General features: G+C 41.4%; 1 protein-coding gene and 1 pseudogene across 2 annotated transcripts; both read left to right on the top strand.

The window, feature by feature from the left end:
* Window positions 1-10,962: 10,962 nt before the first annotated feature.
* Window positions 10,963-12,755, top strand: LOC137202820 (4-hydroxybenzoate polyprenyltransferase, mitochondrial-like; annotated as a pseudogene).
* A 30,911-nt stretch (window positions 12,756-43,666) lies between these two features.
* On the top strand, window positions 43,667-112,244 carry SLC38A1 (solute carrier family 38 member 1). Of its 2 annotated transcripts, none has more exons than XM_067696295.1 (17): window positions 43,667-44,352; window positions 62,257-62,370; window positions 66,725-66,930; window positions 75,732-75,807; window positions 76,094-76,209; window positions 97,651-97,724; window positions 99,177-99,269; window positions 99,576-99,657; window positions 100,642-100,724; window positions 102,109-102,167; window positions 102,289-102,405; window positions 103,654-103,733; window positions 106,870-106,970; window positions 109,240-109,358; window positions 109,867-110,008; window positions 110,111-110,208; window positions 110,723-111,993. In XM_067696295.1, the coding sequence occupies exons 3-17, from the start codon at window positions 66,809-66,811 to the stop codon at window positions 110,729-110,731; spliced, it is 1,371 nt and encodes a 456-aa protein (XP_067552396.1). In that variant the 5' UTR covers window positions 43,667-44,352; window positions 62,257-62,370; window positions 66,725-66,808; the 3' UTR covers window positions 110,732-111,993. The 2 variants fall into 2 exon arrangements, with proteins under 2 accessions (XP_067552396.1, XP_067552395.1); XM_067696294.1 differs by lacking the exon at window positions 110,723-111,993 and adding an exon at window positions 112,000-112,244 and having other exon boundaries at window positions 43,668-44,352.
* The last annotated feature ends 20,831 nt before the right edge of the window (window positions 112,245-133,075 follow it).

Here is a 133,075-nt window from a genome sequence, read left to right as displayed (position 1 = left end):
ACTGCAGGGAACACGAGTTTGATCCCCGGTTGTGGAAATAAGATCCCGCGTGCTGCTGGGCTCGGCCAAAGAAAAAAAAAAGGCAGTTTTCGGGAGCACGTGTGTATGTAGTCTGATTCCATAGGTTTGGAGAGCACCTTTTCTCCCAGAAAGCTACTCAAGTGATTTCTGATGCACAAATAAAGTAAGAAACAGGCCTGGGAAGAAGTCGGGTGAGTTCAGCCTTTGTGGAGTAGTCCCAGCAAAGGAGAGGAAGTGCTATGGCTGGAGAGGAATCAGACCAGCTGAGGGTTACCTGAGAGATGGACACTTGGGAGGAAGGTTACTAAGATACACAGGGTAGCTCAGGTATGGCCTGCTGGTAGTCTTAAAAACTTAGGGCTTAAAAAGTGAAATATCCAAAGCTGAAACAGAGAGGAAGTTAGAACAGGTGTGCTGGGGAGTGGTTCCAAAGGCAAGGGAACCTTAATGCAAGAAATTTATATCCATTTACTAACAATGTTCGAAAGGGAAAGAATTATTTGTGACTAGAAAGTACAGCAGTTTGCAACAAATCTCAAGAACAAAAGACTAGTAGAGTTTTTAGTCATTCATCTGAGAAGCTTTAATTGAACACCTGTGTGCAACTAACGTGCCCATGGGAAAGACGCTGGGGTAATGTGTCAGACTCAGGTTTTCACAGAATCCATACAGTTCTCAGTTAAGCCATTTTTTAAAAAATACTGAAGTGAACCCAGGATGCCAAGTTATTGATCTGAAATTTAAAATACACATTTGGCGGATGGGTCCCTTGGGATAAAAATTCAGTCCTACAGCCAGAGAGCCAGATATTTCCAGTAAGCCTGAGGAATAGCCGAGGAACATCTCGGAAGAACCAGGGCTGATTCTCAACTTGGAAGTGCTCTTACCTAGAGAATTGGCTTAGTTAAGTTTCTGGTAACAAAGTAAAGAAGATGCACTTAAATTAGCTTCAGCAAAAATGGTGGCTGAGGGAGAGAGCTTAGGAGGAGATTGGGGTACCTCAGAAAATTAGAAGTTAGATAAACAGGCTAGATTTATTCTAGAGACCTCAGTGACAGGTGTGGAGACTTCACTGTGGGGCTCTACAGTTAGATTCCGAGCACTTTCTTCAGCCAGCCTCTCGAGATAAACATTGGCTAATGATGGGTCCTGCTCTCTAGTCAGGTGGGCAGGTGATACAGCACAGCACGGCTGCGAGACCCACCCCTAAGGTTGGGAAAACAGTTCTCACAGGAAGAGTCCTGTATCCTGGGAAACACCTCAGTTCCAGGCAAACTGGGATGGTTGGTCTAATAAAACAGCCCAGAGGTACTGATAAACTGTTTCTTTGAATTTCCTTTTTCCAATATAACTGTCGCATGAATAAATATGCCCTTCACAGCATAGTTTTGGTGAGGCTCAAAATTTCAGCAAAAATGTACTAAATGCTTGCAAAATAAATACAGCTAGTACCATGAAATCAAACACTCAGACTTCAAAGGTAAAGTTCAGTCGTCTTTAACAAGAGGGCTCCAACCGGAAGGCTTTCTTGCCTAGCCTATGATCTACCTCCAGGTACCAGAAGCCATCTTTAACCTCTACCACATATAAGTGAGTCTGTGGCTGTGACATCCTTTTCCAAATCCCAGCCAAATTTGGTAGTCCCCCCACGCAGTGTGAGGGAAACACTAACACAGCAAGCCTGATTGCTCACTACTTATGTCTTCGAGGGAATCATGAGTGACCGCTGGCCAGCTCCTGGGAATGCTGCCCTCAGAATGTTCGTTATGTGAGTGACTGACGATTTTGTTATATACACTTGAAGCAACGTATCATCCTCTACTGGCTTTTCAGGTTGCTTTACCAACACCAAGATTGCTGATGTGCACCTGATTTCATCGTTGGGGTTCTGAGTCTTGGTTGCCAAGTCTGGTTGCAGAGCAGAATAGGCCTATGGGACCAGGAGTACCGCCCCCCTCCGCCTCCTGCCCCCTGGCCTATAAAAGCCATGGACCTTGAGGCACATTAGGGCTTCCCCAGGCAAGGACATTCCGCACACGTCCCTATAGTTCAGTGCTGGGAAAAGAGCATTCTTGTGTGGCCTCGGACAAGGAAGGTCTTGGAAGCCCGTGACAAACCTCTCTGGACCCCCCTGTTGCATATTTTTTCCTGTTGCTTTTGTTCTGTATCCTTTGTTGTAATAAACCTTAGCATTGACTATTACCTGCTATCGAGCCCTTCTGGTGAATCACCAAATGAAACACTTACGGCGTCTTTTCTCTCTACATCATCAGTTGTCAAACCTCATCAGCATCTCTTGCCTTCTCCAGGAAGAACCTATTCACAATGAAAGCCCCAAAGCAAGTTTTACTAAATATTACCTGGGGTGTGGGGTGTTGGAGGGTTAGAGAGTAAAGGGACTTTTGACACTGCACATGCCACCGTGTGCAACTTCAGAAAATCCCATTTGACATATTTTTCCCCCAAGTCGGCCTGGCTGTGCTGTGAACTAGAGATTTTCTCTGTCTGCCCTTCCTCCCACACCAATACTCAGCCTGTCCTCTATTCTCATGAGTAGTTCAGCTCTGTCCTCAAATCTGCCAGTTCATCTCAGAGGAACAAAAGTTTGGAGTCATCAGGACCCACCCTCCTGAGATAGCAGTTTACTGGTCATATCTTTTTATTTCCAGTCTGCTTTTGAAGATCTCACTTCTGCTCCCTCCCTTCCTAAATGACTTACCTTAGTACTCTTTCTAACCACGTATATTATTTTCCCTGAATGGAGTTCTGGTAAGTTTAACTCTTTCATCTGATTATTTTTTAAAACTACGTGACATAGAGCCCAACCTGTAAAGTAGATAAGAGCAAAGCTGGGCTGGTTGAAACAGTCAGAGGTGAGGTCTGGAGCCTAAGTGCTCTGCCTCCCAACCTCTTTGCACCTGCTTCATCCCTCCATAGTGATCCACAAGACGAAGCCTTAACCTAGGGCTTTATGCAACGGGGTTCGAAAAACATGACTGTAAATTCTTTCAGGAGTATGAGACCCCAAGATAAGAGGAATCCTGCCAGCCTGAAGCTCAGCTGCTGAGTCCCCTCTTTCTCTCCTTATTGTCAGGATGGTGGCCTTGGCTTCCTGTCTACAACTCAATCGTCTTTGTCTCAGTACAATCCAAGAGCCTCAAGATGGACACGAAGTTCACAGAGTTCCAGTCTCCTTGACTGTGAATGTGTTGCTGAGGGGATCCTCAAGTCCTTCCAGGTATATCTAAGGTGGAGCAGGTGAAGAAATCAAAGTGGAAACGAGACACAATGTCAACTAATCCATTTCCTGTCCCCTACTCAAGAATGATGCCATCGCCAAGAATTGCTTTCAGGTTGCCGAAATTGTAGTCTCTCTAAATAGGTAGGGTAAGAAACCTTAAAAAAAATGTTGACCTTTGGTTACATCTAGTTCTGGAGGTCTTTAATTTTAAAAGGACAAGATATCATAAACCAATCTTCTGAACCATCTGTTTCTCAGAGATTTGGGGAATTATTCCTAGGTCCTAAGTGTATAACGTTAAGCTTCCAAAGTTATATACATGCTTACTGAAAATGTGGCAAAATCACACATCGACATAGTTTTTAAGAGTGAGGTATCTGGTCTAAATAAGCAATAAAATACCCAAATATATTGAAGATGCCACTTTAAGGATACAATTCTAGCAAGCAGCAGTTTAGTTTTCTTGAGGGGAAGGGCACACCTTAAGTTTTGGTAAATGATGCATTTTCTTCCAGTGTCTCCAATCTACTGTAACCTATCATGGAATCAGGGTGTGTTCCAAGCCGAAACCAAGCTATATTTCTTTTAAATTTCCTTTCATTTTCTTTGTATTTTGCCTTGAAAGTGACTCAAAGTCTCAAGAGATGTGGAACTCATGGTTCACAACACTTCTGCTCCAGATAGAGGGCTTGTATTTTTAAACTGATCCCTAAATAGAAAGATCCAAAGAAGGAAATATGTGAAATATGAAAATCTCTTCTCAAAATGCATGAGAGCCTCATAAATTTGAAAATGTTCTTCCCTCATAAACTGTTCCAAAAAGAAATATTTAGTACTTACCACCTGCATTGGAGGCAATGAAGCAAGCAAGAGACCGCTCTTTCTTGCTTGTGGGGGAGAAGCTAGTGAAACAAGACTCTTTCTTCACACACACACACACACACACACACACTACACACACACACACACACACACTACACACACACACACACACACACACACACACACACACACTACACACAAGCAATAATACTTACAAGGCCAGCACAGATTTCACCGCGGTACTTATTGAAGAAGAGTTAATAATCAACGATGCCAGGAGTTGCTCCACACTGGTTGTCACTATGCCACAGCTCATGGAAAGCTCTCCTGGTCTAGGTGGAAAAGCATGACCTTGTAGCTGTGCAAAGTTGGGTTCAAGATCTGATTTGCCATTACCAGCTGTGTGATCTCCAACAAGTTCCTTAACCTGCCCATGCCTCATTTGGCTAACCTTTTAATAGAATTTAGCATAACTCCCATCAGGTAGTGCTTAGCACACGCCAGGTACTGTGCTGAGCGTAGTCACTAGAGGCGGTCCTGAGGGAGATGAGCCAAAAGCCTTATCCACAGCAGCAACCTTCAAGTCCAGGACTTCTGGGCAATGTACAGTGGTTTCATCATTGGGGCTGATGCCCTGTTATGTCTACATTAGGTCTGGATGTGATTCTTCTTGCTCCAAGTCTTATGAACCAAAAAGATAAGTTATCAGCCCTCAATATACTATGCACTGAGGGTCAGAGGCAGGATAAATGAGCTAAATACTCCTGGAAGTCCAGGTCTGTAGCAATTCTAAAATACTGCTGGGCCGGGCTTCCCTGGTGGCGCAGTGGTTGAGAGTCCGCCTGCCGATGCAGGGGACGTGAGTTCGTGCCCCGGTCCGGGAAGATTCCACATGCCGCGGAGCGGCTGGGCCCGTGAGCCATGGCCGCTGAGCCTGCGCGTCCGGAGCCTGTGCTCCGCGACGGGAGAGGCCACAGCAGTGAGAGGCCCGTGTACCGCAAAAAAAATAAAATAAAATAAAATACTGTTGGGCCAACCTGAGGAGGGCTTCCTACCCTGGGATAGGATAAGTTAATTAATTAAGTTCCAGTTCTGCCCTTAAGAACTGGATTCTTCCTTTTATGATATCCTGTTTAGCCTTATCAGAAGTGGGAATGAGTGAATAGCTCTTCCTTAGGTGTGAGGCAGTTTTTCCAGCCCATTTTCTACTCAGAGAAGGTTAGGCCCAAGGGTTGTTTTAAATCCTGAGCAGTCAATTTCTCTTCTCCAGGCTAGTGGTCCCTTTAGCATTTGAACTCACTCGAAAAATTTAGTCCTATTCTCGTCTGATTCCAGTGAATTTCATATGCCAATAGCCATACCCACAGTTCTTTGTGAGATATACTTCCTTTTTAAATTCGAGCTTATTTTGAGATAAAATTAATATATCATACAATTCACCCATTTAAAGTATAAGATTCAATGGTTTTTCGTATCTTCACAGAGTTGTGCAAACTTTGCCAGTACTTACAAAACGTTTTCATCATCTCAGAAAGAAACCGCACACCCGTTAGCAGTCACTCCCGACTTCCCCAACCTTCTCCCACCCCAGCTCACTCTACTCCCAGCAAGAGGCAAAAATATACTTTCTGTCTCTATGAATTTGCCTATCCTGGACATTTCGTATAAACTGGATCATATAATATACGGTCCTTTGTGCCTGGCTTCTTTTACTTAGCATAATATTTCCAAGGTTCATCCACATTGTAGCACGTATCTGCACTTAATTTCCTTTTATTGATGAATAGTATTTCACTGTATGGATATACAGTATTTTATTTATCCATCAAGCAATAGACATTTGAATTGTTTCCACGTTCTTTCTATTATGTATAATGCTGCCACAAACATTTATGTACAAGTTTTTGAAAGGACATAAGTTCTCATTTCTCTTTACTCATACATCTTGAATTTTCTACATGTCTTTGCTTTATTGCCTCTCTCTCTATCTCTGTCTCTTTCTTTCTCAACTGCAATTACCGTGGGCCTATCTTTGGTGAGAAAGACACACCTTAATTCATTCACCCTATTTGGTTGGGAAAGACACACCTTAATTCATTCACCCTATCTTGTCCAACTGAAAAGATACAGCAGGTGTCACCTTAACCCATACAGATTTTAACAATATACCTTATGGTTGTATCTTGATTCGATCCTTGCTCCAGGGCTACTTTAATCAGACTTTGTTATCAGAGCATTGCTCAATGCTACTTTTTACTGTTTGTGGATCAGAAATGGTTGCATTTTGCAACCCTATTAATTCCCAAATTTGTAGACACTCTCTATTCCCTTTCCTGCTCGCAAACTGGCCAATTGTTTTCTGAGCTCATCTATTTCTTATAATACCTTGCCAAACATCGTCATTAACAACCAACACAGGCTATAAACATTCTATTTTCCAACCTCTTCTTCTAAGGTTACAAATTATTAAGGACTTGATGTGCCCACCAAATTACCTCAGATGACAATTTTATCAAATGTTTTGCCACTGCATAATGTGGATATACATCCATTCGTCCTCCAATAATAGTTTTCTGCCACCTGCTAGCAGCCCCTAAGCCAGTACCTCATTGTATGGGAATTTAATTAAAACAGAACTCTCTACGACATCCAGGCTAGACTAGGTGATGCTCTGGTAAAAAAAAAAAACCAAACCAAACCCCCAGAATCTCAGCAGCTTAATTTACAAAATTTAGTTCTTGCTTATGCTACGTGCTCAGTGCAGCTCACCAAGGCAATGAGAAAGTAAAAATAGCTTGGACAGTAAAAATCTGTCCTACCATTCATCAGATTGGAATAAAAGACACAGATAAAGCCAGCCGCATAAGTTAACAGGAAACAATATTTCCCCCAAGGACACACAGCAGCTATAAAGTGTCATAACAATCCCCTTCGTTAAGTGACTACCACTTTCTTCCTCGCTGAGAAACGGTTCTCTAAAATCGGAGACTATCAGGAATGTAAGTAATTTGATTTAAATTGTTGTTTGAAAAGATATCAGTAAGAGAGGAACAACCTACTCTTGCTGGGCCGGGTTGGGGGGGGGTGTCTAAGTTACTCTGATGCAGAGAGCCATCTGGATTTACAGCCCAGATGCAGAGTTTCAGATAAGGGGTTTCTGCACACAGTGTCCCACATCTATCTTAGCTTTCTTTTTTTCCAAGGAAACAAGACCTTGGGTCTACTTTGCAGTCTGAGTGTGATGTTGACCACTTTACACTGCTTTACTTTGCTTGGAGCCTATCAAAACACTGATTTATTTAAATTTAACTCAGACTCTACCCTGGCCCAGAATTCTCTCGATCCTAGTTCCGTCTTTCGCTTTGGTTGGTGAGATGCACCACAGTTTCTCTAATTGGTGATCTCCTTCATAACAATGGGCCGATAAATTTGATTTTGCCTAACAAAGGGTTTGTTTTTGGTGGTTTGGGGTTGACTGGGCTAAGACAAGGGATTCAACTCATTGTAAACTTTTGACAATGGAAGATCTGTATTTTGTATAATGAAATAAATACAGGTTCTTGTCAGGCTCTGCCTTGGCCCTAAATTGTCTTAGTTTTCTGAAGATGAGTTACTCCTTTCCTGGAAAAATGAAGCCAATTGGTCTATATAACACAAGCCCTCACTCACAAAAGCCATTAGGTTTAGAAATAACAATAGCTAAAGTCCTAAAACTTCAGGGCAATTTGAGTACCAGGCCATCTCTTAAAATTCCATTGGAGCACAGCCAGGCTGCCACTGAGCCCATTTCTATCTCTGTCTCTCTAAGACACTAATTCCCTAGATAGCGGGAAGCCCTGCACTGGGTCCTGGGTAGTCGACATCTCTCAGTAATATGTGTAGAATAAAAGAGAAGGGAAGAGTTGTAAATATGCAATCTTTTCTCCACTCTCTATCCATCAGTGCGGTTCTCCCTAAAGAATAAGGAAGTCGATATTGGGAACTGCACCAAGAAGCCTCAGAGTTAGAAATCAGGGACATACACAGAGAAAGGGGTAGGACACCAGCCATTGTCCCAACAAGAAACAGATGTGGACAGGATAAAAAGAATTAATAAGGGAAGATGAAGAATCTGGGACAAGCAATAGCAGGGAACCTTTATCACCACTTGTCTGAAAAGGCAACAGGAGGGAAACGTAGAGCCTATTAAGAGCCAACAAACTGCAAGTCCATCATCAGTCACTTCTCATTCCTTCCTCCCCTACAGCCCCAGCCCCGAGCAACCACTAACATAGCTTCTGTCTCTACGAATTTGCCTATTCTAGACATTTCATATAAATGGAATCCTACAATACATGGTCTTTTGTGACTGGTTTCTTTCACTTGGCATAATGTTTCAAAGTCCATCCATCTTGTAGTTTACCTTGGTACTTCATTCCTTTTCATGACTGAATAATATTCCATTGTATGGATTATACTACATTTTGTTCGTCCATTCACCAGCTGATGGGCATTTGGGTTGTTCCCACTTTATGGCTATTGTGAATAATGCTGCTGTAAACGTTTGTATACAAGTTTTTCTGTGGCCCTATGTTTTCAGTCCTTTGTAGTGTATACCTAGGAGTGAAATTGTCAGGTTATATATAATTCTATTTTTTACCTTTTGAGGAACTGCTAAACTGTTTTCCAAAGTGGCTATACCATTTTGCATTTCCACTAGCACAGTTCTAATTTCTCCATATCCTCAAAAATGGTTTTTTGTCCGTGTTTTTGATTATTGCCATTCTTCTAATATCCACTTGATAATGTGCTTGGGTTTCTTTTACCAGATTATTGAGTCAGTCTCTGGGATACGATAGGAATAGAGGTCTTGGTGGGGTAAATGCATCAGAGAGGGGTAAGAGCCAGGGTCTTCTTTTCTTTTGCATATATTATACGTGTGCACTTATATACACTCACACATACATACGAACATACATTTGAGTTTTCGGAGAAAAAGCATAGTCACGAACAAAGCATCTTTTCATAGACATTTGTATTTGTAAAGTGTTTCAAGGTAGAAAAATAACTTTAAACTAAATTCTGCTCCTCATTGAACACAGTGGGCATAATAGCTTTAGCTGCCTGTCACATACTAAACAAAGTTCCTGATATTGTCAGAGTAAAAGTTTTAATATTCACATATGAAATTCTTCAGGTTCCCTGTGTGAAGGGCCTCTTTTAGAATGATTTCAGAAAAAAAAAAGGGATTCTCAGTATACTGCAATAACAGCAAGGACTTATGATTCGGCCCACAGTTCTTACAGAAATACTTAACCCCTTGCACAGCCAACCCTTCCTCTCCAGTAAAACATGCAGCTTAGAAGCATTCTGAGCTTCAGACTTTACCGTGTGCACCCGGGAAATTGTGCAATGTTAGCACTGAGTCCTATGTCAGAGATACTACAACACCAGCAGCCAGAAACCCAGGCCTTCTACTGGTTTACTGGATATTTAATCACAATGAGCTCCTCAACAATCATAACTTGCTTTTTAATGACAAAAATGAAGTGACATCTCTTGGTCTTTACACACATGATAGGAATAGAGGTCTTCACGGGGTAAGTGCATCAGAGAGGGGTTAGAGTCAGGGTCTTTACACAGAGAATTGCGTAGTTGGCTTAGGAAGGTGATGAAGTTGATGACTTCTATGCTTTGGTCTTCCAATTCGGGATACATGCAGGGGATACATGTGTTGGGAGCAGAGCCTAATGGTGTCTCCCATTTTGATAGTCTCAGTCAGTTGTTTTTTTGCTTTCTGTTCTTTGGAACTACCCAGGTGCTGGAGAAATTGTGATGCTGAGAAGTTCAGAGAAATCATGGCGGACAAACAGATAATTGGTGTGGAAGTGGATGTATCGTGGGAGAAGTGGTATCCTGTTTGCAAACACCAGGTTATTTGGTTCTTAGGCTAGCCCAGCTGTCTGTAGAATGTCTGGCAACAGATTGATCTACTCTGCTAGGCCCAGGTTAATATGCTCCCTCGGTCTGTGGGTGGCAGGGGGTTACTGGAGTGATTTGAAATTCTTTTTCCCAAAATTGGCATGCGAAAGGAGTAATGGAGAGACTGAGTCTATGGAGAGAAAAAGTATGCCTTGACAAGCAGAGTAGAGCGAGTGAGAATAAAAGCAAATAGGGTTGCTATGTAGAAGAGTAGTGCATCACTTTGGTGAATCACAGGTGTTAGAATGGTTTGGAACAGGCACTGGTGAAAAATGAGGTCTAATGTAGTGAGTCCCAAGGTATCTGAAGTGGGTGCAATAGTCCCTACGGGGTCTACAATGACCAGATGTCGTGGGTACCTAGTCATTGGGTCATATCAAGAGTGGGGCCATCAGAAGTGGCTTCCGAAGTTTCCAAATACATCAGAAAGGCTTGTTGGGGGGCAGTTCTGGGTTCAGATATCTCTAATCAGGAAGGACAGGTAGCTGTCCCTGGAAATGAGGATCTTCTTTCCCTTCACTTCCACCATAGCCCTAAGGTTGTTTGGACCCAGGAAGGAATCATTTCATTTGACTTTAAAGAGATTGCAAAGGATTGACTCTGTCTCTATCTCTCTTTTAATTTATTTTTGTTTTACTCTGGAGCCTATGTTCTTAGAAGAGCTAGCAGTGAATTAGCTCACTGAATATTACAGGTAATTTCTGATAATAACTGATATTATAAGTTAATAATCAGTTATTAAGCCTGGTTGGCAGGCTAAGGAGATTTGTGCTGTTATTTCTAATCTGTTTTATGGATTAGAATTTGTTTTTCTCAATAAGTATAATTAAATGTATGATCCAAATAAGCTCTGAATCTAATCCCATGATTTTTTCTGTGTAGAAATTTTTCTATAATTAAGAATGATCGGCGCTCTCCGGAGCGCCATGCTGGGCGCGGCAGGCGCGGGGCTCGTGCGGCGCCTACGGGCAGGGACGCAGGTGTGGCTGTGGGGCTCGCGCGGCGCCCCCTCACCTTACCGCACGCTGCCAGTGGGCTCCACGCGGGAGACTGGCGGCCCTCAGCCAGGCGGGGGCCGCTCGGGCGGCGGCCGAGCCTGCCTGCGGCGGCGATCGTGAACTCGGCGCCCCGCCCTCTGCAGCCCTACCTGCGCCTCATGCGTTTGAACAAGCCCATAGGAACCTGGCTACTGTATCTGCCATGTACTTGGAGCATTGGTCTGGCAGCTGAAACAGGTTGTTTTCCAGATTGGTACATGTTATCCCTCTTTGGCACTGGAGCTGTTCTGATGCCTGGAGCAGGCTGTACTATTAATGACATGTGGGACCAGGACTACGATAAAAAAAAAAGTAGATTCGTCCCAGAAAGGAACAGAGAGGCTCCTCTCAATTCTGCAGAGTAAGATGGTGGCATCACTTTTGAATGCCACATAAAGCAACAGGATCATTTAGTGTCCTCACTGAAACCCAGCGTGAGAAGCGCCTGTATCAGTTGAATAGCTGGTGTTGCAAAGTGCAGTGTGCTTCCTTTCTCCACAGAGGAGCGGCCATGGGGGCAAGGTTACAAGAACAGCAAGTCGCCCAGTAGCTGCTGGAGACATTTCAACTTTTCAATCCTTTGTTTTTCTTGGGGGACAGCTGACCTTGGCACTGCGTGTTCTTCTGTGTCTGAATTACTACAGTATAGCTCTTGGACCAGCATCCCTACTTCTTGTCATCACCTACCCGCTAATGAAGAGAATTACATACTGGCCTCAATTAGCCTTGGGGTTGACTTTTAATTGGGGAGCATTACTTGGATGGTCTGCTGTCAAGGGCTCCTGTGATCCATCTGTTTGCCTTCCTCTTTATTTTTCTGGAATTATGTGGACTCTAATATACGATACTATCTATGCTCATCAGGACAAGAGAGATGATGCTCGGATCGGGTTTAAGTCCACGGCACTGCTGTTCCGTGAAGATACCAAGCAGTGGCTCAGTGGCTTCACTGTGGCGATGCTGGGGCCACTGAGCCTGCTGGGAGTGAACATCGGTCAAACTGTGCCCTACTACACTGCTGTGGTTGTTGTAGGAGCCCATCTGGCTCACCAGATTTACACTCTGGACATCCACAGACCTGAGGATTGTTGGGATAAATTCACCTCCAACCGAACAATAGGACTAATAATTTTTTAAGGAATTGTCCTTGGGAATTTGTGGAAAGAAAAGGAGACAGATTAAACAAAGAAAAATATAGATAATAGAATAGAAAATTAGCAAATTAAGTTTAACTGGGGATTTTTAAAACAAACTTTTACAAAATGCTCTCAGGTCTTATTACCACATAACTAGATTTGAATAACAGTCTTACAGTATGTTAATGAATTACAAACCAGTAGATGAAGTTGTAGAGCATTTTTGCCTGGATTTTAGTTCAACTATGTACTAGTCAAATTCTTCCCCGTCACAGAAACCAGGAACTCTTCAGGATTTGCGATCACCTGGAGTATTTAAGTTATAATTCTCATCTGCAGTTACAGGAATTATATGAGTTTTGGCACTTTAGAAAAAAACTTGATGTGTGTCTCATCTAAATGACTGTCTCTGTAGGAAAATGGTCTCTCTTTTTAGGGCAAAGTAAAGGCTGCTACAGGAAGTTGAGGCTTATTGTTCTTTGCATTGAACTTTACTTACTGCCAAAAGCTGTAATTCAGGAAACCGTTCTGTTTTTTATATTTTAGGAGAATTTAAATCAGTAAATAAAATTTTTTACCTGTTAAAAAAAAAAGAATGATAATTAGCCCTACATATCAGTTGCCACACTTATAAGATTAAAAACATTGCATAACTTAAAACCTGTAACATTATTTCAATCTATCTTCTTCCTGTAGCATTTTTTTTTTTTTTTTTTTTTTTGTGGTACGCGGGCCTCTCGCTGTTGTGGCCTCTCCTGTTGCAGAGCACAGGCTCCGGACGCGCAGGCTCAGCGGCCATGGCTCACGGGCCCAGCCGCTCCGCGACATGTAGAATCCTCCCAGACCAGAACACGAACCCGCGTCCCCTGCATTGGCAGGTGGACTCTCAACCACTGCGCCACCAGCACCAGGGAAGCCCCTTCCTGTAGCATATTGATGACACTGTTCATTTTAATCCTTAGAGAGGATCAAATGGAAATACAATCAAAAACTCAAATTAGTTTTTCGAGTGGACTTTGTCATTGCTTGCTAGTTTCTCAATTTCTGGAAGAATTCATTGTTTAAATGAATTGGGCATGGAAAATGACTCATATACCCTGGTAGAGAACAGAGGTAGAATTTGGAAGGAGCTTTGCTAGAACTTCATTAGTCATTCTCTTTAATTCTTCATGTCAAATGCATAATGCTGTTTTGGCATTACTCTTAAGAATTATTCAATCTCTCCAGGAAGCTTTAAATGTTCTGAAAACAAACATTGCCTCAGAATTTTCAACTGGTGAGTGTGAATAGAGAATGCAAACATTTCCATAATCCTCCAAGAGGGTTTGAGCCAATTTGCTGTTAATGCTCCCTGCTTCTCCCGGGAAACTCCTATTTCTAAGGTGAAGATGTTTTCAGAAAAAGTTGGCTTTATGTAAATAACCTTCAGGTGCTTTATGAAAATACTATAACACTTCTATGGTGAAATTATTTATAGACGTGATAACAAAGAAAATTACAACAGTTCCGTTAGAACCTAGTCGGCTCTTCTTTTCCTTTTTTAAAAACAGCTTTATTGAAATATAGTTCACGTACTATTAAATTCACACGATAAAATTTACCCTCTTAAAGGGTACAACTCAGTGGGTTTTAAGTATATTCACAGAGTTAAATATACTAACTACAAATTTGCATATTTTTATATATAAATATAAATAATTAATTACATAAAAATATAAATACATTCTATTGTATGGATATAACACATTTTGTTTATCTTTTCCTCAGGGGATGGACATTTAGGCTGGGGTCAATACGGGGCTATTATGAATAATGCTGCTATCAATGTTCATGTACAAGTCTTTGGACATATGTTTTCAATCCCAATCATATTTTAAATACGCATTTGTATCGGTTATTGACGTGCTTTTTTCTACTGTGTGCTTTCTTCTGAGACAAAGATACTATATACTCATTTACACTGTCTCTTTCTTTAAGCCTAAGTGAGGAAGAGAGAAGCTGAGGGAGGTAAAAGGGAGGGTCACCCAGGGCCCCAAAACACTCTTTTCGTGATACGAAATGAAGGGGTAAATTCACCACGGCTATCTTCCAATTGCATGTTTCTTTTTTTTTATGTGAAAAAAATGTAAGTAGGCAAACTAAGAATATACACACACATATGCATAAACCTATGAATATGTGTTTGTGTGTGTGTGTGTGTGTGTGTGTGTGTGTGTGTAAAGGCTTCATCCAAAAGATAAATAAAAAGTAATTAAGAAAGATTAGTTTTGGGCTTCCCTGGTGGCGCAGTGGTTGAGAATCTGCCTTCTAATGCAGGGGACACGGGGTCGTGCCCCGGTCCGGGAAAATCCCACATGCCGCGGAGCGGCTGGGCCCGTGAGCCATGGCCGCTGAGCCTGCGCGTCCGGAGCCTGTGCTCCGCAACGGAAGAGGCCACAACAGTGAGAGGCCCGCGTACCGCAAAAAAAAAAAAAAAAAGAAAAAGAAAGAAAGATTAGTTTCAAATGTAAATATCAATGTTTTGGGTTTTTTTTAAATAAATTTATTTTTATTTGTTTATTTTTGGCTGCACTGGGTCTCTGTTGCTGTGCGCAGGCTTTCTCCAGTTGCGGCGAGCAGGGGCTACTCTTCGTTGAGGTGCACGGGCTTCTCATTGCGGTGTCTTCTCTTGTTGCGGAGCACGGGCTCTAGGCATGCGGGCTTCAGTAGTTGGGACACACAGGCTCAGTAGTTGTGGCTCGCGGGCTCTAGAGCACAGGCTCAGTAGTTGTGGCGCACAGACTTAGTTGCTCCGCGGCATGTGGTATCTTCCCGGACCAGGGCTCGAACCTGTGTCCCCTGCATTGGCAAGAGGATTCTTAACCACTGCGCCACAAGGGAAGCCCGGGAAGCCCCTCAATGTTGTTTTTAAGAGTATCTCTTTTGAATATCTGATCTCCAGTTCTTTTTGGGAAATCCAATTTTGCACAACTAGGTCTTGAATGACTTTATTTTACCCTTGTTCTAAGAAGCAGTATGCTTACTCAGGCCCAGTTTGTGATTATAGGGTAAACTCAAGGGAAATAAGGTTTTTTCCCCTGCTTGCATCTTTTCTAAATTTAATTGAAAAATCATTCTTTCTTTTATAAAATCCATTACCAATCCTCATTTTATTGATATCATCTGATAATTAAGCAATGATCTGTGTGTAATTCCAATTGCAAAGTGAACTGGCTGTGTTATGCTGACATGGTCATCTCAATAGCAAGCAGAATGAGAGAGAGTGAATGCTCTCACCTCCTGCTGGGACTTCTCAGTATAATGATAACAAGCATCAGCTCTTATTGGTGCCAGGCACCATCATCATATCATTTCATATGCATTTTGTTTAGTTATCACAAAATACTCCAATGGTACCTTATTATCTCCATTTCACAGATGAGTAAACTGAGAGGTTGCAAAAGTCCCCAGAGTCACATAGGTAGTTACTTCTGGAGCTCAAATTCAAACCCAGGTCTTTCTGACTCCAGAGTCTACTTTTTTACCCACTCCTTTATAGTGCCTTTATATGTAATGAACCTGGATGAGGGCAAATAAACCTATAAAAACATTTACCAAATGACCTCACCTGTTTAGAACTCAGCTATTAGACAAACTCCTTTGAATAGAACAGAACTAAGGGTTGGGAAAGAAACTAAAAGGACCAATATGTGGTCAAAATAGAGTTTATAAACCCCATACACTAAAATATATACACATTGCTTATAGGATAATCCCTCAGGCTCTCTCTCAGAGCCTTTTTTCATTTTTCTAAAATATACATAACGAAATACATGAAATTTACCATCTTAACCATTTAAGTGTACAGTTTAGTGTTACTAAGTACCTTCATATTTCTGTACAACAATTACCACCATCCATCTCCAGAACTATTTTCATCTTAAATACTGACACTCTATACCTATTACACAATAACTCCCCACTCCCTCCATTCCCCAGCCTCAGGCAACCACCACTCTACTTTCTGTTTCTATGATTTGACAACTCTATGTGCCTCATATAAGTGGAGTCATACTTATGGAGTCATACAAAGTGGAGTATTTGTCTTTTTGTGACTGACTTATTTAACTTAGCATAATGTCTTCAATGTTTATCTATGTTGTGACATATTGGAGAATTTCCTTCCTTTTTAAGACTGAATAATATTCCATTGTATGTATTATCACATTCTGTTTTTCCATTCATCTGTCAATGGGCAGACACCTCTCTTGCTTCCATGTTGTAGCTATTGTGAATAATGCTGTTATGAACATGGGTGTAGAAATACCTCTCCAAGATCTTGCTTTCAATTTTGTGTATATACTCAGAAATGGTGTTTGCTGGATCATACTGAAATTCTATTTTTAATTTTTTGAGGAGCTGCCATACTATTTTCCACAGCAGCTGTACCATTTTGTGTTCTCACCAACAGTGCACAAAATTTCCAATTTTTCATATCCTTGCCAACACTTGTTATTTTCTGTTTTATTTTAATAGTAGCCATCCTAATGAGTGTGAGGTCTTATCTCATTGTGATTTTGATTTGCAGTTTCCTAGTGATTAGTGATGTTGAGCATCTTTTCATATGCTTGTTGGTCATTTGTGTATCTTCTCTGGAGAAATGTCTATTCAAGTCCTTTGACCATTTTTGAATTGGGTTGTTCTTTCTTTTGTGGTTACCATGGGGATTACTTTCAACATCCTAAAGTTATAACACTCTAATTTGGATATATACCAGTTTAATAACATACAAAAACTCTGCCCCTCTTTTTCAGTTGTTATCATAAAATTACATCCTAATATATTGTATGTTCAAAAACATAGTCTCTTAAATTATATAGAAAACAAAATATGAAGTTATAAACCAAAGCTGCAAATAATATCAATACTAGCTTTTAGACAAATAATTCTTTAAAAAATTTTATGTCTCTTAAATCATGTACAAATCAAAAAGTGGAGTTACAAACCACTTTTACAGTAACACTAGATTTTATAATTGCCCATGTATTTATCTTTATTGAGCTCTTTATCTATTCATGTGGCTTTCAGTTACTGTTTATTGTCCTTTCATTTCAACTTGTGAACTAACTTATTCATTTCTTGCAGGACAGGTCTAATAATAACAAACTCCCTCTGATTTTGCTTATCTGGGAATGATTTAATTTCCCCCTCACTTTTGACAAAATTTTGCTGGATATAAGATTATTGGTTAACAGTTTTGTTTTGTTTATTCCTTTTAGCACTTTGAATACATCAGCCCTCTGCCTTCTGGCCTCCAAAGTTTCTGATGAGAAACTTGGTGATTATTTTATTGAATCCCTTGTATGTGAAAAGTCACTTCTCTCTAGCTGCTTTCAGGATTCCCTTTGTCTTTTGATAGTTTGATTATAATGTGTCTTGGTGTGAGTCTCTTTGAGTGTATTCTACTTGGAGCCATTGAGCTTCTATGTTTATACTCATGTCTTCATTAAATATGGGAAGTTTTGGGCTTTTATGTCTTCACATATTCTCTCTGCCTCTCTCCTCCTCCTCCCTCTGGGACTCCCACAATATGTATGTTGGTCTGCTTGACAGTGTCTTACAAGTTCTTTAGGCTCTCTCTGTTGACTTTTCTTCAATCTTTTTTCTTTCTGTTCCTCAGACTTGAAAATTTCCATTTTCCTATCTTCAAGTTCAGTGATTCTTTCTTCTGTCTGCTCAAATCTACCTTTGAATACTTCTGGTGAATTTTAAATTTCTGTTATTGTACTTTCCAGCTTCAGAATTTTTTTTAGGATTTCTATCTCTTTATTAATATTTTCATTTTTTCATATCTGTTTTCTTGACTTTCTCCACATTTCTGGACTTTAGTTCTTTCAGCATCTTGAAGACAGTTGTTTTTTCTTTTTTTTTTATTTATTTTTTTATACAGCAGGTTCTTCTTAGTTATCCATTTTATACATATTAGTGTATATATGTCAATCTCAATCTCCCAATTAACCACTGCATCACCACCACCACCGCCACCACCATTTTCCCCCCTTGGTGTCCATACGTTTGTTCTCCACATCTGTGTCTCAATTTCTGCCCTGCAAACTGGTTCATCTGTACCACTTTTCTAGGTTCCACATATATGTGTTAATATATGATATTTGTTTTTCTCTTTCTGACTTACTTCACTCTGTATGACAGTCTCTATGTCCATCCACGTCTCTACAAATGACCCAATTTCTTTCCTTTTTATGGCCGAGTAATATTCCATTGTATATATGTACCACATCTTCTTTATCCATTTGTCTGTCAATGGGCATTTAGGTGGCTTCCATGCCCTGACTATTGTAAATAGTGCTGCAATGAACACTGGGGTGCATGTCTCTTTTGGAATTATGGTTTTCTCTGGGTATATGCCAAGTAGTGGGATTGCTGGGTCATATGGTAATTCTATTTTTAGATTTTTAAGGAACCTCCTTACTGTTCTCCATAGTGGCTGTATCAATTTACATTCCCATCAACAGTGCAAGAGGGTTCCCTTTTCTCCACACCATCTCCAGCATTTGTTGTTTGTAGATTTTCTGATGATGCCCATTCTAACTGGTGTGAGGTGATACCTCTTTGTAGTTTTGATTTGCATTTCTCTAATGATTAGTGATGTTGAGCAGCTTTTCATGTGCTTCTTGGTCATCTGTATGTCTTCTTTGGAGAAACGTCTATTTAGGTCTTCTGCTCATTTTTGGATTTGGTGGTTTGTTTTTTTAATATTGAGCTGCATGAGCTGTTTATATATTTTGGAGATTAATCCTTTGTCCATTTCTTCATTTGCAAATATTTTCTCCCATTCTGAGGGTTGTCTTTTCATCTTGTTTGTAGTTTCCTTTGCTTTGAAAAAGCTTTTAAGTTTCAGTAGGTCTCATTTGTTTATTTTTGTTTTTATTTCCATTACTCTAGGAGGTGGATCAAAAAAGATCTTGCCGTGATTTATGTCAAAGAGTGTTCTTCCTATGTTTTCCTCTAAGAGTTTTATAGTTTCCGGTCTTACATTTAGGTCTCTAATCCATTTTGAGTTTATTTTTGTGTATGGTGTTAAGGAGTGTTCTAATTTCATTCTTTTACATGTAGCTGTCCAGTGTTCCCAGCACCACTTATTGAAGTGACTGTCTTTTCTCCATTGTATATCCTTGCTTCCTTTGTCATAGATTAGTTGACCATAGGTGCATGGGTTTATTTCTGGACTTTCTTTCCTGTTGCATTGATCTATATCTCTGTTTTTGTGCCAGTACCATATTGTCTTGATTACTGTAGTTTTGTAGTATAGCCAGAAGTCAGGGAGTCTGATTCCTCCAGCTCTGTTATTTTCCCTCAAGACTGCTTTGGCTATTTGGGGTCTTTTGTGTCTCCATGCAAATTTTAAGATTTTTTTGTTCTAGTTCTGTAAAAAATGCCATTGGTAATTTGATAGGGATTGCATTGAATCTGTAGATTGCTTTGGGTAGTATAGTTATTTTCACAATATTGATTCTTCCAATCCAAGAACATGGTATATCTCTCCATCTGTTTGTATCATCTGTAATTTCTTTCATCAGTATCTTTTTTATTTTTATTTTTAATTTTTTTTGCGGTACGCGGGCCTCTCACTGTTGTGGCCTCTCCCATTGCGGAGCACAGGCTCCGGACGCGCAGGCTCAGCGGCCATGGCTCACGGGTCCAGCCGCTCCGCGGCATGTGGGATCTTCCCGGACTGGGGCACGAACCCACGTCCCCTGCATCGGCAGGCGGACTCCCAACCACTGCACCACCAAGGAAGCCCCATCAGTATCTTATAGTATTCTGCATACAGGCCTTTTGCCTCCCTAGGTAGGTTTATTCCTAGGTATTTGATTCTTTTTGTTGAAGTGGTAAATGCGAGTGTTTCCTTAATTTGTCTTTCAGATTTTTCATCATTAGTGTATAGGAATGCCAGAGATTTCTGTGCATTAATTTTGTATCCTGCAACCTTACCAAATTCATTGATTAGCTCTCATAGTTTTCTGGTGGCATCTTTAGGATTCTCTATGTATAGTATCATGTCATCGGCAAACAGTGACAGTTTTACTTCTTCTTTTCCAATTTGTATTCCTTTTTCTTCTCTGATTGCTTTGGCTAGGACTTCCATAACTATGTTGAATAATAGTGGTGAGAGTGGTGTCTCGTTCCTGATCTTAGAGGAAATGCTTTCAGTTTTTCACCATTGAGAATGATGTTTGCTGTGGGTTTGTTGTATATGGCCTTTATTATGTTGAGGTAGGTTTCCTCTATGCCCACTTTCTGGAGAACTTTTATCATAAATGGGTGTTGAATTTTGTCAAAAGCTTTTTCTGCATCTATTGAGATGATCATATGGTTTTTCCTCTTCAATTTTTTAATATGGTGTATCACATTGATTGATTTGCATATATTGAAAAATCCTTGCATCCCTGGGATAAATCCCACTTGACCATGGTGTATCATTCTTTAAATATGTTGCTGGATTCTGTTTGCTCATATTTTGTTGAGGATTTTTGCATCTATAGTCATCAGTGATATTGGTCTGTAATTTTCTTTTCTTGTAGTATGTTTGTCTGCTTTTGGTATTAGGGTGATGGTGACTTCATAGAATGAGTTTGGGAGTGTTCCTTCTTCTGCAATTTTTTGGAAGAGTTTGAGAAGAATGGGTGTTGGCTCTTCTCTAAATGTTTGATAGAATTCACCTGTGAAGCTATCTGGTCCTGGACTTTTGTTTGTTGGAAGATTTTTAATCACAGTTTCAATTTCATTAATTGTGATTGGTCTGTTCATATTTTCTATTTCTTCCTGGTTCAGTCATGGAAGTTTATACCTTTCTAAGAATTTGCCCCTTTCTTCCAGGTTGTCCATTTTATTGGCATAGAGTTGCTTGCAGAGTTTCTGCTGCGAAATCAGCTATTAATCTTATGGGAGTTCCCTTGTATATTATTTGTCTTTTTTCCCTTGCTGCTTTCAATAATTTTTCTTTGTCTTTAATTTTTGTCAGTTTGATTTCTATGTGTCTCGGTGTGTTTCTCCTTGGGTTTATCCTGCCTGAGACTCTCTGTGCTTCCTGGACTTGAGGCACTATTTCCTTTCCCATGTTAGGTAATTTTTCGACTACAATCTCTTCAAATATTTTCTTGGGTCCTTTCTCTCTCTCTTCTCCCTCTGGGAGCCCTATAATGTGAATGTTGTTGCATTTAATATTGTCCCAGAGGTCTCTTAGGCTGTCTTCATTTCATTTCATTCTTTTTTCTTTATTCTGTTCCACAGCAGGTAATTCCACCATTCTGCCTTACAGGTCACTTACCTGTTCTGCCTCAGTTATTCTGCTATTGATTCCTTCTAGTGTATTTTTCATTTCAGTTATTGTATTGTTCATCTCTGTTTCTTTGTTCTTTAATTCTTCTAGGTCTTTGTTAAACATTTCTTGCATCTTCTCAATCTTTGCCTCCATTCTTTTTCCGAGGTCCTGGATCATCTTCACTATCATTATTCTGAATTCTTTTTCTGGAAGGTTGCCTATCTCCACTTCATTTAGTTGTTTTTCTGAGGTTTTATCTTGTTCCTTATTCTGGTACATAGCCCTCTGCCTTTTCATCTCGTCTATCTTTCTGTGATGTGGTTTTTGTTCCACAGGCTGCAGGACTGTAGTTCTTCTTGCTTCGGCTGTCTGCCCTCTGGTGGATGAATCTATGTCAAAGACAGTTGTTTTAAAGACTTTGTCTAATAGGTCTGCCATAAGGTCTTTCTCAGGAACAGTTTCTCTTTGCTTATTTTTTCCTTTTGAATGGGCCTTACTTTCCTGTTTCTTTGTATGCTTTGTGATTTTTTGTTTTTGTTGTTGAAAACTGGACATTTGAATCTAATAATATAGTAACTCTGGAAATCAGATTCTTCCCTTTCCCTAGAGTTTGATGGATTTTGTTTTTGTTTTTCTTTATTGGTTGATTGTTGTGGGATGTCTCTGTGCCAAGGATTGGCATGAGGAGTAAACTTAGATCTTCTCACATCTCTTCTGAGTGTATGCCTTTCCCTGGGCATGTGCAATAACTTTCCAATGTCCCCCACTTTTGCAGTTACCTTTGAATATCTTAGTCTTTAATGTCTGGCTACCAGAAGGGAAGAAAAAAGAAAAAATGATTAGATAAAAAGACATTGGCACTTAAATCCCTTGTAAGTAACTTCAGCAATAGGGGGAGGAACTTACAACAATGGAGAGAGATGCAACAACAATGGCCACCCACCTCTTTGTACCTCTGTGCTCAGAAGCAGTAATCAGTCATCATAGTACAGATCTCCAGTATTTGTAAGACAGGACCCGTACTGCCCACTCTGGCTCCTACAAGCTGCATACAACCTTCTCCTGGAATGTGTGCATGGCTGCCTGCCAAGGGTCTGGGGGGTGGACACAGCTGCTACTGTGCTGTGAGGTTAATTAACCAAAATTAACTGCAATTTAACATCCACACCTTCCTCTGGAAGTTTCAAGCCTTCAACAAATTCCAAAGTTCCAAAATGGTTACATCAGACAGATTCTGCCAGTCCAATTTTTTCTAGGTGGGAAGACATTTCTGGTGCTTCCTACTCCACTACCTTCCCAGGATCCTCCTCCTAGAGACTTTTTATTGTTATTTTACCACTAAGTCTGACAAGATTTGGTATCTACTTTCCAAGACCATAGTAGATCAGAAGCAGAAATTCAGAAAGAGGACAGCAAGCAGCTACAGGTAGGCCCACTGCCTCACATGTCATCAAAGTGGTGCCCAGAGCATTGCTGTCCCTGTCTCAGCCATCCCTGTCCCCCCAATGGCTAATGTTCTGTTGCCCACAGGCTACTGTCTGGCCCACCGACTCTAGGGCTTTTTTCACTCTCTACCTGGTTGGAAATATTCACTTTTCCTGACCAGTTGTTTCAGAGAAAGATTGCTACAGCAGACATGTGATATGTTTTTCCTTTTTCTATTATCATCTTCTCTTTCTAAGTGCTCAGAAAGCACCAACTCTTTTCAGCAGTGAGACCTTGCTTTTGAGCTACTCTGTCAGAATATACTTTTATTCAAAGAGAATTTTTTCCTCAAAGGCTCAACTGTCTCTTCCTGAAGTTTAGTTTTTCTTCCTTCTTTTCTTCCTCCCTCCCTCCCTCCTTCCCTTCCTTCTTTCCTTCCTTTCTTTTTTGGAGGTTCTCTCTTTTACCATTAAAACTTCTTACACCTGATGACCCCCATTCATGAGCTGAACACTATTTCGTTCCCACTGAGTTCTTGGACAAATGCAAGTCAGGAGATACAGTTGGGCATCTGTTCTGCATATACCATGGGAGTTAAATTTCTGGAACTTTCTACAATAGTTAGAAACTTAGTCTGTCCATATCATGAAGAGTACCTCTCTAGGGAGCATTGCTTCCTAATTCCACATGCCAGCTTATCAGAGGTTTTGCCCTGGCTTAGCAAAAATCCTCATACATCATCATTAGCTTCTTACCAAATTAGTGAGCATACACAAACACATGTATGTGTGCACACGCACACACACACACACACACAAATTAACTTTAATATTTAATCCTGGCAATGGTGCAGTAAAAATATTGCTTTCAAATATTGATAATGACATTATAAGTTGGAACATGTTTGGAAATCAATATAGCAAAATGTATCAAGAACCAAGAAAATGTTCATTGACATAGTAATTCCATTAAATTGTGTATGGTCTCAAGAGATAATCTAAAATGTAAGAAAAGCCATGTCCTGCATTATTTATAATACTGAAAAATTATAAGAAAATTAATGGTCAACAATAGAGATATTATAGTACATTTATCTATGGAATCTTATATTGGTATTAAAATAATTAGCATAAAGTCTATGTAACAACATATGTATGATACAATAACTACCATATACTGAATGCTTTCTATGTCCCAGGCCATAAATTAGCAATGTTGAGGATATTACTTCATATCTGTCTCACAATAATTCTGTGAAGTGGGTATTACCCCCCTTTGAAGTCTCTTTTGAAGATTCTTCTTTCATTTCCCCTGCCCTCTTTCAGTGATCTCTCTGAGTGACTTCCCCTTTCCAGTTAATAGGAGGAGAACTCCTTAAAGAAGCTCCTACCTGACTCCAGAGCATGAGATTTTTTAACCATTATCCTAAACTGACTCCTACTTAATATGGTGTCAAACAGAAGAGCAAAAGAAAATCAGATTACAAATTTATTATATCCACTACAATTTAAATTTTAAAGATGTTGCCTCTAGGAAAAAACTTGGAAGAGGCTACACATAATTGACGACAGTTGCCTTAGGGTCATGGAATTTTAGAGGGATGATATTTTTTCTTCAGAATTTCTGTAATGTAATGTAACTTTCTTATACTATAAGCATAAACACTTTAAAGCCCCCCAAATGGAAATAATTTGGTTCTTGAGAGTGATGGATCATAATTTTCTTGCTATAAAGCATTCTTTATGGTCACTGTAATGCTGTTTTCAGAATTTTAAAATATGCTAAGCAATAAAAAGATTTTGTCTGCTGCATTTATGAAAGTCACCGTGATTAAGCTTTAAAGTTTTAGAGCTTAAGCACAGAAATCATCTCAACAAGTGAATCAATATAGTGCTTTTTAAGTTTCAGTTTTTTATGTACATGGACTCACTTGATCTTTCTGACATCTGAAAGGTAGAACTTCAGCCTTCTGAAAGTTGTCCAGAAAGCCCCTTCCTAGAGTTTCAGTGCAGCCACAGCTCCACTGCATGTACTGACTAGTCTGCATGCTCCCGAAAAGGGCCGCTAGGGCACTTGACATACACATCCTCCAGCCCTATCCAGGCACAGCTGGAAACACAGCTGCAGGCTGCAGCTGGCGGAGTCCCTGGTGTAATCATCACTGAAAAATGCTGAAGAGGAAGGCTCTTCTGAAGGTTCTTCCTTCTCACCACCCTCTCTTCCTGTCCCTCTGGGCTGACTTTTCCACTTAATAGGAAGAGCAATTCTACTTAGTGTCGCTCAACAATTGACAGCTGGTGATGATGATGAGCTCCTCTCTTCTTCCCTGAACTTAAGGCTCTCCCAAACAGACCAGGCAAATTCAGCAGAAACTGCTGCTTTCATTCAGATTTAAACACCTAACAGGAAACACAGAGACTCTAAATGTTGCTTTTCTTTTTTAAAAGCATGGGATTTTTCTGATTATAAAATGACTACTCAGCCTTTTAAAAATATGTGATAAATATAAACATACATTTATATACATTTTACTTTCACCATTTGAGAATTACACTGCATATACTATTTAGTTTCCTCCTTTATTTTCAGTTAGCATTTCTTGCATCTTCCCATTTTATTAACGATGCTGCAAAATACCTTTTTAATGCTTTGTGCATAATATCATAACTTTAGGAACCATTCCTTGCAGGTTTGTTGTAATACTGGCGCCATCTGACTCCTCTTCCTGTATCCTTTAACGCCACTGAATCCTCATGGGCATTTAACACTCTTCGGCTTCAGTGAGAATTAAGCACAGGAAGAGGAAAAGCAGGCCATCTGTGCAGGAAGGTAAAACCAGTGTAAATTAAATGGGGTGTGAAAAAAAGCCACTTATGCTCTTTAAATATGTGCTACTTGAGAGAAATGCTCACCTATGTACAGAACTAATCACTGAACACACAGGCTTCAGGTGGATGGCTGGTTCTGAGTATTCTTTGTCCAAAAAAGCAAAAGCAATCTTAGTTTTCAAAAATAATTATTTATGGCTTCAAAATGATCCCAGAGATTTTGATCAAACCTTAAACATTTCGAGTGTGGTAAACCAAAACCAAAACAAACCTCCATCTCTGGCGTGGGTACCATTTTTCTCCCAGCTCTGCTCAGCAGTTCAGAGTTATTTTGGACCCTTGTCTCTTCAGCCAGGGCTGTTTGCTCACTCACTGCCACTCTTCCTCCCTGGTGGGTTTTTGCTCATCCCTTTCTTTTCTATTTCTCCCTCCATACCCCTCTTCCTTGTCTTCACTGGAACACGTGTAGTGGAATAGCGTGGTGGTGGAGAAATTATGCAAATCGCTGATCCCCTCTGTCCTTCAGTTTTCAATCTGACAAATGGGGATAACAGTACCTATCTCAGAGGACTGTGGTGAGGCACATATGTGCTACTTTCTGTAAAGCACTCTTAGAAAAGTGCCCAGCTCACAGTGAGCACTTAATCGCTGTTGCTATTATTATTACCACTAGAAGAGCTTCCTAGATATGTTCTCTGCTTTCAGTCTCTCAAGAGTAGTGATAGCATAACTCTAGCTACCTCTGTGCCAGTTCACTGCTTCCTATGTGCCGACCCTGGTCTAAGCTCTTTGCGTGGTTTGTTTTTATTCCTTACAACAATCGGCACACTGGAAATTACCCTCCATTTGACAGATGGAAAAACTGAGGCTTGGAAAAGTACCAGTCCACCTTTTACAACTTCTTTAAGAAATTGCAACATCCTTTTTAGACATGTTGTTTCTTTGCTAAATGTCAACAAGATAGTCTCTTAGCTGCCCCTACATTGCTTCTGCTTTCCAACCATGGGTATTAGATTAGTGCCTGGTAACTTATTCTCACTGCTACCCAATATGGCCATTCCAAGTCCACCCTTTCAGCTCCAGTCCTGAGGTTACTTTAGATTCTGCTCATTCCTCTTCCTTTCCTCATCACCATTTTTACCCTAAGACAAAGATTTAAATCTCCATCTTCTCCTAGAAGTACAGTAAGTTACTCTACCCCTCTACTTCTTGGAGGGTAGAGTACTTACATCACCCCTGTCTTGAGTGTCCCTGACTATACACAACTTTAAGAGAAAAATCAATGCACGCAGTCAAGGATAAACGATCAGTATATGTTGGTGCAATTTTGGAACACGATTTTAAGATTTTTTCAGCCACTGACAAGGAAGCATAGAGTGTTTGCAGGCGGCTGTGATGGGTTAATACAGTGCTTCTCAGACTTCAGTGGGCATAAGGATCACTTGAGGATCTGGTTAAAATGCAGGTTCTGATCCCATAGGTCTGAGATCCTGCATTTCTAACAAGCTCCCAGGTGATGCCTGTGATGTTGGTTCTTGAGTAGCAAGGGTTCAGTAAATATTTTTAAGGAAGAAGTTGAACAATTAATTGAGGACCACAGAAAAATATTAGCTTATAAAGAGATAGGGAATGAAATATAATCTACAAAAGGCAAACATTTATCTAGGAAAATAAAGACCCCTCACCTAAACCTATGTCTCCTTCCTCTTTTTAATGTGTCCTCTGGCTCACTTCTTTCCCGTTAAAGATGTGAAAGTGTCTTATAAGAGAAAAGCCAAAGAGACGTACTAGATACCTGGTGATAACTTTTTTCTAAACGAACATAGCAGCCCTGCTTTGCCCCATCACCTGGGAAGGGAGCAGTACAGCTGATGTGGGTTGTGTCCTGGCAAACCTTGCACGTGTAACCCGGCACCTCCAGAGGAACAGCACCGAGAATAAAACTACACGTCCCACTGGTCCACTTGCTGCGAGCTCGTCCCACGACAGGACAGAAATTAAGGAGAAACGGGGAGGGCTGGAGAGGCAGAAGCAACGAAGCAGGCATTGACTTTTCCTCCTGTAAAAAATAAGAAGGCCCCCCTGGGAGGTTTCCCACCTGAAGTTATCAGCAAATACTTTAATTAGAGTTCATACTTAAGCGAAGGCTCATTGCTGAAATTCACTGAAACCAGGGACTGGGCACAGGAGAGGCCCCAGGGGAACAATGGCGGGTGGGAGTGATGGAAGGAAGGCAAGCAGGCCGATAAGGAAGGTGAAGAGGACACTAGGGTTACTCTCTGGCCTGTGCTGGCTGTACCACGAGCTGCACGTTCCTCTCGTCTTATCTTGACCTTAGATTCTGTTACAGAAGTCAGGTCCCTTTCCCAGGGAAATTCAGCACAGGAGTAAGTGTGTTGCTCGTTTCCCCAGAGAAGGGACTATAGCGCTTGGACCATTTGTAGCTGGTGTGTGTGTGTGTGTGTGTGTGTGTGTGTGTGTGTGTGTGTACTTTCCAGTGTGTTCGTGTATGTCTGAAGACATGTGTATCCTCAACCTCTCACCTGAGCAGCTGTGCCCACAGTGGTGCAGTTTCCCAAGATGGGGTCTATGGGAGGAGGGAAAGGGTTTGGGTTGGGGGAAAAATGGGGGATTTCAATTTTGGACGTGTTACATCTGAATCAAAAACTTCGAGTATTTTATTTTAGAAGTACACATATCTGTGTGTGTATGTAGATAACTGTGAACACATAGCTCTTCTATATGGTATTGTCCTAGGGGCTTTACATACATGAAGTCACAATCTACATGACAACGTTGGAGTAGGATCTGTCATACTCTCCACTTTGCAGACAAGAGAATTGAGGCCCCGTGTGGTTAAGTAACTCGCCCAAGGTCACTCACATAGCCAGCACAAGGCGGAGTCTGGGTTTGAACTCTGGCTGTCCAGTTCCAGACCCCATTTTTTAAACCACCAGGCTCTACTGTCTCCCATATTGAATATAAACTAGAGCTAAATAAGTGTTCAAGTAAAGCATACTAATTCTTAACAAGAGCTAATCAGCAGAAAGCAAAAAGTGTCAGGCTTTATTTAAGCCTGTATCTCATGTAGCCCACATGGCAAGCCTATGAGATGGGTACTATAAATATCCCTGTTTATAAGTAAAGATACTCAAGATAATGGAAGATAAGTCACTTGCCCACACATGCATCTCACATGTGGACAAGACGGGAACTTGCGTATATTTTGCAGCAAAGCGCATGCTTGTAACCAGGACGCTATACCAAGAGGAAGAATGTACAGCCTCTAACTTACTCTCTTAGGTCCTTCACTGAAGTCAACAAACAACTCAGGAGTGTCCCCCTCACCTCGCATTTTTACTCCCCTTAGATCACATTCTTTTACTTTGCCTCCATTAGAAAAAGGAGTCCCCCGTCCATGTCAGCAGCTTCTCCTTTCATCTCCAAAGATCCACCTCCGGGCATACCTTATGTTTTTAATGTCTTTCAAATGTCAGCTTGTCATGCATTTAGGTAGCTCAGGCAACCTATCCAGGAAATTAATTGGATGACCATTTCCATTACTTTGCCACGGGTATAGGAACAAAATGGCAAAATCGATAGGCTAGTAATTAACAGGGCTGATAAGCACAGTAGATCTTCATGACTAATACTGTATGTTACTCATCGCTTTTTAATCCCAACAAATAGTGAAGTGCCTGGTAATCACTCAATAAATGTTCATTAAACCACATGGATGATAAAGCTGAGTGATGCTAGAATGGCAGGATGATTTCTAATTGTTTGGTCCTGTTCTATCCCTCATATTTATAGCATATAACAGAAAGAAACACAGGCACTGAGAGCAGACAGATGGGAGTTTGAATTCTAGCTCAGCTACTGTCTATAAAATCTTGACTAAGTTATACTCCCTCTCTGCCCTTCACATCCTCCCTCTGAAAACTGGGGCTAATAGTGCCTACCTCAAAGTTTGTTGTGAAGGCGAAACAGACAACACGCAAGCATGTGACTTAGAGGTGGGCACAAGTAGGGGTTTGGTCATTTTTCCTTCTGTTCCTTCCCCTGCAATCTTCCTTGGTCGGCACCTCTGCAACCCTCCTATTCTCCCCTCCATCTCTACCTGTCCCCTCATCCCCCAACCCCACTTCGTAAAGGTCAGAAGAATGAGCTATCTTTCTTAATATGGATAGATCACTATCAACATTCCCTGTTCAAGAATATATGTGAACCTTGATCCCTTACTATTTCTCCCTGGCTTCTTTTTGCTTTGCTGCTTCACCAAAGAAGACAATGAAAAGCAAAGGGAATGGAAAGCAAAATCCAAACGCTTCCATTATAGTTTTTCATGCCCAAGAGTCAGACAAGAGGACCTTAGAACCTTTCTTTTTTTTCATTTTAAGATTTTTTTTTCTTTTTTGATGTGGACCATTTTTAAGTCTTTATTGAATTTGTTACAATATTGCTTCTGTTTTATGTTTTTGGTTTATGTTTTGGCCACGAGGCATGTGGGATCTTAGCTCCCTGTCCAGGGATTGAACCTGCACCCCCTGCATTGGAAGGTGAAGTCTTAACCACTGGACTACCAGAGAAGTCCCTCTTTTCTATTTCTTATCTGTTTATGACATGGAGTACACTAGGCTGTGTGTTTTAAAAAATAATTCTCTCAAGAATTGTTTTCTACTGTTACAAATCTTATTGAATAGACATTGATGATACACGATGTGGAAATTATGAGGATGAATTTAAGTTTATGCTACAGAGGACACCACAGGACACTGTCCCTCTCCCCCTTTAGGACTGCTGCTGTCAGAAGCCCTCACTTATCTGCCCTCTTGCGGAAGTATCTCTGTGAAAGAAAGCTGAGTAGCCCGAGGTCACACTCTTTTCCCAAGGCAGCCTGCGTCCCATGACTGGTCAATATGGAGGTAAAAATATCCGGGTCCTCACCCTAACTCAAGGCAGCTCTGAAGGGCCACTGCAGCCTTGAGCTCCTTGTGGGGTTGGCTGAGGCTTTCGCTGAGACTGTGTCATAGCCCAACTCCTCTCTCTTCCCTAACCTTGCTTCCTTTCCTCCCCTTCCTCAAGTGTGGATCCCAAGAGCATCCCTAATAAACCTTATGCTCGTTAACCTCAGTCTCACACTGTTTCCCAGGGAACCCAACCTATGACAGGTGTCTAATTGGTTGATTTTCAAACATTCTTGGTGACTTAGACCAAGATGCTATTTTACTCCATGTAACAAACACGAGTTGTGTCTACCATGTTTACCTATAGAATAAGAATGTCAACCAATATATTGTGGATGGCTAGAAACCAAGTACATGAAAAGTACCTATTTATGCTTACCTGACAAAGAAATGTAATTTACTTAAAAATAGTGTCTTAGCTGTGCATGGTTAGGACAATTCATATTATTTTAAATAAATTTATTTATTAATTTACATATTTATTTCGCTGCGTTGGGTCTTCGTTGGGCAAGTGGGCTTTCTCTAGTTCTGGGGAGTGGGGGCTACTCTTCCTTGCGGTGTGAGGGTTCTCATTGCAGTGACTTCTCTTGTTGCGGAGCACAGTCTCTAGATACATGGGCTTCAGTAGTTGTGGCTCGCTAGCTTAGTTGCTCCGTGGCATGTGGGATCATCATGGGGCAGGGCTCGAACCCGTGTCCCCAGCATTGGCAGGTGGATTCTTTTTTTTTTTTTTTTTGAAGGCTGCTGAGTGTTCCACTGTGCAGACATAACTGCTTTCACTAGCCCCCTCTGAATGAACATTTGGGATGTTTATCTTTCTGTAACCAGCAGGCCTTTTTTTTGTTTTTTTGCTCATTGCATTGTGGTCAGAAAAGATGCTTGATATGATTTCAATTTTCTTAAATTTACTGAGGCTTGGTTTGTGACCCATGATGTGATCTATCCTGGAGAATGTTCCGTGTGCACTTGAGAAGAAAGTGTAATCTGCTGTTCTTGGATGGAATGTCCTATAAATATCAGTTAAATCTATCTGGTCTATTGTGTCATTTAAAGCTTGTGTTTCATTATTAATTTTCTGTTTGGATGATCTGTCCATTGGTGTAAGTGAGGTGTTAAAGTCCCCCACTATTATTGCATTACTGTCGATTTCCTCTTTTATGACTGTTAGCAGTTTCCTTATGTATTGAGGTGCTCCTGTATTGGGTGCATAAATATTTATAATTGTTATATCTTCTCCTTGGATTGATCCCTTGATCATTATGTAGGGTCCTTCCTTGTCTCTTTTAACATTCTTTATTTTAAAGTTTATTTTATCTGATATGATTATTGCTACTCCAGCTTTCTTTTGATTTCCATTTGCATGGAATATCTTTTTCCATCCCCTCACTTTCAGTCTGTATGTGTCCCTAGGTCTGAAGTGGGTTTCTTGTAGACAGCATATAGATGGGTCTTGTTTTTGTATCCATTCAGTGAGCCTGTGTCTTTTGGTTGGGGCATTTAATCCATTCACGTTTAAGGTAATTATTGATATGTATGTTCCTATGACCATTTTCTTAATTGTTATGGGTTTGTTTTTGTAGGTCCTTTTCTTCTCTTGTGTTTCCCACTAAGAAAAGTTCCTTTAGCATTTGTTGTAGAGCTGGTTTGGTGATGCTGAATCCTCTTAGCTTTTGCTTGTCTGTAAAACTTTTGATTTCTCCATCAAATCTGAATGAGATCCTTGCCGGGTAGAGTATTCTTGGTTGTAGGTTCTTCCCTTTCATCACTTTAAATATGTCATGCCACTCCCTTCTGGCTTGTAGAGTTTCTGCTGAGAAATCAGCTGTTAACCTTATGGGAGTTCCCTTGTATGTTATTTGTCATTTTTCCTTTGCTGCTTTCAATAAAGTTTCTTTGTCTTTAATTTTTGTCAGTTTGATTACTATGTGTCTCAGCATGTTTCTCCTTGGGTTTATCCTGCCTGAGACTCTCTGAGCTTCCTGGACTTGAGCCACTATTTCCTTTCCCATGTTAGGGAATATTTCAACTATAATCTCTTCAAATTTTTGGGGGGGTCCTTTCTCTCTCTCTTCTTCTACTGGGAATCCTATAATGCGAATGTTGTTGCGTTTAATGTTGTCCCAGTGGTCTCTTAGGCTGTCTTCATTTCTTTTCATTCTTTTTTCTTTGTTCTGTTCCATGGTAGTGAATTCCACCATTCTGTCTTCCAAGTCATTTATCCGTTCTTCTGCCTCAGTTATTCTGCTATTGATTCCTTCTAGTATATTTTTCATTTCAGTTATTGTACTGTTCATCTCTGTTTGTTTGTTCTTTAATTCTTCTAGGTGTTTGTTCTTTAATTCTTTTAGGTCTTTGTTAAACATTTCTTGCATCTTCTCAATCTTTGCCTCCATTCTTTTTCCGAGGTCCTGGATCATCTTCCCTACCATTATTCTGAATTCTTTTTCTGGAAGGTTGCCTATCTCCACTTCATTTAGTTGTTTTTCTGGGGTTTTATCTTGTTCCTTCTTCTGGTACATAGCCCTCTGCCTTTTCATCTTGTCTCTCTTTCTGTGATGTGGTTTTTGTTCCACAGGCTGCAGGATTGTAGTTCTTCTTGCTTCTGCTGTCTGCCCTCTGGCGGACAATTCATATTTTATTTTAAAAACTAAAATTTGGTTGGCAAATTTCCTTTTCTATAAATTAATTTAGGAAAAATTGCTATCTTCAGGCTGTTCAGAAGTGTGGTATATTTCTTATTGTATTCAGATCTTTATTTATATATTAGCAAAATTTTATACTTTGAAAAATATAGAAAGATAGCCTATACGTTTTGTGTTAAGAGAATCCTTGGGTATTTTAGGTTTTCATTGTAAATATTTTATGTGTGTGTTTAAATTGAATTATAGGTGTGACACAGGTCCAATTGTTTTCTTTTATTGACTTATTAATAATCCTAAATTCATCTGGAATAATAAACAGTAATAAATAATAGCATCTGATAAAAGAGGCACCACAACAGAGGAGAGAAGAGAAGGCATTTTCACAACGGGTAGTGGAATAATTGGTTAGCGATTTGGAGCAAATCAGTTTAGATTCTTAACTCTCCCTAGATGGATTAAAGAATTAAATGGGTGGAAAAATATCTAAGTCATAAGAACTAAAGTCAAGTTCTGGTGTATATTATCTTTCCTCTGGATAAGAAATGAATTTGTAGGTCTAAGAAAAAAAATTTCAACAGTTCATTGACATAAAAATTTTGACGTCTGAACATAAAAAATAATAAAAGGCAGACAAAGGAAAAACTGTAGCTACAATTATGACTTTTAAAATATAAAAAGCTTACACAAATGGATTTAAAAACACTAAAATATTAGGAGAAAATGAGTAAAGCACATGATACACAATTCAGAGAAGAAATAAAAGGTCTAATAAGCACATTTTAAAAATTCAATAAAACTGGTAACAAAAGAAATGCAAATTAAACCCAGAAACCCTTGTTCACTTACTAAATTAATAAAAGTGAGTAAAATTATAATACCCAAGAATGCTGAAGATTCAATGCCACGAGCAGTTTCACATACTATTAATGTTTTAATGCATACTTTCTTTCTAGAAAGTGATTTTAAATTTGTAGCAAGTATTTTAAAACACAGATACATTTTAACCCTGGAATTCCACTTCTAGAAATTTATCTATGGAAATAATCAGAGATGAGGGAAAAGTTTAATACACTTATATAAAAAGTAAAAATCTGAAATCAATGAGAATGATTGCAAAACTGTATGATGGAATACTTTGTAGTCTTAAAATTTTATGTTTTTGAAGAATTTTTAATGACATAGTAAAATGATCAAAATTTAACGTCACCAAAATACAAAACTGGACATGATTCTGATTGTAATAATGGTATGCACATATACAAAATGAAGTAAATGTCAATAGTGGTTATCTAGAGTCTGTAAGCTTATGAATGATTTGGGTTTTCTTCTTTACATTTGACTGCATTTTCCAACTTTTCCACAGTGAGAATAAATTTTACAATTGTGTGTATGTGTGTGTGTGTGTGTGTGTGTGTGTGTATTTAAAAAGTGAATGGGAGGTAAAGAATTGGAAACATATTGTTAACTGTTCGAATCTTGGCCCTTAAATAGAAGAAAGATGAGAGCTATAGCCAGAGAGAAATGTAAAATCAAAGGAAATTTCCTCCCTCCCCCCCACCGCCACCCCACTTCTCCTCCATCCTCTCTTTCTTTATTTTTAATGATGGGAGAGGATTGAATACTTTACAGTCGGTAGAGCAGAGGATGAAAATACCGTAGTAGAAAAATAAATGCAGGAGTAAGTTTCCAAAGGAGGACAAAAAATCAGATAAAGAACACTGCCAAAGGACTTAACTTTGAACACATGTGTTGAACAAATGAATGAATGAACGAATGAACAAATGCCAAGCAATAAGACAATTTTCTTTCATTCTGTTCCTTTTCAAAATTGAAAAGGAAAGATCAGTGCATTTGTTTTTTGATCAAAGTTACAATATTGAATATAGAGAAAGAACTATTGAATTCATTATTAAATTGATATTGGTAAGTGCTTTGTATCTTAAGTATAGGATGATGTCTAAATACTAACTGTTATGAGAAGAACAAGGAGGAACAACAGGACAATTAACTTATAACTGTTTTTTTAAATCACAAAATTTAATTAGACTCCATTTACAAATGTGATTTTCATACAGCAAATGTGACTTAGAGAAAGCTGGCACTTATCCAGGTAAGTCTGGAAGTAAAAACTACACTTGCTATTAAGGAATGATCATTTTTAGGTGGTTGGGGCTCTGAATTTTCCAGATCATTCCCATAAACTAGAACCCTGTTAAATTAAATACATTATTTAAAAGTTTTTTGTAATTTTTAAAATTTTTATTTCTTCTTGAAGTATAGTTGATTTACAATGTTTCAGGTGTACAGCAAAGTGATTCCGGGATATATATATATATATATATATACATATATATATATATATACACACACACACACATATATTCCTTTTCAGATTCTTTTCCGTTATAGGTTAATACATTACTTTTTAAACACAGGTTGACGTTCCTTTTTTCCTTTTAAAAGTGTCATTTAATAGACATTTACCCTTGATGTTTTAAAATGATAATTTATTCATCACAAGATTCCAAAAATGGCTATTCATTTGATTTGTATATATAGGCTCTCAGACTTTAAAAACTTAGCTAAGTGTACATTTGATAAATATTTTATATAAATATTTTAATATTCCTTGTCATTTTAAGGACCTGACATTTAAATTCAATAGAAAAGAATTAGAGCTACTTAACTGTAAAGATATTCTACATATTCATTCATAATTCATTAATTGGACAAATGTTTATTGAGCTTGTATTATGTCTGAGGTGCTTGGAAACAGTTAAAAACATGCCATTTTCCTTTATGAAGCTTGCAGACCTGTGGGGAAGATAGTCTCTGAATAAATCATTTCAATGGGTTTCAGAGACTGCCAACTCAGGCAAGTGACTTCTAAACTGTTGTGGAGAGATTATGTGGCCAAGAGTGGCTGGAGGGAGACCAGCTAGGAGGCTCTTGTGGAAGGCTAAGGCGGGGTAACAAAGTGGGCTGCAGGGAGAAAATATTGTTCGTCCTATGTAGATGAATAGACCAATGATGGCTCTCCCTCAGCCCACACATTAGACGGCCCCCGTCAATTGCAGCATCCCAGGTATCTTGAGGAAGGAGCACAGAAGGTGACAGTGGTGCCTTAGCTAATTCGTCCCCTTTCAGTATATTGCAATGTATTGCATTTCTGTATGCTTGGTTGAGTGAATTTACAAATTATATTTTCTGTTTTATCTACTTTAACGTGTCCTCCAAAAATGGACAAAGTAGATTTAAAAGATTCCTCTAAAGAAATTTCAGCTGAAAAATAATAATAATTCAAGCCTAAGGAAATAAGAAAAAGTAGAGCTGACACTTTCACCCCTGTAGAGAGCTCTTTGGTCAGCCACATTGCAAGGTAAAGCAATGACCATCTAATCAAATGTGATAAGAAGTCCATCAAAACAAATTCAGAATTATCAAGTAGGGCCCATGGCTCACTTCCATAACCATGAATGATGATCTTCATCTAAGTGTATCTTTGTAGAGTAACAGTGAAAAAATAAATCTTTGTCAATTAGGATTAAGAACTGAACAGCTTGATTTGATAAGTATAGCCAACAGTACACTGCCTCCATTGGGTCCCCGTGTCTCTGTGAGGTCCCTTTTCCAGTTATGACAGCCATTAAATTCAAGAGTCAAAATTAACCAAATTTGGAATCAGACTCGTGAATTGCTGTATGACAGAGTGTTAGACTAAGATTTTAAAAATAAAGTATATTGAATTAAACTTATCTCACTAAAATGTTAATATTTTAATAATAATTAGAACTATATTTTAGTAATAAAAAATATTAACAAATAAGTGTCAAATACTGCTATTTAAGTTTTGTGAATGTTTTTAATGCATATAATAAACAGGACAGTAATACAGGTGTATTACTGACAAGTATATACAAGTACATATTATGTTGCAGAAGTAAAATCAAGATGTTTTTAAGGATGAGGTACGTTATCAATGCCTTTTGAAGAGAACTTTTCTCAGAAGTGTGTTACTAGAGGCTCATACTAGTTATGGCTGTAAGGAGTTAGGAAAAGGAACAAATGCTACGAGTATTTAGAAGGTGGAGTGATAGGACTAGTGATTATTCCTTTGAAAATGCTCACTGGATCATGTCCATCACCCCCTCCCTATTAAAACCCTCAGCATAAAGAGGATAGAATCCAAGCAAGGCTCATGTCTTCTGGGAAGGCTCCTCTGATTCCCAGCCCAGTGCATGTGCCTCTGTTACCCTAGAGAGTCATACTGAGTCCTTTTCCTCACAGCACTTCTCTCCATCTATAAATCGTACATTCACTGGTGAGATCATTGTGGAATGTTGGTCTTTCCAAGCTCCATGAAAGACTCGCAGAATGCCTGGCACTTAGGAAATGTTTGTTCAAAGAATGCATCAATTGGATATGAAGGGTGAAGGAGACACTAAGATACTCCCCTACCTCTTGCCTGAGCTGCTGTGACCACGATGGTACGGTTTCCCAAGATGGGTTCTATGGGGGAGAGGAGAGTTTGGGTTGGGCGAAGAAAGGATGAGTTCAGTTTTGGACATGTTACATCTGAATCAAAAACTTGAGTATTTTATCTTAGAAGTACATATATGTGTGTGTGTGTAGTTAGTTATAAACATATCAATAAATCTCTTATTAAAATGACCCCATTTGTGATTACGAAATAGCATTGGATGTCTAAAATACAACTGAATAAATAGTCCTTCAAAATCAAGCACACTGAAAATTACTGGGTTTTTCCTATTTTAAGAACAATTACTTCGAAAAAAACATTTTAGTAAAGCGTGTGACTCTTCTCAAGTAATGAATAGAGTTCTTCCCCTTTTATTGCTTCCCAGACGGAATAGAAAAAACGAAGACAAAAACCAACCCTTCCTCCCCAAAGCTACCTTTTCAGCAGAGAAGACAAAAATTATATTTCTGCCCAGCAAGATTTTAGCATCAAATAGCCCCCCCCCAACTTCCCGAGATGACCCTGCCCTCGTCCTGGCCTGAACTAGCTCACGCTAGGCATCTGTGGCTTCAGATTCTTCTGCCTTCCGATCTTGTCATTCACTTTCTCATTTTCTCATCTATATCCCCACTTCCCTTGATGCCTTTCATCACTTACTATCACTTTGATTTCTCTCACTCTGGGATGAAGATCCTTTCTCCAGCTGTATTGCCTTCGGACATCCAAACTAATAAGAAACCAAAAGTAACCACATCGGATCAGGACTAAGGAACAGTCAGCCCTGTATTCTGTTTCCCACAGTATCTCTACAGAGGGTTTATAGGTCTCCCCTAGCCTAGACACCTGAGTATTTACTTTTGATCTGTCATTTATGAATTTATGTTATCCTTGCTTTGAATGAATACTTTCAAACATGCTTTTTACCTTTACTTGCCTGATTCCAAAGCCTGTGCCCTTACCTTCTGTGCTATTTGTGAACATCTCTGTGCATTATTTTTAGGATGCAGACTCCCAGAAGTGACACCAATGGGATCTAAGTTCTTCCTATTTATTGTCAAATTATTTTCCGGTAGTTAGTATTATTATTTATTAAATACCTGAAATAAGGTGTGACTTACTTTAAGTGTTTACACATATTAACAAACATATTTCATATAACTGTATAAGGTAGGTATTATTGTTTATTTCCATTTTAAAGATGAGGAAACTGAGGCACAGAGAAGTTAAGCAACTCATCAAAGGCCACAGACGTAGTAGGCTGTGGAGCCAGAATTAGAACTCAAGAAAATTTGGCTTCAGAGCCCACATTCTTAATCACTAAATTGCTACCTCACATAAAGTTGTGCTAACTTACACTGGCACCATTAAAAAGTATAGATGTGATATTCGATTTGGGAACACTTCTACTTTTTAATTAATACATTTCTTATGTAGAGCCTAAACTGCGCTTTCTCACTTTAACAGTAAGGTTTGGAGTTAACCTGAAGGACTAACTATTCTCTAATAAATACCTTGCCTCCTTAGTCCCGTAGTGGGAAGAATGGGAGTAGAGGTGTGGGCTTGACAGCTGTTTCGGTATGGAGTGAGCATTAGAGAATACTTTGTGCCTATAAACGTGGGCTTTGAATATTCATTGTCTTGTGCTTATTTCTGCAAAGTGTGCAGAACGGTAACAGATACCATTTATTGTGCACTTATTATGTGCCAAGCACTGTGGTGAATACTCCGGAGACACAGAGTCATTCGATCATCAGATGGGTCTCATTACCTCATTTGGTAACATGCTAGGGAGATCCACTCAAGTTGACCTGCATAACAATGCATACACGTCGGGTAAGTTAGACATTAAACTTCTGGGACTGATCATTGGCCCTGGTTCTTTAGTTGAGCTTAAACGAATGAAACTGTATTGCCATATAGTCACAATACCTAACAAACCCCAGTCCCTGCTTCCCTAACTGTGACCCTACAAAGCTGACCTGGGCTGAAATCAGAAACAATGGACATTTTTTTAAGAAGCCTGCTCTGGGATTTTAATTTAAATTCAGTTTAGAATCAGCGGGAGTTGTTGACCTCCTGCCAGAGCCAGTTACAAATCTGATGAGGTAGAATGTCCATCGCAACGCTGGCAGAGGTGACAGCAGGCCCTGTCACAGTGCTACCAAGGGGGTAGGAAACATGGTACCACATATCTGCAGAAGGATAGGCCAGACAACTGGGGACTCTTTTCGTTGCAAATTTACTTTTTGCTCTGGCTGCTTTAACTAACTCTTATTGTCAAAATATTGTCATCTATGGATGAGCTCCAAGGAACATCAAAGTTGGTAAAAAAGGGTTAATCGGGCAAAGAGATGTGATTGCATCAGTCAAAAGAAGCACTAATAATTTTAAAGACCATCTGTTGTTTTAGGGCAGACCCTATGAATAGGAGTAAAAGACTGATTTCAAAATAAATAACTTAGTTTCTAATGAGGCAAGATTTTTTTCAGATGGCTGTACTACTTCTGTCACAAATAGGAAGTGCTCAGGACACTTAGACTGTAATAACCGCACCAATTGACATTTCTGTTTTCATCATTGTCAAAATTCAGACTGCCCTATAACCAGTTAAAAAGGAAAACAGCTATACATATTCAGAAGGTAGTTTTGATCCTATTTCAAAATTCATGCACAAGAAGTCTACTGGTATTAGACCAGATATATTTAGACAGCTTTGAAAACCCATGGAGGAAAGCACCTTTTCTCTGTAAGCGCACAGCTGTCCTATTGGGCAACCCAGATGGAGAAGAGGTACAACTGGGTGAGTACAGGGTGAAGCTGGGATGAGAGCAGATGTGGCTCAAGTTCAGGCTGAATCTGCTTTGGGAAGCGATTGATCTTTCTTCACAAAGCTGCCCCTCCTTCCTGGAACCATCCAGAAAGGGCCTATGGAGCTACTAGAAAACTCCCAGGTGACCTGAGGTGATTCAGTTCTCCTTTCACACTAGAGCTTCCTGCTCCCACCTCCCTTTCAGATACAGAATTTTTCTTTTCTCAGTTCCATAGGGCAGTCCACAGTATAACCCATTAAATGTGTCCTGACTACCTGAATATCTTTTGGGGAAATCTAGCTACTCAATTGCAAAGGTCCACAGTAACATTAGATCCAAATGACAATGCTCTTGGGGCTCAGAAACCTATTACAGAGCAAACTGACTCCTGAGGTCTCTGGCAATAGGGAAGTGGTCCCCATGTGAAGGCAGAGGGGCCTGGGATTTGTCCTACCTCTTTGGAGGACCTCTTTGGAGGACCTGCCTTTGGTCCTCCAAAGGCGGCTGTTCCAGCATCGGGGAACATTTTAGAGCCAGGCACAGAAAACTGGCTTTGGCGTCAGCTCCGGATGTAAGACTAGATATGCCAATTAGAGCTGGGTGGACTTGGAATCAATTTCTTAACCTCTGAATCAGGGGGTAGGATGGTCTGCAACCTCTTAGGAATGATGTGAGGACTAAACGAGAGACCATCTGTAAGGTGCTTATCCTGTTGCTTATCTCTCGGGAAGCACACAGTGAATAGCAGAGTCATCATCACGACACCCCTTTCCCCCATTTGAGACCACAGCAATTGGGTTTAAGTGCTGGGCTACTGAAAGGACCGCTGAAAGGAAGTTTCACCTACCAGCAGTTTTGGAGGAAAAGCCCCACTGCAGTGACCAGGCACTTGTCCTGAACACCACCCACACTCTCCTTCCCCGCAATCCTCCCCACGGCAGCTTCTTCACTTCAGCCTCCATGTTGATGTCTACCCTTCAGTTCCAGGTTGTCAACTAAAAGCCAGAGGAGGGGTGAAGATCTTCGCACACTCAAGGCCCAAGAGTGTCTACCTGCAAATGGTCGTAGCATCATGGTTAAGCCTGAGTGTGGATTTTGAATTCAGGCCTGAATGGGAACCACTTCCCTCACGTCCCCTTTCACCACTTACTGTCTTAAGTGAACGTGGCCAACTTAGCCTCTTCAAACCTGCTTTCTTGTTTATACAAACAGGATAATACCGAATTGAGTAGTTGAAAGGATTACATGTAATAATATTTATATGTAAAGTGCTTAGCACAGTAATTGGCAAGGAGTGAAGCCCAACTCATCATTATTGAATCCAATTTTTAAAATGCTACTTAACTGCAGTCTTTGGTGCACAGAAACTAGCAAATAAGTTAAAACTGTAATCAAAAGATAAGCTTGCGATCAGATGCTCTCCAAACACTGGTGAATACACATGATGATAAAAAAGGTAACCATTTCAACTGGCTTATGGAGCTATGCTCACAATCTACCTACTTTGCCTGTTCAGATTTCCTACCTTAGTCATAAGAATTATCTCTGCCAGGCAAGGTGCACACTACTTATAATTAGTAATTTCATCTTAAATTAGCTTCCTCTAGGAGGGAAGAGGGAGAAGAACCAACTTTCTGGTGACCTGTAGAATATCACTATGAGATGATACTAACTCTCTTTTTTACAAATCGGGAAACATGACTAAAGACAAAAGTTAAGCAGACAAGGGACGCAGTGTTTGAGGCAGAATTTGATGGCAGGTCTGTCTGAACGAGGCTGCCCGGTATCTTCCCTTCTGTTTGCACTGCCTTTCCATTTCTCAAGTTTATTCAAGAGCTGGCCTTCAGAGTAGAGTTCTCTGATAGCCATTCTTGAACTAACGAAGACTGGACGGAACGAGGCTTTTAGTCAGTTACGAGGAGTTTGGTTGTATTCTCTCCTTTCCAGCGGTGACTAAAAAGCCATAGCCACTCGGTCACAGAGGCTACTCGGTCGGCCCCCTTGAAATGCTCCAGGTAGATTAATTTTTGACAGATGATTCACCTTCCCTTTCCTGTTTTGATGGAACACGGAGACGGAACCGTTCCCGTCAATAAAAGGCTCGAGTTTCCACCTCGCAAATTCGCGCTGTGCTGACAGTCTAATTGGCTGACGCGCAGGTGGGATTTCCTGTCGCCATTTTAAGGAAACACACTCCCCGGCAAGGAAGTGCCCAGTCAGTTCAAGGGGGCTGTGCCTGGAACAAAGAGTGAGCAAAAGAAAGGGAAATGGGCCCAGCTGTCCCAGGCCCCTCCATCCTGCGCCCTCGCTCCCCGCTGGCCCCCGACTTGGAGCGCCGGGCTCCCTGAACCCCGACGCGCCGAGCCCGGAGCGGAATCACGTGGGGTCTCCCCGCCGGGCCAGAGTGCACCCGCAGTTCAGCAAAACCACCCAATCCCCAAACAGAGCCCCCCAGAACAGATCTCGGGGAGGGCTGGCGAGGTGTGCGGGTGTTGGATCCGGAAGACAGGAGGTGCCTCCCACTGCGGGTTGCGGACAAAGGGTTTCCAGAGGTGCAGCGTTCCCCGCTGCCCCAGCCGCTTCGGCTCCCTCCCTGCCGACCCCGGCCATTTCGGCGCCTTCCCGGGGGAGCCGACAAGCCGCTCCCTCTATACCCGCGGCTCCTGCGCCGCTAGCGGTTCGCGGGGCTGCGCGCCGACCAGCCACTCCCACGGCCAACCTCACGCGGCGCCCTTCCCACAATGCAGCTCCCCTCGCTCCCGCGACCCGGCCCGGCCTTGGCGCTGACCCCAAAAGCGCCCCCCCAGTCCCGCAGGGCGCAGCCTTCCTCTCCTCCTTCCGCGCCCCCCAAGCCGCCCCCACCTCCTCCATCCCCGAGGGCTCTCCAGCCGCCGCCGCAGCTGGGCTCTGGGCTCGCTGCCAGGCCCCAGGGGGGCGTGGGGCAGGTGTCCAGGCTGCGCGCAGCCTCTGCTCCCGGTGCCACTGCCGGCGCGCCCCGCACACGCACGACCCGCAACCCCTCCCTCACTCCTCCCTTCTTCCCGAATGCTCAGTCTCCGCCGGCCGCGGTCGCTGCATCCTCGGCGGGCGGTGACAAGGAGGTAGCAAGGGGCGGCCGCCGGCAGAGGCACCATGTGACGGGCACCGCTGAGTGACACGCAGCTTCGGTTAAAGAGCGGGCGTGCAGGAGGGGAGGCGACGGCACGCTGGACGCGGAGGAATAGCCTGACTTTCCCAGCTAAACCATCACGAGCCATGGATGCACAGGGGCGACGCGCCCCCCAATAGGAGAATGACTGCGATTCGAGACCCTCGGCGGCCGAGCATGTGGATGTAAGTGCGAGGCTGGCGAGCACCGTGTGGGTGGGGGTTGGTGGTGGGGGGAGATTCTGATGCAATCGGCTCCGAAAGGAGGAGAGACAGGAGAGCGCGGGCTGGGGCAGCCACGCCGCTCCGCCTGAAGGTCGCCGCCCTTCACCTTCCTCGGAAATCCGCCACGCCACGCTGAGCCTCCCTGCCCAGACCTCACTGACGGAGGCCACCTTTCCTCCGCTGAGGCAGCCAGACCTTGACACAAAGGACGTCGCACGGCCGGGGGAAAATCCCGGAAGGGCGGATACCTTGACGTCTCCTTTTGCCACTTTTCCTTTATTGCCCGAGGTAAGGTGATTTCGCGTTCCCGGGGAGAGCTGAGGGAGCGGCGGCGGGGAGGAAAGGGATGTTTTAGATGTGAGAGGAGGCGGTAATGCAGAAGTCATCCATGCGGCGAGAAAGGAAGGAGTGCGCGGCTGTGCCGGATGCGTTCGGATTTTGCTTTTAGGAAAAGTCCAGATCCCCGGTTCTCCTGACCGCCCACGACAGTGTAAGGAGGTGCCAGGGCCCCTTATTTCACCTTTGCATGGGCTCTGGCTTACTTTTGGAGTCTGTTTTCTTAGGGACAGATTGTGGCACCAGATCTGGTTCAGTCACACGGGGGTTAGGGACCACGAGGGTCTGGAGAGCCCGGCCGAGGTGAGGGCGCGACTGCATACCCGACGAGTGTTTGAATGCCGGGCAGTTGCGGGGAATTTCCTGTGTCCGCAGGGCCCCGAGGAGGGCATGTGATGTCCTCGGGACTGTGTGTGCGGCCGTCTGGGTCTCGGGGACTGGCCGCGGGTCGGGGAGCGGAGGCGCGGAGCCCGAGTAAACGGGAGCACGCTTGCCGGCCCTTCTCGAGCTCTGCCCCGCTCTCAGTATGAATAGGAGTGGGAGGATGCGGGTCGTGGGGTGGAGGTGAGGGGGTGATTGCTAAAGGATGCTGGCAGTGACTCACTGCCCTTTCCCGCCCCAAAGAAGTTCTTTCCCAAATGAAGAAGGAGAGAAAGAGAGAAGTGCCACTCTGAGAGCTGGGATCCGCTTCAGCTGGCGAACAAAAGGCCACCGCTTGCGCGGGGCGCGGGCGCGGACAGTCCTCGCCTGCACTCCCACCTCCTCCCTCCACCCCCGCATCTCGCTCGCTTCCCTAAACGTTGCCACAAAAGGCCTTTAACCTCGCCGCGGCCGTGCCCGGAGGAAGGTGTTCCTTCGCCCTGGTGCGCGTCCCCGCCCCGCACCGTAATCCGCCTTCCGGAGCATCGGGCTCCTCAGCGCCCACTGGGACCTCCAGGTTACAGGGCGGCCTGGGCGCCGCTTCCCTGCGGAATCGCCCGGCCCTGGGTTTGGGCTGAACTGTAGTCAGAGATGGTACAAGTGCATATGGCGGCAAAAGGAATTTCGCGGTAAGCGCGTCACGGAGTTTCGGGTGCCTTTCACAGGCTGTCTTCGGCTTAGGAAGGTGGTGCTACAATTTTGAGAGTCCTTTGTGTCTCACTCTGCGGCGCGGACCCGGTTTTTATTGCACTGGTTCTACGGTGAAAACCTAACTGGCACCAGGATCACATACTTCCGCATACAAATCCCTGGTGATGTATTTCATGAGTGAAAAAAGACCCGAGAGCTAGGAAACAGGATTTATTTGCATTTGGAAAGGAATCTGACATCTCTGCCGTGGGTTTAAAAATTTTTAATATAAGGGGGAGGAGAGAATAAATCTATGGTTTGCAGACTGCTGGGCCCAACAAGGCTGTACTTTGTCACCTTGATAGAAGAAACTGTGCAGCAACTCGTGCTTCTTCTGACGTCAGAAGGACAACTGAAATAAAACCTGAGCCAGGCGGCTGGCTGGCCTCATTGTTAAATATCTCTCGCTGGGTGGGTATTCCTGAAATCTATGCGAAACAGCCGAGTCAGGGCTCAGATCCATGGTGGGCTCCCTGGATTTCGGGTTGGACCCCAATCTCAAAATGGCTTTACCCTTCAGAGTTAATTCAGTGTTCAGTATGTCGCCGTAGGCATCGAGAAACTCACCTAGTTTGGCTCGAGGTCTTAACCTTGACGTTTATTCACTTTTTTTTTTCCCCTCCAACATATTCAATGAGTTTTTCCTACTGAGGGTTTATGTGGCAGTTAGCAGCTAGCAAGATAAAGTTCCTGCTTCTGTGAGACTTCCATTCTCCTGGGGGAAACAGACAATAAATGTACCTATAAATGAATTTTGGAGATTTGTTCCAGCAATGAAGAAATAAAACAGGATCATGTGATGGGGGAGGGTGCTTGAAACAGATGACCCTCTAGGAGGGCCTGTGTGAGAGGGGACATTTGTCCTGAGACTAAGAGTCCAGGAACCTGGTTATTGCTAGGCCGTCTTTTCCTCCCTCTGGGTGATACTTGAGGGCAAAGACCAGTCTAATTCATTACTGTTCCCCTAATGCCCAGCACAGAGTAGCTGCTTAATAAATGCCTGTTGCATTGAGACCTTGGCCAAAACATCTTGTTCAGCACTTTGTGCTACTGTTGACCATCGCTTTCTTTCTGTATCTCATTATTTGTTCCCCTGTTAAGTTGAAACATCAGAGTCTTTTTCTACTCTGCTTCTTCTTCTCTCTTACCTTCTCTCCGCTTCTGAGCAGTTACCAGGTGCTGCAAATGCTCCAGAAATCTGTTTTTTCATCTCCATTCCCACTGCCCGGGTTCAGGTCTCTGTTATCTGCCCTAGACAGGGCAATTGCAGCGGTCGCTTGGGATACAAGAACGGTGAAACGGACATTGAGGTGCCCCGAAGAAACCAGCGCTCAGAGGAGCAGATGCAAGCACAGCGCGTGGTAAAGAGTGAAGTAGCCAGCAAAGGAGGTGTGATGGGCTTCTAGCTGATCTCTGTACCAAGCTCTGCTCCCCTAATTCAATCTCGACACTTCCATGTGATCTATGTTTTCAAAACTCATTTCTAAAACTCATCTTGCTTCTGAAAACCTTCAGTGGGTTCCAGTTGCCTACAGTTAACGTCTAAATTCCTTAGCTGGGCGCTCGGGACCCTCCACAATCCTCGCCTCTTTCTCCCAGTTCACCCTATACCCTTCCTTTCACTTTTCTGCCTCAATATTGATGTTGATTCCAAACTGGAATGCCTACTGAAATGCTATATATTTGTGAAGGCTTAGCCTAAATGCCACTTTTCTACCTCATCAAATGTGTCCACTGATCCCCTCACCTTTAAATAAAGATTTATCTTTCACTTTTTGCACCATCATCAGTCCAGGTGATGGAAGGTGGAGGATAAGGACATACACTTTGAATCAGTCCCAGGTCTCCAGCCTGGGGACCTTGAGCAAGTTTTGTGTTTTTTTTAGCATTGCTGAGCCTCATTTCCCACCCCACCCCCCATTTGTTAAACGTGGTGGTAGTGGTATGATGAGTTATTCAGAAGGTTTAATGAGGATAATGGTTGTGCAGTGCTTGGCACAATGTTAGCGGTCCATATATATTGAATTAAAAGGGACTTCAGGTTTCTCATCTATCAGAAGAGATGGGGGAAGCTGATCAGGAAAGTTCCCCTTACCTCTAATATTCAATGAATATTTAATCATTTGAAAATACTCTGAAAATAATACCTTAATGGAAACTACCTGAATGTTCTCAGTCCCTGGGAGAATGTGCATCTATGAAAGGTGGTGGAAGGAAGCACATTCCAAAAAGCATCATAGATTTCACAGAAGGACAACTTAGAACACTTACCCTAAATTGAGTCTTTTAAAAACAGTGAGGCGGATGGACCTAGAGTCTGTCATACAGAGTGAAGTAAGTCAGAAAGAGAGAAACAAATACCGTATGCTAACACATATATATGGAATCTAAAAAAAAAAAAAGGTTCTGATGAACCTAGGGACAGGACAGGAATAAAGACACAGACATAGAGAGTGGACTTGAGGACACGGGGAGGCGGAAGGGTAAGCTGGGACGCAGTGAGAGAGTGGCATGGACATATGTACACTACCAAATGTAAAATAGGTAGCTAGTGGGAAGCAGCTGCATAGCACAGGGAGATCAGCTCGGTGCTTTGTGACCACCTAGAGGGGTGGGATAGGGAGGGTGGGAGGGAGACACAAGAGGGAGGGGATATGGGGATATATGTATGTATAGCTGGAAAAACTAACACAACACTGTAGAACAATTATACTCCAATAAAGATGTTAAAAATAAATAATAAAAAATAAATAAAATAAGGGAAGGGTTAAGTATGATAAGAAAAAAAAAACATTGTTACACTTATTTCTGGAAGTTGATCACATTTTATTCATCGGTTTTTCTACTCACCTCCTGTGTGTTAAGGTTACTACTAAGCATAAAGGAATTCAGTGATAGGGAAGCACCATGGTTTGGGGAAACTTTGCAGGCAGCCATGTTGCGATCAAGGAACTCTGCCTCAGGTGAAGCTACAGTGTGTCTTTGCCAATAACTAGCTGGGTCCACTGGGGCAACTCAGTTAACATTTTTTTTTTTTTTTTTTTTGCGGTACGCGGGCCTCTCTCACTGTTGTGGCCTCTCCCGTTCCGGACGCGCAGGCTCAGCGGCCATGGCTCACGGGCCCAGCCGCTCCGTGGCATGTGGGATCTTCCCGGACCGGGGCACGAACCCGCATCCCCTGCATCGGCAGGCGGACTCTCAACCACTGCGCCACGAGGGAAGCCCCAGTTAACATTTTTAATGCCTCGTTTTCTCATCTGTCCAATGCCGATGATAGTGTCCAAGCGGCCAAACTCACAGAGTTGTGAAGGTAGAATGAGAACAGAGGTGAGAACATCCTTGAACAAGTTAAAAGAACTCAAGATGATAGTCGTCTGGAGTTAAACACACTGCTAATCGGCAGTTTTAGGAGACGGGTAGAGATGAACGATTCTCAACGTGAGCGTCACATTAGGCTCACCTCGAGTCTTTTAAAAGCTACCAGTGCCCAGACTCCATTTCCAGAGATTCAGATTTAGTCATCCTGGGGCAGAGTCCAGACATAGGAACTTAAAAAACAAAAAACAAAACAAAAACAATAACAACACCAGGGATAATTCTCATACGCAGTGGTTTAGATTTAAAAGCAAGCAAAACAAAAGCAGACATTAAATGAAGACTTCCATATATTGTTTGATAAAGTCTTGGTAATGTGAAATTATGAGCCTGACCGGCTTTTCCCCTGACTTGGCAAAGCTCACCAGTTGTTGACATCTTGGAGTCACAGCCTCAGGTTACAGTTTATAACCTGAATTTTCCCGGGCGTAGAAGCCCATCCAGTGATGCAGCCAGGGCCAAATAAAGATTTAATGTGTGGGTCTCAGTTTCCATGTCTTAGGAATGATGAAGATGATTGGAAAAGAGACAACGGAAAGGAAAAGGAAAGGGAGAGGTTATGGCCCAAGGTCGGGGAGGGGGAGGCTCTGAGTTGGGAGAGCAGCAGGACAGAGCACAGAGGAAAAGCTGGGCTTGGGTTATTGAACTGGTTTTGTTTATGTTGCAAACTGGTGGCTGCAGAAGCAAATGAAACCTGTGGGTAGATTTTGTGGGACCTCCATGTTCTCTTAAAATTGTTTGGAATTAGTTGTCAGCATTTAAGTACAGTATCAGAATTTCACTTAAAGCCTGGGGATTTCTGGCATTTCTTGAAAAGAAACCAAAAGATCTGTCTTACTTTTACTGAAATAGATGAGACACATGTTCTCCAGTTTCTTGTGCCCAATCTGCTTTGCTCATTCAGCTTACCAACTTGGGCTCCTGCTGCATTTGTTTTTAAACCCTTAGTATTGGATCGGCCAAAAAGTTCGTTCGGGTTTTTCCATACCATCTCACGGAAAAACCTGAATGAACTTTTTGGCCAACCCAATGTAATCTGTAGCTCTTAATGTTGGCAGCACATTAGAATCCCCTGCAGAGCATTTAAAATATCCATGCTTAGATTCCATCCTAGACCAAGTGAATCAGAAACTGGTGTGCGTTAGGGGGGCAGGTTATCACTGTTATTTTTCTAAAACTCCCAAGGTGATTTCTATGTGTAGTCAGAACTGAGTACTCCTAGTCTAAGTCACCTATTCAAAAGACTTGTCCACAAGTCCATCTTCTTATCTCTGAAATGAAAGTGATTCATTAAGAAACAGTCTACAGAATCATAAATTCAGAGGATTTTAGAAGTGGGAGAGATCTTTGAGAGTGCATCAGTTAATCTGAACTTCAGATTCTGTGTAAGACAGAGGTCCAAAGAGAAGAAAAAACTTGTTCAAGGACTATAACATCATTTGGTATTTAGTTATAGTGTGTTTTATTATATTTTCTCTTTTCAAATAATGGCACATTTTTTAATGTTTATATTTATAAATGAACCTCCTTACATGCAGTTTGAAAGCACTTTGTGGTGCTTTCAAATTGTCATTATTTCTGTTTTTCCTGGAGTATTTTGTTGGGAGTTAGCTGTCATAACAGCTAGGACTTAAAAAAAATAAACTCCTGTTTATTGTTTTTAGTTCAATAGTAATCCTTGATCACAGATATTACTATAGCAAAAACATACATGTGCAAAGAAAAAGAATTTCTCAAAGGCTGTAATATGCCAAGCTGTTTTTAAACTCTGTATGTGATTATTTAAATCCATGAATTTTCAGTTGATGAGAAAGATTTTTACTTGTGTGGTATTCACACTGCTCAAAGACACTCACTGTTTTAATTAAATCAAACTTTAGTTTTTGTAATGTAATATACAGTCCATCCTCCTATATCCAGAGTTACAGATTAACTTCATTAACTTCTAGAGTTTATTAATATTTTCTGACTTTGAGAAATCAGAATAGTTTCAAAACATCTGAATATGGGTAGGTTAACTCCCCAACATCATAGGCTGGGCATGTTGATAACAGACATTTAAAAGATCATCTAGGTGAGTCAAAGATTTTAATGTAAAAAATAAAACTGTAAAAGTTATAGAAGAAAAACATGGGAGGGAACTTCTTGGGGGATAAGGAGTGAAGGAGGCTTTTTTCCCTGTAGACTCTTTTGTACTTTATGAACGTTGTACTATGTACATGTATTACCTAGTCAAACATTTTCCAACAAAATGAAATAGTTAAATAAAAAAATAAAAATTAAGAAAATAAAAGATCATCTGGGAACCTGAACAGCCTTGTGGAGTGGTAGGAGCAGGTGCTGGGATACTGTGAATAAGACAGGACGGAGGGGGCAGTCTTTCCAGGGAAGTGAGCAGCTCGTCTCTGCCCCGTGCAGAAATGGTCAGTCTTGATCCTCTGGTGAGCTTCGTTTAACATGGGGCTTCTCACCCTCGGCACTCTTGGCATCTGGGGCCAGATGAGGCTTTGTTGTGGGCAGCCACCCTGTGCATTGTATGGTGTTTAGCAGCATCTCTCTCCACTAGAAGCCTGCGACACCCTCTCACTTGTGACAACAAAAAATGTCTCCAGGCGTGGTCAAATGGGCGCCAAAATGGTCCCCAGTTGAGAACCACTCCTTTAATACAACCCTTTCTCTGAACTTGTAGAAATCATGCCAAGAGTTCTCAAACATTCCAGGCATAGAGGCCGGGATGTTCATGATAAACACCTTCCATTCATATAGTACTTTACAGTTTTAAATGCACTTTCACGTAATTCTCACATGCCCGGATCAAATGTAAAAGAAATTAAGTGGCAGACTTAATGAAAACTGTGCTGTGGGGCTGTATGTGTTGCTTCCTTTAACTTCCCATTTTTGTTATGTTTTCCTGTGAAATTGTGTTTGTGAGGATTGCTGCTGTATTGTCTATAGACAGATTATCATAGCTTGCTTTCTCAATTTAGTCATCACCATTATTGTTAACATATTTACTATCACCGTGTGCTGGAGAGCTAAGAGGGCTGTGGTCCCTGTCCTCGAGAAGTTGAAAATGTATAATAATTAGGGAACTGGATAACTCCATAAGGAGATCATGAAAAGATATAAGAACTCTTGCTATAAGCCAGTGAGTAATCTATACAAAAGTGCTGTAAGAATTCATCACAAGTAAATAATCAGTCATGAGCTGGTCATTGGAGGAAGACCTCACAGAGAAGGTTGGCTTGAAATTAAAAAAAAAAAAAAGCATGCAAGCCAGCAAGATGGGCTTTGAAAGAAATGTTGTACTTAAATGAGCATGAGCTTGATGGGGAAGGGGTTTGCGGGAAGTATGTTAGGACCAAGATGGTGGAAGCAAAGCAGAAAACTGCTTATAAGTAGGTCCGTCACAGGAATGGAAGGTTCAGAAGGAACATCGTGGGAGAGAAATTTAAAGAGAGAGGTAAGAGCAATCTGGGCCTTGAATTTGAGGTTCCAGGGATTCAGCTATTAGGAACAGTTATGATTGGCAAGGGGAGGGTGAAGAGGAATGTGCAAGACATGAATTTTCAGGAAGAACCTGCATCTTCCTGAAGTGGGTAGGGCTCAGTAGGCAGCACGGGGGGAAGCGACTGGCCAGGCTAGGACTGGGGAGCTGGAAGGAACGAGAGGAAGGAAAGGACGGTATGAAAGAATGTTGATAGGACCTGGGGACTGATTAGATATCCGGGTTCCATGTCTGAGTGAGGAGGGGAACGAACATTATCGTGAACAGAAATAGAAAAGCTGATGTGTGAGGTCGGGTGATGTGTTCAGTGAGGCACGTGGAGTTGGAGGTCATGGCAAACATCCACGTGGGGAGGGCCGGCGGGCAGCTGGGGTCTGAAAACAATTTGTGGAAATTTTTCTGAGCAGGAGGGAACCTGAGAGATTGCCCCTCCCCTGCAGCCTTCTCAGTTTACAGATGAAGAAACACATGCCATGTTAAGTGACGTGATCATTAGCAAGTAGTATTTATGAGGAAGATCCTATTTCAAAACGCAGAGGATTTCTAGTTTTGTAAAATGAAAAGGCCTGGGGGGAAAAAGATATGAAAGATGCCCTTGCGGGGTGAAGCCTGACACTTCAGGCTTGAAACTTACAAAGGAAAGAGTTTGGAGTGTGCGGAGGACGAATGGAGGGAGAAGGGCTGCCCACACTGAGGCTGGGAGGAGGACAGGAGCTGGCAAAGGAGGCAGGAAGCAGCGTGTAGGAGGATGCGGCGAGGGGCAAGGTGGTGGAGGTCCGGAAACAGTGACCCTCCTGTGCAGGGAAGTGAAGGGATGAGGACCGAGAAAAGGCCACTTGCCTTGATTAGGAAGAGGTAGCAATAGTAGCAGTGACAGTCACCCTCGCTTACCAGAATCAGGCCGAGCATGGACCCAGTTATGGAGACTTTATAAGGACTCTGTAAGGTGGGTACTGCTTTATCTCCATTTTACAGATGAGGACACTGTGGTAAAGAGAAGTTAACCTACTTGCCCAGGGTCAGCACAGCTCCTGAAGGGTGAAGCCCGGATTTGCCAGTGGATCCTGGGTTCAGGGGAATGATGAGGTCGGGGGCAAGTTGTTCAGACTGTTTGCAGTAAAGACAGGAGGGAGGGGTGACAGTTCAAGGTTACTTTCCAGATATGAGGCTGAGCGTGACTGACAGAAGTCGGGGAAGCCAGTAGAGAGAAAGTGGGAGGCCAAGGCCTAGCAGAGCTGAGACATAAACACTGGATAAGTCATGAGTTGTTTTTTTTTTTTTTACATCTTTATTGGAGTATAATTGCTTTACAATGTTGCTTTAGTTTCTGCTGCATAACAAAGTGAATCAGCTATATGTATACATATATCCCCATATCCCTTCCCACTTGAGCCTCCCTTCCCTCCCTATCCCACCCCTCTAGGTGGTCACAAAGCACCGAGCTGATCTCCCTGTGCTATGCGGCTGCTTCCCACTAGCTATCTATTTTACGTTTGGTAGTGTATATATGTCCATGCCACTCTCTCGCTTTGTCACAGCTTACCCTTCCCACTCCCCATATCCTCAAGTCCATTCTCTAGTAGGTCTGTGTCTTTATTCCTGTCTTACCCCTAGGTTCTTCATGACATTTTTTTTTCTTAAATTCCGTATATATGTGTTAGCATACGGTATTTGTCTTTGTCTTTCTGACTTACTTCACTCTGTATGACAGACTCTAGGTCCATCCACCTCATTACAAATAGCTCAATTTCGTTTCTTTTTATGGTTGAGTAATATTCCACTGTATATATGTGCCACATCTTCTTTATCCATTCATCCGATGATGGGCACTTAGGTTGTTTCCATCTCCTGCCTATTGTAAATAGAGGTGCAATGAATATTTTGGTACATGACTCTTTTTGAATTATGGTTTTCTCAGGGTATATGCCCAGTAGTGGGATTGCTGGGTCATATGGTAGTTCTATTTGTAGTTTTTTAAGGAACCTCCGTACTGTTCTCCATAGTGGCTGTACCAATTCACATTCCCACCAGCAGTGCAAGAGTGTTCCCTTTTCTCCACACCCTCTCCAGCATTTATTGTTTCTAGATTTTTTGATGATGGCCATTCTGACTGGTGTGAGATGATATCTCATTTTAGTTTTGATTTGCATTTCTCTGATGATTAATGATGTTGAGCATTCTTTCATGTGTTTGTTGGCAGTCTGTATATCTTTTTTGGAGAAATGTCTATTTAGGTCTTCTGCCCATTTTTGGATTGGGTTGTTTGTTTTTGTGTTATTGAGATGCATGAGCTGCTTAAAACTTTTGGAGATTAATCCTTTGTCAGTTGCTTCATTTGCAAATATTTTCTCCCATTCTGAGGGTTGTCTTTTGGTCCTGTTCATGGTTTCCTTTGCTGTGCAAAAGCTTTGAAGTTTCATTAGGTCCCATTTGTTTATTTTTGTTTTTATTTCCATTTTTCTAGGAGGTGGGTCAAAAAGGATCTTGCTGTGATTTATGTCATAGAGTGTTCTGCCTATGTTTTCCTCTAAGAGTTTGATAGTTTCTGGCCTTACATTTAAGTCTTTAATCCATTTTGAGCTTATTTTTGTGTATGGTGTTAGGGAATGATCAAATCTCATACTTTTACATGTACCTGTCCAGTTTTCCCAGCACCACTTATTGAAGAGGCTGTCCTTTCTCCGCTGTACATTCCTGCCTCCTTTATCAAAGATAAGGTGACCATATGTGCGTGGGGTTATCTCTGGGCTTTCTATCCTGTTCCATTGATCTATCTTTCTGTTGTTGTGACAGTACCATACTGTCTTGATTACTGTAGCTTTGTAGTATAGTCTGAAGTCAGGGAGCCTGATTCCTCCAGCTCCGTTTTTCGTTCTCAAGATTGCTTTGGTTATTCGGGGTCTTTTGTGTTTCCAAACAAATTGTGAATTTTTTTGTTCTAGTTCTGTGAAAAATGCCACTGGTAATTTGATAGGGATTGCATTGAATCTGTAGATTGCTTTGGGAGTAGAGTCATTTTCACAATGTTGATTCTTCCAATCCAAGAACATGGTATATATCTCCATCTATTTGTATCATCTTTAATTTCTTTTATCAGTGTCTTATGATTTTCTGCATACAGGTCTTTTGTTTCCTTAGGTAGGTTTATTCCTAGATATTTTATTCTTTTTGTTGCAATGGTAAATGAGAGTGTTTTCTTGATTTCACTTTCAGATTTTTCATCATTAGTGTATAGGAATGCTAGAGATTTCTGTGCATTAATTTTGTATCCTGCTACTTTACCAAATTCATTGATTAGCTCTAGTAGTTTTCTGGTAGCATCTTTAGGATTCTTTATGTATAGTATCATGTCATCTGCAAACAGTGACAGCTTTACTTTTCTTTTCCAATTTGGATTCCTTTTATTTCCTTTTCTTCTCTGATTGCTATGGCTAAAACTTCCAAAACTATGTTGAATAAGAGTGGTGAGAGTGGGCAACCTTGTCTTCTTCCTGACCTTAGTGGAAATGCTTTCAGTTTTTCACCATTGAGGACGATGTTGGCTGTGGGTTTGTCATATATGGCCTTTATTATGTTGAGGAAAGTTCCCTCTATGCCTACTTTCTGCAGGGTTTTTATCATAAATGGGTGTTGAATTTTGTTGAAAGCTTTCTCTGCATCTATTGAGGTGATCATATGTTTTTTCTCCTTCAATTTGTTAATATGGTGTATCACGTTGACTGATTTGCATATACTGTAGAATCCTTGCATTCCCGGAATAAACCCCACTTGATCATGGTGTATGATCCTTTTAATGTGCCGTTGGATTCTGTTTGCTAGTATTTTGTTGAGGATTTTTGCATCTATGTTCATCAGTGATATTGGCCTGCAGTTTTCTTTCTTTGTGACATCCTTGTCTGGTTTTGGTATCAGGGTGATGGTGGCCTCGTAGAATGAATTTGGGAGTGTTCCTCCCTCTGCTATGTTTTGGAAGAGTTTGAGAAGGATAGGTGTTAGCTCTTCCCTAAATGTTTGATAGAATTCGCCTGTGAAGCCATCTGGTCCTGAGCTTTTGTTTGTTGGAAGATTTTTAATCACAGTTTCAATTTCAGTGCTTGTGATTGGTCTGTTCATATTTTCTATTTCTTCCTGATTCAGTCTTGGCAGGTTGTGCATTTCTAAGAATTTGTCCATTTCTTCCAGGTTATCCATTTTATTGGCATAGAGTTGCTTACAGTAATCTCTCATGATGTTTTGTATTTCTGCAGTGTCAGTTGTTACTTTTCCTTTTTCATTTTTAATTCTATTGATTTGAGTCTTCTCCCTTTTTTTCTGGATGAGTCTGGCTCATGGTTTATCAATTTTGTTTATCTTCTCAAAGAACCAGCTTTTAGTTGTATTGATCTTTGCTATTGTTTCCTTCATTTCTTTTTCATTTATTTCTGATCTGATTTTTATGATTTCTTTCCTTCTGCTAACTTTGGGGTTTTGTTGTTCTTTCTTTAATTGCTTTAGGTTGTTTATTCGAGATGTTTCCTGTTTCTTAAGGTAGGATTGTATTGCTATAAACTTCCCTCTTAGAAGTGCTTTTGCTGCATCCCATAGGTTTTGGGTCGTCGTGTCTCCATTGTCATTTGTTTCTAGGTATTTTTGATTTCCTCTTTGATTTCTTCAGTGATCACTTCATTATTAAGTAGTGTATTGTTTAGCCTCCATGTGTTTGTATTTTTTACAGATCTTTTCCTGTAATTGATATCTAGTCTCATAGCAGTGTGGTCGGAAAAGATACTTGATACAATTTCAATTTTCTTAAATTTACCAAGGCTTGATTTGTGACCCAAGATATGATCTATCCTGGAGAATGTTCCATGAGCACTTGAGAAAAATGTGTCTTCTGTTGTTTTTGGATGGAATGTCCTATAAATACCAATTTCGATCATCTTGTTGAATGTATCATTTAAAGCTTGTGTTTCCTTATTTATTTTCATTTTGGATGATCTGTCCATTGGTGAAAGTAGGGTGTTAAAGTCCCCTACTATGAATGTGTTACTGTTGATTTCCCCTTTTATGGCTGTTAGTATTTGCCTTATGTATTGAGGTGCTCCTATGTTGGGTGCACAAATATTTACAATTGTTATATCTTCTTCTTGGATTGATCCCTTGATCATTATGTAGTGTCCTTCTTTGTCTCTTCCAGTAGTCTTTATTTTAAAGTGTATTTTGTTTGATATGAGAATTGCTACTCCAGCTTTCTTTTGGTTTCCATTTGCATGGAATATCTTTTTCCATCCCCTTACTTTCAGTCTGTATGTGTCTCCAGGTCTGAAGTGGGTCTCTCGTAGAAAGCATATAGATGGGTCTTGGTTTTGTATCCATTCAGCCAATCTGTGTCTTTTGGTGGGAGCATTTAGTCCATTTACATTTAAGGTAATTATCGATATGTATGTTCCTATTCCCATTTTCTTAATTGTTTTGGGTTCGTTATTGTAGGTCTTTCCTTCTCTTGTGTTTCTTGCCTAGAGAAGTTCCTTTAGCATTTGTTGTAAAGCTGGTTTGGTGGTGCTGAACTCTCTCAGCTTTTGCTTGTCTGTAAAGGTTTTAATTTCTCCATCAAATCTGAATGAGATCCTTGCTGGGTAGAGTAATCTTGGTTGCAGGTTTTTCTCCTTCACCACTTCAAATATGTCCTGCCACTCCCTTCTGGCTTGTAGAGTTTCTGCTGAAAGATCAGCTGTTAACCTTATGGGGATTCCTTGTGTGTTATTTGTTGTTTTTCCCTTGCTGCTTTTAATATGCTTTCTTTGTATTTAATTTTTGACGGTTTGATTAATATGTGTCTTGGCGTATTTCTCCTTGGATTTATCCTGTATGGGACTCTCTGTGCTTCCTGGACTTGATTAACTATTTCCTTTCCCATATTAGGGAAGTTTTCAACTGTAATCTCTTCAAATATTTTCTCAGTCCCTTTCTTTTTCTCTTCTTCTTCTGGAACCCCTGTAATGCGAATGTTGGTGTGTTTAATATTGTCCCAGAGGTCTCTGAGACTGTCCTCAGTTCTTTTCATTCTTTTTTCTTTATTCTGCTCTGCAGTAGTTATTTCCACTCTTTTATCTTCCAGGTCACTTATCTGTTCTTCTGCCTCAGTTATTCTGCTATTGATCCCTTCTAGAGTATTTTTAATTTCATTTATTGTGTTGTTCATCATTGCTTGTTTCATCTTTAGTTCTTCTAGGTCCTTGTTAAATGTTTCTTGCATTTTGTCCATTCTATTTTCAAGATTTTGGATCATCTTTACTATCATTATTCTGAATTCTTTTTCAGGTAGACTGCCTATTTCCTCTTCATTTGTTAGGTCTGGTGGGTTTTAATCTTGCTCCTTCATCTGCGGTGTGTTTTTCTGTCTTCTCATTTTGCTTATCTTACTGTGTTTGGGGTCTCCTTTTTGCAGGCTGCAGGTTCGTAGTTCCCGTTGTTTTTGGTGTCTGTCCCCATTGGCTAAGGTTGGTTCAGTGGGTTGTGTAGGCTTCCTGGTGGAGGGGACTAGTGCCTGTGTTCTGGTGGATGAGGCTGGATCTTGTCTCTCTGGTGGGCAGGTCCACGTCTGGTGGTGTGTTTTGGGGTGTCTGTGGACTTACTATGATTTTAGACAGCCTCTCTGCTCATGGGTGGGATTATGTTCCTGTCTCGCTAGTTGTTTGGCATAGGGTGTCCAGCACTGTAGCTTGCTGGTCGTTGAGTGAAGCTGGGTGCTGGTGTTGAGATGAAGATCTCTGGGAGATTTTCACCGTTTGATATTATGTGGAGCTGGGAGGTCTCTTGTGGACCAGTGTCCTGAAGAAGAAAGAAAAAAAGAAAGAGAGAGAGAGAGAGGGAGAGAGGGAGGGAGGGAGGAAAGAAAGAAAGAAAGAAAGAAAGAAAGAGAAAGAAGATAAAGTAAAATATAATAAAGTAAGATAAAATAAAATAAAGTTATTAAAATAAAAAATAATTATTAAGAAAAAAATGTTTTTTTTAAAAGAAGAAAAAAAAAAAACGGATAGAACCCTGGGACAAATGGTGGAAGCAAAGCTATACAGACAAAATCTCACACAGAAGCATACACATACACACTCACAAAAACGAAAAGGGGAAAAAATAATAAATCTTGCTCTCAAAGTCCACCTCCTCAATTTGGGATGATTCGTTGTCTATTCATGTATTCCACAGATGCAGGGTACATCAAGTTGATTGTGGAGATTTAATCCGCTGCTTCTGAGGCTGCTGGGAGAGACTTCCCTTTCTCTTCTTGGTTCTCACAGCTTCTAGGGCTCAGCTTTGGATTTGGCCCCGCCTCTGCATGTAGGTCGCCAGAGGGCGTCTGTTCTTAGGTCAGACAGGACGGGGTTAAAGGAGCAGCTGCTTCGGGGACTGTGGCTCACTCAGGCCCGGGGGGAGGGAGGGGTACGGAGTGCGGGGCAGGCTTGCGGCGGCAGAGGCCTGTGTGACGTTGCACCAGCTTGAGGCACACCGTGCGTTCTCCTGGGGAATTTGTCCCTGGATCACGGAACCCTGGCGGTGGCCGGCTGCACAGGCTCCTCGCAAGGGGGTTGTGGATAGTGACGTGTGCTCGCACACAGGCTTCTTGGTGGCGGCAGCAGCAGCCTTAGCATCTCATGACCGTCTCTGGGGTCCGTGCTTTTAGCCGCGGCTCGCGCCCGTCTCTGGAGCTCCTTTAAGCAGCGCTCTTAATCCCCTCTCCTCGTGCACCAGGAAACAAAGAGGGAAAGAAAAGTCCCTTGCCTCTTCGGCAGGTCCAGACTTTTCCCCCAGATTCCCTCCTGGCTAGCCGTGGCGCACTAGCCCCTTGCAGGCTGTGTTCACGCTGCCAACCCTAGTCCTCTCCCTGTGCTCTGACCGAAGCCCGAGCATCAGCCCCCAGCCCCGTCCGCCCCAGCGGGTGAGCAGACAAGCCTCTTGGGCTGGTGAGTGCCGGTCGGCTCCGATCCTCTGTGCAAGAATCGCTCCGCTTTGCCCTCCACACCCTGTTGCTGTGCTCTGCTCCGCGGCTTCGAAGCTCCCCCCGCCGCCTCCCGCAGTCTCCGCCCGCTAAGGGGCTTCCTAGTGTGTGGAAGCCTTTCCTCCTTCACAGCTCCCTCCCACTGGTGCAGGTCCCGTCCCTATCCTTTTGTCTCTGTTTATTCTTTTTTCTTTTGCCCTACCCCGGTACGTGGGGAGTTTCTTGCCTTTTGGGAGGTCTGAGGTCTTCTGCCAGCCTTCAGTAGGTGTTCTGTAGGAGTTGTTCCACGTGTAGATGTATTTCTGGTGTATCTGTGGGGAGGAAGGTGATCTCTGCGTCTTACTCTTCCGCCATCTTCCCCTCGTCCCCCAAGTCATGAATTTTGTGTAAGAAGAGAGAAAACACCTTTTCTTATGAGAGTGCTTACTGGGTCCCAGCCTTTCACTACTGAAGGCCATTCCCCGCCTCCCGAGGACCCCAGGTTTTCAAAGACTATCAATTTTAAGCTTTTTTTTAGTTGAAGTATAACTCTCTATCCTCTAGATACAGAGCTGGACTAGAAAGACGTGGGAACAAATATTGAGTGGGCCAGTCCATCACACAGTGTCTTAGCGATTGAAATTGTATTTTTGTTTATTTATCCCCCAAAGTAATTTTGGGCAACGTTTGAGTTATAGTATATTCTTTGGTTTTTTTATATTGTGGTTTTCCCTCTACAATTTTTTAATCAGCTTTTGCTAAACCAATATAACCTCTTATTACTCAAGAACGTGTACCTTGCTCCCTCTGCTGTAGCGAGATTCATCTGAGTGGGTGTTCTGTGCACATCTGGCCTCCATGTCTTTGCCTGTGCTGTTTCCAGTGCAAGGAATGCCTTCCCTACCCCAGTCTAAATCCTACCTATTTTTAGACATAGTTCAAGTCCTAACTCTTTATAAAACCTTACCTGATTTCTGCAGGTTCCAATTTCCTTCCTCCCTCCCCCCACCTCCCTCCCTCCCTCCCTCCCTCCCTTCTTTCCTTCCTTACTTCCTTCTTTCCTTCCCTCCTTCCTTCCTGTATGTCCATATGTATGTATGTATGTCTCTGAAATCTTTCTGGACTTATTCTTTGTTCTATTGTACAGTTTGGTCTCTATCACGCAAATGTTTTATGATATACTGTCACTTTATATGGGAAGGTCTTGCTTGTTTCAGTAGGTTGTAAGCAACGTAAGAAAGACCAAACCAGGTTTCTCTATGTATCCTCTCCTTTGATGCATATCACCAGGAAGAGTAGAGAAGAAGTTTCTGTATTTTACATTGGTACTATTAGTAAAACGTACCAGTAAGCATGGCAAGATAATAATGCTTCTTCAGAATACCTCACAAGATTGCAGTGAAGGATCAGAAATATTCTATTTGTAACCTATTATAAATGTTGGGAGATAGTAATTGTGGTTGGATTAGCGTCAAGATCTTCACATGATGACCCCATTCGGTCTTTTAATTAACTGTATAGTCTGATAATTGCTTCAGTCTTTCAGTGAAACTATAATTCTTTTGTTTCTTAAACTCAACCTGCACTTCCTGTGTCTTTGTCGTTGGCCGTGTTTTCCTTCATTGAAAAGTCTCAGCTCAGGGCCCATCTCCACCTGTCAGTCTCCTGTCCACCAGGCAGTGTGACTGTCTAGCAGTAGTAGGTTGGATGTCAATATATGGCACAGTCAAGCGGTTAAGGAGCATTTGCCGTAATGGTGTAGACCCGTGTTTACGGACATAACTCAGGATAGGAGACCATATCTTGTTAAGTGAAAAAATATGTTTTAAAAACTCTGTGGTATGATTTCCATTTTTGTAAATGTATACATATTTTTAAAACATTTGTACTCATTCTTTTCATTTAACAGATATTTATCGAGTGCCTACTGTGTGCTAGGCACTTATCTATGTGTGTAGAAAAATCCTTGAAGGTTATACTCCAATATATATACAGTGATCATCTCTGCTTGCTGAGATAACAGGTGACTTTTTTCTTTTTATTTGTTCTTTCTTTCATTTGCAAGCTTGTATTTTCGCATTTTTCTACAAAGCCCTGTGTTATTTATTAACAAGGAACTAATATACTTTTAAAAAACACTTCTGTCCTTCAAAATACGTACTATGTAATATTACATGAAAGACAGACTAAAAACAGGCTAAAATTCCAATGTTACATAAAAAAGAGAGAGGAGAGAGAGCTAGAGAGGAAGAAAGAAAGGAAAAGAAAAAAAGAAGAAAAGAAGGGAGGAAGCACGTGAAACTCTAACAGGGACCCATTTTGGGTGGTGGGGTTTCTTGTTCGCTCTGAAGATTCTACAGTGGGCATATATTAGCTTTAGAACCAGAAAATTTTTGTTTTCTTTTTCAAGAGCCAGTTCAAATGTGATTTTTCTGTGAAGCTGCCTCAGATCCTTTTCAGACTTTTAAAATCCTTTCATCACCTAGCACTCAATAAGTATATGATAAATGGAATGGATGGTACTTCCTAAGTGTGGCCTCAACCTTAGTGACAGATGTCACTAACTTTGTTAATTTTCCCCATTTTTCCAGTTTTTATTTTCAAGAATAAGTTAGATTTCAGATAGGTTATTTCACAACAATAAAAATTTATCCTAAATTTAAAAAAAAGAAAAGGAGGTTACAATACAGAGAACACACAGAAAGACGAAAGACCATATGAGGACAGATCGAGAAGACAGCTATCTGTAAGCCAAGGAGAGAGGCCTCAGAAGAAATAAAACTTGCCATTACCTTAATCTTGGACTTCTGGAACTGTGAAAAAATAAATCTCTTTAAGCCAAAGGCAAAAATGTATCCTATGTGATTAACTTAGAACTGGCATTTGCCTAATACTGACATAATTTTAGTGGCCAGAACTTACTCTGTTCTTTTTATTCTTTTCCTTTTTGGTCCATTGCACGTGTGTGTGTGTGTGTGTGTGTGTGTGTGTGTGTATGTGTAGTATATATTTGTATTCACACACATATATTGATATGAAAGTTTACATTCAAACAGTAGACTCCAGATCTGTTGTTAGTCAACTTTTCCTCTTCTCAGAAATTTCTTGTCTAGTACCCTGTCTCCTACAAGTTTTTAGAGAGAAAAGGACTCCTTAACCCAGATTGGAAACGCCATCCACTGAGTGAACTTTTTTTTTCAGATTTATTTTATTATTTATTTATTTAATTTATTTCTTTGGCTGTGTCGGATCTTAGTTGCGGCACGCAGGATCTTTGTTGAGGCACGTGGGACTCCTCGTTGTGGTGCGCGGGCTCGTCTCTAGTTGTGGCGTGCAGGCTGTCTCTTCTCTAGTTGTGGGGCGCGGGTTCTAGAGCACGTGGGCTCTGTCGTTTGCGGCACGCAGGCTCTAGTTGAGGCACGCGAGCTCAGTAGTTGTAGCGCGCAGGCTTAGTTGCCCCGTGGCATGTGGGATCTTAGCTCCCTGACCAGGGATCGAACCCCTGTCCCCGGCACTGTAAGGCGTATTCTTTACCACTGGACGACCAGCTAAGCCCCCACTGAGTGAACTTCCTAGCAACCCCACGGTATCACCTTAGTGGCCTCTGAGGGAGTCATACAGGCAAGAGGCCGTGTGCCGAGACTCCTAGGGGTTACCCAGCCCAGTCCACTGTGCAGCTTTCTTCAGAGGGGGCCAAGGGGTGACAAGGGGGCTTAACCTTTCTGATGCACTTCAACTTCTGCAAAGTAAAGACAGGCTGTAAATGCTGCTGCTGTGTGAAGACACTAAAAGCAATTAGTCATGGCCCAGGCTCCAGCACTACCACCCTAGCTGGAAGAATCAGCCCTGAGCTGCCAGGTTAGCCTTAGACCAGGAGTTCGGGGAGCTCCAATCTCCCATCTCCTGGCTTCCTGCTTTCCAGGAGAGGCCCTGCCCTGCAGGAAGGGTGAGGCTCCTGGAATCTGAGGTATTAGACAGTATTTATCTTGTGGAAGCTGTAAAGGATCTTGGAACCAGGGAAGATTCATTCTAGACAGGAGACGATGTGAATGGAAAGGAGTAAGGTGGGGCCTAGCTGTGGGGAAGAGAAGAAGGAAATTCTTTTTTTTTTTTTAACATCTTTATTGGAGTATAATTGCTTTACAATGGTGTGTTAGTTTCTGCTTTGTAACAAAGTGAATCAGCTATACATATACATATGTTCCCATATCTCTTCCCTCTTGCGTCTCCCTCCCACCGTCCCTATCCCACCCCTCTAGGTGGTCACAAAGCACTGAGCTGATCTCCCTGTGCTATACAGCTGCTTCCCACTAGCTATCTGTTTTACATTTGGTAGTATATATATATGTCCATGCCACTCAATCACTTTGTCCCAGCTTACCCTTACCCCTCCCCGTGTCCTCAAGTCCATTCTCTAGTAGGTCTGCGTCTTTATTCCCGTCTTGGCCCTAGGTTGAGAGGAAGGAAATTCTTAAAGAAGTATCATTCTGGGGTACTTTCTAGGGGTCCTGAAAATATTATCAGTTAGCAAAATGCTTCTTCGGATATAGTAGGATGCTTAGATGGGCACATTGGAGCTTTGACTCTTAGCTAGGTTACAGTTATCTTATGGAATTCAGGGTCAGACAAAATATCAAAACATCCTCCAAGATGGATCATCCATTGGAGGTTAAAAAAAGATCTCGCTGACATTCTGCTTCATTCCATGATCCCCATTGCCTCACTGAGATTATCTTAGTGAGGCTCTTGTACCTTTACAGGCCTTACTTTTGAAGTTGCATTTACCTCTTAAAAAGGTTCCTGGACCCATTTCCAGTGTGTGTGCGTGTGTGTGTGCGTGTGTGTGTGTGTAGGCTTCCCCACACCCACAATTGTCAACTCAATTCTGACGCTGTCCACTGGTAGATAGAATGAGATTCTACGGGTCAAGGGCTCCATGCCACAAGGCTGCCCTTCACTTCAGACACCAGTCACAAGCCCAGGTTATTGCCTTTGCTCCTGACTGACTGGCCATAAATCAGAGGTTCCCGTGACCCCCTCCTTGGGTTCCATTAATTTGCCAGAACAGCTCACAGCACTCAGGAAAACCCATTTACTCACTAGGTCACCAATTGATTCCAAAAGATATCAGAGGATACAAATCAACAGGCAAATGTAGAGATACACAGGGCGAGGTCCTCAACACAGGAGCTTCAGTCCTTGTGGAGCTGGGTGCCCAGTACGGCGTGGTGTTCTGGGTCCCTGGTATGGATATTCTTTGAACCTCCTCCTTTTTTTGCTTTTTATGGAGGCTTCATTACATAGGCATGATTGATGAACTCATTGGCCACTAGTGATTGATTCAAGCTCTGGCCTGTCTCCTCTCCCCGGAAATCACGGGGTGAGACTAAAAATTCCAACCCTCTAATCACATGTTTGGCTCCACTGGCAACCAGCCCCCATCCGTAGGTGCTTTCCCAAAGTCACCTCATTAATATACCAAAAGACATTTATCACCCTCAACACTTAGGAAATTCTAAGGGTTTGGGGAGCTGTGAACCAGAAATAGGAACGAAGACCAAATATGTCTTCTTTATAATAAATCACAGCACCATACCTCTGTTGCCACCTGCTTTTTGATTTGTGATGCTGTGTGTCTGAAACACTTTACCCCCTTCTATATTATTGGTGACCACTCAGAAATTTAAATCACAGTCATCCATGTGGGAGAAAATGTGAACTCGGCAAGTCTTTCATTTCTGTGAGGAAATACAGTTTCAGGTGGATTAACCTAAATCCCCTGAGTATGAGATTTTAATTCCCTAACTCCCTGACATGGAGTGATTTCACTGAAGAGACTGATTTAATCTCTTGCAGTTGATGGATAAACGGTTTGCTAAATTTCAGAACACAGATATGTCCTTTGCTGCTTGACCTCCAGGTTGGGTGGTTGATCCTACATGATGCCATTTATTGAGGATTTGCATTTTTATTAAACTGGGATTGCTAAATCAGACGAGCTTTTGTGCCTGTTCAGTCTGTACCCAGCTATATGTGTGCCCTGTGGTCTGACGCACTAAAATAACCTATTCGCTTTCCTTTTAAACACACTACTTCATAAAAGGGCATCTCTGTTGCCTACAGATCACATGGTTTCCTATGAACGTGAGCATAAAGATTATGGGACATGACTCATTTTATAGTTAAAAATGGAGGAAGATTTATGAAAGACAGAAAATTTACAGCCTCTATAACTTGATGTACCAAGATTGCTTTAATGCTTTGAATAGCAAAATGTAAAAGTTATGTTATCAGCAAAGCATTTGTGTGTAATAGCTTATGTGTAATCAGTGGTGATATTCGTATGTTTAATTGTTTTTCCTTGTGTTGTATTTTAGGGGTGTGAACCTTATATTTTTGCTGCTATCCATTTGTAAATACACTCAGAAAAGGAGGATTTGGACGACAGGTACTTTCTAAACATGATGCATTTCAAAAGTGGACTCGAATTAACTGAATTGCAAAACATGACAGTGCCCGAAGATGATAACATTAGCAATGATTCCAATGAGTTCACCGAGGTAGAAAATGGTCAGATAAATAGGTGAGTATTTTTCCACGAACAGTTTCTCTCCAGTGAAAGAAATGTCTCTAAAATATCATTCTGGTTTTCAGTTATTCTCTTGAATATTCATTACTAAAGTTATGCTCCATTTGAAGATGTAATTTGAATTTCATATGTGACATCTGTTGGGCATCGTCTGCAATAGCAGATGAAGCAAATAGGAAAGTAATTTATTCATCCTTTCAAATCTTTCAATTGAGTCTAATAAAAATGTATAAATACATTGGACCACAACCAGCCCTAACTTTTCAAAAGCTCTGTGTTTATGAATCAGACCAACTGTTGGAGTTTCACTGCGTGCCATATCTGAATGTGTACTACAGTCATCTGGCCTTGCACACGTTAATCAAGGAATGGTCAAAGTCGCATTTGTCAATGTTCCCATGTTAAAATGACAAATACGCCACTACAAGCATCGTTTGTAATATGGATTTTAAGTAATAATAACACAGAGCCAAATGGCTCTATGAGAAATAGTAGATGAAACAGTACATGAAATGGAGAAATAGTACATGAAAGAGAAAGAAAAGAAGAGATACAGTGAGTGAGGGGAGGTAGGGGGCGGGTAGGAAGAATGCTGGCCTGGCAGCTCTCACCCTTAGCTGTGACCTCAGCAAGTCCTTCCAGCCCTTGGGTCCTGTGTTTCTTAAGTTACAAGAGTAGGACCAAATATCTTTTTTTTTTTTTTTTTTAATGATTTGGGGCATTCTCTGACCTTCTGATTTTATTTTTTAATTATTTAAAAAAATGTATTTTATTGAAATATAGTTGACTTACATTGTCATGTTATTTTCTGGTGTACAGCAAAGCGATTCAGTTATACATATATATATATATATATGTATATATATTCTTTTTCATATTCTTTTCCATTATGGTTTATCACAGGATATTGAATATAGTTCCCTGTGCTATACAGTAGGACCTTGTTGTTTATCCATTCTATATATAATAGTTTGCATCTGCTAACCCCAAACTCTCAATCCACCCCTCCCACACCCGCTTCCCACTGGCAACCACAAGTCTGTTCTCTGTGTCTGTGAGTCTGTTTCTGTGTCGTAGATAAGTTCATTTGTGTCATATTTTAGATTCCACATATAAGTGATATCGTATGGAATTTATCTTCCTCTTTCCGACTTACTTCACTTAGCGTGATAATCTCTCTAGGTCCATCCATGTTGCTGCAAATTCTGACCTTCTGGTTTTACAGCCAGCTTATATGGATCCCTTAGCAGGAAGCTTTCCAGCTTGGGAGTTAGTGGTGAGGTTTGTTTGAAGCCTAAGGTCTCCTAAAAGGCTGGGAGGAGAGAGTGGAATATACGGGGACTACTTACTAGAACACCAGCCATGCTACGCTTGCGGGAGCGGGGTCAAAAGGAAATTGGGAGGAAGATGAAAACCAGGCATCTTCACAGAAATCATTTCTGATAATCTGCTCTGCATTCTGATACAATGTGTCATTGACTGGGCTGCCATCATTTACAGACACTCAGAAGTTTCAGCCCTGCCCCTCCTCCTTGTACTGTTCCTTACATATTCTCAGAGGTTAAGTCTCCAACCCAAATACTTCCTCATTGCCATCCAAGTATCATTCACCATGTGATACTTCTTAGTGTTGAACTCAAGTTTGCTTTTTTCACCTTTTCCGTGTAATTTTTTTTTTTCTTTTTTTGCGGTACGCGGGGCTCTCACCGTTGTGGCCTCTCCCGTTGCGGAGCACAGGCTCCGGACGCGCAGGCTCAGCGGCCATGGCTTACGGACCCAGCCGCTCCGCGGCATGTGGGATCTTCCAGGACCGGGGCACGAACCCGTGTCCCCTGCATCGGCAGGCGGACTCTCAACCACCTTTCTGTGTAATTATTAAGAATAACTACCATTTCTTGAGTGCCAGATGTGATTACATATATTACCACTTATCCTTATAACATCTTTCAATGTATTCTTTTGCAAATAAGGAAAATTTAAAAATTCAGTGTACCATAAGAAAATGGGGGCTCAGAGAAATAAAATAACTTGCTCAAGGGCACACACAGGTCTGTCTGAAATCCCTGTCTTTCCTCTCAGTCCTGCTGCCTCTGATTAAACTGCTCGGGCGTGAATGAGAAAGATAGTCTCTACTATCAATTAAACTCTGCTAAACTCTACCAGTGCTATTTTCTGCTCTGGGCCCCTGGGGTGTTCTGTAGTCACTGCTGACCTGCAGTTAACGGTGGTGGATGGGATTCCAGCTGTTTCACAATTAGCACATTATAGGTTTATAACGAAGCTTCATTCCCAAAGCAGTGTAAACCTTGAGGACCTTAAAATGAGAGTCTTTTATAATATTCAGCTTAAGATCTGAACGTGATATTTAAAAGTTTTACTAAGAAAAAGTATTGTTTGGGAGGTGATAACCTCTTGCGGTAGGGAGAGGCACCCCTTCTCGCCCCTTGGGGTGCCTGCCAGGGGAGCTCACTTCCCCAGAGATCATGACTAAGACATGGACTGTACAGCCTCCTGATTTTTGGAATTTGGTTCCACTGTCACAAGTGTGGTGTGATGCGTTTATTGCTTTATTTTATCTCCCCTCTTTCATTGACATGGTTTATGAATTTTGCTTCATTTCTGGCTCTAGAACAATGAAAATTTGAAAACAACATATTACAGCATGAAGCCAAAAAGGTAAATAAAAATCAGAGAAGACACCCACACACACACACACACCCCCGTGATTTCTGCAAAGCTACACCTAATACTTCTGACTCTTCTGTTAGCTTTTTCACATTGGTGGGAGGAAGGTAGGCCCAATTATATGAATCTAGGAAAACCATCTCCCAAAACAGTGAACTTCTAGGTAACAGTACCTTTTATTAGGAAGCTAGAGAAAATGTTGAAAACAAATGTTGACTTCTCATTAGCTGGCGTATAACTGATAGCTTTGCCTGGAAACTCCCTACTAGGATACCTTAAGAATCATTTTATTAAGTTTAGTTAAAAATAGAGTAGAGGGGCTTTCCTGGTGGCGCAGTGGTTGAGAGTCCGCCTGCCAATGCAGGGGATGCGGGTTTGTGCCCCGGTCCAGGAGGATCCCACATGCCGCGGAGCGGCTGGGCCCGTGAGCCATGGCCGCTGAGCCTGCGCGTCCGGAGCCTGTGCTCCGCAATGGGAGAGGCCACAACAGTGAGAGGCCCGCGTACCGCAAAAAAAAAAAAAAAATAGAGTAGAGCCATTTGGGCATTAGGACACCTGCTCTTATTCCAGTTCAGTTGTTTTATTTCATGCCCTAATTTGTGGGTTGTAGTCATAGAAACCTATACCTGGAACAGCAAAGCCTTTTTTTTTTTTTTAACATCTTCGTTGGAGTATAATTGCTTTACAAAGCAAAGCCTTTTGAAATGTCCACTGGACCAGTACTGCTGACATTTTAATGTGCATGTGAAACACCTGGAAACTTTGTTAACATGCAGATTCTGATTCAGTAGCTCTGGTACTGGGCCTGAGATTCTAATTTCTCACAAGCTTCCAGGTGATGCCCTTACAGCTGGTCCATGAACCACATTTTGAGTAATGAGCTCTAGACATTCCTCTAGATGTGAGCTTCTTGAGAGAAGGACCCATCTTAATCATTTTTATATCTCTTGTACCTTGTAATGATATGGTAATAGTGCCTGGAGAAGGGCAGGCATTACAAAGTATTTGTTAAATGAAAGAAAGAGACAGAGACAGACAGAGAGAGCAGTTAAGTGCATGGTTTGGATTGCAACTTATATTGAATCCTGGCTCCATCCATAGGTCTTGTGTGATCTTGTACTTTAAGCCTTAGTTCCATCCCTGTAACACAGGGATAAAAATAATACCTGACCTCCTGGGATTGTTGGGGAATATTAAATGCAATGCTGTTTGTAGGTTAAGGACTCAGGCTGTACCATCAGCCCGCTTAGGTTCAAATCATGGCTCAGCAGTTTAGTTATAATGTAACTTTGGTCAAGTTACTTAATTTCTCCAAAATGGAGCTAAAAATAGTACTAACCACATGCAATTATTGTGAAAAGAGATGAGGAAGCTCATGTAAAGCACTTGACACGGTGTCTGGCAAGAGTAAGTCTTTTAGTACGAGGAAAGTCTCTAACAGTAAACGTGCACCCCTCTTTCTTTGGCAAGCACTTCTTTCTTCTCCACCCAAGGACTAAGAATACTGTTTTAGGTTTGGGATGATTGTTGGTTATTGTTATCTTAAAGTCGTTGAAATATTAATAGATTATCCTAGCTGTAGCCAGGCAACTATTCACATATTTTAATATTTATCTACCGTTGCTCTAATCTCCATGAATAGTTATTGTTGTTATGACCCAGGAAGCTTCTAACAAAATTTGAGAGTCTTTCATTAAGATATTTCTTAATGAGGAACTCTTGTCACTACACCTTACATCAGCCTTTTTTTTCCTTGGTCCCTGTATGTCTTCCGGAGTTCATGAACTACACTTGTATCATCGGGAGGACCCTTGAAAAGTTACCCCTTCTCTTCTTCTAATGTCTTTTCTATACCTTAGGGAAGAAGATACCATAACTTCTTCCCATATTCAGTTTTCATTTCAGAAAATTCTTCCCTGGCTTTAATTGCTCCTGCTACAACGAAAAATCTGTTTTCTCCTATTTTGGGGAGAGTTTATCCACCAGATAAGGCTTTTCTCACCTCTCAGTCTTCTCTTTAAATGCCTTTAAATGCCTATTTCTTTAATTCTTTCATGTTTTCCAGTCTCTCAGTTACATGCTTCTTTCCTCCTTTTCTCTTTTCCTTTTTTATAGACTGTTAGTTTCAGGGAAAGAGCTAGGAAAGGTCATTTAAGTTCAACCACTCATCTCTTTTGTGTTATAAATCTTCCAATGGAACACTATAACCTAGTAAGAACCTGACTGGTAGAGATTAAAATAGGAAGATTATCTTCCCATCGTACAACCCATCCTTAACTGGATTGTTGTTGTTGTTGATTGGTTTTTGGCTTCAAATAACTGCTCTATATTGCTTGTCTCCCTTCACACTACCTTAGTATAACGCCTACATCCTTTTTAAGGCTTTGTCTGTTGAAGGTCAGCATGACAGCCACTGTAGATTTTTGTTTTGTTTTGTTCACAGAACAATTGGCTGCCTAAGATTTGATCAGATTCTGCTTTATGGGTACAGAACGACCCACTGAAAATGCTTTTTTAATAATACTTTTCATTCCCAAGACCGCATGTCAAAGGCACCTTCTCCAATAGCTCATTTTTAAGTCAATAAAGAGGTCTTTGCCAGAGGTCAGTGCTTTTTAACATGAAATTGCATTTTTAAAATGGTGAGATAACAGAAACTTGTGATAAGCTGCTTGACCTAGTTATTATAAATGGACTTTTCCATTACAAAAAAAAAGGTTGGTTTTATTTTGTTTTAAGAAAAAGTTTGCAGAAATACAAAGCAAAGATCGAAAGGCAGAAGAACAAGTTGAAATACCGTAAAGAGAATACAGAGGCTTTATCTGAGTACTCCGTTCTTACTGAGCGAGATTTCCCTGCAGCCTAAGCTACGCCCTAGTTCCTCAATGGAAGAGGCGCATTTGGTTTATGGAGGGTTCCTCTGAGCTGCTAACACATGGGCAGGTACATAGAAGGAGGAGCTAAGGGAGTGAGAACATGACACCACCACTCTGGATGCAAGATGAGCTTAGTGCCACAGTCTGTGCTACAGAAAAATCGTAAGTAGGTCAGAGTCAGAAAACTGCGTTCAGACCAGAACATCCGCAGACTCATGGAAGATGAGGGTTGTGAACGGGCAGGAAGGCATTGGCAGGGAGGAGGATGGAGGGTCTCTTGAGGGGAGAGTGGATTCCTAGCGGTACTTGTTTTTCAGTCTCTATTCTCAGAATGCCCTGGTCTTATCTTGATCCTCACTGCCTCTTGGGAAGACCATTTGGAAGAGCAGGGGGAGCTAAGATTGAACAGTGGGGCAAAATCAAATTCAGCAGTACCTGGAATTTGCAGGGCGAGCAGTTTGGACTCGAAACTTTTTCAGTGGGAGCACCAGTGAAGGTATTTGGGAAAACCTATTAAGTCTTACTGTAGAAAATAGACAGAAAGAGGCAGAATCGGGAAGCACTCAAAGCACTATTTGTTTTAATGTGCTTTTTCATGGTTACTCATCACAACAGCTCTGCAGGTCACTTGCATTATTCTCATCCTGCAGAAGCGCTGCCGCAGAGAGCTGGCAAGCATGCAGGGGCCTCTTCTTCCTCCCCTTCCGTTGCCGTGTTTGACCCTGTTGAATGCCCCTGCATCCAGGTGCCTTGATCCGGTTCTTCTCTATCAGTCTTCCGCCGCAAGTCTGGGGAGCATTGGCAGGCCAAGAACTTAGATCTGCCATAATAGGAGGTTTACTGGTGTTTGGTTTAGTTTCTTTGAAAACGTTCGGGCTTTCCCCTTAATTTAAAAACAATGGAGATTCTCTTTGAAAAGCAAGTCTCTCTGCAAGAAAGGCAAACAGGGGACCTTCTGGATAATGATTTGGTAGACTTGAGTTGATTGTTGAAATTAGCCTGATTGCATACAGTCTTTTATTTAACAGCCACACTAATATGAGTCAATTTCAGTTTGGAAAGTCCAGCACCCCCATTTCCTTGGGCCACCTGGGTGAAAAGGAAGGCTGCTCTCCCGGTCCCTCTCCAGCCAGATCTGTAAACCTCAGTTCTTGGGAAAGATTGAAAATGTTAAGGGCAAAAGAAGAGCCAAGGCTAGAGAACTGCCAGCCGGGTCTCCAAAGACACAGCTTTCATTATGTCACTCTCTTGCTAAGACCCTGCAATGCTGTTTCTCAGGCCTCGGCCCTTTAGTTTCCTCGGGCTAATCCCACCCAATAATGGTTTTTCCTTCTCTGGCTTCCTTATCTCATCTCCATTTTGCATGGCCTGATGTTCCTATTCTGGTGTTAGCTGGTCTGGTCTCTCCTCAGCTGGAATGTCAGCTCCTGGGTTTCCGGAGACCAGGGTTTTCTTCACTGCCTTTTCATCTCTGACAGTCACTGGACAGGTCCTAGGCAAAGGCAGATGCTGAAGGAAATAAACCGCAGGCTGCGCCACTCATACCAGGTGGTGGCCTCAGGGGAAGTTCATAATATCTATGTTGCCTGGCTTTGGTTTCTCCTGGCGAAATAAGGCAGACCTGAAGAATATGGATTAAAGATGAAAACGGTAGACAGATAAAACCAACATTAATGATATATATCTTTCATTAAAACATGGTTTATGGTGAAATATAGCCTCATTAGAAAAAAGCCTATGAGGGCTTCCCTGGTGGCGCAGTGGTTGGGAGTCCGCCTGCCGATGCAGGGGACACGGGTTCATGCCCCGGTCTGGGAAGATCCCACATGCCGCGGAGCGGCTGCGCCCGTGAGCCATGGCCGCTGAGCCTGCGCGTCCGGAGCCTGTGCTCCGCAACGGGAGAGGCCACAGCAGTGAGAGGCCCGCGTACCGCAAAAAAAAAAAAAAAAAAAAAAAAGCATATGAAAATATAATGTATAGTTTAAAGATATATGCCTCTTTAAGATAGTCCAATTCAAATGGCTTTATATTTATTAGTGGAAAACGCACTGATTATTTCTTACTTAGACCAGATAATAAAACTTCCAGAAGGAGAGCCGAAAAGCACCCCTAACATGTCTTAACTAATACATGTGCAGTTTGCTTATGAATAGACTTTTCTTTGACAATAGCACTTAAAGTTCTGATATTAATCCCGAATGTATTTGCTGGTCCTTCGAGCATTCCGAATTCCTCCTTCTGTATATTTGTGTATACTTTACTCCACTCACCCTGTCTGAATCTTTCCCACGTGTTGCTCTTCCTCTGTGCCTGGAGCTGTACTTATGTTTTACATGTGCTCTCATTTAATTCTCCCAGTAACACTATGAGATAATATAATAGCGTCGTTCCCGTTTCACAGATCAGGAAACTGGGGTAGCATACTCAGGCCCTCAGAGCAAGTGAGAATTTGAACTCACGTTCTGAATCCCATGCTTGCTTTAAGCCCTACTAGCTCTGCCTCTAACCATGGACCACATGCCCTGCTTCCTCCACCATAATTTCCTGTGGGCTACTGCTGCATCACTTATTACACACCCCCATATCTCCCACATTGCCTGGTCTAGTGACTCGCATATAAGCAGGTGCTGAAAGAATGTGTGATGGGAAAAGAGTTGTTTTCCTTTTTGCTGGGGGGAGGGAATTCCTATGTAATACCTTTGTGCTCCAGGAATGTGAGCTCAGAAGGAATCCTGCCTCCAATATTCTTTTAAATGCCAGCTTTATAGTATTCTTGACATCATCTAATTTTCCGTTAGAGAACAATCTATGTAAAAGTTAACTTGCATTGCATATAATGTTTTAATTTATTAGTATTAAAATGATTCAAAATCTATAGCTCTTTTTGACTTACGGTTGCCTTTCATTTCCTCTCAAGATGAGCACCTGCTGTTTGCATTGTTTTGTGCTAAGTAGAGTGAGGGATATAAAAAGGAATGAGGCAAGGTGTCTGCCCTTGGAGCACGTTTAGTTTATTTGGTAAACCAAGAATGTGGACAACTAACACTGGCAAAAAAAACCCAAACCAAAACAAAAATGAGGTAGGGAGAGTGGTTGAATAGGACTATAAACTCTTAAGTAACTGGTTGATAACTTTTTATGTGTGATGTTTTGGTAAGTAATAAATCATTTAGTCATAATGTTAAATTTTCAAGTCATTATCATGAAATTAAATCATAATACGTCTCTTTACAGCAAGTTTATTTCTGATCGTGAAAGTAGAAGGAGTCTCACGAACAGCCATTTGGAAAAAAAGAAATGTGATGACTATGTAAGTGTCATTATAATAAAGTTTGCTTATTTTTTAAAATTACATAAATTGTGACAGATGTTTAATTCATCCAGCATAGTACCAAAAACATAGCTATTTATTCACCGGGTTATTCCTCGGAGCCTCTGTATTTTCTCCTAAAACCCATTTAAAAAAAGTAACTAGACCACTAAGAAAGGATTCCTCGAACTTCATTTCCCTGTTGGTTCCTGATAGTGCTTTCTTTAAAGGTTTTGGCATGACGATCTGTCTTGAGGACTCTTTTGCTTAATGTGTCTCTGTTCAGATTCCAGGAACAACCTCCTTGGGCATGTCTGTTTTTAACCTAAGCAACGCCATTATGGGCAGTGGGATTTTGGGACTCGCCTTCGCCCTGGCAAATACCGGAATCCTACTTTTTCTGTGAGTGTTGACACTGCCGTACCTTTCATTTAAAAAACTGTATTTTCTGTATGTTTCTGTTCATACACAGAAGACATTGGAAATATTTCGAAATAGTTCTTATTTCTTTCTATGTTTTACTAACTTGGCTAAGTTACAGTGTATCCTTCTATATTGTTTGTTTGAATGATTTTCGAGGAAACACCTCATATTTATAAGAAAGTAAAAGGAGAAAATGTTTTCATTAATCAAAAATACCAAAATAAGCACTTGCAAAAAAGATAAAAGATTTGAAAACAGCACTTTTTGTATTTTTGGACTCTAGACTTGTCACTTTAAATCTCAGCTATCAATAAATGGTGAAAATATTGAGGTGTTTAATCCATCCAGTCACCACTTTGGTATTGGATAGCTGTGGAACACATACTATATCCAAAGGTAACTGCAAATTCGTTTGTAAGAAATATTCAAGAAGCATAGAAGTTTTCAGTGTTTTAAAGATGAGAAATTATTCTGTACTTTCCCCCGAGATTCAGTGAAAAGAAAATGGGCAATTTTCTTCTGAAATAAGTTCATCTCAAACTGTTGAATGAGATTTTCTGCAAATGTACAGAGGGCTGAATTTCAGTTGGAATGAGATGAAGACAGATCATACAATTTATACCAGGAAAATTCCCACCCAGCCTGACTTCTCAGACCTCAAAGGAGTAACAGTGGTGCTTTCACCCCTGACGACACTCATGCTCTTCACTGGGCTTGCCCAGTAGTCATCATTGTCAGATCCATCATTTCCTTGGAAGCAGTGACCAAAATGTCTACTAATCCTGCAAGTTGTGTTTATTCCTTTAGAAAGACTTAGAAGACTGTGATGGAAGTGCATTGCTACCCATTCCACTACTCAGGCATCAGAAATGCCCATCCAGGCTGCACCATATTGGTCCACAGCACTAGGGATTAATAGTCATACTTTTGTGTGTAAACCCACTAGAGGTATCCCTCCTAGAATCAGAACAGCTCTGTGTAGGACAGCGAATCTAATACATTACCTTCCTCTTGTCAACCTAACCAGTAAACCCAGCTGTAGCCTCCTCGCTTTATTGCCCCGGCTGGATCTTTCTAGGTGGTCTTTCTGTTTACGTATATCATGAGCCAAGTGGCAGGTTTTAGGGTAAAATGACAGGAGTTGGATAAAATATTTCTGTGGCGATACTTTTTTTGTATATGTGAAATTCTGACCCTGTGACGATACCATAGATGGAGTTTGAGTAGCTACGCTTGTGAAATTCAGTGCATTGACATGAAACACCTGACTGCTAATCTCAACTCCTCTTCTGAATTGGCTGTATAGTCCAGCAAGTTACTTAGCTATTCTGAGCTTCAATTCCCTACCCTTTGAAACAAGGAAATTGCACTAGAAAAATCTCAGAACCCTGTTCACCTCCAAAACCCTATGGTCTGTGACAATTTTCAGTCATTCCAAAGCTGGAAATATGTTTGGTTTGGACATGTGTTTTACACTGATTGCTTTCTTTTTAATTATTGTAATATATCAAGTAGTTATATGTTAACATAGGATAAAGAGTCATTTCTTTGGTGATGATAACAAGAACAGCTCTTGTGGCTCTTACTCTATGCCAGAAACTGCTCAGTGTTTTTGTTTTGTTTTGTTTTGTTTTGTTTTTTTGCGGTACGCGGGCCTCTCACTGTTGTGGCCTCTCCCGTTGCGGAGCACAGGCTCCGGACGCGCAGGCTCAGCGGCCATGGCTCACGGCCCAGCCGCTCCGCGGCATGTGGGATCTTCCCGGACCGGGGCACGAACCCGCACCCCCTGCATCGGCAGGCGGACTCCCAACCACTGCGCCACCAGGGAAGCCCTCTTCATCTTTTTTATGTAGCCAGGGCTTTTGTTTTTATTTTGTCTTTTCTGGACACTTGCCAAATCTCTTTGTTCCCAGTGTTTCACAATGCTGTGTCTTGCTGTGTGCCTTTTTTCCTCCATTGTGTCAGGCAGCTGGTACATCTTTTCTTTTAGAAATTCATGGTCTTCAGTTCTGGGACATTTTCTTACATTGTTGTGTTGATGAATTCCTTCCTTCTCTTTCTCTTTTCTCTCTTTCTGGAACTGTTAGCAAGATTTTGGACCTTCTGGACTAGCCCTCTAACTCTTTATTCTTTTCTTTATTTTCATTTCTAAAGTTTTTCACTGTACTCTCTGGAATATGCCACCAATTTTTTTCCAACTCTTTACTGAATGTTTTATTTCTCTTATTATTTTTTTATTTACAGGGGCTTTTAAACTTTCTTTGAATGTTCCCTTTTTATATTATTTTGTTTCTGTTTTACAATTTCATTGTTTTCTCTGAGGATTCTAGTAATGGTTTTTCTCTCTTATGGAAAATTTCAGACATCAAGTAGAGAGTCTAAAATATCCCTGTATTCCCTTCATCTCATGACCATGCTTGTTTAGTCAGCCCCTCACCCAGATTGTCTTGAAGCAAATCCCAGCCATCACATCGTTTCATCCATAAATATTTCAGTGTACTTCTCTAATATATAAGGACTGTAAAAACATAACCATGATATGCCATACCCAGAAAATTAACCACAGTTCCTTATATCATCAAATACCCAAACAATATTTAAATTGCTCTGCTTACCTTATTTTTAAAAAGCAATTGGATTGTTTAAATCAGTACTCAAATAAGGTCCATATACTACAATTGGTTGTTATGTGGTTTAAGTCTCTTTCACTCTATAGGTTCCCCCATTTTCTTCTGTTCTTTTCTGCACAGTTTATTTGTTGAAGAAACTGGACCATTTGTCGTATAGTGTTTCCCATAATCTGAGTTCTGCTATTGTATCCCCGTGATGCAAGTTGATTTTTCCGTTTGTTTTGGACTGTTTCATTTTAGAATCTTTCCTTAGATGTCAGGTTGCCCTTCTCTGTCTGCTGTATTCAAGAATTGCAGGGGGTGGACTGGAACAAGGCTGATTGGAGCCTGGTACACATGAGTGGGGTTTGTTGGAAATAGCTTCACTAGAGGTGCTGTCAGTAGCCCTTTCCTTGGGGAACCAGCCGTGTCAGTTTCTTCTTGGCTCTTCAGATCACCCAGGGAAGATCTTCCAGTCACCTGCCTGTAGGGTCTGGGCACTGCTGCCATCTTTATGGGAACCAAGTTGGGGGAAAGGGCTTGGGTGCATATCTCTGTGCATGTGTCCACCCAATCCTAGTTTTCATTACAGAACCCCTCCCTCACAAGTTGTGCTGAGTCCCTCACTCAGAGACTTACACTTTATACTTTTCAGAGAATATATTTGCTGTATATTTATGTATCTTTTGCCAAGATGGGAGAGGAGCAGTCACTCTGCTTTACAGAGTAGGTGCCTGGTCTGGGGAATCTAGCTATTTCTTGAAAGAAGTTCAACAGATCTTCTTTATTTTAGTTCATGCTGTCCATTGTTCCCTGCTTCCAGTCATGCCACCAGGGCCTTTTGGGAATTCTGTGGTGTAAATTGGATTGGTCTTGGCTTTCTCCACTGCCAATTTAAGACTCAGCTCTGTCCACTTTCCAGCTTCCAAATTTTTGTTACTATCGTCTCTTCTCTGCTGTTCTTACTATCCTAGCAGTTTTATGCCTTAAGAAATCACTTTACTGGATTACTGGGGCCAGGGGAGCAGGAGTAAATTCTTGTTTTCAACCTACCATTCCTGGAATTTGGTTGATTTTTAGTTATACTGGTTCAGGGATAAGTAATCTCTTATCTCATGACTTCTGTTTCTGATTGAGACCAAGAATTGGGTAAAGGTGACTTTTAGAGTTGCCGGAAGATTTCCTCTGGGTAAAACTCTCATAGGTTGTTTGGTTCTTTGCAAGACGCATGAATAGCAAGCACAACACACCAAACCTTCAGGTTAAAGCTCATGAAGGTAGTTGTATAGAGACCCAGACGTACAAGTTTTTCACAGAATGCAGAGCTCTCCTACCTCAGAACAAGGGCTCCCTCTGTGTTATAAAACCAGCTGTTCGCACAACTGCTCAAGCCAAGAAGCAGTTGGCAGGAAGAAGATAATTCATCTGGTACAGGGCCCCGTTCCAGACTCATATTGGCCAAGGCAGAGAAAGAGCCCAAGGCTGTCCCGGCTTCTTTAGAAAAGCAGCTGGGAAGGCTCCTCCGTGTCTCACTGAGGCTGGGGTGCTGGGCTCCTCATTGGAATCATCTGGAAACTTGCTGGGGTGATTTCTTTTTGCTGGATGAGTTTGGGGCTCATTTTTGGGGCCTGACTATAATGGCTGTCATTCCTGTTTAACACACGTCTGATTCAGTTCGATTCAGTGAATTCAGCCCTATTATGAGAATGCTGTGAGGTTTTGTGTTATCCTAAATCCTGAGGCCTTATAATTGCATCGGAGGAACCGGAAGTATGCTAGTGGTGAATCTCAGTGGACAGTTGTTCTGAAGGTATATGTTCTCTGTTGGCAGTAAAATGGGGCTGTTCCCTGAGGCAGCAGTTTGGGGATGTGCTGAGGCACGGGTAAGGGTAAAATGCACCTATTGTTGAAGAAATCTCTTTCCCCTGTATCCTCCTCTTCTATTGCTACTCTTTTCCCACAGCTTCCCCATAACTCCATCATAGCAAAAGTAGGAATTAAAAGTAAATATTGGGCTTCCCTGGTGGCACAGTGGTTGAGAGTCCGCCTGCCGATGCAGGGGACACGGGTTCGTGCCCCGGTCTGGGAAGATCCCACATGCCGCGGAGCGGCTGGGCCGTGAGCCATGGCCGCTGAGCCTGCGCGTCCGGAGCCTGTGCTCCGCAACAGGAGAGGCCACAGCAGTGAGAGGCCCGCATACAGCAAAAAAAAAAAAAGTAAATATTAGCACAGAAGAATGATGGCTTTTGTTTTGTTTATTTCACATTACCATCTCCCCAAATAGGAAAGTTACATTTTCTAAAGATTTCTCTTAAACGCATACGTTTTATAGAGAATTAATCTCTGAAGAGCATGTGATCTCCTCACTGTGCTAGGTAAATGAGAGGTTTATTACACCGTATGGAATCTGATAAAGTAATAAATGCTTTATATTTTCCCATAACTTCTTAGCATGTATCATTATTATTTATTATTATTTTAATCATGTAACCTTTAAGTTTAAAACCATGAAAAATGAGAATGTAATTCATGACATTGCTGGGAGCTCAAAGAGATGTCATAGTTTATCATAAACACTGAGTTTGTAAACAGTCTGTTTGAAATGATAATTGTGAAACAATGTTACAATCTGAATGAAACAATCGTTTAAATTTTATTTTGGTTGATTATAATTCCTGCCCTTTTTTGGTGTCTTCCATTTTCTTTCTCACTGGGGTAGTGGTTGTGAGAATAGAAAAGATAACGTATCTAAAAGCACACTTTGAAAAGTGGCACGCAAGAAGACATTTATTAGTTAGTACAACTCTATAGGGCTGCTATAAGAAACTGAGTGAGCGTGTGTGTATGTGTGTGTGTGTGTGTGTGTGTGTGTGTGAGAGAGAGAGAGAGAGAGAGGGAGGGAGGGAGAGAGAGGGAGAAAGAGAGAGAGACGGAGATGGAGAGAGTACCAGCAGTGCCTGGTACATAGTAACACTATGTACTAAGTGTTTGTTAAAGTATTAATTAGGTAGTTACCAAATAATAGTTAACATTTATTGAATGGTAACTATATATACCATGTTATCTCATCTAATCCCCACCAACAACACTATGAAGTAAATGTTAGCCCCATTTTACAGATGAAGTAACTGAGGCTTAGTAACAACTTAGAAAATAGGGGAGCCAGGGTTCCATGTTCCATCCAGGATTTCTTGAGTCTAGAACCTGAGTGATCTAAGACACTATACTGCCTTTTAGTGATGCCTTCAGAAGCCAAACTTACATTATTAATGTACTTCTTGAGACAAGTTTTATTCTTATCAATGGATACTTGCAAGTTAATCCTTTAGCTCTTTAAAGTCACCTTGTAAAATCAGTCAGTGTTCCTGAACTATTTTACGACTGTTCCACCAAGAACCGTCACCTTTATTGTAATGAAAATAGTTCAGCAATACCAAGGGTACGAAATTGTGTATCAGGAGTGGTCATGTTCCTGGTCGCAGCAAGTACAATACATGCCTCTAGTATATTGTAAAACCAGTAAACTTTTGAACTGCTTCATATTTGTCATATCTGTGCCTGACTTCGCCTCATGTGCTATTTAAGATTTCCCACTGCCCTTGAACTTAATTCCTTCCAGGGCTTTAACTAAACTTTTTGTAATTAAGAATTGAAAACCAAGAAATAGCAAAGTCAAATAACATCAAGTTTGTTATTAGGGAATTGGTTAAATAACCATAGTAGTTCCATAAAATGGAATATTAGACTACTATTTAAAGGAGTAAGATAGACTTACATGTACTGGTGTTGAAAAATTAAAAACAAACTGAATATTGGGTGGAAGTGAGGATGGGGGTAGATTGCGTAATATGTGCATATATTAGACTGTTCGGGAGGGTAAACAAGAAAACTGTTGACAGTGGCTACTTCTGGAGGGTGACACGCGGTCTGGGGGTGGAGTGGGAGTGGAAAGTTTACACTCTTTAAAGTATCTTTTTACCATGTGCTTTAGGGGAAGAACCTAGTTGAGAAAACTGTTTTTTAGAGAACTTCAAATCACTGCGATAAGATTTTTCCTCTTTCTCTTTCCTGCAAAAAACTTGAGAAAAAAATATTTTCGGTGTCACTATGTAGACCACAAGAGCTAGAATGAGCGATCAGTACAGTGCCACCTGCTCCAAACTGCATTTTCACCACACTTGCCTGCAGACGGCCTTTGCATCAGCTACACCAGCCTCCCTCTCTTCTGTAGGGGCCGCCGGCACCGTGCCCATCACCTCGGCCTTTCTGCCACGTCCCTCCCATGCCGTCCCTGTGCTTCTGAATCCTGATGGTCCCATGAGACCCAGGTCCGATGCCATCTCCAAAAGTGTTTCTCTGATCCTCCCAGGTGGAAGGAAAGATCTCCCTTCCTTCTCTTTTTGGTGTAGCCTTTATCTTTCTAATAGCAAGTATTACTTCCATTATTTAGGCATATATATTTTGTTCCCTATTGAACACTGAGCCCTACAAGGGCAGGATTAATGTCTTCCTTGTCTCTTTCCCCACGACAGGATCTAGAACAGTGGTTGCCTATAGCTGATTCTCAATAAAGTTTCCCTGAAATGAAAGAATATGTAAAAATTAGCATAGTCTTACATAGTCTTACAAGGCTTTAGGGCAAACAATGGCTCTTATAATTTTGCAAACTTAGCAGAGGGAAAACATCAACTCTGAGGTTTAGTTCACCTTCAGATTTAAAGTAGGCTCTGGAGATGTAATGAAAATTATAGAAGTTTAGGAAGGGACTCACCACCCATTGGTTACTTTCCTGGGAATGCCTCCTTCATTTGAAAATTCAAAATAGTTAGAGACTGTTAAGGAATACTGTAGGAGGTTAGCACTGCATTGCTAAAAGGGCGTTTGTTGCTAAATTGCTGTTTGCAAAAAGGACAGTAATTGTCATTGTCAGTTTACAGCAATTACCTTCACTTTGTGGTGGATTGTTTGTTCCAGTTGTAGGTGAATTCTTCTCTCTCTCAGTATTTACCTTTGTGGACCATTATCACTAATCATTATCCTACCAAAAGATGCAACATTGTATTGTCTATAATCACAGTGTTTACAAACAAATCAGTAAATAGCCATGCCGGTAAAGATAAATCTATAAAATGAGGACTCTATAAACAAAGATCAGACTACCAGGTGCCTTCTCTCTTTAAATTCGGTGTTTTACAATTCAGCCTGCATAAGGGGTAGGCAGAAATGGAATTAGAACAACAGACCCATCAGCACATTGCCCTAAGTCCTGTTCAGATATTATAGTTATTTGATCGTTACTATCGTGTCACAAAAATGGGCTTCTTGTTCTTTCAAGAGGTTTGCAGTCTCAGATAACTGCCTCAGCATAACTCTCTGGAGTTTCTAAATCATTTTCAGCAAATTCTACCAAATTGGAGTGAGATTGCAGTGTACCTTTGCAAATACTCTGCATGTTCTTGAACTGTCATTGCTCTGTTACTTTCCATATATTCCCAAAAGTTTGAATCACACCCACCAAGGTGATAATTTTGCTTTTAGCAGTAACAAAGATGGTTTGTGTGATATCTCTCAAGTCATTCCTGGTAAATGTTAAGTTGTCTTCTCTGTGGGCTCCTAAGCAGGCAATGCTTTGCCTCCTAAGGAAGGACCAAATTGGATTTTGTGATACCAAAACAGGGCGATGAAGAGGAAGTCAATAGGAAACGCTGCTCTTCTGATGATCCGAGGAGGTCCCTGGGTAGAGGCACACTCATCTTACGTCTTACGTCAGTCGCTTACTTGTTTTCAAAATTCTTTGAGTTATAGTCTCCGTTCCTTAGAAATGATTTGAAGAGAAAATTGTTGTCCTTCAGCTGGCAGCAAAAATCATTGGCATCAGAGTCTCTTCTTTGGGAACAATAATACTGGAAGGGGAGCAGTGGCACATTCAGGCTTGCCAGCATTAGAAATACATGTAGAAAGGACAGCGGCAGTGCCATTGAACTCTATTGAAATTCACTGGATGAAGAACTTTTCAGAAATGGGCAAATAGGAAAGGGGGAAGGGGTGTTGTGCTCAAAATGAGTGCCTATTTTGTAAACAGAGTTGGCAAGTGTAGGCGATGGGTCCCACCCACTGTTTTTAAAAGTTGAGCAGTTATGCTTAGTTGATGAGTCATCTGATATGTGTCTGATAAGGGGGGTTCCAAGAAATCGATTCTCTTGGCCCCAGAGACGTAGGAGTGTGGTGTGTGTGTGTGTGTGTGTGTGTGTGTGTGTGTGTTTGTGTGTGTGCGAATGTGCGAGAGCGTGTACACTGAGCTCACTCAGTCCTGCCTGTGCTGTGTTGCATCGGGTGCCCCGGTACTACCCAAGGACAGCAGCGTGGCCCCCATTTTGGGGCCCCGTGTTTTTCTTAGTCTGCAAGAGGCAACTTAACTAAACTGTCTAAGGTTTTAACAGTACTGCTCACGGCCGTGATGTGTAGAATGCCTTTAACATTTACTCTTACGGGTTACAGTAGGACAGATGTGTATCTGCACAGTTGATCCAAATAGTCCAGAAATTTGGACTTTCCAGAGTAGCTTGAACTTTTCTTACTCATAGAGTGGTAGTTGGTTTAGTAGATTAGAAAACTGCCCTGATGTGGGCCAGTTAGTTTTGCTTTGTTCTATGGCCACACGCTTCACCTTTCATCAGGCGCATGGTATTAATGATCTACATCTGTATCGGGGTCGGCAGACTATAGCCCAAAAACCAAAGCCACCTGCAGCCTCTGTTTGTATGGCTTTTACTTTTTTAAAGGGTTAAAAAAAGAAGGTAGTTATAAAGTATACATTGTTTCATGGAATCTTTATAACAACCCTATTTATCATCCCCATTTTACAGATAAAGAAGCTAAGATTCACAGAGGCTGAGTAACTTGCCCAGGATGACACCAGTTGGGGGTGGGATGGGGGAAGGGAGGGCAACGAAGGTGTATTCCTCTTAACTCTCCCATCTCTCCTTAAATGTGCGTTGTTACCATGGAAACAGAGTTGCAAAGTGTGAATGGAGCCCGTAATCCATCATTCCTACTGGAATGGAAGTCCAAAATGCCCACCAAGTACAGCATGTTCCTTTACCTAATGGTTATATGGAATTCTTGTCACTCAGGAGTCACAACTTTAGAGTGTGATAAAGGGGGCATCGTTTTGAAAGGTAAGGATCTAGGTTTGAGGAGAAGAGAAACCAGTGATCCTTGTGGAATGGAAGAAGAGGAAGGAAATGGTGTCTAGAGTTATAAATGGAGTGCCCACAAAACCGATAGCCTTCTACCAAGGACTGTAGGTAAAAACAGGAAGTGGTGGTGGCATCTGGTTTTCTTTCTTGCTGGTACAACTTCCTCATTTAAACTCAGCCCTCCTCCTAACTTTCTTAACTTCTCAAAGCATCAACTAAACTGATAAATTCTATTTCTCTCCGCAAATCTCTTTTAAACACTTCTTTCTCTTTAGGATTGTATTAGATATTATTTGGTTTGGTCACCAGCGATGCATATTCCTTTCCTCAGACAAAACAAAATATCTAATCAATAGTGAGCCTAGTTTAAGAGAAACTTTGCAGCACAGAAGTTCGATTTGCCTACACGGAAAGAAATGGAATTGTACAAATAATTGATCCTCACCTGTTCCCTGCCCAGCCTTTAAAAACCATCCCTTTCATTCTCTAGTTCAATTTGTAAATATTACAAATAATCACATGCTACTAGATCCTAGTGTGCTGGTCCTCTGACCCTCAGAATGTTGAAATTTAATTAGGATGTAGTGACTAAGAAGTCTACTTTGGGTCTGAATAATTGGATGTTTCTGCTCCTTTCCATAAGCATTTCTTGAGCTCCTTAAATGAAATAGGGACTATATTAATGAGCTTGGGGCTTAAACAAATGCACACACCCCAAAAAGGGTTTGGAATAATAATACTTTTCATTTGAAAGTTTCCTTTATTTTTCATTTTAATAGTGTTATTGCAAAAGTAAGATAATCATTAAAGACCGTTTTGAAAATGCATAAAATAAAGTATCAAGAAATCACCCAAAGTCTTACTGTTAAAACAAGCTCTGTTAACATTTTGATATATTTTACTCTAAGTTTTTTGTCTTCTGCTTGGGTCTTGCTTTTTACACTGGCATCCTTCCGTGCACACTTGACTTTGGCAGACAATAGAGCATGGTGGGTAAGGACTCGAGTCAGACTACCAGGGTTTGAGGGCTCTGATGCTCACTTTGTGACCTTGGACAAAATACTCAACCTCTCTGAACTTCAGTTTCCTTATCTGTAAGGTAGATAGTAATAGTACTACTCATAAGTAAAATATTGTAAAAAGTGCTTAGTGTGGGCCCAACATAGTGAATACGCTTAAATTTATTATTAGTGGTGATCAATAAAGTGTTTTATTAATTATACTGAATTCTCATTGAAGTAAATGAAAGCTCTAGGGGTACATTTGTATGTAAAATATAATTTTGAATTTGTCAAAATATTTATAACTTCCTCATGAATTAGAGTCTCAGAACAGCTTGTCCCCCTCTCCTAATTTTCAGACGTGTCTTCTTCCATCTAAGCTCTTGTTAAATAAACTTTCTCTGTGTGCCCTTTCCTCTCCACGTAAGCCTCTCCCACTGGCACCGCACAGGAACAAGGCTGCACCACCTACCTGCACGTACCTTCCAAACACCCTGCTTCGGACTGCAGCCTCCTCTACTTCCCTCCAAGGGCCCCCCCTTGGATACTCCCACTGTGCCTGGCCTTAAATGTCATTGAGGACCTCTGTGCTTCCTTCCCTGTCCAGCTTAGATGCCACAGTCCTTCGCTTAAACCCCTTCAGGTCTTCCCCACACCTGAAATTCCCTTCCTCCACCGGTGCTCTGTCACACTGGCCCGGAAAAGCCCTGAATCTGAGCTCTCTCATCATACAGATGGGTGACACTTGAACTTCATCCTCGGTGAGCTCTCCAGCCCTTCCCTCATCCCCCACTGGCACTCTCTTCAGCAGTGTTTTTAAATCTTTATTCACTTCATAGAGATATTTCTCATAGGAAGAATGGGGGTGGAATGGAAGAGCAGCAGAGTGAGTGGAGATCAGAGGTGAATGAGAAAGTGGGGAGGAAAGTGCAGGAGGGCAGAGACAGCCTGGAAATGTGGAAGAAAAGAAGGAGGTAGAAGAGAGCTTGGGAGAGACCCGCACCCCAGGGAAGGACTGGAGAAAGATGATTGGCCAGAAAACAGAATGTTTCCTACCATTTGTCCAGTTCCCTTGTCCTGGTGTTTTACATTTTCTTGCAGGTGATGAGCATCTATGTCTGTGAGTTTAGGAGTGAGGGGCTGTGGTTTGCTGGGAGATGATGTTAGATAAAAGCGGGACGAGCAACAAAGACCACTTTTCGTCCAGCAAGGTAGTTTTTATGTGGGCTCTTCTAATCATGAGGATGGTAAAAGTTTTATATTTTTTCATCAAATAATTCATTTATTCATCAAATATTTATTGGTACATTTTATGTGCCAGACACTCTCCCTGGCACTGAGGATATCAAAGAATATATAAACAAAGGTACTTGCATGATTAAATAACATTAGAACGTTAGGATACTTTTCAATTCAAGAAGGATTTTGTGGGCACCAAGGGGCGGAGCATGGGTGCTCCGGCCCTGCCTCGGGTGCCAGCACGCATCTGCAGAGCCCTATGGCTCAGAGACACCCGTGAGCACAGGCTGAGCACGGTGGGAGCCGCGGCCACGTGAAGCCTCAGCGTAGAGATGCTGCTGAGACCAGCCTTTCCTAAATGACTTGGTCTGTCTTGGTCTCAGAGAAAAACACCAGCTTGTCAGTCGGTTCTTGGGCAGGGGATCTCCAGAACTCAAAGGAAAGTTGTGTAATTTTCTGGTGAGAAAAAGAAGAGGAACTACAGTAACAATTCATGTAGTAATTGCTTACTTGGATGGAGTGCCTCCCACGTGATAAGAACGAATTGCTCATCCCTCCTTTCTAGCTCTTTCTTCTTTGATTTTTTTTAAATTTATTTATTTATTTATTTATTTATGGCCGAGTTGGGTCTTTGTTGCTGCGTGCGGGCTTTCTCTAGTTGCGGTGAGCGCAGGCTACTCTTCATTGTGGTGCACAGGCTTCTCATTGCAGTGGCTTCTCTTGAATCGGAACACCGGCTCTAGGCGCGCGGGCTTCAGTAGTTGTGGCACGTGGGCTCAGTAGTTGTGGCTCGCAGGCTCTAGAGTGCAGGCTCAGTAGTTGTGGCGCACGGGCTTCGTTGCTCCGCGGCATGGGGGATCTTCCCGGACCAGGGCTCAAACCCATGCCCCCTGCATTGGCAGGCGGATTCTTAACCACTGCACCACCAGGGAAGCCCTCTTCTTTGATCTTGACCCTCTCCCAGTTTCTGCCTTCTCAGATGAACAGCTCCTACTAGCTTGGAATGTTATTAATGAATTCTTCCCCTTGGACCTTCTCCCAGGAGGATGCAGTGGCCCTGTGTTCCTAGAGGAGCACCACTCACCAGCGTAGACCTGACTCATCCCTGCTGTGGGCTCCGGGGCCACTGGAGCTCTGCTGAGATGCCTGTGCCCATCCTTGGTTACCGATGTTCCATTTTCTTCTCAAAGCAGAACTAAAAAGAGACAAGAAATTAACAGAAGCCTGGCTTTTTCCTAAGAACCTGCAGAAAGAGCTGTGCCCTAAGGTTGGGAGTGCAGGTGGAGGACAGATCAGCTAAAAGTAGGCCCCAGATCCACTTTGCTAGGCCCAGCCTCAGCTCCTTGTTTGGGCTGAACTGACCACAAAAAGGAAGGTTATAGCTGTGCTCTTAGGATTTGGGATGGAGGGCTTGGCCTAGGGATTCACAGGGTTTCAGCCTCTCTCAACCAGGTGTCAGGGTCTCCCAAACGATCTCAGGCCTTGCCCTTGTGGCTCCACCCATGGCACCCTGTCAACCAAAACCATTTGTTTGGAAAACCCAGCCCCTCCCAGTTAGACGTTGACCCCATTGCTCCTTGCTGAGTTGTATTGTTGATTTGTAGTTCAGAGGTACAAAATTAGTGGTAATTAAACTGTTACTTGATGTCACCAGCCTGAAATGCAGTCAGCTGGTAAGAAATAAAACAAGCATCTCTGGACATTATTAAAAAGAAAAAACTTTTGGGCTTCCCTGGTGGCGCAGTGGTTGAGAGTCCGCCTGCCGATGCAGGGGACAAGGGTTCGTGCCTTGGTCTGGGAAGATCCCACATGCCGTGGAGCGGCTGGGCCTGTGAGCCATGGCCGCTGAGCCTGCGCGTCCGGAGCCTGTGCTCCGCAACAGGAAAGGCCACAACAGTGAGAGGCCCGCATATCACAAAAAAAAAAAAAAAAAAAAAAAAAAAAAAAAAAACTTTTATACTTTCAGCCACGTTTAGAAGAGGAAGGATTATATAGTGTGGTGAGCCTCGGGTCCCTTTTGGAAGGAAAGACATGGCAGTGTGGGGAAGAGTGTGGAGTTGAAAATACTTTAAAAATATATATCCTGGTGAGGTAAGTAATGCTCTACTACCCTTAGGAAGTCGACCAAAGGAAGCAGACAGGACTCGCTCTCACACTGAGCGCCGGTCAGGGACTCACAGGAATGGTAATGGTTCAGCTGTAAATGCTTCCCTTCAGTGCAGTCTCACCTGGACAGCGGTGGGATCCGTGTCGCAGGTATTCACGCTGAATACCTGCAGGCAGCGTGGCGGGCAGTGTGGTGGCGCTGGTTCGGAGGTTGTGAGAAACAGAAACACTGAGATGGATATGCCGGGGGACCAGAGCTGGCAGCTTCCCATCCCGCCTGCTCCAGGCCGGTCCATGGACCAGCAGCATCAACACTGCCTGCGAGCACCAACAGAACCTCAGGTCCCATCCCAGACCTACAGAATGACAGTCTTCATTTTAACAAGCTCCTAAGGAGATACGTATATACACATTGAAATGTGAGAATAGCTGCTTTGAACTCTGGCAAAGGAGAGGACAGGAGGAGTCATGCTGGGAGGGTTGGTAAGGGTTCTCTCTTTTTTGAGAGGAGCGGGTCCTGGAAGAGCTGAAAGCCCTCACCTGCGTGGCAGCCTTGAACACCCCCATCTGAGCTATTTCTGGATCCGCAGCAGTGACGGCTGCTTCATCTTCACCTCTTTCAAGGACTCTGACGCTCGGTTGAAGGATGTCGTATGATTTCTCGTTATATAGCTGGGCTGTTAAAAGATAGTCTCATCTCCCTTAAAGTGCTGGGAGGTTGGGTTTTTTTCTTTTTTCTTTTTTTTTTTTTGAGATATAATTTATAAAATTTCCCCATTTAAAGGATAAGATTTGATTAGTTTACCCAAATAGAGTTGTAGAATCGCCACCACAACCATGGCATAGAACATTTCAGTTGCCTTAAGTGTGTTGGTTCCATTTATTGTCACAGCTTTCCATTTCATTAGCATAAAATACTTTAAAAAATGAAATTTTTTATAACATTATCCATATAATCTTTGGGTAAATTATAGAAGAACAAGAATCGTAGTCCTATCAATATGGTTCAAAACAATGACAGATAAATGTTTTTAAGATAGATGTTTAGATGTTCGTTGTTTTAATGTGTGAGTCAAAATTTTCTTGCAGCAAATAGAGTAAAAATATCTAGGAATATTTAAGAAATCATGGAGGGACTTCCCTGGTGGCACAGTGGTTAACAATCTGCCTGCCAGTGCAGGGGACACGGGTTCGAGCCCTGGTCCGGGAAGATCCCACATGCCGTGGAGCAACTAAGCCCGTGGACCACAACTACTGAGCCTGCACTCTAGAGCCTGTGAGCCACAACTACTGAAGCCCGTGCACCTAGAGCACGTGCTCTACAACAGGAGAAGCCACTGCAGTGAGAAGCCCTCACACCGCAACGAAGAGTAGCCTCCACTCACTGCAACTAGAGAAAGCCCGCACGCAGCAATGAAGACCCAAACTCATCCAAAAACAAATAAATAATTTTTTTAAAAAAGCATATGAATTAAAAAAGAAAAATCACGGAGTATTGCCAGAGGACTGGAAATGGGCCAATTTCATCCCAGCTTTCAAAAGTAGTAAAAAGTGTATCCCAAACATTATTCTAGAGCAGATTATTAAATAGCTTATTTACATGCAATTACTGCAGAAAATACTGCTCCCTGGGGGCAAATAAGGTTTTCCTAAATAGTCGTGCTAACCTAACTTCATCTTTTGAGATAAGAGTGAACTGGTATAATAAGAACCTGCTGTATAAATAAATTAATTTAATTAAAGTTAAAAATTCAATAAAAATAAATTCTTTTTCAGAAAAAAAAAGAAAGAGTGAACTGGTAGGTCACCAAACCGGCTTAAGCAGAGTGTACCTTGATTTTAGCAAGATATTTGGCATCTCACGTGGCTTACAGATGAGATTCTAATCTTTGTAAATTCACTTATACTTAGCCAAGAGTCCGCTATGTGCTGTGTTTGGTATTGGAAGCAAACAGGTAAGTAGGACAGGCCATGACTGTGAATTAAACCATCGTGGCCTGTCCTACAGTCTAGTGGTGAAGAAACATAATAAAGCAATAGAACAAAAAGATACCTCTGGCTGCTGGATGGAGGATGGATCAGAGGGGTCAAGAAAAGGGAAACAGGTTATCACAGTTGCCCAGAAATTAAAGATGACAGTGGCTTGGATTAGAGTAGTGGCTGTGGAGATGGGAAAAAAAAGAAGCGTATGGATTTGGGATATATTTTAGAGGCGGAAATGATAGGACATTTGCCGGTGAATTAGAGATGAGCGATGAGTGAGTAGATGAGAAGTCAGGGATGACCTCCAGGTGTCTGGCTGGAGCAGTTGGCCGGACAGTGGGCCATTTTCCAGATGGGCTTGTTCCGTTCAGAAAGAACCAGTGACTTGGATGAAGGCAGACTCAAGATAGGAAGCTGGATGAGGTAGTTGATACGTAAGTAAAAAGGATAACAATTTTAAAAATATCACAAGACTGGAAAGATAAAAGGTAATGAAAATAAGTGCAGAGCCTTATACTTGGCTTAAAAAAAAAAAAAGAAGTGCACAGGATGGAACCAGGAAGACTGGCCTAACAACAGTTCCCCCAGAAGCTCAACAAGAATGAAAAGTGTGACTTGCTTCCATAAAAATGAAAACCAAAATAGTTTGCCTTAAAAGAAGCAGGATGAATCCTGGGCATATACCCAGAGAAAACCATAATTCAAAAAGACACATGCAGGACTTCCCTGGTGGCGCAGTGGTTGAGAGTCCGCCTGCTGATGCAGGGGACGCAGGTTCGTGCCCCGGTCCGGGAAGATCCCACATGCCACAGAGCGGCTGGGCCCGTGAGCCATGGCCGCTGAGCCTGCGCGTCCGGAGCCTGTGTTCCTCAATGGGAGAGGCCACAACAGTGAGAGGCCCACATACCGCAAAAAAAAAAAAAAAAAAAAGACACATGCACCCCAGTGTTCACTGCAGCACTATTTACAGTAGCCAGGTCATGGAAGCAACCTAAATGCCCATCAACAGACGAATGGATAAAGAAGATATGATACATATATACAATGGAATATTACTCAGCCATAAAAAGGAACGAAATTGGGTCATTTGTAGAGACGTGGATGGACATAGAGGCTATCATACAGAGTGAAATAAGTCAGAAAGAGAAAAATAAATATCGTATATTAACGCATATATGTGGAATCTAGAAAAACGGTACAGATGAACCAGTTCGCAAGGCAGAAATAGAGACACAGATGTAGAGAACAAACATATGGACACCAAGTGGGGAAAGCAGGGGTAGGGGAGTGGGGTGGAATAAATTGGGAGATTGGGATTGACATATATACACTAATATGTATAAAATAGAAAACTAATAACTAATAGATAACTAACCTGCTGTATAAAAAAATTAAAGCAAAAAAAAAAAGACATACAGATGGCCAAGAGGCACATGAAAAGATGCTCAACATTACTAATAAAAAGAATAAAAAAAAAAAGCAGGATGTCCAACTCAAATTAGTAATCTTACTGTGCTTTGCACGGTCTGGATCAAAACTAATGTGAGAGCATCCTGCTTTTCTAGGCTCACAGCCGTTAAAAAGGATGGATGAGAAACTGGACCACGACTGAGCTGTAAACAGCTGAACACTCCATCACAGGATGAAGAGCTGAAAGTACTGGAGAAGTTAAAGTCAAAGAGCACCATCTTAAAATGAGCACCGTCAGATGGACCTTTAGGTGGAGGAGGGGCTAGATTTCAAGTAGATTCAAGTAGGTCCAGAGGGTAAAATAAGGACCCAAGATAAACATAGCAGCAGAAGTTTCAGCTCAGCCTCAGTTCCAGTGCACAGCACTTTCCAGAAGCAGGGTGGGTTGCATATGTGTCCCCTGACAGAAGACTTTGCAGACCTGGATGCCTAAGTGTGGGCACAGAGCATAGAGGTTTCCCATCCTGCCTGAAAAGCTGGGCAGGGTAGTCTCTGAAGGTCTCTCCCCAGTCCAGGAGTCTAGAATTCTGTTTCCTAACCAGCCTCTTTCTTCTCGGGACACAAAATCTACTGGAATGTCCCTGCACCACGTTTTTCAAAGTATCGCTGACACATGAGGGTTCTCAAAATCCCTGAACACGTTCTTCGCGAGACTGACTCTCCCGCCACTGCTTCCCCAGGGCCCGTGTTCAGTCATATGTTCTAGGTCCCCTTCTCTTCAAGGCTGAACATCAGTCTGAACTATTAATACCTTGACGACTCAGTTGCCTGTTGTTGAGGTTTGGTTCCCATTGAAACATGCCTTTTTCAGCGAGCAGCTTTTGCCCCAACCATATGGAAACTTTTGGTCAATGGTTAGCTGTGTGAAAGCTTACATGATACCCAGATGAAATGAAAAAAAATGAATCACTTCTGTTCCTCTTAGCACAGGAATACCAGCTTATGTTTCTCCTCCAGGAAACCAAACTATATGTACAAATATTTACGTGTGTAAATAGGGGCACAGTCATGCTCAAGATAGAAGAAATGTTCAAATAAGTCCTTAGTCTCACGAGTCATTCTCCCTGCTCTTTCTTTCAGATGTCAGCTCCTACTGGATCCTCTTAAACTATTCTAGGATCTGTGATAACCAATTCAATATTTTATTGCTTCTTTCCAAGAATCTAAATAGGGAGATATACTTTTCTAAATTTTAATTCCATTAATGCTAGATTCTGTTATAGGCTAAAGCAGTGATAGAATTTTACATACAGAAGTTGCCTTTTAGTGACCTGATAGAAAAAGGTTTTTGCTTTATATTAGTTTTCAGTCTTGGAAGGGAAGGTCTATATGTTGGGAGGGATGGAGAAAAGGGTCTCCAGGGATTGGCTGTCAGACTTAGTATGGGTCGTTTGGCCGGGGGTGCGGTGTGATGTCTCTCAGACATGAGAGCAAGGGGCTTGTCGTCGCTGTGGAAGGATCTCATTCTGCTGCTGTTAAGTTTGGGGAAGAAGATAGGTGAGCTCCCTGCTAAAATCTTCCCTGATCAACACTTTTCTCCCACTTGGAAAAGAAAAAGAGGTGAAACGAGTTTATGAAGAAATCCTTTCTCTTTTGCCGAAGGCCACAGGCCAGCTGAGCATATCTACAGAGAAGTCCACCCAAAAGAATGGCTCAGAGCCGCTATGTGCAAGAACATGTGGTCCCAGGGCTACCAGCTGGGGGAACAGATGTTTCCGTAGAATGTTTCTTTTGCTACTGAGGACCCAGTTCTCCCTGGCTGAGGGCCTTTGGTTACCCATTAGGTAGATGTTAGTAATTATCCCTCCTACAATGTACATATTTCGAAAGGTCATACTCTTTACTCATTAGCCTGGGGCCCAGTGGTAATATGTCCTCTCCTCCCCAGGTCAGTCCCAGGAGAGTCAATTCAACAGAGGACAGGGTCACTTCAGAAGAGCCCATGGCTAATCCTCAAATTGCATCCATTCTATCCCCAGTTGGTAGCCCAGGATCTTCTGTGCCACAGAAATCCCCTGTGGCCCGTCACAGGCTCTTGTGGAAGTTGCCACTTAGGGTTCAGTATCAACAAGAGTGAACTCTGAGTGAAACTCAAGGCTTGCTTCCTTAATATAAATATTATCTTATAAGATGAAGGAGAAAATCATACCACAGATGTGTCCTGTCTCTTACTCTCCGGCAGAGCATAGCAAATCATGTTCTATTACAGATCTCAAAACTGCTGGATTGCTTAATAAATGCTTGCTCTCAGTTTTTCGTGTCCCTTAACCAGAATAGGTAATAAGGGACTTACCCTCTTATTCACCCTCTTACTCAGGGATCTGAGTCAATATATGTCCGAATGTACTTCTTTACAATCATATCTTAACCTAAATTCCCCTTTATTAGCCGGTCAGTTGGACTTTCACCTGAAGTGTTAGATTTTCCATTCTTCCTCCCATAGATTTTCCATTCTTTCTCCCAGTGTTTGTTTTATTTCTGCCGAGCCCTGTCACTCTTTTATGGTTTCTGGCCAGTGTCTGGCAGTCCGTCTGCTCTGCCCTTGGCTGTCTGTACTCCCCCGTTTATTTCCGCATGGTTGAAACAGAGGAGAAACAAAATGCCACGAGACAAGAGAAAGCTAAGAAGCAGTGTTTCTGCCTGGGGCAAGGGAAGGTACCTGAGGAGGTGACATCTGAGCAGTGGTTCAGCAGGTGTGCGGAGTGGGGGAAGGGCTGGGAAGAGGCCCACGCAGAGAGAATTGCACAGGACGCCAAGCACCGCTCAGCAGTACTTGCTAGAAAAAGAATTGCCTTAATTACTCAAACATGGAATCAGTTGCAGTAATGCATTGTTCCTGGGACATATTTCCCTACATCAGGAAGTGAGCGGTCTTATCTAGGGGGCTGGAATTTAGTTCTTTAAATAAATAAGCTTTATTTGCAATTCTTAGGTCTGTTTTAACCAAACGATTCAGAAATAATCTATGCCATCTCCCACATCATTCTAACTGTGCTTTTTCTCGAGGAAGGTTTGATAATGAGCCAGATGTACTAAAACAAAAACATGAGTTTGTCGTTCAACAAAGTCTTGTCATTCTGCTTGGTTGTCAAACTTTTCCCATCCGTTAAGAGAGGGAAACTTATTATTATTTTAAGAGGAACCAGGTGCAAAAAAAAGTGAATTATCTCAGTGGTCTAATGTATAGATTCAAAGATAGCCATAAAGTAATTAGGTGAAAAGAACCTAGACACTGTTTGGCCTTCTGTTATAGGCGAGGGATGGGAGACATCAAGCAAGGTGCCCACAGTCACGTGATCCTGGACCTAAGGGTCACTGAAAGCCTTTCCCTCAACATCCCCACTCACCCCACTCCCACCCTCACGCCCCTCTCTCACACTTCCTCACGGGGGTGTCACAGCAAGTGCACCATAGACCACAAAAGCTTTCTTTCACAATGTTGTTTTAAAGTGGCCTCAACTGAAATGATCCCAGAAAGCTATTTCTGTTTACGCTTAGGATTACAAAGCATTTGAATTCTTGGAGTTACATTCTAATGAGCAGTTCTTTACTTGGTAGAACGTTTTTATTGAGGATGTTAAGGAGGGTGTGACTAATAGGTTCCAGTATCTGGATCCTGTCAATGAATAGCGTTAACCATATAACATCTAAATCAGCCTTGGCCTTTCTGTTGGTTTGGCCAAAAAGTTTATTCGGGTTTTTCCGTAACGTGGTACGCAAAACCTGAACGAACTTTTTGGCCAACCCAATGCAATGTGAGGTCAGGGTCTGTGTTCTTTACGGTTATCACAAGACTTATTTTCTTTGCTTTAGGATACTTCTGACTTCAGTAACACTGCTGTCTATATATTCAATCAACCTTCTGTTGATCTGTTCAAAGGAAACAGGTAAGCTGATAGCACGTCTAGTTTTGTGAAGCCAGGGTAACTGATTCTCATGGTGATACTGTGAACAAATGATACTCTCCCTGTTCAGCAACTTGATTATTAAAGAAAAACAGTACTTTGACCTGTCGTCACTGGAAGATCTGTAGAGGAATTTACCTAGAGGAGTGGATAGAGCAACATATAAGTTAACTTGTTATGAGCAATGAGCAAATAACATTGCCATTTAAAGAGAACCCTCAGTTATACCTGCTTTTCTAGTTTAAGATGACTTCATTTTAAAGGCCTCGGCTTTTTCCTTAGGTCTTTATAAAATCAGACCAAGGATCCCATGTTTTTATATGATAGCCTCCAAGGTTTCAAAAGTAAACAGAGCTTTCATTCCCTTTCGTGCATATTCCAAGGAGAAAACGTGATTCCCAATGCAATGTGGGAGTGAGTGTGCTGTGAAAAGACTTCAGGTTCTCTGGGCAGTGTAATACCTGAAGTGTTTATTTTCTGTTCCTGGGACACTGGATTATGTGTGTAATACTTTGACTTTTACTTTAGCTAAAACCACATTGGCCGACTATTACTGTAGATAGATGACTCCATTTAACTGGAACATTTTCTAATAAACTGCAGATCTAACCATTGTCTAGTTTAAACACCATTCTTATGAGAGAATAAACAAAAGTTTAATTGTAGTCTGACTCATATTGCTTCCTGTGAACCTTTTGAAAAACGTGAGCTGAACTGTTACAAAGAAGTATAAACCCATTTTCTTAAATGAATGGTTTAACATTGTAGTATTTATTGAGATGAGCCGGTTGACCACTTTAGAATTTTGCCATGGCCAAATTATTCTCTTGACAGAGTTATCTGCTTCCCTCTTTTGTGAGTTGCAAATCCCTGAACTAAATTTTATCAAAGGTCAGAATTCTGATGTCGTGGTTATTACATTTTCTAAGCTTGTTACTGTATTTAGGACCCATGAGGCATTGTTGGAATATTACTAAGATAATTCCTTGTTAGCCTAATCAGTTCAGGTAATTCATTCAAAAGGAACTTTTCTTCCCAAGCATCAGGATTTTTATTTTTAAATCAAATTTTTATTTTAATGATACACACCAGACCTGAGGATAAGATCAGAGTGGGAACTCCCCCCCAGTAAAGCAGGGAGACTTTTGAGACAGGAAAACAAATAAGTCTTATGGCCTCATCGTTTATTTGCAGTGCTTTTGTAGCCAACCTGAAAAAGAAAAAATCGTGGTCATGTCTGACATTCAAAAATGTCAAGGGGTTGTTTTGTAATGAGAATGCCTTAACCCTTGCAAAGCCAAGAAGGCTATTTGTGTGATTTTTGATAAAGACACAATAACTTGGGGAATCGTCAATAGAATGATGAAATCTTGGCTATTTCTAACATAGGGAACTCTGTCATTTCTTCTGTTCTCAACTGTGGTTTTTAAACAGGCTGCATGGTTTACGAAAAGCTGGGAGAACAGGTCTTTGGCACCACAGGGAAACTTGTCATCTTTGGGGCCACCTCCCTACAGAACACTGGAGGTAAAAACATCGTGTTTTTCTATACATTAATGTTGTGAACATTATTATTTCTTTCTAATCCCGGTGGTTGGGTGGCCACATGAATTTTAACATAATTCAAGCAGTATCATTCTCATTGCTAAAATGGCACTTGGAAAGTCCAGCAGGCACAGTAGTCGCTTAACAACCAAGGATACTGGGACAGTGTCTACAGCTGTCTTTGTGTCTTATTGAAGGTTAGTCTAGGAACAGGCTGGTGACCTTTTATATAGCTTGCAACGTGAGCCTCAGTATCCTCTTTCTAAAAATGTTCTCATTTTCCTCTAGCAATGCTGAGCTACCTCTTCATAGTAAAAAATGAACTACCCTCTGCCATAAAGTTTCTAATGGGAAAGGAAGAGACATTTTCGTAAGTTATAGACCGTTGTTTGCGAGATAATTAAAATGCTTTTAATTGAAATGTGGGCTAACCAACGTTTTTGTTTTATGACGACTGCAGAAACAAAGATTTCCCTAGGCTGTTTTTTCTTGGTTTGTTGTTTCTGGGGGTATATAAATGAAGGAAGCAGGCAGAGCCATTTGAACCTGAGCATTTAAAAGGTAGATTCATCCATCGGTCATGCTGTAAACGCTAGGTGCTGCAATTTCCCAAGAGCTTGAAATCTACATCCAGTTTCTATGAAATAGAACAGATGTGGAGTATTTTTGACACAGAAGTGGAACAAGCAAGATTGAGACCCGAGTCTCTTCCTTAAAGAAGGGACAGAGCATTTGGGGAGCAGAACTGACGTGAGCCAGCCTCATTAAAGATGCAGCTAACCTTGGAAAATGTTGCAGCTGCGTTTAGTGCATCCTGTGTTTTGACTACCTCTTGTTTAACAGTTCTTGTCAGTCTTAGTTTCTCTGTTTTCTTTCAAGGGAGAATCGTAGAAACCAGAGTTCCTAGTGTTCTTTCATCAGGATTCAAGGTCAAATACAAGGGATTAGGGAGAAAGCAATGGCTACCTGTGGTGACTTGTTTTGCGGTGATATTAGCCAAGCAAAACAGAAAGGAACTTTCTCTTTAAATAATTGAGAAGAGAAGTTGTAATCGGACAGAACGTAATGTGTGCATCAGCTTTGAAACGATGTAAATAATTCAGAGGAAAGGCATGCTTAGCCAGTGGGAGTGAGGGGGGAGGCAGTATCTCTTCTGCTGCTGCCTGGGGAGAGAGATGATAGTAAGTGACTAGTGGTTGGGTCAAAGTGGTTGGATAAAACCTGAATAATGATAAAAGCTAATGGTAAACGTTAGTAATAGTTAACAAAGTTTAAATACTGTGAAATTTTATGTGTGAGGAAAGAAAAGTCACTTTCTAAGAAAATGTGACCTAACTGCTTACATGCCTTTCAGAGCCTGGTACGTGGATGGCCGCCTTCTGGTGGTGGTAGTTACCTTTGGCATAATTCTCCCTCTGTGTCTCTTGAAGAACTTAGGTAAGAGCTTGCTTTTCTCATAGTCTCTGCAATACCCAGGTGAATCAGAAACCTAATAAAAACGAACAACTTTGCCCTCTGCTTTCACTTGTGGGGTAAAGATTAAATGAGTGATAAATTACAAGTATTAATCAGGCTTGACTTTAACATGGGATAAAAACACTGGTTGGTATGTGACTTCCTAAGCAATCCCTCTACTAAGCTGTGGAGGGAAGAAGGGAGGTCCTGGGACCAGCAACAGACAGTGCTCTGTCCAAAAGCACAAAGTCCAGGAAATGGAATTCTCCTCATACAAGGTCTTACATACTCTGATTATTTAGATGAGCAGAATTTCACATCTGATATCAAGACAGAAAGTTGCTTATATTTTTACCCCAAAGTATTATGAATCACTCTTAAAATTATCAGAGTCTAACCGGTCTCAATTATTTGCTTCATTGAAGGGAGAGAGAGAAGCAAAAAGTCAAAAGTGGTAGATAATCACTAAGTCATATCCATTTGGTTTTGACATTTTTGTGTGTGTGTATTTGGAGACCAGGGTCCCTGATGTTATGGACATTTCGTGTGTGGAATAATGCAGCCAGACTGCCGTCCAGTCCAAAGTCTCTGAAATGCATTTCCTTTAATTCTGGGCTCATTCAAGGCAGACATTTAACGTTCTTCCCAAAGTGATTGCTAACCATAATTGTTTGTTTTGTATGAAAAATACCAAGCCTCTGTAGCTGTTCTGTGAGACCTATAAGTAGATTTTTTTTTAAGCTACTTAATTATCTGGTTTCTGAGTCTGTGTTTAAGCTTTTCTGTGTATATACATGTAGCTCTTTTCAGTGCTAGTGGAGAAGGGCTCTTCTCCCCCAGGGGTAAGAATAGTGCAGCCCCCAGAGACCACTGAACTCTGCCTTTCTGGAGGTTATGGTGCTTGGAGATCTCCCAGGCATTCCAAGGGGAGCAAGGTGGAGATCCTCAGGTGTTCAGTTTCTCCCTAGAAAGCACTTCCTCTCCTCTGCGTATATTCAGTGTTTATACAGTATGTGCATAATCAAGAATTATTGAATGGATCAAGGAGTAAAGGGGATTTGGCCATAGGAATCCATCCGAGTACAGCAACAGAGACCTATGGCCAAATTTGGGAAGGTCTTTTCCCCTGGATCCTGGGAATCTGTGTTCTCTATCTAGTGTGTCAGGAAGAACTGGAATCAAAACACAATGCTATAATGTTTTAATTTCAAGTCACCATTTTTGCCAAGTAAGGTAGCACTATCAAATAATCTTGTATTAATACTAGCATGTATGAATACTATTGGAACCCCAGACTATGCTTGAAAGAATGCATTGAAAGAGGTGATGGATGAAATCATAATAATTCTTTAAACTTTTTTTTTAGGCTATCTTGGCTATACTAGTGGATTTTCCTTGAGCTGTATGGTTTTTTTCCTAATTGTGGTAAGTGCTGATTGAAATGGTTGGCTTGGTTTTGCTGTAGTATGATGCTATGTAATAATTATGCATTATTTGGCTTTATGTGATAACGTCTGATTGTTTCTCCTTTATTTTTTAATACTAGGTTATATACAAGAAATTTCAAATTCCCTGCATTGTTTCAGAGCTAAATTCAACAATAAGTGCTAATTCAACAAATGCTGGCATGTGTACGCCAAAATATGTTACCTTCAATTCAAAGGTAAGTTTCTTATCCTTTAAATATAAAAACGAGTGTTTCTGCTAAGGGCATTTGTATTTCTCAGACTTCTTTTGATTAAACTGTCTTTGATGTGTTTGTTCTCAAAAGAACACTGTATCACTGCTTCCAACTGCCACAATCCATTTAGGGACCTTGGAGAAATATACAAATTGTATATTTCATCCTCCCTTTTACCCAGTTTATGTGTAGGACAGCCTTAAGTATTCCCTGTGAAAACCTCTTTCTGGATAATTGTCTCAGCTCTGTTATTCCTTGTGGATCTTTAAAAACAGATTAATAACTAACATCCTTAGCCCACTGCTTCTTATCTTGTGGTGACAGAAAGGAACACCTCAGACTTCCCCAGCAAGTACAGTTGAAATACAGACGCCACCACAAATTGGCACTTAAGGAACGTTCATACGACATATTGGGAAATGATGGACTATGGAACCAGTCAGGCTTGGATTTGAATCCTCAGGCAAATTATCAACCCCATTTGTAAAATAACTATTCTATTCTGTATCTTACAGGGTTTTGTTAGAATGTGCCTGGTACAGTGCTTAGGCAAAATTAGAGCATGAGAAATGTTACTTTTCCCTCCTTCTCTGCCAACTTCTTTTTGCATAAGAAGTTACTATATTGAATTTGGGAGTTTTAAAAAACCTTATCTAAGAAAACGAATTTAGCTCGTTCTCTCTCTCTCGCTGTCTTTTAACTCTCAAGGATACAGCCAAAGCAGTGAAGTGATTTTCTTTTTAGAAAGTAACTTTCTTTTTAGATGCCATATTTAAGTCTGATTGATGCGCCCGGTATAGTGCAAAGAGCAGTAAAACGGAGGTGGAAGTTCTGGGCGTGTTGCCTAGCCTGTCTTGGAGGGAGTCAGGAGAACAGCACTGGTCTGCCTCAGGGTTGCTGTGGGGATTCAGTGAAATAATGTAGGAAAGTGCTATGTAACCGGCTAGCGCCACATAAGTACGGGGTGACGCAGTGCCTGGAGGTTGTAAAATACACTGTGGGTGAGCCCAGCTCTAGAACCCCTGTCTGCCAAGTGCCTAACGTCTCAAGCTAGATAAGCTCTCTTAGAGAAGCTGCTCCTATTTCGATACCAAAGCTCTCCTAATAACCAAATAATCCAGGGATTCTGAAGGGCTGTCAGATGAAAAGACGGCTCAGAAATACTGGAGCTGTACAGTTTTTATGGTAAAAATGCCTTTCCGTAACATTTATATTTTTTCTTTCAAATAGACCGTGTACGCTTTACCAACAATTGCGTTCGCATTTGTCTGCCACCCGTCTGTCCTGCCAATTTACAGCGAGCTTAAAGAGTAAGAGATGTGTTTAATTTTTTTGCAAACTGAATCATTTTAGGGCCCCTCATTAATAGGCAAGTACTGTATTTAAAGTAAATGGACTCATATGATGAAGCCCCGCTGACTCATCACCCAGCTTCAACATTTACTTTCTGCCATTCTCAAGCAAGAAAAATCACAAACCTACAGTATATTTTGGCCATAAATGTATAAAGCGGCTTACTCTGTGGGCTTTTTCTTGTTGATTTGGTTTTTCAAATTCTGTATTACTCAAGAGAGTTCAAGTATTTGTGTTGCTTTATGTTACTTATGATTATTTTGCAAGTGGATAATAATAATCTTCATACCCATCTGTGAGCCACTAAATACACTGCATCTGATTTGCCTTTTGGTTGACTTGGAAAAGGCTGGTAAATCAGGCAGGAAGAAGTTAATGTTAAGACCACAAACTGGACAAAAGAATATTGTTGTTCATTTCAAACGACTACAGTGATTATATGGATTTGTTTTTGATTACTGTTAGAGAAAACGAAAGCCCTGCTTAGAAATTCCCTCATGGGTTCTCTTTTTAGCCTATTGTTATCAGACTTTCCACATAAAAATAGTCATCATGGCATAGTGTCTTTTTTTGAGGTAACTGGTTTACAACTTATATAGGTTTCATGTGTACAACCTAATATTTCTCCTTCTGTATACATTACATCCGGCTCACCACCAAAAATTTAGTTTCCATCCATCACCATAGAGTTGATCCCCTTTATGCATTTTGTCCTCCCCCAGCCCCTTCCCCTCTGGTAACCACTACTCTATTCTCTGTAGCTACCTCCTTGGTTAGTTTTATTCCTAGGTATTTTATTCTTTTTGTTGCAACTGTAAATGGATTGTTTTCTTAATTTCTCTTTCTGCTAGCTCATCTTTAGCATACAGAAACATGGCAGATTTTTGTATGTTGACTTTGTACCCTGCAACTTTACTGTACTTGTTTATTATTTCTAATAGTTTTTTGGTGGAGTCTCCAGGGTTTTCAATATATAAAATCGTGTCACCTGCAAATAGGGACAGCTTTCCAATTTGGATGCCTTTTATTTCGTTTTCTTCCCTAATTGCTCTGGCTAGGACTTTCGATACTAGGTTGAATAAGAGTGGTGAGAGTGGGCACACTTGTCCTCTTCCTCATTTTAGAGAGATAACTTCCAGTTTTTCATCATTGAGAATGATGTTAGCTGTGGGTTTGTCATATATGGCCTTTATTATGTTGAGGTAGGTTCCTTCTGTACCCACTTCATTGAGTTTTTATCGTTAAGTGGGTATTTTGTTAATGTGGCATATATATCACATTGATTGATTTGAGAATGTTGAACTATCCTTGCATCCCTGGAATAAATTCCACTTGATCACAGTGTATGATCCTTTTGATGTATTGTTGTATTCAGTCTGCTAGTATTTTGTTGAGGATTTTTTGCATCTATGTTCATCAGAGATATTGGCCAGCAATTTTTTTGTGTGTTTTGGTATAAGAAATCAACGAAACTATTTGTCAGACATTGTGTGTTTTGGTATCATGGTGATGTTGACCTCATAAAATGTTAGGAGGCATTCCCTCCTCTTCAAAATTTTGGAAGAGTTTGAGAAGGATAGGTATTAAATCTTCTTTAAATGTTTGGTAGACTTCACCTGGGAAGCCCTCTGGTCCTGGAGACTTGTTTTTTGGGAGGTTTTTGATTACTGTTTCAATCTCTGTACTAGTGCTCAGTCTATTCAGATTTTCTATTTCTTTATGACTCAATCTTGGAAGGTTATATGATTCTAAGCATTGGTCCATTTCTTCTAGGTTGCCCAATTTGTTGGCATATAGCTTTCATAATATTCTCTTGTAATCCTTTGTATTTCTGTGGTATCCATTGTTATTTATCCTCTTTTGTTTCTGATTTTATTTATCAGGGCCTTCTGTCTTTTTTTCTTAGTGAGTCTAGCTAAAGGCTTGTCATTTTTCTTTATCTTTTCAAAGAATCGGCTCTTAGTTTCATCGATCTTTTCTATTGTCTTTTTAGTTTCTATTTCATTTATTTCCACTCTGATCTTTGTTTCCTTCCTTTGGACTTTGTTTGTTCTTCTTTTTCTAGTTCCTCTAGGTGTCAGGTTAGATTGTTTATTTGAGATTTTTCTTGTTTCTTGAAGTAGGCATCATGGTATAGTCTTAAACTCAGAAAGATATACACTATAGCTATCTGTTTCCATTTTGAAACAAAAATAAAGATGATGTTATTTAGCATTGAATTCACTCATTAGTCTTCCTCTTTCATATTTAATTGATATATGAGTAAACTTTGAAGTATCGGTATTTACATCTACCTGTCTATGTGTTCATCAGGCTTACTTTATGACCTTATATTTAGGGTGTTTAAATACGTCTTTGGCATCTTTTAAATTTAATAGTTCAGCTTTTAGTTTGTAATTTCCTCACATGGGTACTTCTCAATTTTTCTCGTTTTCCATACTCCCTTTTATGACACACTCAAATGTTGTGACTGTTGGTGGTCGACTGTTGGGTACAAGTCTTGTGGATTAATTGTTTGGGCAGTTAAAGAAACTTAGAGGTTCATGCAAACTCCCAGAGTAAACTTGACCTAAGAGAGAAAGAGAGAGCCCTTCATTATCCCAGCTGTGAGCTCTTAGGCACTCATTGCTCTGGAGACAAACAGGCTTCCCTGGGGCTATTCAGTGGGAAAACCGGAACTTAAATAGCAGCTTTAGCAACTGAACACCGAGGTCAAGTTGTAGCTCTGCCCCGAGGTGAGAGAACAGCTTTGGAATTTATTCTGCCTTTTTCCTGTGCATGCTGTGTGTAGAGATAGTATCAAACAAATGTTAAAAAATACTCTTTGCTCTACAGATGAGAACTCGATATTCTTTCAAAAGAATGGGGAAGAACATTCAAGGGATTGTTCATTACCTGGCTGTCTCTCTCCCAATACCCATTTGGTGTAAAAGAAGTTATTATAAACTGGCATATTTGCTGGGGGTAATTTCAGGTGGTCAGGTCAGCCCCAGCCTGATAGAAAGTTAAGTTCTATTCTTCAGTGTTAACACTGGTGCTTACATTCAGTAATGTGGTTTTTAATTTTTCAAATTCCTTTATCTTTGTTTTTAGTCGATCACAGAAAAAGATGCAGATGGTTTCAAATATCTCCTTTTTCGCCATGTTTGTTATGTATTTCTTGACTGCCATTTTTGGCTACTTGACATTCTATGGTAAGTACCTTCTGTCAGTACATAAATATAGGTATTAGTAAGTAAATTAGTAAAAATCGATATCAAAATAACTTTTAATATGATAGCCCAAAAAGCAACAAATCTGTCCATTGACTTGGTGACCTTTTCTTCTACTTAAAGCAAATGGCAGTGGTTCCTTTCCATATTCATGCAGACTGCACAATAGAATAATTACTGAAACAATATACTGTAATTTTTTTCTCCTAATACTGTCCTTAAAAGAAATTGCATTTTATAAGCACGCCACCTTTACTGACGAAAGTTTAAAATTATAATCAGAGAAGGCTTTCCTAATTGCTGTTGAGAACTGGGTCAGATTCCATTAATAGAAAAGAGAGACAGATTTTGAAAGTGAGAAAGAGTAGAGTGCTACACTCATGACACTCTGCATTAATTAAAAATAAAGCACCTGGGGCTTCCCTGGTGGCGCAGTGGTTGAGAGTCCGCCTGCCGATGCAGGGGACGTGGGTTCGTGCCCCGTTCTGGGAAGATCTCACGTGCCTTGGAGCGGCTGGGCCCGTGAGCCATGGCCGCTGAGCCTGCGCGTCCGGAGCCTGTGCTCCGCGACGGGAGAGGCCACAACGGTGAGAGGCCCGCGTACCGCAAAAATAAATAAATAAATAAAAATAAAGCACCTGATCCTTCAGCTGCAGGTGGAGCCTTGCAACGATTTGAAGCAGTGACATAGAAAGTTAAAAGAAATGAAACCTGAAAAAGAACAAGGTTTCATTTGTAACTTTTATTGACCCTGTATGAATAGTTTACCTTCTTTTACTACTTCTTCATCCTCTTCTATTCCAATCATCCTGCAGCTTTATTTAACATCTTTCATTATCATTGTAATTTGGGACCTAATATAAATTTAAATACATAAATTTCACATTCTCTACTAAATAATATTTCTTGGGGGCATTTTTTCATAAACACAAATGTCTCAAAACTTAAACACGTTTAGAGATGATCAATTCATCCTGGAGAGGAAGGGAAGCACCAAGTCCTAACCACTGGACCGCCAGGGAATTCCCTTATTAACATTCTCACAAGCGATAGAGAATAGCATTGTCTAGTGAGTCCATAAATACCACATTTAATTTCTGCATAAAGATGGTGTTCTTAAGTTTCCTGCAGAGTTGTAGGGATTAGGGTGGGTAAAGGGAGGGAGAGAGAGAGAGAGAGTGCCTAATGTTAGTTGAATGGTCTCACTGCAACCTTGTTTAAGCTATGATTTTTCTTGGCAAATCCATTTTTTTCCCACATAGAATAGAATACCAAACCCTTTCATACTCTTAGGTCAAAGAAAAAACTCAGCTATTTTTAGACGGTTATGAATTTTGAATCAAGGAAGTTAGAACTAAGGAGATTTTTATTATATCCTAGGGCCCTTTTTCTAAAATTGAGACCCATCTCTGGCCCTGACTAGAATTGGAATTCCACACCCTGAACCTTGAGAAGGGAGGGAAACTATCTTTCGTCAAAGGAGTGAGCATTTTCCAGTTGGAGATAAGATGGCAGAGTAGAAGGACCTTGAGCTCACCTCTTCTCACGAGCATCCCCAAATCACAACTAACTGCTCAAAAGTCATTGATAAAAAAGACACGAGTGAGCATTCTTGCTCTCAGTGGCTGCCATTCTAGCTTTGGTTCTCTTTGAAATGACACTTCCTGAAGTTCAGAGTTGAGAAAAAGTTCAAAGTGGTGTGTAAGCTAAGTACTTTTTTTATGAGGAAAACATACCTGGAAGAGAAGAATGATGAACTTCACCATGGTGAAGTTCCATGGGTACCTCTGCCGCTTGGACATTGAGTTATAAGAGGAGAGTTTGAAAGTGGCCCCGTGGGGCCTGCAGTCCACTTAGCGAGAGCGAGGCTATTCTGTGTTGTTTGATGAGTGACACCAAGTCGGGGAGAATCTAGATGAAGAAGGGCTTTGTGCTTCAACCGTATGGTATTTCTACCCCCAGCTTACTCTTAGGTTTAGTGTAGTGTAAGTTAAGCTCCCCACTTGGTGTAACTTCTTCTAGTGATTACTGTACATTCCTTTTTGCTACAGGTACGTGTGGACAGGTGGTGCCCATCTCACACAGGGGATTTTTCTTTTCAACTTTATAAATTGTGAATAGACACTTCGATACCCAGAACATTGCTTTCCTTGCCCCTTAGTTTACAAATTCTTTGTGGCTCAGAAAACCCGTCATTCCGTGATGTGCCTTTGTCTTGTTTTAACACCCTCTTACGTTTCCCTCGTTTTAGAAAATGTGCATTCGGACCTCCTCCACAAGTATCAGAGTAAAGATGACATCCTCATCCTGACCGTGCGGCTGGCTGTCATTGTCGCTGTCATCCTCACGGTGCCGGTGTTATTTTTCACAGTGAGTAAAAGGCCTCAGTGCAACTTAAGAAAAGCTGAGGTCTCCTTGCAGAGCAAGCCTGCTGCAGGGAACTCTCCTGCATCATTGAAACTGCATCAAGAAAGGATCCCATAGCTCTTTGCAAAAAAAGTGGGATCAGTGAGTTAGGGTAACCTTCTGATGGAATGAATCTTCGTTCTAATTTATCTGTCCCTCTTCTTTACAGAGAAATGTAGATAGACTGTTTGAATCCCAGTCATCCATGACAGGGGAATATAGAAGAACCGTGAAAGAACACTCAGTCATAGATAAAACAGAAACGATCCCCCTGTTTTATTCGTAAAGAAAAAGACTTCCCATCTTAAGTCAAGCCCCCCTGCTTCCCAAACTGTTAAAGCCATCTATAAACTCACTAGGTGTGACAAAACATGTCCCAAATGCCTGTGCACCAATCTTTCAGTCACTGCCGAGAAATGTGAAAGGCAGCGTGCTGTGGGCATTAGGAATTTTTTGTTTTCTTTTCCTGCAGGTTCGTTCTTCTTTATTTGAACTGGCTAAGAAAACAAAGTTTAATTTATGTCGTCATGTCTTCGTGACCTTCATACTGCTGGTTATTATCAACTTGTTGGTGATCTTCATACCCTCCATGAAGGATATTTTTGGAGTCGTAGGTACGACTTTCTGACTTTCTGCTTATTCTATTTACAATAGCTGTTTAGAAACCTGAAGGTTCACGATAACAACCTCAAACTTTGTTTTTCCTTATTTTTCAGGAGTTACGTCTGCTAATATGCTTATTTTCATCCTTCCTTCGTCTCTTTATTTAAAAATCACAAGCCAAGATGGAGATAAAGGAGCTCAACGAATTTGGGTATGTCTCATGCCAGCCACTCTCATTTTTCTGATTAGTTTTTCACTGAAATATATCAAATACATAGTCCATCTCCACCAACTAATACTACTTTTAGGGATCTCAAAAGTAGGCAGCAGTCCTAGTGTTTGCCCATTTGGGAAATTTAAAGTATCAGAATTTTCTCCATTCCCTCAAAATATTTTCAGGTTTTGCTCTTTTGTGCCTTATTTTGCTCTGCGAGGGCAGGGCCAACTGAAAGATTAGACGTTTATCATCCTGTGTCTCTGTAGGGTAATGCCTTGTCTTTAGCAAGACCTGAAGTGGAAAGGGGCTCAAAGATTTTATGCAGTCTGCTGTTTCGGTACAATTCCTAGTCCTGTAACTCCATGCTACAGCCCAGGGAACCTGCAATGCCTTAATTTAAATGGCTGAGTTAGTGTAAAGAGTCTTTTATATGATTTGACAGAAATGCTTTGGAGCAGCAGACCTGGATTCAGAAACTACCTTTCTATATTGGGATTCTTGTTTCCAGGTCTGGTGAAGTTCAAGGGCATCTTGAAGGTGGTGCACTTGGAGACAGTGAGGGAAGCAGGGGTGAAGTGGCTGCTACATGAGTACCTTCTGGAGCACCATTATGTTTGGCTTCGGAGAAGGCTTCTCAGCCGCCCTCCCAGATAGTGTAAGCACTCCAATCCACATGTTACCTGAGTCAACAGACCCGGATGAGAGACATAGGCATGGGGGATCATCGCTGTGCATGGAGGAGAAGCAGCGTTGATGCTGGTAGAGCATCTGCTTCCCCAACAGGATCATCCCTAAAGCCATAAATCCTCAGTCCTTCTAGAGCTGACCAGTGGGGACTTCATGAGGACAGAGAGGAAGAGCAGTCACTCTGGCACAGCAGTAACGTAAACTAAGATTAAGTTTGACAATGATGGAGACCTACTGCCCGTGAATTCTCTGGGCCTCTCCAACCCTGCTCCCGTTTCAAAACTGCTAGGAGGATCTACCAACTAGCATTAGACAAGGGATCCAGTCCATGTGGGGACCCAGTGGGAGTTACACCAGACCAGTGATGGTGAGCCTGTGTGCAACCCTCCCAATGCCACCCTTCACCTTCTCCCCTTCCCTTACCTCTGTCTCCCCATCCAGACTCTAGTCCAGCCCCCCTGGCTCTCATGTTGCTTCATCCTTCTCCCTGAATTTCAGCTCTCATTGGAAACTCTCAAGGCCAAGCAGTTTATAATCTCGAGTTCTCCAGATTCTAGAGTTAGGAACCTGCCCCCTGTGGCCTTCATCAACCCTTGAAATAACTTTGTTTTGGACACCCATTTCCTATGTTCACTCTAGCAAATCTACTTTTCTTTTTGATATCCTTTTAACACTTTTTCAAACAGAAATGTTTGCCCGCCAGCGATAACCTAGGTTGGTTGGTAAAGAGTAATGAAATGACCTGTATGTTTTCTAAGCCCATTCTTTTTTTCGGTTGTCGTCTTAGTCTGAAAGAAGCTGTGAGGATACCGTCAGCTGTAGAACAGATTCACTCTGAGGTGACTGTGAAGTCAAAGGACAGAATGCAGAGGATGGTTCTGATAGCTGGTTTTTCTTAGTTTCCCATCCCTGGAGAATCAGATGCACACAGTTTTAGAAAGATTCTCACAGTTCAGCAATAGTTGTAACAAACTTTGTAACAAACTCCAAATACAGAGGGACTCAGAAAGAGCGGGAAAAGCATATCTGTTTTTTCCCTGGTATGTGTGGGAAATGTTTGCTTCCCTGAAAATAACCGTTGCCTTTCTGTCACTCCAGGCTGCCCTTTTCTTGGGTCTGGGGGTGGTGTTTTCCCTGGTCAGCATTCCCTTGGTTATCTACGACTGGGCCTGCTCATCAGGTGGTGATGAGGGCCACTGAGACCAGATGGAGAAGGAAACGGTCAAGTTACCACTCATCAGCAAGCCCTCATCGCATCCTTTGCAAGTTTACAGAAGCAAACAGAAATTTACAAGATACACAATGGAATAACACTTTGGTAACAAAACAGAGACCTGTTTCTATCATGGTTCATGTCCCTCCAAGATTGGGGATCAATTTTAAGGATTATGGATTTCTTTTGTTCCAAATTGCACGCAATCACATTTTCCAGTACTTTTCCCAATCAGTTATTTTTCACTCTCCTAACTCTGTTTTCTGTGATGTCATCGTCTCTTAGAACTTGGAAGACATGATCATCCGTCATGTTTATTTATTACACATCCAGATTCTGACATAATTTTCCTACTGATGTTCAGCTTATAATATCTGTACCTTTTTAGAAAAGAAAAGAATCTTGAATTGTATATATTTATTTTGCTTTACAGAAAAAAAATGGTTTCGTAAATAATTTGCCTATTTTGGTTAACATAGCACATAGGGATAATCATATGAGAGTCACAGGGCGTGCACCCTTGCTGGACCAGAGGATGCCCAATATTTGAGGCAGCTCTGATCACCTGGCAGCCGAGCTTCTGCAGCCCATGGCCTCGCTGGCACTGCAGCCCACTCTGTGCAGAGATATTCTCTGGCGACTGTTCTCAGCTGGGAAGGGGATGGGAGTGATTCTTACCTTGGTAAACATACTAATCTACACATCTGGGTAATCTAGCAAATGAAGTTTTGTTTCCCCCTTGACAGTTTCTGTCAGAGTTACTCTAAGCTGCGTCAACTTCTATTGGAGAAGACCCATGATACCTTTGTAACAAATTGAGAAGCGAGAGTCCTACAAAAAGATTGTCCAAAATGCCTAAGGAAATATTCCTCGGGTGCAGGTAGCCTTCAGCCCTGCATCGGTATTGTTGAAGGGGGAAAAGCATTTTCTTAAATTACAAACCCAGCAGCTTTTACTCATGTCCACCAGCTTTTTGCACAGAGAATCATGTGTATCTAACCAAGGATGATCTAGGATAAGTAATTCCTGTTTTATATTGGGTACCTTAGGGGGGTCTTTAAAAGACTTGTTTTATATCTATAAATTTAGGTTATTACAAATATAAGATTTTTGTACCTTAAATAAGCCTCATTCCTATTTCTTCTCCATTAACCATCCATCCAGTCTTGAAAAAAGAAAATGAGCCCTCAGAGATGGTCTTTGAGAAGAACACGTGATGAAATCACTGTGTACCTTTCTTCCCCCAGATGGGGCCTTTGGAGTCTATGCTCTCTCTCTTCTCGCCCCTAGTCAAGGGTGGGCCGTTACTGCCCGACTGACGTGAACCACACAGGAGGACAGAGTTGCCTCACACTCTTACCCCAGCCCCTCTCCTAAAGCAAGTGAAGGAAACTACAGAGAGGCTGAAAAAAGAAGAGAGTTTGGGACAAGGTAGCTTGGAAAGGCGTGGGAGACAGTATAGAAACCCAGCACCGCATTCCGCCTGAGCTGGGCCATCACCTATGATTGGATTGTCCGTATCACACAGTGAGAAGTGTGTGTACCCTGTGAGCTGGTCACTTGAAACAGGACTTGTGTTTTATCTGCATCCTAGTTGAATTCCACAGACACGTAAGTTCACCAAGCACAGATTTCTTATCCAGAGATAAGTGGCCTCTAACCGCAGACTCCTGGCAGAGTTTCCAGGCACTTAGCTCTGGGCTCTCTTCCTCCCCCACGGAGACCCCCAGAGGCCTCCACACTTACCGGGAGTAACACGGAAATGTCCCCTTCCCTTTACAGACTAGTGTCCCATAGAGAGCGCAGGCATCAGAGCACTTTCTCGTGATCCTCTTGGGGGAAAAGAAGTTATTTCCTGCATTTCTTAGCGGGATCATCATAGCTTTTACCATAATGCTCCAGAATTACATGCACATTAGGTCAGAGTTCAGGTGTTTAGATATGAGTACCTACCTATGTATGACTTCCTAACCTAGTAAAATCCACAGCCCTCTGTCCTCCCCAGCAGTGTCTTCCATGTTAGATGAGCAGGAGAGAAACTCAACAAAACAAGTTGGCTGGCCCTTTGAGCTGTCCAGGGCACCAAATAACGAAATAGCCAGAGAGTGGATGACCCTCCATTAAATAAACTACAAATGTAGCCTGCAAGCTATATTATGCTGCTTTCTGTTTTCTTCATTAATTTATAACAATTCATTTTATGCCCACAGAGTCCATTTAGAAGGCGATCATTAGCTCTTGGGATGTGTAGTGATATTTTTGGATGTCTGGATTTTACGTGTCAGGACAAGGGATTTTTATTATTACTTAAAATATACTTATTTAGAGGAGGCACATTGCTGTGAATGTCTGTGATACTACAGGTTTTTTAAACCTTCTTTGTAATGTTTATCTAAGTTTATTGTTGACTGAATATAATAGACCCTACTGTAATTTGTCAAATATCACGGACTAATTACATCATTTGTGTGGGATTAGCTGTAAAGTGTACTGCCCTTATTCTTCTTATTCAGAACAGTGAACCGGTAGCCAAAAATACATGTACCACAGATGTTAGGTAGAATTTAAATAACACAGTCAAGTGCTGTAGAAGTTTTTCTGCTAAATGAGTAGACTAACGAATATTATACCTTAGCCTTTGGGAGCAGCACGTTTTCCTTTGGTAGATAGGACCTCAGCACTAGTGAACGGCGCCAGCTTCGTACTTTGGATTATGAACTGTTCTCTAGTTATAATAACACAGCACACTGGAAATCCCTAGTTTCCTTCATGTTACTTACTGGAAGTGGGGTTGCAGAGTATAGACGGGAAAGAAGTCCAGTCTTGTTAAGCACGGGCAGCCCCCAGTTTGTAAGCAGACCAGTTGTAAAACTGTCAGTTGTTTGCAACCTGGAATGCATTTTCCTTTAGAAACCAGGTTATACATGATGGCTAGGCCCCCAGACCAGCTAGAGAAAACGATCTAAGCCCATAGTTTAGCTGAAATAGGATAATATAACAAGATTGCTAAAGAACCTACACACTAAATATACTATTGTTTCTAGGGGGTATTTGTTCAGAGTTGCCAAGAATCCCTCACTCGTTGTTATTGGAATCTGGATTGCCCACTCCAGTCACACACCACCAATTAGAGGTGCCCAGAGTGGCCTGAAGCTAGGTCTCCAGCAAAGGAGGGGGACCAAGTTCAGGGCCACCAGAGACCTCGTGGTAGGAGGAGGGTTACGGAGGATGAAGGGTCCTCCTGTGGGCCGTAAACCGCCAGGGACGTTCTCCGCTGCTACCCTTTCTTTTCTCTGGGGTCTCAGGCCTGGCCTGCCTGTTTCTATTTGTAGGACCTCTTACTCCTGGAGTTCGTCTCCTTCCCTCCCGCTACCAAAAAGGATGCCACGGCATAGCTTCTCCCACATGCCAGTCATAGAAGCCAGCACACAGCACTTTTAATGGGTTTAGTGCTAGTAAACCGTGGTTTAACTGCCCAGTAATCAAATGGGGGTAAAAAAGCTCTCTACCCACTTTTCCTTTTTTACATTTGCAGACCGTGTTGAGACGGGCATCCATGGGTCATGGCCGTGGGGCTTGGGGTGGACAAAGGGCTGTGGTAAGGTGTCATGGTATTTCAGAGGACACCTCAGACAGTTACCCCAGAATTGGCTTCTTTCTGGAGTTGGCGTCAAGCCTCCAAGCCAGTGGTTCTCAAAGTGGGGATCCCCAGACCAGAAGCATCAGCATCACCTGGGAACTCATTGGAATGCACATTCTCAGGCCTCACCCCAGACCCAGTAAAATCAGAAACTCTCAGGGTGGAGGCCCAGTAAAAAGCCCTGCCAGGGAGCCAGTTTGTCTCTCCTTTTCCTCTTCATTAGTCCTGCCCATAATTCTCTGAGGGAGGTTCCTAGGACTCACGGACAAGAAGTGGGAAGCAGGACTTAGGGAGGGGAGGAAGGGGCCTCGTCTCAGCCCCCTTCCCACTGGAAATGCTGGTACAGGTGCATCATTGTAAGCGGGGCTCGCGCAGGCTGACACACCATAAGATTACAGTTATGGCAGCTGTGAAGAAATAAAAGTGAGGTGTTTGGGGTTTGGGTGGTTTTTTTTTTTTCTTTTTTGAAAGGAATTAAATGATAATACCGTTTGTAAACGCAACCTCAGAGGAAATACTGAATTCATGTCAGGAGTAAATTCTCCAGAATGTTTGGGTTCAGTGTATGGCGATCAATCCTGTCCTCCCTTTAAAGTGAATTCTCTGCTGAAAGTCCTGCACTGCAAGAGGGGCTACAAACCGCTCCGAAAAGATGAGTGCTCAGCTCGGTTTCAGCGGATCAGAGTGCTGGACAGCACGTTTTGTTGGGGTGGGCGTGGGGCGGAGGTCAGTGAAATGATCAGATACATGATTTTATGCCTTAGTGCAAAAGCCATCAATCAGTTCCTCTCTGTTTATCAGTGTAAGTGGCATGAGGCTTAGAAAGGGTGTAAACTTTAAGAATGTTTAATTCCTCCATTCCAGTTCACAGTAAACTTCTAGCCCCTTTCAGAATAAAGACGATGGAGACTGCATCATTTAACGATGTTAATGAATGTTTCCTTAGAGATGGCAGATCTGAGAATCTTTTAGCAGAATACACTTCCTCTAAAATACACACGGTGAATTATTCATAGTTATCTAAGGCTTTCAGGTACAAATTGGGGATGGGGTGGCTGACAACTGAAAAATACCACTAAATCTTAAAGGGAAAGTTCTTGAAAAACATACAATTCACAAGGCTCAGATCTTCTTTAGGATTTTCTTGGAGGAAGGACTGTGAAACTGGGCCCATGTGCATACAGGCTTGAATTTGTGCTTTTAAAAGGAAGAATCTATGCAGTTGAGGCTTATTGTAAGAAATACTTCATTTGTATGTAAATATATTGTAAATAAATAGGCTGTATATTTTTGCAGTTGTTGATCCTCATTGAAATAGAAGTCGCTAGTATCTGCATATCAAGAATGTTTTCATAGATATTAGCGGTTTTGTTTGGGAATTAGAAAAATTTACATTCTCTCCCAGGTAACATAGTTCTCTCAATGTAAACTTGGAACCTACAAGTCTTAATTGTTTAGAGACAGAAATGTCTGAGAAATAGTTTCGTTGATTTCTTATACTGGTGTTATGATCAATTATTTCAAAGCTAGTCCTCTGAGATACAAATAAGGAACATTTTAGACCCAAATTATTGCCATATAGAAATAGATGTACCCAAAGTAACGAGTTGTTTCTTCATAATGCTGTTTCACCACACAGCATTTATGAAGACAGAAGTTGGGGAGGAGAACGGTTTTTGGGTTTTTTTTTTTTCAAAATTGAATTGCTGCATTTCCCAAACTTTGGGATCTCTGAAAGGGGGGAAAGACCTGAATATTAACTATGAGCACAAATATGAAAGAAAGAAAAAAAAACCCATTATTTTATCAAGCTTTTGCAAGTCTTGCATGATTGCCTTTTCTTTTCAGTGTCAACGCCAACATAGACTGTGTTAAGTCACTTTTTCCCAAAACACTTGAATCTTGATCGTTGGTATGTAATCCGCTCACTAGAGTTCAGTGTATTTTAGACTTCATCTAAGATCAGTGCGTGTAGCACACCACTGTTTTATTAATGTAAAAACCTTGTAAATGAATTTCAGATGGATGATTTAGGTGAGTCACAAGTCACAAAACTTTGCCATTCATGGTTGATCAAACACATATTTCCCCCCGCCCAGGATGTGGTGTAAATAAAGACATGTAAGAAGTTCTGTTCTATAACTGCTCTGTTAACATAGTTTTTAAACATTAAAAATGTGGAATAAAAGTATTTATGAATTTTTGTCCTCATTCTTCTGGGGTGCAGTACTAAAAAGGGAAGTATTTAGGTACTTACACACTATTTGGGATTGTTGGAGACAGATTTGACACGTTTGTCAGTGCTCTGGGACACCGAGAGTTCATGGAAGATTATATTCAGGTGCCCAAACTTTAAAAATTACTTCCGATAGAAATCTATCTGATCTGAAGCACATGACATCTTTTCCATCCTTCGCAATTAGAGTAGGCTGAGCGTAATATTTTCTTCTTAAACTCAGGTTCATCTTCATGAATATCAGTTTCTGTGCCATCTTGTGGGAGGGACTCTAGTCTTCCTCTACCCACACTGCAACCACCCATAAAATAGGAAATCCTGTCGACACTTCCGTTTCTCCAGGAACTATTGAAGGGAAATCTTCTGCAGCCTCATTTCCATGTCCATCACTGGCTCCTCCCCATGATCTTAGGAAAGTTTTATCTGACCAAGATGGCAAGATGACCATGGTCTGGTATCCAGATTCCTCTGTGGACAGGGTTAGTGCATGAACGACCTGGGCCTTCATGGTGTGACTGGCTGTGAGGCTGCTCTCGACTCTCCCTGGGCTGCCCAGGAGACAGCCCGTTCTGCAGGGCCACCTTGGTGCCCGTGTGGATCTCATGGTGGAAATTTGGGGCCCAGGAGTCCAAGCTGTGGACACCGATCTGACTTCATTAGCAAGAAGGCTGATACTTTTATCCTTATGTGCCTCCTGTTTCTATTTCTTAATTAATCAGAACCCCAGGGACGGGCTTCCCTGGTGGCGCAGTGGTTGAGAGTCCGCCTGCTGATGCAGGGGACACGAGTTCGTGCCCCGGTCGGGGAAGATCCCACATGCCGCGGAGCGGCTGGGCCCGTGAGCTATGGCCGCTGAGCCTGCGTGTCCGGAGCCTGTGCTCTGCAACGGGAGGCGCCACAGCAGTGAGGGGCCCGCGTAACAACAACAACAAAAAAAAAAAAAAAAAAAAAAACCCCAGGGACAAAGGGTGTGAGTCATCATCACTTTCCAACCCAAGCAGTTGTAAAAGTGCATACGTGCAAAAGGCTTGAGGATATGAGCAGGTTTTGTTATAAATCAGAAGGTCTGGTCCTGCTGTGGTTTTGATGGTTCTGACTTCCACTGCAGTTCCATGCGTGTCTGCTAATACTGTTCTCTTCTGCCCTATTTTACACATAATTGTCTGGGTCTGCGTTATTCTACCCCTCCAAAATGGAATAAACTATGGACTTACTGATTACTTTGCAACTCAGAAAACCTGCTCGCTTACCTTCTAGATTTATAATTCGGTTCTGTCTGGTTAGCCCAGTCTGGAAGGGGTTGATGAGGCCCAAATAACGGAGCCCATTTTTGGTATGCCAATGTTTTATCTTTCATTAGTTTAAATTTTAGACTAATCCAAATTGGCAGGACACTCTGTTCTTTGGTAGGGTTACTGCAACATCATAATAACCCGCCAGATTATCAAAATGTATTATAAAGCAGTAACACTTAAACCAGATTTACACTGAAATAAATAGATCATAATAGAGAACACAAATAACATGAGAAAAGTGGCCTTTCAAATTAATGGGGAAAATATGGGCTATTCAATAAATGGTGGAAAGATGACTAGCTTTTTGAAGATAATAAAGCTATATCCTTGTATTGCCCCTTATATCTAAAAAGAGCTCATATATATTAAAGACTTTAAAACACACAGGTAAATATGTCTGTTTTTTTACAAATGTAGAAATATGACTCATACAAAGTGTGTCAAAATATTTATCTAGTTCATTATTTTTTGTTTTGTTTTAAATTTATTTTTTGTCTGCATTGGGTCTTAGTTGCTGCGCACGGGCTTTCTCTAGTTGCGGTGAGACGGGGCTACTCTTCATTGCGGTGCATGGGCTTCTCGTTGCGGTGGCTTCTCTTGTTGCGCAGCACAGGCTCTAGGCACATGGGCTTCAGTAGTTGTGGCTCACGGGCTGTAGAACACAGGCTCAGTAGTTGTGGTGCACGGGCTTCGTTGCTTCGCGGCATGTGGGATCTTCCCGGACCAGGGCTCAAACCCGTGTCCCCTGCATTGGCAGGTGGGTTCTTAACCACTGCGCCACCAGGGAAGCCCTAGTTCATTATTAATAAAGGAACAATTAAGGTGTTTTAAAATGATTCAAAGGAGAATTCAAAGAACAGACACATATATGAGCAATCAGGGATGCTGAAATGAATTTGCTAATAGATGAAAAGCTGGCCTTCTCCACAGAGGGAAATCAATTACATCTCCATCAGACAGAATTCATTTGCTTCTCTGGGCAATAATCATTTCTGTCTCTATCAGTTTTCTACAATTTACCGGGTTATAAAATAGCTCAAAGTCAAAAAAAAAAAAGAAAGCAATATTCATTTAGAATCAGATAACTCAGAAGGGACAACTAGTATTACATAGGTAGTAAACCCAATAATTTTTTTTGCTCCTTTCAAATTTTCAAATGCTTTCCAATTTTCCTAATAACTTTCTGCTTTTCGACCATGAAAATCTCAAAGATTATTCTTGGTTATTAAAAAAAAAAGCCTGGCCTCATTAAGTTGGGCCTGATGATTTGCATAGGTGCAGCAGGTGTTAATTAACCACATAGGCTTTCTTGGGTTTGCTTTGCAAATCCGGAGGCATGCAGTATTGAACAGCTATTGGAGCACAGAATTGCACTTTTAAAAGTCTCTGTTATTTGCCAGCTCAAGGCTAGGAAAGCAAGCCCAAGAAGCCCCACCGTATTTCACCTGTGCTGTCTAGAAATTTGGATGAATTCCGCTCCATTTGAGTTCCCCCCAAATTTGCTAAGGATCCTGCCCTTCCAGGAAGTGCCCTTTCTCACCATCTATAAGGATGGTACTAGGCCAGCTTTCCTGGGATGGTTTTGTAGGCATTGGCTTCATAAGTAAAATCAACCTTTGTTCCTTAGAGGTGTTTGATTAAATGGGCATCATTCACAAACATGATATTACAAGGAATTGATACACAATTTTCCCAACTCTATACCGGTAGAAAGGAAACTATGCAAATAACTCTATTGCTGTGAAAAAGTAAAGGAACTCAGAGCTTTTTAATTTGGAGGCAGAGGGAAGTTGAATGAGTTTACCTTCACTTTACAAAAGCAGAGTCCACTGAGTTGTAGATTAAAGACAGCTTAAGAAGAAAGAGAAATGGTCTCCTTATATATCCAGAGAATAAGAGTATTAAGACAGCCTCAGCACAACCACAGTAAGATTTCCCTCATCATCTCCTTCCATTCCTTGTAATTTTGCTCTGCTGGATCTTGGGTTAATGCTCTGCTTTCATAAAGTTGTCTGCTTCTGGACTAAAAGCGGTCGTGTAAATCCACGCTCACTCCACAGGTACAGCTTGAAAGTTGTCTAAATAACGTCAGCTCAGAAGCTCCTACCCAGGAGTCTATTCTTTGAAGTGTTTAATAGTTTAATGTACTTGGCACACTCCTTTTCTACGAGTCGCTGGGCCTGTGTGTCTTTGTTAAAGAACCAGATTTGGGCCTGTAGCTTATAACAGGGCCTCAGGCAAGTTTCAAGGAGAAATAGAAGAGGCTCTTTGATAATGAGATGGAAAGGCTGTGGTCCATTTACTAGGTAACTAATGGTTTCCACTCTATCATAGGTATCCTTCCAGGTAACCTTGAAGAGCTGTGTAGTATTCCACTGAAAGGGCACCCAGTAATCATTTTTACCTATTTCAAAGCCTTTCACAGTTTTCCTATCACTGTCTGTATATCTGTATCTCATATATATAATACCTTAGAGAGCAGAAGGCCTTTCTTCGTACAAAACTACAGAAGTCACAAAGGAAGTAACTGATCTATAAAATTGTGCAACTCCCTATGACTTACAAAAGTGCCAAAGGGCAAAAAACCCAAAAGTCCAAATGAGAGACAAAACTAACATTTGCTACACATGGGTTGCAACTGGTATGACCTGACTCTCAAATTTGAGGTCAAAATTATTCAAAGTATTCCCTTGGTCATATTACCAGGATGCCCCATGTCTCTTTCTTGATACTCCCCCCCCTCCAAATTGTCCAAGAACCCTCGAAGCATTTGGCTCCAGAAGTGCTTGCTTCCAAACTCCAGGCAAAAGAGAAACTTACTGGTGAATTTAATCAGTTCATAGCAGGCTTCCTTCCCACTGCAGTGCAGCTTCTGTTGCTACCACACGGTGTCACTGTTGAACACTGGCTCTGAACAGTTTGTTCATCTGTGTCTACTGTTAACAGTGGTGCCCTCACAGGTCCACAGCTCCACCAGGGCTGAAGCCACCATGGAGGAAGGGCAACTAATCCACCCAGTGCTGTGGAGACCGCCACCTTGGGAACCCAAGCAAGGTAGAGCTGTTTACCACAAGCTTGTTCCTAACTCACGCCCTCCAGGCTGTCTGGCTTAGGCAGGGCTCCAATTATAGCTGCACACTGTATCAGAGCCAACGCTCACCCCTTCCCCCACCCATGGGCACTGAAACCTGATATTGATGCCAGGTCTTCACTCCGGATGTCCCTCATGGTGAGTTTCCCTTTGGGGAATCAATGGGAGAGGTTCTAAAAGTAGTAAAATTCAAAACAGAAGGTATTGGGTAGGAGAATTAATACTATCTTTGTGGTGCCTCTACAAATTTGCCTGACTCTTTCCAACAGTCATTGTTTCAATACCCCAAGCGATGTTTGGCTTCGGACAGTCACATTAAACCGCAAAAATGTTTCTGGTACAGTCTTCCCTTGAGGTAATGCCTGTCTGTTTGACTCCTATTTAGAACTTTATAGAGGCTATTCCACTGACTTTCTTGTTCGAAAGTTACTAAACTGTATTCACAAAGAAGCATCTAGAAGCATCTTAAAGCTCTGCCTACCCAGTCCTTGGCTACATAGCATAGAGCTCATCTCCTTAACTAGTCAAAAGCTTTTAAAAATCACTAAGAAAAATATTTAAATCCCAACAGAAAAATGGGCCACAAAAATGTAAAAAGGAGCTGCAAGAAAGAGAAATAAAATAAACACTTGAAACGATGTTCAATCTAATAATCTAACTCATAAGTAAATAAATCTAATGTAGAACATTTATATACCTTTTAAAATTTTACTTTCATATCAGAAATGATTAAAACTGTTGCTATTATAGTTCTGGTAAGGATGTAGGAAACAGCCAGTTTCATATGCAGCTGGTGAGAGTATAAACTGTTGCAATTTTTTTGGCAATATCTATTAATATTGTAAATGCTCTTCACTTTTGCCCATCAATTCCATGCCTGTGAATTTTTCTAACCCACAAGAAGTAACAGAAATAAATGAACAACATACTGCCAGATTCTCATCATGTCTCTTCATCTCAATTCATATCCTTGTCTCTCTTTTTTTACTGTTTCTTCTGTCCTTTGGGCTGTTTCTTCATCTCTTCTCTTTTCTTAATAAACTCTTGAACAGTCCTTATGTTAACACCAACCCCCCAAGTAAACCCAGCCCCAATCCCTATTTTCCATATTCAGGCTTCCAGTTAGCCCAGCTCCAATCACAGATAGAAATTAGAGACATTTCTCCATCTTATGCATCAGAACATTTTAATCGGTAGATTCTTGTTCAACGACAGCTTGGTTCTTCACAGCTAGTTCCAAAATGGTGATGGGTCGGTTTTATATATTTTATGAATTTAAGACAGCTTTAAAAAAAAAATATGCCAGAGTATTTCTTCAGGCCAATTCCATCATAATCTCTAGTGGCACAGCCAGAGATATTTTAAAAATTATCCAAAACCTAGAAATAAGACAGGGAGAAGACACAATATTGAACTGGGACATTATTTAGCAGTGCCACCCATGGATTATTTAATCATCTAGAGGAAGTACTTCTGTTTGATATGCTGTGTACTACTGACTAAAGTCCCAGATTTTGTGATAAATCTGTAAGTTGTAATATTACAACATACATAATTACATATTGTAATAGTTAAATGTAATGTGTAATTATATATTTATATGTGTAATTTGTAATATGTATCTATAATTGCATAATTACATATGAAATATGTAATATTTATATACAATATGTAAATATTACAAATTATAATTTTTAAATATCACACATTTAATGTTAATTTATAGATTTTTGTCTGTTAGAGATGCAAATGATTTCTTCCCAGTAGAAATATAACCTCAAAAGCTGCGTGTTTAATTTAGCAAACTTATTCTATAAGTCCTTTTTAAATGCGGATAAACAACCAATTCCTCAAAATGCCCTTTAAACTGGTTTTACTAACTTAGTTCAGATTGGCTGTGTATTACCTTCAGCTTATTATTTTTATCAAGAAAATGCTAGGATGTGAAATTCCTATCACTTTTTTGATATTTTATGTTGCCATATTCACTGTTCCCCTAAGCATAGATTATTTTTTACCTTTGATTCTCAGCCTCTTATTCATAATATGAACACTCTGGACACAAATTAATTTTTGATACTTTTTTGTGGGCAAAATTTTTGATGCTTTTTTTTTTGACAAATATTGCAAGTGCAATTTTTAAACATATTATGCAGACCAAACAAAACACATCTGAGAGCAGGATGGGTCCCTGACCACTAGCTGGTGCCTTTTTCCTTAGGCAGTTGGAAACACACTAGGTCTGTATGACAAAAATAAACTCGAAATGGATTAAAGACCTAAATGTAAAGCCAGACACCATAAAACTCTTAGAGGAAAACATAGGCAGAACGCTCTTTGATATAAATCCCAGCAATATCATTTTCGACCCACCTCCCAGAGTAATGAGAATAAAAACAAAAATAAACAAATGGGACCTAATTAAACTTAAAAGCTTTTGCGCAGCAAAGGAAACCATAAACAAGATGAAAAGACAACCCTCAGAATGGGAGAAAATATTTGCCAATGAAGCAACTGACAAAGGATTAATCTCTAAAACATACAAACAGCTCATGCAGCTCAATATCAAAAAAACAAACAACCCAATCAAAAAATGGGCAGAAGACCTAAACAGACATTCCTCCAAAGACATACAGATGGCCCACAAACACATGGAAAGATGCTCAACATCACTAATTATTAGAGAAATGCAAATCAAAACTACAATGAGGTATCACCTCACTCTGTTCAGAATGGCCATCATCAAAATATCTACAAACAATAAATGCTGGAGAGGGTGTGGAGAAAAGGGAACCCTCGTGCATTGTTGGTGAGAATGTAAATTGATACAGCCACTATGGAGAACAGTGTGGAGATTGCTTAAAAAACTAAAAATAGAACTACCATATGACCCAGCAATCCCACTACCAGCCATATACCCTGAGAAAATCATAATTTAAAAAGATACATGCACCCCAAAGTTCATTTACAATAGCCAGGTCATGGAAGCAACCTAAATGTCCATCAACAGAGGAATGGATAAAGAAGATATAGTACATATATACAATGGAATATTACTCAGCCATAGAAAGGAACAAAATTAGGTCATTTGTAGAGACATGGATGGACCTAGAGACTGTCATATAGAGTGAAGTAAGTCAAAAAGAAAAACAAATATCGTATATTAACGCATATATGTGGAATCTGAAAAAACTGGTATAGGCGATCTTATTTACAAAGAAGAAATAGAGACACAGACATAGAGAACAAATGAGTGGATACCAAGGGGGAAGGGGGGGATGGGATGAATTGGGAGATTGGGATCGACATATATACATTATTGATACTACATATAAAATAGATAACTAATGAGAACCTACTGTATAGCACAGGGAACTCTACTCAGTGCTCTGTGGTGACCTAAATGAGAAGGAAATCCAAAAAGAGGGGATATATGTATACATATAGCTGATTCACTTTGCTGTACAGTATAAATTAGCACAATACTGTAAAGCAACTATACTCCAATTAAAAAAAAAAAAACCTAGGTCTGTACGACTGGCTCAAGGCTTGGAAATTGGGCATCAGAGGAAGTAGTATGTACTGTCCCTACCTGTTGAAAAGATGGCTCTTCTAAGTTGTTTAGAAGCAGTCTTTTCCACCTGGGGAAGCAGCTTACCTGCTTACCTGGGGAAGCACGTTTCAAACATTGAAGTTTATATTTGTAGTAAAGGTGTATTTTCCTGTTGAAAAGCGTGATGGTTTGGAAGAGCACGAAGGAAAGTGTGAAATCTACTTTTCATTCGTAGTTTTCGAAGACCCCTTTGGCAAACAGTGTCCTTACTCCTGGATCTTGTCTCTTAGAGATTTTCGGTGGAGCCCACTCTGTGATCCACATGCCTAAGAATTTAGCATTGCTCCACTTCACACAGCACGTGACCAGTGACTGACAGGGGTGACGTATAACAGGTTGGTAACCTTGCGGGATGAGATGCGTGGCGTGGAGGTGGGCAGTTTTCCTTCAGACATTCGTGATCTTGATCCTGCACAATTCCTTGCCTGGCTCCTTCCCTTCCCAGGCCCACTCCCTGACCCCCTGAGGGTTCTTCATAGGAACATTTCTTAATAAAGCACTTTTACACAAATTCTGTCTCAGAATTTGCTTCTGGGGAACCCGACCTTCAACACTAAGTTTGCCTCAGGCCACACCGTGTAAAATAAATGATCTGAGCTTCTAAAGCTTCCTGACAAATCACAGTCCTGGGGGTCTTGTTTTGGTTTTCGTTCTTTGTGTGGGAGGGGCGTCAGGCCCTCGCTAAATCCTGGGGACATTTTCCCCTCACTCAAAATCAAAACACAATACTCCTGGAATAAAATGTCCTTATCGATTTTCCAAGGTTTCTTTTCTTTGAATAGGGTAGCCACAAAACAAACCACACGGAAAAGCACATTTTGTCAGCAGGGTCCAAGCAAATGAGGACAGGATTTCTAAACACTCTCAACAATTCCACTCAGCCGCCCGCTCAGACTTCTCTGGAAACTCTCCAGGCCACATCCTCTTTTCAAATAATGCTCTCAGGGGACACACTGCAGTGTTTGCGTGTGTTACGTGGAGTGAATGGCAAATACTGTACTACCTTCAAACTGAAATGGCCAACTAAATATTCCTCAAGTCATAGGTTCATAAATCCTATCATTGTCACTCTTCAGAATCCTCCAGTGGCTTCCCATATTACTCTCAGAAAAAGCTAAAGTCCTTCTCTACATGATCTTCTCATGATCTTTTTGTCCCTCCACCTTCACCCCAATCTGGCCTTCTTGTTCCTTAAACATATCAAGCATGCTCTGACCTCAGGGCCTTTGCACTTGCTATTCCTTCTGTTATTGCACTCTTCTCATCGTTATCCACATGGCAGTTATCCTCTTTGCCTTCAGGTCTCTTCTGAAGTGTCACCTTATCCCTCAGACATTCTCTGACCATTCTATTAAAAAAAATAGCAACTCACCTAACACTCATAGGCTCACTCCCTATATCCCTTATCTTACTTTGATTTTGTTGGTAGAACTCTTGTCTCCAACTGAAATGCTTTACTTTGCTTGTTTATTTGTTTATGATCTGTCTATCCCTATCTGGAATGTCATTCCATGAGGTGAGGGTCTATGTCTATTTTGTTCACTGCTGTATCCCCAGCAATTGGAACAGGGTAGGTGTTCAATAAATATTTGTTGAATGAGTGAATGAATAAATTAATGTGTTTACATTAAGTCATTTTCTTCCTTAAAGTGTAATAATCAGATGCAGCATTCAATATCATGTTCCCAGATTTGTTTTCCTCCCCCTTTACAAATTTTTTTAACTTAATTTAAAATATTTTTCTGTATAGGTATTTAAAAAATTATAAGCCCCTCCTCACAAGTCAAACATGATAGAGATGTATGAGGAAGTGATTAATAATCTTCTCTTATAATCCCACTCCCTGAGGCGGCCACAATTAAAACCTTTTTTCCTTATGCTCATACAGCTCTGTATAGGTGTAGGGCTGACTTGTCTTTAGACTACTGGGCTAATACTAAACATCAGAAATATAACTTTCAGTATGGTGATTATACCACGGTGGCAGGAATTTTAAAATCAGATTGTCTGGATTCAAATGTATTGGCTTTGCAAACTCAGACATGTTACTTAATATCTTGATGCCTGGCTTTGCCCTTATAAAATAGAAGTAATAAGAGAACCACTCCATAGACTTGCTGGGGGATTAAATGACTTAATTAAAACACAACCAAAACTTAGAGTAGTATACGTTGTACTGTAAGCACAACGTATATTACCTATTTTTTTTCCCACTTAACAGTAGGTCTTGGATATCCCTCCAACAAATTACCTATAGATTTAACTCATTCTATGAATAATTGTGTAGCATTTCCTGGTATGGATAAACCAGGGAAATAATTTTGTTCAGTTTTTCCCCTATTGATAGACATACAGATGTTTACAGTTTTTACCAGTACATACAGTGCTACAATAAATATGTAAGACTGCAGGTCTTTGAAAATTGGTGTATTATTTCTCTAGGATAAAAATCTCAAAAGTGAGATTGCTGGGCCAAAAGGTCTATGGTTATTTAATTTTAATAGAAATTACCAAATTACTTTCTAAATTATTGGTAATAATCCATGCACCCACAAATAATATATATCTGCCCCTTTTCTGCATCTTTACCAGAACTGGATACTGGGACTCTTTAAAGTTTTGCCAAATGGTAATCAAGGAATGGGATCTTGTTTTTATTTTCAATTTCTAAACTATTAATAAAATTGATCATTTTTTCATATATTTATTAGCAGTTTCATTTTCTTTCCTATAAAATACCTGTTCATATTCTTTATTCCTTGTTAAATAGGATTTTTTAAAAATCAGTTTGTGTAAAAAGGACAAAAGAACATTTTATCACATGTGTTATAAAATATTTACTTTTTCCCAGTCTCTCATGTTTGTTTTGGGACTTTGGGATATACTGAAGCCTTTTAGTTTCTGCTTTCAGACAGTCAAATATAGTTCTTTTTACTGTATGGTTTTAGGTTTTTCTGTATTTCTAGTCTTTATAAAGAAATTCTATCTTAGTACCAAGTAATAAAAATATCTTCTTAAATCATTGAATGTGTTTATTATTTTATTTATAATATTTAAGGTCTTCAATCCATGTGAAGTATATTTGTGTGTATATGGGAGGTGGGGGTACAACTTTTCTTAAAGATGAATGGATAATTAAGTCAGCACCATTTATTATACAAACCATTCTTTGTCCATTTATTTATTAAGTTCTCAAGTATATCTTGATCTGTTTCTGGGCTTTCTATTCTTCCTGTCAGTTTTTCTAGTCCTGTGCTAAAACCATCTGAATTACAGTTGTCTTATTTTTTTATTGTTATTTTTTGTCTTCAAAATGTTTTCAATTTACTTACTGCATTTTCTTTTTTCAACTTTATTGAGATATAATTGACAAATAAAATCATAAGATAGTTAAAGTGTAATATCGTGATGAGTTGACATATATATACATTGTGAGAGGATTCCTCCCATCTAGTTAATGAACACCCCATCACCTCACATATTTATCCCTTTGTGCATGTGAGGGAGAACAGTTAAATTCTACTCTCAGCAAATTTCAGTTACACAACACAGTGCTAACGACTATAGTCACAGTCATTTCATGCTTTCATAATTGGTAAGGCAAGCCCCTCTCAACCCTTCTTTTAAAAATTTTAGTTACTTTCAGATATTTAATCTTGTATCTTGATTCTAAAATAAATTTTCCCAGGTTTTTCCTGCTGGAAGTCAGGTTGGAATGGCAGTACCTTCATCTTATTTATTTGGGAATAATAGACTTTAAAATATTGAGTCTTTCTCCCATCCAAAACAAAACTATCTCTCAATTTATGTAGATTTCATTTTACATCTTTCAGAAAGATTTTACAGTCACTTCATATAGGTTTTATACCTTCCTTTTAAAATTTATTCCCAAGAATTTTATAGTTTTTGTCACTATTATAGAGTATTTTTCTTAGTCTCCACTCTTAACTGATTCTTAGCAGACTACAGATTCCTTATTTCATTATGTCAGGTAGAAGAAGCACCTCATTCCCAGACTTGTCAAAGAATCAAAGTATCACTGACATTCTTTTTTCTTTTCAAATTCAGCTCTAAAAGAGCTAATAATTCTAGCTCTAAAAGAATTACAGTATGTTTTGAAAGCCATTTCTGCTTTATATCATGTGCTTTATATTTAACTCATGATTCTCCTTTGCCAGAAAAGTTAACAAAGTGCTTAGTCTTTAGCTATGAATCAAAAAGAAAATATGAAGGCAACTCTAGATATGCAAATTTGGAGTTGGACATAGGATTACTTTTGAAAAGGCTGCTTATGTGACTAGTACCTGTCACTTTTATTGTATCCATCTATAGATCCTCCCTTCAGTAGTGTTGATACTTTCATAACTCGGTCCTCTGACTCAGGCATAATGACAGGGAGGGAGGTAGAGAGAATTCTACTTGAGGATGGGCTCTTGGGGGAATCCACCCAGCTGCCAAGGCTGACTCTGAAGATGTGGAGAGGGAGGGAGTGTCACACCAGCTTCAGTCATGATCAGCCATCTGTCAAAGCTACAGGGTCCAAGGGGAAAGTGGCCAGGGACCTTCTAGTGATGAAACTCTGCAACAGGTAATTAGAAGTGATTCTAATCAGGACAGTCATAGGCATCAGCCAGGAAACTTCTCCAAAGACAGTAGTGCCTCAGTCAACTGTACTGGACTCTAGGGCAAGTCTCTAGTTCTAGAGGGGACCAGAGTAGTCACCAGGGTACCGACTGGAACTTAGGAACCAGGATGAGGCATAAGCCAGTGCCATCGATTGAGGCTCAAGTGGGCGGAGCAACGGGAGGCCCAGCTTAGTGATAACACTAAGTGGTGGTCTGGGAAGAGCACCTGAGCCCAGGGGATCTGGCCTCTTAGTCACTTGACCTCCCCACCTTCGATGATTTTGTTTTTCACCCTACCCCAGCCACTCACTCCCATCATAATAGCTAGACCTTGTCATTATCAATAACTGCAACTCCTCCATAATCTCAATTCCATGCATCCCACCATTTGACCACCGCCTCCTACCTTTACCTCCTATCATCACTCCTTCTGTTACCTGAGTGGCAGGTATCTTTCACCCTCACCAGATGGCGATTGCTTTGTATTCTCACTGTCCCTCATGCCCTTCACGTCCTCTCTCCCTTCTTTACCCATTTGAGTCCCACAGGCAACAATTATAATGACTCTCTTGTGTATCGGTTTGACTTACTTGCTCTTTCTTACTTCAGTGTACTCATCTAGCAAAAGCACAACTCTGGTCTGGCCGCATATCCTTCTCTGATCTACTCTCCATCCTTCTTCCCTCTGCTCTGTGCACTAAGAGCTGCCCTTTATAGATGCTTCAGCATGGCTTCCTTACCCTTTAGCTACCAGTTAGCAGTGAGAGGCAATGAGAGGCACTGGCAAGAGAGTGGAGGGCAGGAGAAAGAGAGGTAGGGGTATTAATTCCCTGCTCCCTTCCTGTCAGTCTGCAGCTCAGCATTGGCTGAGTTTCTCTAAGGCCACAGTTCCAGACTGACAAGCTCTTTTCCTGCAGCCGTACCACTCACGGGGCTCTGATGACCACGCCTCCTCTTGCCTTTTCAGCTTTGGGGAAGCAATGGCTCCCTGCTGCTGCCGTAACCCTCGGATGCCTCATCATCCTTGTTGGTTCTCTTAACGTTGCCCACACCTTGGAAGACTGTCCCTCCGTTAAACTGTCTTCAATCAACTCCTCTTGAGAGTCACTTCACTTTTCTCCCTAGGTTAAATCCAACTGAAAACCTACTCTGTGCCTGCACCTGTATATGTATAGCTCAATACGACTGGAGAAAAACCACACACTCTTGACAAGTTGCACGTTAAATTTATGACCAGGAACCACAACTGGGCCCCTACTGGCTACAGATGAGCAAACCATTTATAACAAGTTCACTCATTCTCCCACTCTCAAACAACTTTTTCACACATTTTCTCTTCTGAAACCCCAAAACCTCATCCTCCTCTCTAATCTCAAGAGATGACTTTATTTCCTGCTTCACTGAGAAAATTGAAGCATCAGAAGAGAATTTCCCTAAACTTCATCACACCATCTCATGTACCCACCAATCAGCCTCATCTCCCATATGCTCAGCTTTCCCGCCTGTTACCACAGATGAACTATCTGCACTCTCTACAAAGCCAGTCTCTGTACTTGTGGACGGGACCTACACTCTCTCATGTAATCAAGGACATTGCTCTAGCAGTTTTCCTTTGTCTCTCCCATAGTATTGATCCTCTTTCTCTTTGTTGGGTCATTCTCATGAGTCATACAGGCATGTTTATATCTCTACCATTTCAAAATCAGCCATAAAAACACCTCTCTTATGGAGGTTCCTTAAAAAAACTAAAAATAGAACTACCATATGACCCAGCAATCCCACTCCTGGGCATATACCCAGAGAAAAACATCCTTTGAAAAGATACATGCGGGGCTTCCCTGGTGGCGCAATGGCTAAGAATCTGCCTGCCAGGGCTTCCCTGGTGGTGCAGTGGTTGAGAGTCTGCCTGCCGATGCAGGGGACGCGAGTTCGTGCCCCGGTCCAGGAGGATCCCACGTGCCACGGAGCGGCTGGGCCCGTGAGCCATGGCCACTGAGCTTGCGCGTCCGGAGCCTGTGCTCGGCAACGGGAGAGGCCACGACAGTGAGAGGCCCGCATACCACAAAAAAAAAAAAAAAGAATCTGCCTGCCAATGCAGGGGACACAGGTTCGAGCCCTGGCCCAGGAAGATCCCACATGCTGCCGAGCAACTAAGCCCCTGTGCCACAACTACTGAGCCTGCATGCCTAGAGCTCGTGCTCCACAACAAGAGAAGCCACTGCAATGAGAAGTCCGCACACCACAATGAAGAGTAGCCCCTGCTCACCGCAACCAGAGAAAGCCCCATGCACAGCAACAAAGACCCAAGGCAGCCAAAAATAAAAAAAATAAAATTTTTTTTTAAAAAAGAAAAGATACATGCACCCCATTGGTCATTGCAGCAATATTTACAGTAGCCAGGACATGGAAGCAACCTAAATGTCCATCAACAGAGGAATGGATAAAGAAGATGTGGTACATA

The sequence above is a fragment of the Pseudorca crassidens genome, chromosome 11 (assembly GCF_039906515.1).
Source record: "Pseudorca crassidens isolate mPseCra1 chromosome 11, mPseCra1.hap1, whole genome shotgun sequence".
Taxonomy (NCBI): Eukaryota; Metazoa; Chordata; class Mammalia; order Artiodactyla; family Delphinidae; genus Pseudorca; species Pseudorca crassidens.
The sequence above is the reverse complement of the archived record's forward strand: the minus strand, read 5'-3'. Positions and strand labels throughout refer to the sequence as shown.

Bases quoted from the DNA above. Each gene is read 5' to 3' on its own strand.
- SLC38A1 (XM_067696294.1), top strand. From the start codon at position 66,809: ATGATGCATTTCAAAAGTGGACTCGAATTAACTGAATTGCAAAACATG. The intron at 75,808-76,093 runs GTAAGTGTCATT...GTCTCTGTTCAG, and splicing joins AAAAGAAATGTGATGACTAT to ATTCCAGGAACAACCTCCTT. The intron at 110,209-111,999 runs GTATGTCTCATG...CTGTCACTCCAG, and splicing joins AAGGAGCTCAACGAATTTGG to GCTGCCCTTTTCTTGGGTCT.